General features: G+C 42.0%; 1 protein-coding gene across 2 annotated transcripts; it reads left to right on the forward strand.

Moving 5' to 3' along the window:
* The first annotated feature begins 762 nt into the window (after window positions 1-762).
* cxxc4 (CXXC finger 4) lies at window positions 763-79,015 on the forward strand. 2 transcript variants are annotated; one of them, XR_011353754.1, is made up of 3 exons: window positions 763-2,642; window positions 76,956-77,335; window positions 77,435-79,015. XR_011353754.1 is itself a non-coding variant. In XM_069925249.1 (2 exons), the coding sequence occupies exons 1-2, from the start codon at window positions 1,818-1,820 to the stop codon at window positions 77,001-77,003; spliced, it is 873 nt and encodes a 290-aa protein (XP_069781350.1). In that variant the 5' UTR covers window positions 763-1,817; the 3' UTR covers window positions 77,004-79,015. The 2 variants fall into 2 exon arrangements, 1 of the variants encoding a protein (XP_069781350.1); XM_069925249.1 differs by having other exon boundaries at window positions 76,956-79,015.
* The last annotated feature ends 65,164 nt before the right edge of the window (window positions 79,016-144,179 follow it).

Below are 144,179 nucleotides of genomic sequence, written 5' to 3' on the forward strand. Positions count from 1 at the left end.
CCTTCTATTGAATTTCTCACATCCTTTGTGGCATTATTGGTGGCTACGACGTCAGGAATCTATTCCCTCGACCCCAAAATGTTCACCTTAGCCCACTACAGATCTCTTCCTCCAAGACCAGGTCTAAAATCTACCGGTTGTCTTTATTGATGAGGCAGGCTTGAAGGGCCAGGTGACCCTCTCTGACTCCTTTTGTCTCGTGTTTTCTTGAAAAATCTGTTTCCACGCTTCCTACAGTTTTATTCTGTGCCTTTGGGCCAATTATGTCCTGCGTGTTTTACTATGTTACAATCATTATATCAGCACGTGTTTTCAAAAGCATCTGTCTCTATTTTGTTCTTGTCTGTTTTTAATTCAATTAAGTATAATTAATGTCGTTGTTTGCAGTGTTTTACAAAGTTCCCGTTCAGCTGCAGCAAGTAAGAATTCCAGTGCATGTTTACATTGACGATATTATTATTAAACGCTGAACTACAATGAACTTCCTGTAATACCGCAAATATTGTCCCTTTGCTTGGACAAATTCCTACCACAGTTGAACAAATGACAAATTGCTATGAATTCCGACCTGTGTTGAGTTCAATAAAAGTCAAACAGCTCATTAGTAAATCACCGAAAGATCGATCTCCACGAATGGGGGGGACCGAGTCACAGATGATCGCACGTCCCAAACTCGGAATCCCTTCCACTAACAGAGAGAGAGAGAGAGAGCACCGTCGTCTGCAGCCCACGCCCTCACGTTGTGAACCTGTCGCCATTTCTTTCTCGTCTCTGGGTTTAAATGTGTTGGAGCTTCCACCCAACAACAGTGTAGGAATACTTTTACTAGAACAGTTCAACGAAGTGCTTAGCCACTGTATTCTTAAGGCATTTCGGAATGGACCAGAAATATTCCCCTTGCCAGCGATATCGCTAAAACACAAATGAAGGACAGGAAGCGTGCTCAAATGCCTCCTCAAGCACCACTGGGTCAAGTGAACGCGACCACTGCGGCGATTTCCCGGTAAATCTTACGGGAATGGGCTCCATTGTCTCAAACTGATTTGACAGGCATGGCACGCCGTGTTTTTCCCCCCAAAGTGACTGCGTGTTTCTTTGTGGATGAACTGCTTTGTTAAGGCTTCAAAAAAAAAGTCTGTGCCCTCTAAACCGCTCCATTGATCCTCCAAACGGCCCTGAAACACCAAGGTGGTTCAACACGCAAGGTGTTGTCGGCACCAGCGACGGGAGAGATGCAAATTGCCGAATTTAAACTTTCAAGTGTGTCGAGATAAAACCGCCCAGGAGGACACGCCTGGTCCGGAGTCTTCTCGGAACAATCTCTGCCTCCACCTAATCCACTCAGCGCTGAGCTCGCTAGAAATCGGTGACTGCAGCGCCGCATTCGTGGTCCTACTGGAGGAAGGATGTCGTTTGCCCTCCCTCGAGAATCGCTGTCACTGAAACCCCCGGGTCTCCCCGGTCCGGCCAGGCCACTGGAAAGCACGGCCGAATTCCCAACCCCTGCTCATTGAAAACACTGGGTGCTGTCTGTCAGAAGGAACGAATCAAGTGGGAAAAGAGGGTTTGGACTCATTCGCTGGCAATGTCTTCTCAATCCAGTCCACCCTGTGACAAGGCGTGGGAAATAGCCTGCCTTGCCTGTTGTTCGTCATTCGGGGTTTCAGGTTAGGTTCCGTGCGCTTCGCTTGGATGGCAGGAACGATGTCATGAGCTGAAAGTCTGATCCGGCGACGGCACTTGGAGCCACGAGCGCTCGGCAGCGAGGCAAGTTCCCCGGGACGTCTGTCTGTCACGCTGCTGCTTTGAACAGAACGATGTCTGGTGCAAGAAGCATTGTTCCCCCTGCGAACAGTTGCGACGAAAAGCCGCCTCATGCCGAGAAGGGAAAGGACGAAGTGAATGGGGTGGTCGTAGTGGACGCGGGCATCGAAGACCAAAGTTACAAGCTTTCGGCCAATCGCGGCAAAACTAACCGATCGTCCAAGCAGGCTGCCGAGAGGCCGTTCACGACAGCTCCGCTGTTCGCTCACTCCAGATTGGGCGGCTCACTTTGGAATAATGACAATGCCGTGATCTGGGGAAGGAAACCGCCAGCAATAAATCCTAACAAGACCCATGTGCCTAGAAGTGACTCTCAGAGGCCAGGGATGATTGACAGGCTGCCAGGGACTTTACAAATTGTGCAGAGCGATCTGGCGCCTGCCTCGTCTCCCGAGCGGAGTAAAACTTCAGCAGGGGATTACCCGAGCGGAGCCCAATGCAAAGCCTCCGACGCCGAGCTCTTCGCTCTTCAGGAGCGTGCCGGGGCGTTCGCGGCATTCCCAGCATTGGGGGCGATCTCCATGCCCCCGGGTTTTATCATCATGACGGCCCTGCACTCTCCCGCCGCCCTGACGGCCGTGGCGGACAGCGCGCTGCATCTCGCCAGCCTCCCCGAGTGGCCCGTGCACCGGGTGGCGGTCGCCGGCGGCAGCCACCCCGCCAAGAAGAAGAGGAAGAGGTGCGGGCTTTGCGCGCCCTGCAGGAGGCTGATCAATTGCGGAGAGTGCAGCAGCTGCCGCAACCGCAAGACTGGTCACCAGATCTGCAAGCTGCGGAAATGTGAGGAGCTGAAGAAAAAGCCCGGCTCTTCACCAGAGGTAAACACACACACACCTGCAGCCGAGACTGCTGTCCAGTGACAGCACCGGCCGCTCAATCGTGACTTTCGCTTGGGCTCAATCCATCCTTCTTTTAATTGGAGGATTAAGACCAAACTGTGGCTTTCTTCGCTGGGTTGCTGTACCTTCGGAGGTGCTGTATCAATGCAGTGGAGGAGGGAGAAGTTTACCCCACAGAACAGTTGACTGATGAATGATGGTTACGAGCCTCTAGGTCTCAGCATTGCAACTCCCGAAACTCTGGCAAATGAGTCCCAGTCGTGTGTACAGTTGGGCTTATTTCTTAATAGCTTGTCGTGATGGCCGCCGGCGTTCAAGTGTGGAGTTTCGGTGCACACCATTCACTCATCTCGCGTTCTGTACAGACTGGGTCGTTCGTTCCGAAAGCAGGAGGTCACTTCGGGTTATGGGCATCGCCATTTCCCGGAGGCCGCCACATCCTGGTGCCAGGACAAATACTGAGGGGCGGGGGAGGAGGAGGAGGGGGGGAAGGGGAGTGGAGGAGGGGGGGGAGTGGAGGAGGGGGGGGGAGTGGAGGAGGGGGGGGGAGTGGAGGAGGGGGGGGAGTGGAGGAGGGGGGGGAGTGGAGGAGGGGGGGGAGTGGAGGAGGGGGGGGAGTGGAGGAGGGGGGGAGGAGGGGGGGGAGTGGAGGAGGGGGGGGAGGAGGGGGGGGGAGGAGGGGAGGGGAGGGGGGGGTGGAGGGGGGGGGGTGGAGGAGGGGGGGGTGGAGGAGGGGGGGGGAGGAGGGGGGGGGTGGAGGAGGGGGGGGTGGAGGAGGGGGGGGTGGAGGAGGGGGGGGTGGAGGAGGGGGGGGTGGAGGAGGGGGGGGGTGGAGGAGGGGGGGGTGGAGGAGGGGGGGGTGGAGGAGGGGGGGGAGGAGGAGGACCCTTTACTACAGCAGAACTACTCTGTGAAGGGTGTTAGAAGCAGGTCGACTTATTTAGTAAAAGGCCAGAAAATCGTTCACATAATGGGTGGACGATTGAGGATACTGATCAATATTGTCCGGCGACCGGAGGGGCGTGGATCATGTGCAGGATGAGTATGATATTGCGTTTAATTTGCCATCATGTTGGGAACAGACATCATGGGCCGAAGGGCCTGTTTCCATGCTGAACTGTTCAATGTTCAATGTCATTGACTGCCAAATGTTCAGTTGGAAAAGGTGCTCTATCTGGTCAGCTAACATAAGAAAGCTTAATATGATTTTATACATGGTGAATGTGACACCAATTTAATATCGAGAGAAGAGCAGGCTGACTGAACCAATGAGAGAGAAATCTGACAGAGGCAACTGTTAAACCATTGGTCAAAACCTGGGTATGGAATTAATATCAGATGTGAACATGGTAATTGTGACAGAAATAATCATGCAATATGAACTGCAGTCATCCTGAATTAAGAATGGGGAGACTTTGAAAATGATGACCCTTTGTTTCCATGCAAATGACAATGGCTACATCTCATGATTTGGTATTCCTGGTCTTTCAGAGGATGAAAAATTGTGTTAATATGTTCGAGGTTGGTGGGATGGCTTGATAGCAATACAATATTGGTGATGAGTATACTTCTCACTGATTCTATGTGATATTGGGACACAGATCAGTTTGTAACCTCAACCCTATTTCCCTGATCTTTCTCCCCTTGATTGTCTATGTACTTCTGCCTTTAAAATATTCACCACCCCTCTAAGTTACAGTGTTGTGGAGTTTTACATCACAGAAACAGGCCAAGTTGTCCACCAAAGCTAGTTGCATTTGCTTGCAGTTGCCCCATATCCCTCTAAATGTTTCCTTTCCATGTGCCTGTCTAAATGGCTTTTAAATGTTACACTTGGTACCCACTTCTTTCCTTCTCTCTGCAACTTGCTGCACATAGCCACCACCCTCTGAAAAAGTAGACCCTCAGATCCATTTTAAATCATTTTCCTTTCACCTTAAAACTATCCCCTCTCGGTTTAGATTCCCCTACTCACAAAAAAATACCATGACTATTACCTTATTTATGCCTCTTCATTATTTTATAAACCTCTATAAGGTTCCCTCTTATCTACCTTCACTTCAGAGAGAAAATTCCCAACCTATCTTATCTCTCTGCATAATTCAAGCCTGCCAGTTCTGTTAACATTCCCACAAACATTTTCTGTACCCTTTCTTCTCTCTAATGATATCTTTCCTATAGCTGGGTGACCAAAACTATGCACAGCACTCCACATGTGGTCTCACCCATGCTATACAGTTATAAAATTTTGTACTCAATTCCCAAAACAAAGAAGGAAAGCATGCCCCGTGTCCAGATTTATATGAGGAGTTGTACAGTATTTTCATTGCACTGGTTCTCTTTAATGACTTTCCCACCCATGTGGCACCATCACTACTTTAACACTGTTTACCAATGTATCAAAGGCATTTACCATTTTAAAATGTAAGGTACATCACAAAAATCTGCAGACACCGTGGTTGAAGTAAAAACACAAAATGATGGAAAAACTCAGCTGGTCAAACAGTGTCCTTTATGTAACAAAAGTAAAAATACATAACCAATATCTAAGGCTTGAGCCCTTCATCAAGAGTGTTGGCAGGCATCTGAAAAAAAAAAGGATAGGGGGTGGCAAAGGCAGGAGATAATAGGTGGAGAAGGGAGGGAGGGGACAGCAGCGATCAGTGGGAAGAAGTATGGTTAGGTGGGTGGAGAGGGAATGGGGGGGGGAGAACTCAAAAAACTGGAAAGGAGGGTTAAAAAAAAAAGGCAAGCAGGTTAGCAGAAAACAGAAAAGTTGATGTTAATGCCATCTGGCCTAGATGGAAAATAAGGTGTTGTTCCTTCAATCTGCAGGTGGTCAGGGTGGGACAGTACATAAGGCCATGGACAGACATGTGAGTGCGGGAGTGTGACCCAGAATTGAAATGGTTGGCTACTGGGAGGTTTTTGTTGTGGCGGAAGATGCAGAGGTGCTTAGTGAAGCGATTTGCTAATCGCAGACCAGTCTCTCTGATGTTGATTCCCATTCTAATTAGTGCAAAGGCAATTTTTGAGAGAAGGGTGACCATAGATTGCACAGTTTATTGGTTTTTGTAAAAAAAAAAGTAACTTATTTGTGAATACAGTTTATATATTCATGTTGGAATGGTCTGATCTGGACTATGAGATTTGGTCAGAGGAGTTTCAAAAAGAAAGGGCTTTTAATTTTTAAAAATTCTGTTCATCACAAAAGTGTCCTCTCTCTGTAAATATAGTTAATGTATTGATAGTTTCATCGTAGAAGCAATCATTTGGGAAACAGGTTTGTTCCAATGTTGTTCTTAACACAAAATCTGTTCATCAATTCCTGCTTTCCTCTTCATGCTGCATACATTTAAGGCTGCAGTAGTTAAAGGAGGGTCCTATTACAAGAGCAACTAGAGGTGGGCAATAAACTCTGGGCCTCTCAGCAAATGAAAAAAAATTAAAAAACACTACAGCAAAGAGGGTGGGGTGATTAGATATTTTCTCCTCTTAATTAAACCTGGTGATTACCAGCCGGAAGTAACTGACAATTATTTTGTGCATATAATTCATATGTAACTATCCTCAATTATTTGGAGGATTTGGCCTGATTTTATTGAGGAAGTTGCTATATCCTCTACTCTTAAAGTTGACTCTCTTTCGTGAGCAAATTACATTGTATTTACAATCAAATATTTGGACTAATATGCCTTCATTCCCTCATCTCACACTTCCACTCTTTACCTCCACCAACTCACTGGCAGATTCACTGATGCTTATAAATATTCAGTACTCTTAAATAATATACTTTTGTAATTAGCTGTTTCAAATTTTTCTGCAATTTCTTCAGGATAGACTCTGCTTCAATAATAGTAGTGCCTGAGAGTTCAGCCTATAATTTGCTGTGGATGGAGAAGATGTGTTGGAGACAAGATACAATACAAGAGGAAAGTTGAAAGACAAACTGACCTAAACTAGAGGATGGCAAGGAGAGAAAAGCATTCTATGGACAGCCAGCCCTTTCATTACTCATGTCCTGGACAGTAAGAGAAGAACTTGAATTATTCTAGAAAAAGAATCATATCTTGCTTGGAGAATCAAAAGTTCAGCGGAAAAGATGGATTTGGTGCAGAGGAGACCGAGCCCATCAAACAAATCTGGTGATCCACTTACGATGAAAAGGGATAATGAGCCTATGAAATTGGCCCTCTCAGAAGTTGGACAAAACCCCTGTAATTTTGAAGAGAGAAAAGTAATCATCTTTGATAAAATAGAAGGAAGGTGAAGTTGAGGGGTGGAGATGAAGGCATGATAGTTCTGCTACTGGGATGTGATTGGTTGTAGAGATTGTGAGCATCAAGGCATCATGCTTAAGGAATAGAAATGGCAGCAATAGAGTGGATAGGAGGAGTCAATGACATAAAATTGTAACAAGGAAGGAGAAGGGAGAGCTGGTGGGTTCAAAATGAAACAAGCCAACCGTAAAATATATCTAAAAGCAAAATACATTGTGAATGGAGCTTTAAAGTGAGGTCATCTGATGACAGGATTATACCTTGAATTTCTCACCCACTGGGCTAGGTTTGCTGCCAGCTGGAAAATGGCCATAGAAAACTGGCCACCTATTGTATACACTTTCTATACATTTGAAATGTTTAGCAAAGGTTGATTCATGTTATCAATTTTCTATGTGGTGATGTATGTTAACATTTATTGCAGAGTTGTTTGCATGAGCACAAGATAATAAGTTAGTTACTCCAGAATATCTTTCAATGCTTTTTAAAAATATTTTATTTAAAAGTTTACCATACATATAGTGATCATAATTGATGTAATAATACAGATTTCAAAAGAACCAAAATAAAATTACATACATGATGGTTTTCACCCCCTCCCAACACCCTGTCCCACCCAACCTCCCCTCTCAAAACATAATATACATACTATAAATCTATAAGTAAATAAAAAGGAAAGAAAAGAAAGAAAGAGAACATTTTTGGATTGTTTAGAGAGGTGTCATCTGGCACATTTCTTCAAACTCTTCATAACCACTCAGAGGAGAATCTCGCAGGTCTAGATGCATAGGAAGGACATCATTACAAATTTAATCCCATTAATACCAAATTTGCTAAAACATAGGATACTTATTTCTCAAATTATATGCAATTTTTTTTTCCAAAGGAATGCAACTTTGATTTTCTGCATGCCACCTTAACATACCCAAAGATGATCAGACTTCCAAGCAACTACAATATATTTCCTCGATACTGCTAAGGTGAATTTAACAAATTCCAATTGATAAATTGATCATTTTAATTTAGGTCTTGTATCTTCAATATTTCCTAATAAAAATAAATCAGTACTTTGCAGAGAGACATTCCCTGAAATTTGTTCCAAAAAATTCTATAGATCTGTCCAAAAAGGCCTTACATTGGGACAAGTCCAAGATGAGTAAGAAAGATCCTACATCTGCACCACATCTAAAATATTGATCTGATAAATCTGTTCAATTTCTATGGTGTAAGATATAGCTGATGCAAAAAATTATATCTTACATTAATATTATTAGTCATAAAATCCTTGCATAAATCTTCTCATATTTGTTGATCAATTGTAATATTTAAATCTGTTTCCCTTGTTTGCCTAGATCTATGAAGTCCTTGTTTGGATTTCCTGCTTGTAAAAATGAATATATCATTGAAGTAAAATTCCTCTCCTAATAAAAAGTTCTACTTCAGTACAAATAGGTAAAAACATAGTTGGCCCAAGCTTATCCCTTAAATATGCTTTTAATTGAAAATAACAAAAAAAAAGTATTATACGGTATAGCATGCTTATTTTTCAATTGCTTTGACTCCTTTCATAACAGTCTTCAACATTTACAATCCCATAACAAGACCAAATATTCAAAAACTGATTATCCCTTGAAAAAGCTGTAAGGGGATTTTGGATCAACAACATTTCAAGGGATATAGACCCTCTTGCACCAATATCATCATTTATTTTATTCCAAATATTAAGTAAATGTTTCAATAATGGTTTCTCCTTATCAGCAACCATCAATTTCAGTTGCCACTTGTGTATAAATTCTTCTGCCTTCCTCTCTTCTAACTTATTCAGTTCTATATTAACCCATGTCGACCTTTATTTTCAAAAAAGGAAGGAAGAAATCTCATTCGCGCCACTCGGTAATCATTTCTAAAATTAGGAAGATGTAGATCTCCCAGTTCATATTTCCATGTTGACTTCTCTGTAGAAACTATTGGCATTTTACCTTGCCAAAGAAATTTCCTTTCATGTTTATTTAGAACTTGAATTTTTTTTTTGAGGTATTAAAATAGGTAATGTTTGGAAAAGATATTGTATTCTTGGAAATATATTCATCTTTATTCAGTTAACACTTTTGAGAGATTTTGAGTGTACAGAGTGGGTATGTTCCTGTCAGGATTAAAGGCAAAGTTAGCAGGAATAGGGAACCTTGGTTTTTGAAGGATATTGGGGATCTGGCTCGGAAGAAGCGAGGTGTAGTAGAAGGAGTAGGCAACTCAGAACAAATGGGGAACTTGAGGAATACTAGAAATGCAAGAAAAACCTTAAGAAAGAAATTAGCAAGGCTAAAAGCAGACACGAGGTTGCTTTGGCGGACAATGTGAAGCAAAATCCTGAGGGCTTTGACAGGTGTATTAGAACAAAAGGATAGTAAGGGTCAAAATTGGTTCCCTTGAAGATCATTGTGGTCAGCTATGTATGGAACCAAAGGACATGGGGGAGATCTTAAAAGGGATTTTTGTATCAGTATTCACTCAAAGAGACACAAAGTCGAAGGAAGGAAAACAAGCAGCAAGGTCATTGAACTTATTGAAGAGGAGGAGATAAATCACAAAAGTCTACAGACACCGTGGTTGAAGCAAAAACACAATGCTGGAGAAACTCAGCATGTCAGTGTAATTTGTATAGCAAAGATAAAGATATATAACTGACATTTTGGGCTTGAGCCTTTCATCAAGATATGGAAAAATGTTGGTAGGCATGTATGCTGTCTTAAAGCAAATAAGGTGAATAAATCCCCAGGGCCCGACAATATACTCCCTCAGAGCTTGCAGGAGGCTCATGTAGAAATTGCAGGAGCTCTGGCAGAAATATTTAAAATGTCCTAAGACACTGGTGAGGTGCAGAGGGTAGCTCATATTGTTCCATTGTTTTAAAAAAAAAGGATCCAAGGTAACCCTGGAAATTATAGGCCAATGTGCCTGATGTCAGTGGTAGGTGAAATATTGTAAAGTGTTCTAAGAGATTGGATATACAATTATTTGCATAGCCAGGAACTGATTAGGGATAGTCAGAATGGATTTGTGCATAGTAGGTCATGTTTAACCAATCTTGTAGTTTTTCGAGAAGGTTACCGGGAAAGTTAATGAAGGAAAGGCTGTGGGTGTTGTCTACATGGATTTTAGTAAGGCCTTTGTTAGGTCCCACATGGGAGGTTAGTCAGGAAGGTTCAAATGCTTGGTAGTCATAGTGAAGTAGTAAACTGTGTTCAACATTGGCTGGAGGGTAGAAACCAGAGAGTGGTAGTGGATGATTGTTTCTCAGACTGGAGGCCTGTGACTAGTGGTGTGCCTCAGGGATCAGTGCTGGGACTACTGTTAGTTATCATCTATATCAATGATCTGGATGATAATGTAATAAATTGGATCAGCAAGTTTCCAGATGACACTAAGTTTGGAGGTGTTGTGGACAGCAAAGAAAGTTTTCAAAGCTTGCAGAGAGATCTGGATCAGTTGGAAAAATGGGCTGAAAAATGGCAGATGGAATTTAATGCAGACAATTGTGAGGAGTGGCATTTTGGAAGGATAAACCAGGAAAGGACATGGTAAATGGTAGGACACTGAGGAGTGCAGAAGAACAGAGGGATCTGCGTATACAGATGCATAATTCCCTGAAAGTGGCATCATAGGTAAATGGGGTTGTAAAGAGACCTTTGGCATATTGGCCTTCATAAATCAAAGTATTGAGAACGGGAGTTGGGATATTATGGTAAAGATGTACAAGGCATTGGTGAGGCCAAATTTGGAGTACTGTGTGGTGTTTAGGCCACCTAACTACAGGAAAGATATCAATAAGATAGAAAGAGTGCAGAGGAGATTTACTGGATGTTGCCAGACTTCAGGAACTGAGTTACAGGGAAAGGTTAAACAGGCTAGGACTTTTATTTCCCTGGAGCATAGAAGAATGAGGGGAGTTTTGATAGAAGTATTTAAAATTATGAAGGGGTTGACAGAGTAAATGTAGGTAGGGTTTTTTCCACTGAGGATACATAAAATACAAACCAGAGGATATGGGTTTAGGGTGAAAGGGGATAAGGTTAGGGGAATATAAGAGGGAACGTCTTCATTCAGAGAGTGGTGGGAGGGTGGAATGAGCTGTTAGCTGAAGTGGTGAATGCAGCCTCAATGTTAACATTTAAGAAGAATTTGGACAGGTACATGGAAGGGAGATGTATAAAGGATTATGGACTGGGTTCAGGTCAGTGGGACTAGGCAGAAAAATGGTTCAGCACAGACTGGAAGGGCCAAAGGGCCCTATTTCTGTGCTGTAATGTTCTATGGTTCAAACACTATAGCTGCTAGTCTTTATTCCCAACAGAGAAAAGTGTGGTGCTATAGTGAGCAGGTCACAGACAAAAAAGAAATGGGGACAATGAAACAGGGAATATCATGTTTGTTGGCATGGTTTGTGACAAGGCTGTTGATTTATTTCTGTCAGAGAAATAAATTGTATTGAACAACTCTGGTTCACATTTAATTGCAGTTTGATGTTGAAATTGAGGGCTGTATTTTAAGGTAGCACAGGCAGTTGGAAATCATTTTACATTAATTAGCCTTCATATTCGACTGAGGATGTTCACAGTGGAAGGGCTTCTCAGACAAAATTTAATTTGTTTGAAGTTGGTATGGGTTCCAGTAAGAGAAATTCTTAAGATGCTGATGTTAAGTGCAATACACAAAAGTGATGGAGAAATTCAGCAGATGAGACTGCATCCAAAGGAAGTAAAAGGCACCCAAACCTTTGGGCCAGAGCCCTTTGTCAGGAATGTAGAGACCTTCAATATCTGTTAATCCCCTCCTTGGCCTCCCTCTTTCCCCACCCCTCTGTCTCCTTTACTCCAGCTCCCCACCCCTTTCTCTTCACCCATATCTTAACCCTCTGTCCTCTTCCTCTTCCCCTATTACTTCTCAGCTTTCTCTTCTACCCTCCCACCTGTATCCACCTATTACCTATTAGCAGATGCTACTTCCCCTTCCTCCCCCCCCTCTCCACCACCTTTTTATTCAGCTGTCTACCCTTTTTACCACATTCCCAACAAAGGGCTCAGGCCTGAAATTTTGACTGCCTTTTCTTTTCTCTGGCTGCTGTATGACCTGCTGAGTTTCTTCAGCACTTTTGTGTATTGCAAGGGTTCCAATACTGTGCCTTTCCATCTTTAAACAAGTTCACCATTTAATACGATTGTGGTTCATTTTTCTTGCCTTCACCTTCCTTTGCTTTGTCCTTATCCATTAATTTGGTGTTTAATGATCTATTCATTTCCTTTTTTTATGTTAGTGCCATTTCTGTATGCCTCTGAATGTTAGAGACAGTTAAAGACGGTGAAACATTTTTAACAGAAGTAAGTATTGATGGCCATCAGAGGAATCCTGAGGTGTGATCACCACCCATGACCTATCCCATCTTATGGAGTGCAGGTCTCCAATATGGTCAATATCACAGAGTCACAAGTAGTTACTGAAACCAAAGGGATTGGGTGTGTTGAGGTGGAGACAAAAATCAGGCACAGGCCTTGTGAAGTATGAAGCAACCCATTATAATTTCTCTTTTCTCTGCATATACAGATACATGCTTCCATTTACTAATCTCTTCTTGCTATAACTCGAGGAGCTTTTATAATCTCAGATTTCTTCTTAGTTTTCTCTCTTATTCAATTTTCTCCCTTTCAATCTCTTGCTCGTTCATTCTGAGGTTATGAACTCCTTCCGATCTACTAGTTCCAATCTACTAGTCTTTTCATTCGTCAGTCACTTTATTGTGTTAAATGTGCCCTTGGATATTTATTGCTGTAGTCACAGCCGAGTTACTTTTGCCTTGGGCTTAATAAATTTAAGGGATATGCAAATAGTTCTTGCATTTGACATTCCAGCCACTGGTGCTCTACCATGCCCACAGATGCTGAGCACGGAGATGAATGCAACAGTACTCACAGGAGCACACATCTTGTCAGGGATCTCATTTTGATGATAGCTCACCTTATTGTAGTTCTTTCTCCTGCAGTTATCAAACTGTTTAACATAAACATCCTATCATCCTTTTGCTTTAGTTTCCTTTTTTTAAAAACAAAGCTGTAATTCAGTCCAACCAGGATACTAGTTTGCAGGAGATGGTGGTAAGGAGTAGGAATTAATGAATACAGATGGAAATGGTAACGGATAAACTAACTTGGGTTAACTACTTTTTCAGTTGTTAAATCTACTCTGTGAGGAACTGTTAAGATAATGTCATCCAGTGAGTAACAGGAATTAAGGTCAGGGGTAATGAAGCCCTTGCTGTCAAAGCTAGCAATTCGTATGTGTCAAGGCTCCATAACTGTTAGATTGGAGATGGGCAGAGCAAAATAGTTCTTTTAACACTTGTGAGTTCAAGCTTCATTAAACCATTGTTCTGCTGTTTTGGAAAGCATAACATGCAGTTGTCTGTGGTGGGTGCGCAGATAATACACACCCTGTCCTTGGCAGGAATATTGAGTAATTGTAAGTCTGCAGCTGTAACTTGCATGTAGGTTGGGGTCTGGGGTTGTGAGAGGAGGAGGGGAGGCATGCAGACCTGTCTTAGAGAATAATCAAAAGCAGCAGAGACTGCGGAAATTGGCTGCCAGCCAGGTCACGCCCCATCAGTGTCATCTAAAAGGAGGATAATTCCTTTTCCTTAAGGAGATCAGATCATTTGAAAAATCTCGACTTATTTTCATTTCACCAGATTAGCTGGCCATTTAACAACTCCAAAAGTGGAGGTGCTGCATATAAACAGTTGTGGAGTGTGCTGGGCTGGGCTGGGGTGGGGGGGGAATATGGGTTAGTGGTATTTTTGTGTTAGGGAGTGGAGAGCACAGAAGAGCTTGGCTGTACATTCAAAGGAGCTTCTGTAAAAGCTTCTATAATTGGACTGGTCAGAATCTCTAGGCACTGGAGTCAAGGACAAGGAGACTCAGTCATTCCCAAAATTAAAAATGTTTGCTTGTAATATATAGTAATACCCATACAGTGATGCAGCATTTTTGGAACACTTACCCTTACACTCCTCTTGACAAAACAGGTGAGGCGGCGAGTTAAAAAGAAGGAAGCATACATTAGATTTTGGAAACAGGAAGAGCTCATGAGAATTATATGGTAGTCGGGAAGGAATTTAAGAAAGGATTAAGGAGAGCTCAAAAGAGGCATGAGAAGGCTTTTGCAAGTAGGATTAAGGAGAAAAGCAAGGTATTCGATGCATTTGTGAAGGATGACAAGAATGAAGGTGGGGCTGCTGAAGGATAAAGGAGGCAACATGCCTGGAGACGGAGGAGGTTGGGGAGGTCCTAAATTAATACTTTGCTTCAGTATTCACCGGAGAGAAGGACCTTGATCAGGGTGAGGTTGGAATAGAACAGGCTTCTGTGCTGGATGATGTTGAGATTAGGAAAGAGGAAGTGTTAGATATTCTTTAAAACATTAAGATTAGGGAGAATCCTGGGAATTATAGACTGGGTAGTCTTGCGTAAGTGGTGTGCAAACTATTAGAGAGGATTCGATTTATGAGCATTTGGAGAATGCTCAGGATTAGTCAGCATAGCTTTGTGAGAGGAAGGTCATGCTTCACGATCCTAACTGAGTTTTTTGAGGGGGTGATGAAAGAAATTAATGAAGGTAGGGCAATAGATGTGGTGCACATTGGATTGTAGTAAAGCATTTGACAAGATCCCCCGTGAGTGACTTGTAAGAAACTCATAATGCATGGAATCCATAGAACCTTAGTTGCGTGGATGAAAAATTGGCTTGCGTATAGAAAACCGAGAGTAGTAATGGACAGAAAGTACTCTGCCTGGAGATCAGTGACCAGTAGAGTTCCACAGGAATCTGTTTTGGGACCCCTGCTCCTTTTAATTTTTTATTGACCTAGAATAAAAATTTTCAAACTTTTTCTTTCCACTCACTATGTGCTATAGGAACTTTGTGATTAGAAAGGGATTACTTAAAGTGGTATGTGAGTGGAAATAAAAAGTTTGAAAACCGGTGTTTTAATCGTACCTAATTGACTCGTTATGTGCACAGTTTCATAACTCCAGAGGAAATGGGCCAATGACAATTTTTCTCAAGCAAAATATTTCAGTAACAATTGGGTCTAGAGCAGTGGTTCTCAACTTTCCCTTCCCACTCACTTACCACCTTAAGTAATCCCTTACTAATCACAGAGCACCGATAGCATAGGGAATAGTTAAAGTGGTATGTGAGTGGAAAGAAAAAGGTTGAAAACCACTTACTTAGATGAAGAAGTGGAAGGATGGGTAAGTAAGTTTGGAGTTTATATGAAGGTTAGAGGAGTTGTGGAGAATGCTGAAATTTGTCATAGGTTACAAAACGATATAACCATATAACCACTTACAGCACAGAACAGGCCAGTTTGGCCCTACTAGTCCATGCCGTAACAAATCCCCACCCTCCTAGTCCCACTGACCAGCACCCGGTCCATACCCCTCCAGTCCTCTCCTATCCATGTAACTATCCAGTCTTTCCTTAAATGTAACCAATGATCCCGCCTCGACCACGTCTGTCGGAAGCTCATTCCACATCCCTACCACCCTTTGCGTAAAGAAATTTCCCCTCATGTTCATCTTATAATTTTCCCCCTTCAATCTTAAACCATGCCCTCTAGTTTGAATCTCCCCCACTCTTAATTGAAAAAGCCTATCCACGTTTACTCTGTCTGTCCCTTTTAAAATCTTAAACACCTCTATCAAGTCCCCTCTCAACCTTCTACACTCCAGAGAAAAAAGCCCCAGTCTGCACAACCTTTCCCTGTAACTCAAACCTTGAAATCCTGTCAACATTCTCGTGAACCTTCTCTGCACTCTCTCTATTTTGTTTATATCTTTCCTATAACTTGGTGACCAAAACTGTACACAGTACTCCAAATTTGGCCTCCCCAATGCCTTGTACAATTTCATCATAATCTCCCTACTCTTGAATTTAATACTTCGATTTATGAAGGCCAACATTCCAAATGCCTTCTTCACCACACCATCTACCTGAGTATCGGCCTTGAGGGTACTATTTACCACAACTTCTAAATCCCTTTGTTGATCTGCACATCTCAATAGCCTACTATTTAATGCATATGACCTATTTAGATTTGCCTTTCCAAAATGTAACACTTCACACTTATCTGTATTAAATTCCATCAGCCATTTCTCAGCCCACACCTCCAGCCTTCCTAAATCACCTTTTAATCTACGGTAATCTTCCTCACTGTCCACAACACCACCAATCTTTGTATCATCCGCAAACTTGCTTATCCAATTCTCCACCCCTACTTCCAGATCATTAATATATATAACAAACAATAGTGGACCCAGGACCGATCCCTGAGGAACTCCACTAGTCACCGGCCTCCAATTGGACAAACAATTTTCTACCACTACTCTCTGACACTTCCCATCCAACCATTGCTGAATCCATTTCACTATCTCCTCATTTATACCTAATGCCTCCACCTTTTTTCCTAACCTCCTGTGGGGAACTTTGTCAAAAGCTTTACTAAAGTCTAAATAGACAACATCCACTGCTTTCCCTTCATCAACCTTTTTTGTAACTCCCTCGAAAAACTCAATCAGGTTTGTCAAGCATGACCTACCCCTGACAAAACCATGCTGATTACTCCCTAGCAATCCCTGTACCTCCAAATATTTGTAAATACCATCCCTCAGAACACTTTCCATCAACTTGCCCACCACAGACGTCAGAGTTACGGGCCTATAATTCCCAGATTTACATTTAGACCCTTTCTTAAACAGCGGAACCACATGCGCCACCCTCTAATCCTTTGGCACTACCCCCGTGGCCAGTGACATCCTAAATATCTCTGTTAATGGCCCCACTCTCTGTCCATTGGGAATATTTTGTCCGGACCTGGAGATTTATCCACCTTTATCTTTTTCAACACAGCCATCACGACCTCCTCGGTTATCCTTATATGCTTCATTACCTCCCCATTATTTTTCTTTACCTCAACTGGTTCAATATTTTTTTCCCTAGTGAATACCGAGGCAAAGAAATCATTCAAAATTTCCCCCATTTCCTCTGACTTCTCACTCAGCCTACGCTCCCTATCTACAAGGGGTCCAATTTATCCCTCACTAATCTTTTACTTTTAATGTACTTTTAGAAACTCTTTGGATTTATTTTTACTCTGTCTGCCAAAGCCTCTTCGTGCCTTTTTTTGGCCTTTCTAATTTCTTTCTTGAGATTCCTTCTACACTTCTTGTAGTCCTCCTGGGTATCCCAATCAATGTGAGGGAAGTTAAAATCTCCCATGATCACTACCTTATGATTTTCACACATACATGTTATCTCTCTACACATTTGTTCCTCTAGTTTTCTTGACCCATTTGGTGGTCTGTAATACACCCCTATTAGCACCCTCATGCCTCCTTCACCCCTCAATTCCACCCAAACAGCCTCACTGGACGATCCCTCCAGACCATCTTGCCACCTCACGGCAGTAATGTCCTCCCTATCAAGCAGAGCAACTCCTCCCCCTTTTTTACCCCCTGATCTATCACATCTAAAACAAATGTATCCTGAAACATTAAGTTGCCAGTCCTGCCCCTCTTGTAGCCAGGTCTCACTAACTTCCACAATATCGTGACCCCAAGTATCTGTCCATGCTCTAAGCATGGCATCCTAAATATCTCTGTTAATGGCCCCACTATCTGTCCACTAGCCTCCCTGAGTATCCTTGGGAATATTTTGTCCGGTCCTGGAGATTTATCCACCTTTATCTTTTTTAACACAGCCATCACGACCTCCTCGGTTATCCTTATATGCTTGTTCACTATGCTTATTGCATTAAAATATATGCATTTCAGAGAATGACCCTCACATACATTCTCTTTTCTACCTTCTACCCTAATCTCCATCCTACCTTTATTATCGTTTTTATTCTTATCTAGGTGGCCATGCTCCCTTGACGCTGCTCTCACACTCTGTTCCCCACCCCCCCTGCCAAACTAGTTTAAACCTTCCCCCACCGCTCCAGCAAATCTGCTTGCCAGCTCATTGGTTCCCCCTCCAGTTCAAGTGGAGTCCGTCCCTTTTGTACAGGTCCGACCTTCCCCAGAAGAGATCCCAATGATCCAGAAATCTTATCCCTTGCCCCCTGCACCATCTCTTTAGCCACACATTCATCCTCCACATCCTCCTATTTCTACCCTCACTTGCGCGTGGCATCGGCAGCAATCCAGAGATTACTACCTTGGAGGTCCTGTTTTTTAACTTCCTACCTAATTCCTCATAATGCTGTTTCAGGACCTCATCCCCACTTCTAGCTAAGTCATTGGTCCCCACATGGACCACGACTTCTGGCTGTTCTCCTTCCCCTTGCAGAATGCTATGTACTCAATCAGAGATATCCCTGACCCTGGCACCAGGGAGGCAACATACCAACTTGGATCCCCGATCTCATCCCACAAACCTTCTATCTGTCCCTCTGACTAACGAGTCCCCAACTACAAGTATCCTGTTCTTATCCCTCCTTCCCTTCTGAACCTCAGGGGCAGCTCCCATGCCAGAGACCTGACCCCAACGACTCGTCCCTGATAGGCTGTTCCCCCCCAGCAGTATCCAATGCAGAATACATATTGCTGAGTGGCACTTCCACAGGGGTACTCTGCACTGGCACTCTCCCTCCTTTCCTCACAGTCACCCAATTCCCTGACTCCTGCCTTCTAGGGGTGACTGTCTCCCTGTAACTCCTCTCTATCACTGCCTCATATAGGCAGGATGCAGAGTTGGGCAGAAAAGTGGCAGAGGTGTTCAATCTCGATAAATGTGAGGTGATTCACATTTTGGTAAGTCAAACCAGAAGGCTGAGTACAGGGTTAATGGTTAGATACCTAACAGCGTGGAGGAACAGAGAAAGCTTGAAGTCCAAATCCATACATCTCTCAAGGTTTCCGCACAGGTTGATAGGATATTTTAGAAAGCTTGTGGGACGTTGGGCTTCATTAATAGGGGGATTTAGCTCAAGAGTCGAGAGGTCATGTTAAAACTCCACAAATCTCTGGTTAGGCCACACTTGGCGTATTGTGTTCAGTGTTCTAGTCACCTCATTATAGGAAGGATGCGGAAGCGATGGCGAGGATGCAGAGGAGATTTACCAGGATGTTGCCTAGATTGGAAAATAAATCTTATGAGGCCAGATTAGCAGAGGTGAGACATTTTTCTTTGGAGCAAAGAAGGATGAGAGGAGACTTGATGGAGGTCTACAAGATTCTGAGAGGCACAGAGAAGGTGGACATCCAGCGCATTTTTCCTTGGGCAGCATAGCAAACATCAGAGGACATCTGTACAGAGTGAAGGGAAGAAAGTTTAAGGAGACATTGAGGTAGGTTTTTTAACGCAGGGAGTTGTGGACGCCTGGAATGCCTTGCCAGGGATGGTGGTGGAACCTGAAACATTAGGGGCATTTAAGAAACTTAGACAGGCACATGGATGAAAGAAAAATGGAGGGTTACAAAGTAGGAAGGGTTTAGTATTTTTTTTGGTAGGAGTATATGGGTTGCACAACATGGAGACCAAAGGGCCTGCACTGTTCTCTTTTAGTACAGTGTTTTTAGGATCAGGATCCTTCTCTTCATTCTTTGCCTGCTGTGACCCCTCAACACTCATCAGGTACTTGGCCTCTTTCAAACTATACTAAAATGGCCATAGAACATCCCTTGTCAGATAGATTCAACGGACCTATCTCCAGTCTCACTGATATGGATAATCTGATGCCACATTCCTTCCCTATGCCCTAGAAATTGCTGATAAATGGCCTGCAACTCTACTCCAACAAGGAAGTCAAACATAGAATGCTGTTGCTTTTTGTGATTTTATTTAATACCTGATATAGATCTTCCCAAAATTTTTTCACTTTCTCACAGGCCCAAATTACATGTACTGTTGTTCCCGATTCCTTCTTACAGCGAAAACATCTACCTGATAATGTTGGATCCCATTTATTTAACTTTTGGGGCGTGATATATAGCCTGTGTAACCAATTATATTGTATCATGCGTAACCTCATATTTATTATATTTCTCATAGTTCTGGAGCATAGTTTTTCCCATATTTCATTTTTTATCTTTATGTTTAGATTTTGTTCCCATTTTTGCTTGGGTTTATAGCTTATTTCATCCTTTTCTTTCTCTTGCAGCTTGATGTACATGTTTGTTATAAATCTTTTAATTACCATTGTGTCTGTAATCACATATTCAGAGCTGCTTCCCCCGGTAGTCTCAGTTTGCTTCCCAATTTGTCTTTTAAGTAGGTTTTCATTTGGTGGTATGTAAACATTGTACCATGAGTTATGCCATATTTGTACTTCATTTGTTCAAATGATAATAAATTATTTCTCAAAAAACAATTTTCTATTCTTTTAATTCCTTTTCTCTCCCATTCTCTAAAGGAAAGGTTATCTATTGTGAAAGGGATTAGTTGCTTTTGCGTCAATAATAATTTTGGTAGTTGGTAATTTTTTTTTCCTTTCTACGTGAATCTTCTTCCAAATGTTGAGCAGATGGTGCAGTGCTGGTGAACTTCTATATTGGACCAGTTTTTCATCCCTCTTATAAAGTATATGTTCTGGTACCTTCTCCCCTATTTTAACTAGCTCTATCTTGGTCCAATCTGGATTTTCCCTTGTTTGATAAAAATCTGATAGATAACTTAATTGTGCTGCTCTATAATAATTTTTAAAGTTTGGTAGCTGCAAACCACCTTGTTTGTACCATTCTGTTAATTCATCTAGCGCTATCCTCGGTTTCTCCCTTTCCATAAGAATTTCCTTATTATTCTCTTTAGTTCATTGAAGAATTTCTCTGTTAAGGGAATTGGTAATGATTGAAATAAGTATTGTATCCTTGGGAAGATATTCAATTTAATGCAATTTACCCTTCCTATCAATGTTGGTGGTAAATCTTTCCAATGTTCTAAGTTATCTTGTAATTTCTTCATTAATGTCTGATAATTTAATTTGTATAGATGGCCTAGATTATTATCTAATCTAATCCCTAGGTATCGGATTGCTTGTGTTTGGCATTTAAATGGTGATTCTTTTTTAAACTTGTGTAATCCGCATTATTCATTGGCATCGCTTCACTTTTATTTGCGTTGATCTTGTACCCCGATATTTCTCCATATTCCTTCAATTTCTTATGTAATTCTTTTATTGATAATTCTGGTTTTGTTAAGTATACTATGAAGTCATCTGCAAATAGACTGATTTTATATTCCTTCTCTTTTATTTTTATCCCTTTTATTTTATTTTCATCCCTTTTATTTTATTTTTTGTTCTTATCATTTCTGCCAATGGTTCTATTGCTAAAGCGAACAGTGAGGGAGATAGTGGACATCCCTGCCAAGTTGACCTGCTTAATTTAAATTGGTTCGATACATATCCATTTACTGTCACCTTCTCCATTGGTCCCTTATATAATGCTTTAATCCAATTAATATATTTCTCTGGTAGGTTGAACCTCTGTAATACTTTGAATAAATAATTCCATTCTACCCTGTCAAAGGCTTTCTCTGTGTCTAAAGCAACAGCCACTGTTGGCGTCTTATTTCCAGAGATCTTTTAAGTAATATAAGAAGTAAGGATTAGGCCTTAAACTGGATGAAGCACAAAAGGATTTATTATGATAGCCTTAGCTGTAGCAAAAAAATGTATAATGTCAACTTGGTAATCAGAAGAAAGCCTGAGAGTACAGCAATGGTACTTGGAAATGAATAAATGTATTGCATTGGAAAAAAATAACATGTAATTAAAAAAATAAAGTCACACTATTTGAACAAATTTGGGAACCCTACCATGGAACACAACAGAGAGGGCCTACCAAGAACCTCCACCCCCTAAAATGATAAAATGAGAAGATGAAATGAACTGACCCAGTATGTAAAAGTAGATGACACAATTTTCTCGTTTATTTTCATTGTGTGATGACATTGTTTAATGGTTTACTGTATCGTATATGTTGAACGTTTAATAGGTTTGGAGGGGGGTGGGAGGGAGGGAGGGAAGGGAGGGGGGGGAAAAGAGAGAAAATGACTGTGTCTATTCAAGAGGGAAATGTTTGTGTGTATTTTGATTAATGTGGTTCATAGTGTGAAAAATAAAAAAAAAAAAAATTAAAAAAACAGAATGCTGGAAATTATCAGCAGAAACTGAGAATAAAATTGCTGACCTTTCATCAGACTGAGCAGTTTTGTTCGAGAGTGGAAAGGCTGGTTATCTGAAATTGTTGACTTCCATGTTGTGCCTTTTTAGAAGGTCAGATCCTCAATATTCTTCATTGTTTTGATGAAAGAGTTGGATCTCTCTCTCTACAGGCTACAACTCAAAGGATCCTTCCTATTTAAAAGAAATCTGTCCAGTTTACAGTGGAAGTCCTCGTTCCAGCTCAGTGTTGAGTGGAATTCCTGCAAGAAATAACACCAGTCATGTCCTGATACTCCAGTATCACCAGCTCTCTGGTTAAATGATCCAGACACTAGTGCCATCTCCATGTCCCCTGGGGTGCTGGAAATAAGGATTTTCTGCTCTTTTTTCAATATCCCAGGGAATATTATATACAGGGTGTTTATTCGAGAGAAATTTACTTGTGTCAGGAGCTGGGTCACTTCTTTGATCCATCATAAGCAGAATCTTCACAGTTATATTGCTCGAAGTACTTGTTCTATGTGCTAATTGTAATAATAATTTGGTAGGTTTTTAGTTTTTGCATTTTTGGATCTGATCCCTGTTTCTTCAGAAGATTCTGCTTGTGTGTGGTTTTGTTTTGCATGGCTCCTTGGGGAAGAGTGACCACAAGACAGTGGAATTTTTCATTAATTAGGATGGAGAACTTAAAGAAGTGTAACTAGAATGATGGAGTGAATTGGCTAGGGCAGACTGACAAGATGGGTTGGTAGACAATGCACGTATTTAAAATAGTTTTTGAGGAACTTCAAAAACTGTACATTGCTATTTCCTATAAAAATATAAAGCGGAAGATGGCTCATTGTGGTGGTACACCTCCGGCCTACTGCACGGGGCAACCTCTGTACCTGCAGGAGTGTAAGGGGACAGGACAACACCTGGCTGGCTGTCAATCAGTCGGCCTGAATGGATCAAGCCCCACCTGGTCGGGTGTCAATCACCCTCCGGGATGTAATCCGCGCTGGCCTCCCGAGGCCTCACTCAGAGTTGTTGCAGCCACAGCCGGCCTGGCTCTGTGGAAGTCTTTATGGGTTAAAGCCTGTTGTACAGTCTTTACCTTGTGTGTGTCTGATTCTGGCTAACAGCGCACCACACTCATCTGAGGGAAATCTGGGGGAACATTAAAGTCAAAGAATGGTCATGTAGATTGGCTGAGAAAAGCAGCAAACCTGAGCACTGGGAGACATTTAGAATTCACCCGAGGAAGAAAAGGGGCTAACAAGAAGGGGGAAATAGATTTCACGAGGAAACTTGCAGGGAACCTAAAAATGATTGCAAAAGCACCTATAGGGTTGTAAAGAGTAAGAGACAAGTTAAAACAAAGGTATGTCCCTTCCTGTGAAAACCAGAGGAATTCATAATGAGGAACAATTGAACAGATTTGTTTCTTTGGCCTTCACTAAGGAAGGCACACATAACATCTCTGAAGCATGAGAAGTTTGAGGGATTAGCATTGAGGAAGAATTGGTGGATATTGTTAGGTAAATCGATGGTGTTGGAAGTCAATAAATCCCCTGATTGTATGCATCCCAGAGTGCTTAATGAAGTGGCTGTTGAGATGGTTGATGCATTAATGATTATTTTCAAACATTCTCTATACTTTGGATCAGTTTCCTTCAATTGGAGATTGCTAATGTGACATCACATTTTAAGAAAGAAGGGAGAGAGAATCGAGGAATTATAGACCAGGAACTGTTTCAGAGGTGGGGAAAGCCCTGGAGTCAAACATTGAAGATGTCATTGCTGTGCATTTGGAGAGGAGAGACGGACTTAGTCCAAGTCAGCATGGATTTGCAAAAGAAAAATCGTGCTTGACTTGAAGATGTAAAAAAAATTAGAGTGGACTACGATGAACCAATTCATATGGTCTATTTGGTGTGCAAAATGAGAGAATGTGGTACAGGAGGTCATGTACAGCAGGCGGTGAATAAACCAAACAGCATATTGGCTTTTATTGCAAGAGGTTTTGAACATAGAAACAGGGAGGACTTACTGCAGTTGTATAGGCCTATGGTGAAGCCACATCTTGAGTATAGTGGGGAGTCAGCAGAATAACAGACGGAAATGAGGAAGAGTACAGGAGTGAGATGGATCAGCAAGTTGAGTGGCGTCACAACAACATCCTTGCACTCAATGATAGCAAAACTAAGGAACTGGTTATAGACTTCAGGAAGGGGAGATCAGGAGAACACAAACCAGTCCTCATCGAGGGGTCAGCAACAGGGGTGCAGTGTGAATTTATTATGTACCGGAGCTCATCAAAAACAGTGACAAAGAGGTCTTGCGAGACTTGGCCTTGGTGGCTGCCATGTTGTATTTGACACTGTATAAATGACAGTGAACTGTAGGACTAAGAAGTACGATGACCAGTCATGGAAGAAACAGATGTCCAGAATAGAAAATAGTGCTCAGCAAGACAGATTGGGGAGGGGGGGGGGGGGTGAGAGTGCATTTCCCTGGCTCTAGCATGGTTAGAGTGGTTCCACCTGCATGGGGGATTATGGGTAATGAAGACAGCCATTGATCCTCCATTGAGCCCTCACTGCCGCGGCCTTGAGTGGGCCCATGAAGTGCTGGAAGGGTACTTTGGTGAGGTCTGGCAGCACTGCACTCCTGGTCAGCAGTGAAAAAGGTAAGGAACTTCAAATTCCTGAGCGCCAAAATCTCCGAAGATTTATCCTAGAGCCTTCTTGTCAATGCAATCTGGAAGAAGGTTTGCCAGCGGCTATACTTTGGGAGGAGTTTGAGGAGATTTGGTATGTCACCAAATACTCTTGTAGATTTCTGCAGATATACCGTGGAGAACATTCTAGCTGGTTGCATCACTATCTGGTATGGAGGTGCCAATACACAGGACAGGAAGAGGCTGCGAACTTGGCCAATGCCTTTAAGGTCATCTACAAGAGGCAGTCTCTCAGGAAAGTAACCTCTATCCTCAAGGATCCTCACCCACCCAGGCCATGCCCTCATCTCACTGCTACCATCATGAAGACGAACACACAATGGTACAAAAACAATTTCATCTCCTCTGCCATTTGAATTCTGAATGGGCATTGAATCACAGACACTTTTTTTGGCACTAATTTATTTAATTTGAAAAATGTAATTTATAGCAATTTTGCACCTGTAATGCTACCGCAAAACAACAAATTTCATGACATGTTCTTGACAATATATTCAAATTCTGATTCTGTGTTTTGGCTTCCTAATCTGAGGAAGAACATTCTTGCTATTAAAGGGGTGCAGCAAAGGTTCACCAGCCTGATTCCTGGGGTGGCAGTACTAATGTTTGAAGAAAAACTAGATAGACCAGTACTATATTCATTGGAATTTAGAGGAGTGAGAAGGGGTCTCGTTGAGATATAAAATTCCAATAGAATGAGACAGGTTAGATGGAGGAAAAACATTCCCAAAGTTGGGGTAGACAAAGGGGTCTCAGCCAACTGATTTTTAATTTTAGGGATATAACATGTTAACAGGCCCTTCTAGCCCACAAGCCCATGCTGCCCAAATACCCCAGTTAACCTACAATCCCCATACGTTTTGAAGGGTGGGAGGAAAGAGGAGCACCCGAAGGAAACCCACACAGATATGGGTGAACGAATAAACTCCTTCTAGATGGTGGTGGATTTGAACATGGGTCGCTGGTGTTGTGATAGCATTGTGTGAACTGTTAAGCTAACCGTGCCACCCCTAGGACTGAGAGGAAGAGAAACTCTTTTACTCAGAGAACTGTGAACTTGTGGAACTCCCTACCACTGAAAGTTGTGGAGGCCCATTTATTAGATATATTTAAAAGAAAGTTGGAAGAGCCTTATGGCTAAAAGAATCAAGGGGTATGGATAGAATAGGATATGGAAGTTGTCTGATCAGTCATAATCATATTGAATGATGGAGCAGCCTTGATGGTTTGAGTACCTTTCTCCTGCACTTATTTTATGTTTTAATGTTTGTGTTTTTCTATTGTTCCTTCAACAGTTGCATTACCTGAGGAGCAGACCACTAGTAGTTTCTGGCCTTTTCTCAATTCAATATAATCTTTGTAAAAGGGCTATTTTCTTTTCAAGTGCATCTATAAAACTGGGCAACAATTTTTTTCAAAAGGTTTGCTTCCTAAAAAACAAATTGGGGATTATGGCAGACAACTTCAAGCAAAGATAATTTCAGATTTGCCGATTCACATAGGAAGTTGGAGAAACAGTAAATAACTTTTATTAAATTTAACATATTTAATCACATAATGATGCTCTCAGATTGACTGCACATGTTGCACAACAAATGTGAGAAGTCCAGGGTTTGTCTTGGTCACCAATTTTACAATTGAAGTAGAGCTTCTTCTTTGGCTTGGCTTCGCAGACGAAGATTTATGGAGAGGTAAAATGTCCACATCAGCTGCAGGCTCGTTTGTGGCTGACAAGTCCGATGCGGGACAGGCAGACACGGTTGCAGCGGTTGCAGGGGAAAATTGGTTGGTTGGGGATGGGTGTTGGGTTTTTCCTCCTTTGTCTTTTGTCAGTGAGGTGGGCTCTGCAGTCTTCTTCAAAGGAGGTTGCTGCCCGCCGAACTGTGAGGCGCCAAGATGCACGGTTTGAGGCGATATCAGCCCACTGGTGGTGGTCAATGTGGCAGGCACCAAGAGATTTCTTTAGGCAGTCCTTGTACCTCTTCTTTGGTGCACCTCTGATACGATGGCCAGTGGAGAGCTCGCCATATAACACGATCTTGGGGAGGCGATGGTCCTCCATTCTGGAGACGTGACCTACCCACGTCTGTTGGATCTTCAACAGCGTGGATTCGATGCTGTCGGCCTCTGCCATCTCGAGTACTTCGATGTTAGGGATGAAGTCGCTCCAATGAATGTTGAGGATGGAGCGGAGAAAACGCTGGTGGAAGTAGAGCTTATAGGCTTTCTTAATGTACAGCATCTGTATATGTGAGCTGCTTTTATAGCCTGTCTGCATCTATCCTACTAAGCATGCCCAGGCCTAAGACAACATTTGCATAACACCTATACTGAATGCATGGCCAGGCATGCTTGGTCTAACCAAAACAGCTTGCTTTGTGGGCAATATTCTAGTAGAGTTAAACATTTGACACAAAATCTTCAAAAAGACATCCAGAAGTGTTCAGGAAGAAAAATCTTCATTGTCCAGTGCAATCAGAGAAGTTGACTGCTTATGGAACAGAGTGTCAAGTGATTAAAATTAATAAATACAATTAATTCCTTGATTAAAAATTGTAATGTGCTAATCTTGGTTTTAATCACTTATTCAATAGATATTATAATTTATAATAATTTTGGTTTAAAAAAAACTGGAAGAAAGATGAGTTGAGAACAGCTTGAAAGGAAGATGCATGGTGGTAGATGACACAAATTACAGCAGTTACTGGCATGGGTAGAGCATTGGCTAATGGCAGGAAACAGAGTGGGAAGAAAGAGATCCTAGGTTACCTGTGGTGTTCTGCAGGAGACAGTGTTGGAGCCACTTGGTTTTATGTTATATGTTAATGATTTTGATTGTGAAATAAATGTTTTTGTTGCTAAGTTTGTAGATGATTTCGAAAATTGGTGGAAAGTCAGGTAGTGTGGAGGAAACAGAGGCTAGAGATAGACTTCAATAGATAGGAAAATGGGCAAGGAAGAGGCAAATGAAATACAATGTTGGAAAGTGTACAGTCATGCAGTTTGGTATAAGGAATAAAAAAACAAACTATTATTTGGATGGAGAGAAAATTCAAAATTCTGAGGTATGAAGTGACCTGGGGCTCCTCGTGCCGGAAACCCTAAAGGTTAACTTCCAGGTTGAGTCAGTGGTGTAGAAGGCGGATGGAATGTTGGCAATCATATCTAGATGAATAGGATATTATTATAGGGATGAGATGTTGAGGCTTTATAAGGCACTTGGAGTATTGGGTGTCGTTTTGGGCTCCTTATTTAAATTCAGAAAAATGAGGGGAGACCTCATAGAAGCATTTTTAATGCTGAAAGGCCTGGACAGAGTAGATGTGGCAAAGTTGTTTCCCATGGTAGGGGTGTCAAGATTGAAGGGCACCCATTTTAAAACGATGCAGAGGACTTTCTTTAATCGGAGATTGGTAAACCTCTGAAATTTGTTGCCACAGTTGGCTGTTGGCGTATTTAAGGCAGATATTGATAGGTATCTGAACAGTCAGACTATGGGAAGAAGGCAGGGGAATGGGGCTGAGTGGGGGAATTGATTAGCTCATGATGGAATGGGGCTGCAGATATATGACAGTCCGAATGACCTACTTCTGCTCCTATATCTTATGGCCACATGTTCTTCAGCCAGAAGAATTTATTACCATAGGTGGTTGTGGAGGCCAGGTCATTGGGTGTATTTAAGACAGATTGATAGGTTCTTGATTAGCCATAGAATTAAAGGTTATGAGAAGAAGTCTAGGCAGTGGGGCTAAGTGGGAAAATGGATCAGCTCATGATTGAATGATAGGGAAGACTCGATCGGCTGAATAGCCTATTTCTGCTCCCATGTCTTATGGTCTATGTGACAATAAACACTTCAACTCACTGCCACCTTTTTCAATCTTTTCATTGATCTTAATATACAATAAACAATGGACAGTGAGAATAAGGATACATAATTTAGAAGATTACAATATACAACAATCAGTACATAATAATAGTATCTTCATCTCCCCATATTCAACCAAAGAGAAAAAAAATCAAAGTTAAAAATTCACATTATAGTAAAACCCCTTGTACTAATCTAGTGAAGAAGAGAGAGAAAAAAACGCGAAAACCTTGGATCAGCATTCATCAAACATAAAAAGCCTGGTCCTCATCCAAAAGAGAAACTTAAAGGTATCAGGAAGGCAGAATTAATCAGACAAAAATTATAACATACTAAAATATTGTATGGATGGGCACCAAGTTTCTTCAAATTTAACAGAGGGATCAAATGTAACACTTTTAATTTTCTCTAAGTTCAAACAGACCATGGCTTGAGAAAACCATTGAACTATAGTAGGCAGAGTGGGGTTCTTCCATTTAAGATGAATTGCTGTCCTTGTCATCAGGGTTGGTAGAAACTATCATCCAATGAGCAGAAGGTGGACAATGACCTACATCCTGCTCCTAAAATTCTAGAAAGTGCAGTTAAAGGATTTGGTTGTAGATCAATTGGCAAGAATTACTGAAAGAGTCCTAGACATCTTTCCAGAACCGGACAGGACCAAAACATATGGGTCAATGAAGCTACTTGTGAATTACACCTATCAGAGATTGATTAAAATTATGAAAACTATGGGCAATCTTGTCCTAAGACACATGTGCCTGATGTACTACCTTAAATTGAATAAGGGAGTGTTGAACACACATTGGTGAGGTATTAACTAGTTTGAGAATCATTTTCCAAATCTCTGCAGGTTAGGAATTTTGGAGCTCCTGATCCCACGCTCTTTTAAATTTTTCAGTCGAGACTGGTTGTAATTTTAATAACATGTATATGATTGCTATTAAACCCTTCAAAGAGGGATTTAAACAAAAAATATCATTAACTACATCTGACTGATATAGCAGGGGAAAAATTAGGTAAAACAGCACTCAAAAAGTGTCTAATATGAAAATATCTAAATAAATGCTAATTATGCAAACCATATTTGTTTAAAACTTGTTTAAAGGACATAAGATAACCTTCCATGAACAGATTCGGAAAGCATATGATACCCTTGACCTTCAAAAAAGAAAAGGCTTAATCAATCACAGATGGCTGAAAAAAATAATGAGATAAATAAAGCCAGATAAAGTCAAATGTTTTAAATCAAAAAAACTCCAGAACTGAAACCGTATCCATAATATACGCTTGGGTGTAGGATTAGCTTAAAAAATTTCTCGACTGATTTCAATTCCAGATTTACCCATGATGGATATTCAAGTTTATCAGAATAATAAATCCAGAAAATTATATATTGAATATAAATTGGCCTATAGTAGAGTCTAAGAATGGGTTATGCCAAGCCCCCATCCTTTTTCAACTTCTGCAATTGAGCTTTATTTACCCGTGCAGCTTTATTTTGCCAAATATAGGAAGATGTCTTGGAATCAATAATATCAAAATATGATTGCGGGATTAAAAATTAGAATGGCTTGAAATAAATACAAAAATTTAGGTAAAATCATCATCTTGATTGCATTGATATGACCTACTAATGATAATGAAGATCATACAGAGAGAGGGATTGTTTCACAAAGGAAACAATCAAAGGAAAAAACTGAACATATATATCTTAAAATTTTTAGGAATTTTAACACCTAGATAAGTAAATTGATCCTTCACAACCTTAAATGGTATATGCTCATAAATGGGTACCTGAATATTCAGGAAAAATAATTCACTCTTATAACCATATAACAATTACAGCATGGAATGGGGCATTTTGGCCCTTCTAATCTGCACCAAACTAAGTACTCTCCTCTAGTCCCACCTACCTGCACCCTGCCCATAACCTTCCATTCCCTTCCAATCCATATATCTATCCATCCAAATTTTCCTTAAGTGACAAAATGGAACCTGCCACCACTACTTCTCCTGGAAGCTCATTCCACACAGCCACCACTCTCTGAGTAAAGAAGTTCCCCCTCATGTTACTTCTAAACTTTTCCCCTTAACTCATGACTTCTTGTTTAAATCTCTCCTACACTCAATGAAGATTTATAATCAGAAAAAAAACTAAATTGCAACAGCAAAGATAACATGGAAGGAATGGATTTCTCAGGGTCTGAAACATATAGCAACAAATCACCTGCATATAAAGATACTTTATGAATGTTATTTCCCTTTATAATCATTAGAATCTCGAAACACAATTGCTAAGGGTTCCAGAGCTAAATCAAACAATAAGGGGCTAAGAGGGATGACCTTTGATTGTTGATAATGATAGATGTAGAGGGAATGTGATATATCATTTTAATCCAAGAAATAAAACCAGGACCAAAATTAAATTTTTCTAAAACCTCAAACAGATAAGACCATTCCACCCTGTCAAATGCTTTCTCAGCATCCAATGAGATAACATATTCCAGAATTTTACCTGAGGGTGAATGCATTATATTCATTAATCAGCAAATATTTGAATATGAATAATAGTTTTAATAAACCCAGTCTGATCATTAGAAATAATGCGAGGAAGAACATTTTCCAAACTGCAAGCCAAAATTTTAGAATTTTTTTTGAATCAACATTTAATAGTGATATTGGTCAATAAGATGCACAATTAGTAGAGTCTTTATCCTTTTTTAAAAAAAATTGATGCCTCTTAAAAAGTCTGGTGCAAGGTTCCCAAAGATATGGAACCCTTAAACACTTTACATAACCAAAGGGCAAATAGACTAGGAAATGATTAAAAAAAAACTCAAGCATGTATCCATCTAGAACAAGTGCCTTGACCAAATGAAGAGAAGTATTAGCTTTAAAAATCTCTTCCTTGGAGATAGGTTCCCCTAAAGATACATAATATTTATGAGACAATTTAGGAATATTCAATTGTCCCAGGAAATTATCCATTGAACATGAATTATCTGAAAAATCAGATTTATTTAAATTGGAATAAAATTCATGGAAGATCTTATTTATTTCATCATGATCAATAGTCAGGTTCCCAACTCGCTTATGAATCTTGGTGATCTGTCTTTTAACTACAGCAGCTTTCAATTGACTAGCCAATAGCTTACCCGATTTTTTTTTTCCCCATGTATGCAAAACTGACTTTTGGGTTTGAGAAGTTGACTTTCAATCGGGTTAGTTAAAAGCAGATCATGTTGCATTTGGAGTTCAGCTCATTCCTTATGAAGGTCAGAATTAGGGGCTACTGAGTATAATCTATCATTTTAAAAAATCTTGTTAACCAATGACATTCTTTCCTCATTCATTCACTTTCTCAGCCCTGCTGAATATGAAATAATTTGACCTCGAAGATAAACCATGAATGTATCCCATATTATCAAGGTAAACATTTCCTCATTAGAGTTCATTTCAAAAAAGAAGGCTATCTGTTCTTTAATAAAGTAAACAAACTTTTCATCCTATAACAAAAAAGAATTGAACTGCCATTGCCTGAAACCAGAAGCTACACCAGACAGTTTAAGTGAAAGCTTCAAGGGTCTATGTGACAATAAAACAATTCAACTCACTGCTTCCTTCCCCCTCTCATAGTGTGTGTCTTCCTTTCTCAATCCTGAAGCAGGTTTTGACCTGGGATATTGACTGCCCATTTTCTCTATGAATGCTATCTGACCTGGTGAGTTTTTCCACCAGTTTATTTTGCTTTAGATTCTGCAGTCTATGCCTCTCCTGTAAACCAGAGTAGTGTTGTTATGTCTAGAAAAAGTTACTATTGCCTTGAGTATTTTTTCTATCGTATCCTGCCATTCAGGAACAAATTACGTGTTTCTTTGAAAGCATATAACTTCAGACATTTTAAACAATTAATTAAATTTACTGCAAAAGCCATAAATATAATGCAAAATATTCACATCACACAACTGCCTAGAGAACATTAACCGATCATCCCCTGACATTCAGTGAAATTACCATCCCTAAATCTCCCATCTCTACTATCCTGGAAGTTACCAGTGACCAGACACTGAGCTGGAATAGTCACACAATATGGCTATAGGAGTAGGTCAAGGACAAGGAATTTGTGGCGAGTAACTTCCTCCTAACTCTGCAAAAGCCCATGCATCAGGTCAGTGGAGTGGTGGAATACTCTCCATTTGCCTGGATGGGTGCAACTTTAACAACACTCAAGAAACTTGACACCAGATAGGACATGGCATGTCTGGAAACATCAGCAGTGAGCCGAGACTGATGTTCCTCTGCTGTCTCTTGTTTTCTCCTATGTCTAACTCTATGGGGTTATGAAAAGCTTCTGCCAATGTTGCTTCACTTTTTTGGGCCTGTATTGAATTGGGTTTGGCCACTTGTTTATATTCTGAATGTATATTGAAGCATAGCTCTGTAACTAACTGAGGTGTCCTGGAGCAAGTTCAATTTTCTTTTAAACTTGTGCTCTTCAAATGAACTTAAACGTTAAATTCAATGTGGTCATGACATTCAGCATAAAATGCTATCATGATTATAGTAAACAGTAATGCAAGTGAGTGCTAGTAAATACTCGTGTAATAAACAGTAATGCAAGTGAGTGCTAGTAAATACTCGTGTAATAAACAGTAATGCAAATGAGTGCTAGTAAATACTCGTGTAATAAACAGTAATGCAAGTGAGTGCTAGTAAATACTCGTGTAATAAACAGTAATGCAAGTGAGTGCTAGTAAATACTCGTGTAATAAACAGTAATGCAAGTGAGTGCTAGTAAATACTCGTGTAATAAACAGTAATGCAAGTGAGTGCTAGTAAATACTCGTGTAATAAACAGTAATGCAAGTGAGTGCTAGTAAATACTCGTGTAATAAACAGTAATGCAAGTGAGTGCTAGTAAATACTCGTGTAATAAGCAGTAATGCAAGTGAGTGCTAGTAGATACTCGTGTAATAAACAGTAATGCAAGTGAGTGCTAGTAAATACTCGTGTAATAAACAGTAATGCAAGTGAGTGCTAGTAAATACTCGTGTAATAAACAGTAATGCAAGTGAGTGCTAGTAAATACTCATGTAATAAACAGTAATGCAAGTGAGTGCTAGTAAATACTCGTGTAATAAGCAGTAATGCAAGTGAGTGCTAGTAAATACTCGTGTAATAAACAGTAATGCAAGTGAGTGCTAGTAAATACTCGTGTAATAAACAGTAATGCAAGTGAGTGCTAGTAAATACTCGTGTAATAAACTAATGCAAGTGAGTGCTAGTAAATACTCGTGTAATAAACAGTAATGCAAGTGAGTGCTAGTAAATACTCATGTAATAAACAGTAATGCAGTGAGTGCTAGTAAATACTCGTGTAATAAACAGTAATGCAAGTGAGTGCTAGTAAATACTCGTGTAATAAACTAATGCAAGTGAGTGCTAGTAAATACTCGTGTAATAAACTAATGCAAGTGAGTGCTAGTAAATACTCGTGTAATAAACAGTAATGCAAGTGAGTGCTAGTAAATACTCGTGTAATAAACAGTAATGCAAGTGAGTGCTAGTAAATACTCGTGTAATAAACAGTAATGCAAGTGAGTGCTAGTAAATACTCATGTAATAAACAGTAATGCAAGTGAGTGCTAGTAAATACTCGTGTAATAAGCAGTAATGCAAGTGAGTGCTAGTAAATACTCGTGTAATAAACAGTAATGCAAGTGAGTGCTAGTAAATACTCGTGTAATAAACTAATGCAAGTGAGTGCTAGTAAATACTCGTGTAATAAACTAATGCAAGTGAGTGCTAGTAAATACTCGTGTAATAAACAGTAATGCAAGTGAGTGCTAGTAAATACTCGTGTAATAAACTAATGCAAGTGAGTGCTAGTAAATACTCGTGTAATAAACAGTAATGCAAGTGAGTGCTAGTAAATACTCGTGTAATAAACAGTAATGCAAGTGAGTGCTAGTAAATACTCGTGTAATAAACAGTAATGCAAGTGAGTGCTAGTAAATACTCGTGTAATAAACAGTAATACAAGTCAGTGCAAGCTGGTCAAAAACACTTTTGAACTTCATATGACAATCTTTAAGGTTAACGGTTAAATTCAATGTGATCATGGCATTCAGCATCAAGTTTTACCCCTCCTGAACCTCATTGGACATTTCTAGAGTGCTCCATATTGATTTGCATAGAGAACAGACAAATAAACGCATGCATGCACAAACATATATACCCGCACACCCACACCCACTCATAAATTATGGTATATATCTTGTTTGCTGCAGCTACTCAAGCACTTAAAACAAACACTAACAAACAATAAGTATAAATTATATTAACAATCCAGCATTAAACATAAAATATAATAAATAGAAAGGATCGATAACATTTTCACAATTGCAGATAGGGCAAAATGTGGTTTTTCAATTCTGAAGGCAAATCTTAGATGGTTCTGGAGCAGCCTTATGGTTAGGGTAGAATGAGAAGTTTAAGATCCTGACGCAAGTTGGAAAAATTGTTTACATTGAGGGATAGCAGATTAATGCCTTCTGTACCTTCTGCCTGAAGGTAGCAGTGAGAAGAGAATGTGGCTTGGGTGTTGGGGATCTTTTATGAATGTTGGCTGCTCTTTTGAGGCAGCGCTTCATGTAGATGTCTTCACTAGATGGAAGATTGGCGCCCATAATGGACCTGGTTAGGTCTGCCATTGTCTGCAGCCTTCTGCAGTCCTGGCACATGTGGTTTCAAACCTCGTCACAATGTAACCAATCAGTACACTTTAGAGTATTCAGTGACATGCTGGAATATCCTTAGATTCCTTAAGAATGTTAGAGGCATTAATGTGGCTTCTTCATGGTTGTTAGTTGCAGGAGAATAGTTCTGATATGCTGAAGTAAGATGCACAGTCCTCCAACCTCCCTTCTTAAATTCTTCCTGTTTAAGAATGAACTAAGCAATTAACTGTTAGTATCAGACTTTCTTTAAAAAAATGCATGTAAATAGGCAATGGCAGGTTAAAAGATGGGACCACAAATAACAACAAAGAATGACTAAAAGATTAATAAGGAAGGAAAAGATGGTATAAAGAATAAAGGAAGTTACTGTTTTTTATAAGGTTTCCAGAGACTTTTTAAAAAAAGTGACAGTGCAGTGGAAAGTTTCTGTAAATTACAATGGACGTGAAAGATGAACAAGTAATTTGCACCTGTCTCCATGATAGAGGACACAAGTAATATCCCATAAATAACAGTAGATTGGAAATTGGAAGAGAGGGGTACTCAAGATATTTACAATTACTTGTGCAGTGAGAGCAAACTTGAAGCTGCAGGTTAACAAGTCTCCAGGCCCTGAGGGAATTCTTACAAGAAGCTGAGAAAAAGTAGATAGTAAGGAAGTTTATATGGCAATTTTAAATTTCTATAATTTCCTAGATTCAAGGAATTTTCCATTAGATTGGAAAATAGCAAACACACTTCCTTCATTCAAAATGGGAAGGAGGTAGAAGACAGGAAACTAAACACTTGGCATCTGAGCTGTCGTTAAAGATATTATGCCAGAGCACATGGGAAAACTAAAGAAATTTAGCTAGGGTCAACATCGTCTCATTAAAGGGAAATCAGTTTTGAACAATTTATTGGAGCTGTGAATAAAGTGGAACTGGTAGATGTACTACACTTAGACTTCCATAAGACACAAGGTCGAAAATTATGACAGAAAACAAAAGCACATCATAGAAGAGGTAACATCATGGTGTCTGCTGACGATTGGCCAACTAACAAGAAACAAGAGTAGGCAGAGGTAGAACTTTCTTCTAATTGACAAGATGCAGCAAAGGATTTCCCACATGGATTGGTGCTGGGGCTTCAACTTGGATGAAGGCCATGAAGGAATGATTGTCGAATTCACTGATGACAAAAAGAAAAATAGGAAAATAAGTTATGAAGAGGCTATAAGGAGATTACAAGTGGATATACAAAGGTAAATTGAGTGGGCCCTGATCTGACAAATGGAATATTATGTGTGAATTTGGCAGGAAATTTTGAAAAAAGTGCATGAATTGAATGATGAGTGATTACAGAACTGATGTAGAAAGAATCCTTTCTGTCCCAGTGCTCAATTCACTTGTACAGCAAGTAATTCAGAAAATTAACAAAATATTATTGCTCTTAGCAATAGGAATTGAATGTAAAAGTAGACATGTAATACTTTAATCTATTGGCAAGACCACACCAGGAATACTCCTTACTTAAGCTAGGATGTTAATGGATTGGAAGAAGTTTACTAAACTGATGCCTTTGGAAAGGGTGGTTGTCTTAATAGGAAAATTTAGACAAATTCATATTGAGTTTAAGAAGTGAAAATTGGAATTGAAAATAGTGAGGGTACTTGATGGGGTAGCAACCGAGAGCATGTTCCCTCATCGAAGAATCAAGAACTGGGAGTTGATGTTTAAAAATAAAGGGTTGTCCATTTATGACAGAAATTATGCAAAATATTTTCTATGATGGTCAAGACGAAGGCATACCAATGCTTTTTAAGGAGTCTGAAGAGATTTGGCATGTCTCAAATACTCTGTCAAACTTCTGCAGGTTCACTGGGAAAGTCTACTGACCTGTTGCATCACAACCTGGTTTGGTAATTCAAATGCCTAGGAATGCAGAAGTCATCAGAAGGTAGTAAACATAGCCTGACTTCCCATCTACTACAGACATCTATGCAGCAGCCAACAACATAAAAGACCCCCATCACCCTGGTTGCAAGCTCTTCTCACTGCTAGCTTCAAGAAGATGATACAGAAGCTGACAGCCAGCATCTCTAAGTTCAAGACCAGTTTCTTTCATCGTGCTCTTGACCCTCCCTTTGGTACACCAATCATCGAAGGCTCTGACAACATAAAAGGACTGGGTACTATTTTAAACCACCTTTTCCTCAAGGACAACTGTGAATATTTATATCTTTTGTATTTATTTCCCTTTTTAATTCAATCATATATATCTGTTCTAAAGTTAGTCAAAGCACAGACTTTGAATATTTTTAAGGTAATATTGATAAGCAAGGGGATGTAAAGTTAACGAACATAGAATTAGGAATTGAGTTTCCAATCACATCAGCCATAATGTCACCCAATGACAGAGAAGGCTTGAGGGAGCCAAGTGTCCAACTCCTGCATGTATCTGTACAGTACACCGAAGAAGAGGTAGGGAATTCTGCTCTGATTAGACAGCCAACAATCATTAACTGTCATTACTAAAACAAATCAGGCCATTTGTAAGCTCATTGTTTGGAGGGCCTGGATGTGCGCACCTTCTCTATTGCTTTTCCCTGTAGAACAGTTAGTCTACTACTTCATAAGAGTTTGTAGTTGACTGTGAAACACTATGGAACATGCCATGGAGATAAAAGATACCATTATAAATGAAGTTCCTCTCTACCATGAATGAAACCGTCATACCAGCCCTGAAGTAATTTATAGTGTTATGGACTATAGACAGTTTTATTTCTGACCAGGGACTGATGTGCAGCGGGAGAAAGGAGCGCACACGTGTGTAGAGCGCTGGAGCAGCAAGCTGGGAGAGTGAACAGCAGCGTGGTGCACGATAAGCTGGTGAGAGTGCACCTGCTGCTGTTCATCCCTCTCCTCCAATCAGGAGGGCAAAAGATATGGACTGCAGCAGTTAAACTGTCCAGCGTGTTGAGGAATGAACTGTCAGTGTGTTCACCTGGAAGCTCCAGCTGAAAGGCAGGAGGCTGACCTGCTCTGCTCATGGGTGCCAGCACTGTTGTTCTGACAGCAGATTTTACACGCTGATTCCCAGAGTGTGGGTCCAACCTGTGCTTCTTCAGTTCCCTTTCGAGAAGAGGACCTTGAGTGACAAAAGTCACTTGGTATAACCCAAGACAGGGTTTTGGTGGAGAAGACTTCGTGTGACGGAGGACCACCTGGTGCAACCCCAAAGAGTGTTTTGGTGGTGCGGACTTAGTGTTAGTGACTTGGAGGTCATTGTGAGAAAAACCCTTGCGAGAAAATTGAAGGTGGTCGTTACCACACGAGAAACTAAGGCAAGTCTCCTGCCAAGATCGTCAGTCTGCTCAGTGACAACAGTCATTTCTCTCCATGTTCAACTCAAAGACCTATACACAACTGAACTAAGAAATTAAAGCCTGGAGACCAGATTTTGTGTACCGTTCTTTTGACTGACTTGATGAGACTGACTTGGGGTTTTGTTTTTGGAGTTTAATTTGGGCCATTAGACTGTAATGATCTGAGTATTTTTTCATATTCACTCTATAAATATCCATTGTTAGTATATAGTTGCCATAAAAGGCTTAAGTTTGGGTGTTGAGTTTATTGAGATAATTATATTATTGACAATTGTTAATAAATTTTGAGTTAAACTTAACCCATTTGTTTATGTGTCTTTCAATTGCTGTTGGTGAGGCATAACAGTAGCAATCTCTTTACAGTCATTGCTTCTGAACACTGAAACAAGCATTCCAATAACCATCTTAGCAATGAACAGATGGAAGACATTCTAGCATTGGATAAATCCATTTGCACACTGTGGTCCGGTTAATGTCTCCAATCAGCTCTCTCTTTAAAATGGAAAACACCAAACCAGTTTCTCTGTCAAAGAAATAAAGTTTCTAATTAAGCCAAAGGAAAAATGAACACATTAAACTTTTATTCAGACTTGATATGCAGTCTGAGTTTTTTGCTTGGTGGCAGCAAAGACCAACCATTGTTAAATTACTGTACCAGTGTTCTGCATCTTCTTTGCAGAGCCAGCCAGCCATCAATTTTGCACCGATGCTTCCACTGATGCTTTCTGGTAATAGTGCCTACACATCGTTTCAGTGATGGATGAGGTAAAAGATTCAGTGACAAGCACTGAAAAATGACTCCTTTTCCTTAGCATGGATGCCACAGAGAGGCACCAACACAGTCTTAAAATGATTTATTGAAGTAGTCTTCCCCTCACTTGACCTCTAATACACCAGTTATACCTCTCATACCCAAGTCGGTGTCTTATCTCCAACAGGCAGGGCGAGGTGTTTCAACAATACTTGACAAAAAGTCAATCCTATTTCAGAGTTTGAGGTGCTTGATAACATTCCATTCTCATACCTCACTTTTCTAAAAACCAGCAGCGATTGTGTGTTTTTGTCACTGTTAGACAAGCCTCTGGGTCTGTTCCCTGACTTTGGCAAAGTGAAACATGATAGGCTGCAGACGTTGTGATTGTATCAAAAATTCTGAAATGCTGGAGGAACTCAGCTGGTCTTTTCTATAGGAGAAAAAGATATATTGCCGACATTTCAGGTAAACTACCACCATCAAGTCAGCACTCATCTGCATATCCTCCATCTGCCCTGGTCCCCTCCACCTTCACACGCAACAAGGACAGGATTCTTCCTGTCCTCACCTCCACCCCTGCAGCCTCTGCATCCAACACATCCTCCTCCACTATTTCTGCCACTGATTACGTGATCCCACCACTAGACACATATTCCCCTCTCCTCCCCTCTCTGCCGTCCTCAGAGACTGCTCCCTTCGGACTCCATCTTCACTCATCCCTCCCCACCAATCGTCCCCTTGAAACCTACCCCTGTGACCACAAGAGATGTTCTACTTGCGCTCACGCCTCATCCCTCAGCACCATTCGGGGTCCCAAACTGTCCTTCCAAGTGAAACAACATTTCACTTGTGAATCTGCAGGGGTCATCTAGAGCATCTGGTGCTCCTGGTGTGGTCTCCTCTACATCAGTGAGACTGGACACAGACTGGGAGATCACTTTGTTATTGTCTGCTGCAATACCATGGATCTCCCAGTGGCCACCCATTTCAATTCTCCATCCCATTCACTTGCTGATGTGTCTGTCCATAGTATCATGTACTGCCAGACTGAGGTCACCTGTAAATTGGAGAAACAACATCTCATCTTCCAACTGGGCACCCTCCCACCTGATGGCATTAATATCGACGTCTGGCTTTCGTTAAAACTTCCCCATCCTCACCCCCTGCTTCCCCCAACATCCTTCCATTCTCTGTCTCTTTTCTCACAGGTGTGATAAATTCTACATGGTCCCTTATCATATCCAATTAACACCTTTTGCTGGTCTGGATTCCACCCCCCATTGTTTGAATTCTGAGACTTTCTGATATATCCTGCTTCTGCCTTCGGTGACTTCCTTGAAGAAGGGCTCAGGCCTGAAACGTTGGCAAAATATCTTTGTCTCCTATAGATGCTGAAAAGACCGGATGAGTTCCTCCAGCATTTTAGTGTTTTTATGTGACCTTGGGAGGTCTTGCATTTGGTTAATTAACATTGTTATGTTGCAGCCTCTAGCAGCGTTTCAGGTCCTGTGTTGGTTTGCTTCCTTCAGGGGCTGAGGAGGAAAATCCTTGTGATCATTGGTGTACATTATTCAAGTGGGAGCTAAGCAGAGAGCAATGAGGGGAAGGTGTAAAAGAAATTCAAATGTCCATCCCATAAGACAATGATGGTTCCCTTCAGTCAGTTTCTGGGGTTTGATGTGTGTGTCCTGGAGTGGCTGTACAGGCCGATCCTTGACAGGAGCTGCTTGCCACATACTTGGTAAGTGAGGCCTGGAGGGACAGAAGCTCTGTAGTGGTGCTTCCTTTGCTTTTCCTCTGTTGCCTCTTTGAGTTTTTTCTCAGCAACATCCATACCATTTCTTCCACTGTTCTGCCGTTCTTCCACTGCAAGTGGACTTGAGCCAAATCCGTCAGACATTCTGACAACATGTCCTATCCAGTGAAGTTGGGCTGACATCACCAAGGGTTGAAACTGCAGGCATTCTAGCTCAAGAAAGGACCTTGTTATTGGAGACCTTGTCTCGCCAGGTGATCTTAATCAGAGAACATAGATGATGCTGCTGCAGTTGGTCAAGCTGATGTAAGGGACTCTGATATGGGCACCACATCTCACATCAATATAGAAAGGCTGATATGATAACATCCCTGTACACCTTGCACTTAGTGGCCAACCTGATGTTCTGTGACCAAACCTGATCTTTCAGCTGACCGAAGGCAAAGCAGGCCTTTCTGGTTCTTGACTCAATCTCTACATCTAGAGAAGCTGAGAATGTTACTGTACTGCTCAGGTAGCAAAACTTGTTGGCAGCATTGAGACGGGTGTCATCAAAGAGGACAGTTGGTTCTTTGTAGCTTGAGCCAGGGGCCAGTTGGTTTCAAAAACCCATCTTTTTCAGGCTGATTATCAATCTGTAGCTCTTATCAGCAGTGGAAAATCAACTGGTGATCTCCTGTAAGTCTTCGAGAGAGTGGGCAACCAGTACACAGTCATCAGCAAATTAGTTTGTGCACCACAAAGTCCTTGGCTTTTGCTTTTGCGCTCAGTCTTGCAAAGTTGAGGAGCCCACCATCAGCCCTCATTTGTAGGAAGACTCCTAACTTCAGGTCTGATGTGGCATCTTGAAGAACAGCAGCGAAGAATAGTCCAAACATAGTAGGAACCAAAACACAACCCTGTTTTATGCCGTTGGTGATGGGGAATGGATCTGACAACTCACAACACATATTTATCCGACCTTCCATACCTTTGTGGAAGTTAAGATCTCCCCCCATCTTTTTTAGCTCCATACAAATCTGACCTTTCTGATCTTCAAGGGAACAAATTTTGTCCCTTACTATCCTTTTGCTCTTAATATACCTGTAGAAACCCTAAAGATGTTCCTTTCTATTGTCTGCCAAAACAACTTCATGTCTCAAAATTTCACCTTTTCACTTACCTCACACATCCTTGCCTGAAAACAACTTCTCCCAATCAACACATTCTAGATCCTTTCTCATTTCCTCAAAATTGTCCTTTCCCCAATTTAGAATCTCAATCCAAGGCACAGACCATAATTAACTTGAAACTAATGGCATTAAGATCGTTGGTCCGAAAATCTCACCTGTCTCATTCCCTAATAGGAGATCCAGTATTGCACTCTCTCTAGTTGGTACCTCTATATATTGATTTAGAAAACTTTCCTGAACATATTTGGGAAACTCCAAGCCATCCAGCCCCTTTATGGTATGGGAGTCCCAGTCAATAGGTGGGAAGTTAAAATCTCGTACTATCACAACTTTATGTTTCCTGCAGCTGTCTGCGATCTCTCTACAGATTTGCTCTTCCAATTCTTGTTGACTAATGGGTAGTCTATAATACAATCCCATGAGTGTGGTCATACCTTTCCCTTCCTCAGATCCACCCATATAGCCTCAGTAGTTGAGCCCTCTGCCTGTCGTGTCTGAGCACCGCTGTGATATTTTCCTTGATGAGCAATGCTACTCCACCCCCTTTCATCACCCCCATTCTATCTCATCTAAAGCAATGGAATCCCGGAACATTGAGCTGCCAGTCCCACCCCTCCTGCAACCAAATTTCACTAATGGCCACAATGTTGCAATTCCATGTGCCAAATATGCTCAAAGCTCTTCTGTCTTTCCTACAATACTTCTTGCATTTCCACAATATACAACCTGTTGACCTCTAACGGTACATGGAATTTTCACATCATCTTTCCCCTCCTCCACTCCTCTATCTTCTGTGGCACTCTGGATCCCATCCCCTTGCAAATCTAGTTTAAATCCAACAGAGCAGCACTAGCAGACGTTTCTGCAAGGATATTAGACCCCTCCAGTTTGGATGTAAACTGTCCTGTCTGAACGGGTCCCCACTTCCCTGATCAAGAGCCCAATGATCCAGAAACCTGAAGCCCTCCCTCCTACACAATGTCTTTAGATATATATTAAGCTGCATTATCCTTCTATTTCTAACCTCATTAGCATATGGCACGGGTAGCAATTCTGAGATCACAATCGTGGAGGTCCTGTCCTTCAACCTAGCATCTAACACCCTGAACTCTTCTTGCAGGACCTCCTCACACTTCTTACCCTCCATGGATTATGACATCTGTCTCCCTCCTGAGAATGCCGTGAACTCGATCTGAGATATCTTGGACCTGTGCACCAGAGAGGCAACATACCATTTTGGATTCTCAATCTCTTCCACAGAATCTCTTAACTGTTCCTCCAACTATGGAATCCCTTTTCACTATAGCTCGCCTGTTCTCCCTTCCCTTCTTACTCACAGGACCAGACTTTGTGCCAGAACCTGTTCGCCATAGCTTGTCTCTGGTAGGTTGTCCCCCTCAGCAGCATCCAAAATGGTATACTTGTTATTGAGGGGAATGGCCTCAGGGTGCCCTGCACTGCCTGCCTGTTCCCTTTCTCTTTCCTGATGGTCACCCATCTACCTCCTTCTGTTTCCTCAGTGTGATAGTGACCCTGAATGATCTGGAGTTCATTCAACTCCAACTCTAATTCCTTAACTTGGTTTGTCAAGAACTGCAGTTGGATGCACTTCTCGTAAATGAAGTCGCAGGGATCCTGCTGGCTTCCCCGATGATCCACATTTTGGAAGAGGAGCATTTTCCTGCCTTGGCTGCCATTCCCATTGTTTATGACTAGAAAAAGAAATGATATCTAAAATCTACTCTTACTTGTGCCTACCTGCTGAATCCTTTTTGTTCCTTAAATAGGGTTCCCCTTTCTTAATTCAACTCCTGGACCACCAACACAGCCCCTATTCCCTGAGGCCCCTTGAACCAAAGCCTTTCCATTCTGACTCAGGCCACACCAGTGATGACCACTCCACTGCACATTCCCTCACTTTTATAGTGATGTTTTGCTCACTTGACTTCAATGGTCCTTCAGCTGTTGAATTTGATTGCCCAATCAACTGCTATCAACCAGACATAATGCACATACATACAGACAGACAAAACATATGCAAGACAAGAATTTAATTGATACAAATAAATAAATAAATATTGTTTTGTACATATGAGAATCTTGGATGGTTAGTGGAAGTAGCTCCTTTGGTCGTTCAGCATTCTCATGGCCTGTGGGAAGGGCTAAATTTCTTTATTTTTTTGAAAAAAATATTTATAAATCATACAATTAGAATGCAAGCCAATACATAATATTTTATTCCGTATAACTCCCCACCCAGACCCTATCCTACCAGCCCCTCTCAACCCCCCTCTAAACTACTACCCCAAAAGAAAAAAAGAAGAGATCAGCTAACATAATGCCCTTCAATTATTTGCTATGGATTGGGTCAACACCATCAATGTATGGAAAAGAAAATGATAATAATTAAATGGCATATATTCCACATACGGGCTCCAAGTTTTAACAAAAAAGGATGATTATTTCGTAAATTGTATGTTATTTTTTTCAATGGAATATAAGATCTCAAATTAGTCTCATTTTTCCAAGTAATTGCGAGATATTTTCTAGCTACAGCTAAGGCTAATCTCAAAAGGCAATTTGAAATTTATTTAATTTTAACTCCAAACTCAATTTTTAAATATAACCCAGTAAAAATATCATATTATCAAGTGAAATTTGAAATTTAAACATAACTTCCAAATATTCCTTAATTTTGTTCCAAAACAGTTTAACCGTCTCACGTAACCAAACTGAATGTAAAAAAAGAACCCACTTCCTTATGGCATCTAAAGCATAAAATAGAGGAAATAAATTTATATTTTCTTAATTTCTACGGAGTCAAATATAATTGATGAATGAAATTATAATGAACCAATTGATACCTTACATTTTCAATTTTAGTCTTACTGTCCTCACATATAGTCATTCAATCATCCTGAGAAATAGATACCGCCAAATCTTTTTTCCACATTAGTCGAGATGTATAAACATCCGGTTTAACATTTTATTCTGTAATAAAGCATACATCTTGGATATAAATCCTTTCTTGCTACCATCAGTAAGAAAAATCTCAAATTTAGATCATTTAGGTAACCTTAAGGTGCGTCCAAAATTGTCCAATAATAATGCTTTAAATTGATAATAAGAAAAAAAGAGTACTCAAAGATATTTCATACTTCTCCTTCATTCTTTGAAAAGAGATAAAATAACCAGCTTCATAACAATCTTCTACCAATTTAATTCCTTTCTCTTCTCACAACTTCATAAGTTGATTATTAACCATGAAGAAAAAAAACTTATTGTAAAACAAAGGAATTTTAGTTGAAATTTTACCATGAGTACCTATAATTTCAATCTTTGTATTCCATAGTTCTATTAAATGTTTTTACACAGGTAAATTATAATTATTTAATAACTGAGAATTCCATTGATAAATAAATTGATCCATCTTCTTCTCACCAATCTGAGATCAAAGGATTATCGACTTGAAACATCCTATTGATAAATTTCAACTAAGCTGATTCATCATAATTTGAAAATTAGTAAGTTGCAAACTCCTAATGCATATTTCCAAGTTAGTTTCTGTAATGATACCTTTGCCATTTTAAAGGGCTAAACTTCAAAGTAAAAATATTGATTGGGCTGCAGAGTGGGTTTGAATGTCATAGGGTTGTGAAAACATGAGGCCTCATGCTACTTCGGTATAATGTGGTACATGTTGGATGAAATGTTCTCCAATATCTTGACATATCCATTCAGAACACTGCATCAACTCCAGTCAAAGTTTTGTTCAGTGGTAGAAGCCACTATGGAGCAAATTGTTCCTTACTGCTTGATGATGAAGTTCCTGGGGATTGTGGAGACTGTCCTTGTCCTTCAGCTTTGACAGGTGAACCAAGAAATAAGCTTCCTTTGGCCTTGCATAAGTGCTCTGCTCAGTAGTTATCCCAGGATTACCTGGCTTTGTCAGTAGAGGACCCTTTATTTGTCATGGAGAATTGGTTTGGACTTGCATAATGCAGATGATCATTGTCTGAATTGAATTTGCTACTTTCCTTACACGAAACTGTATATGTCCAGATGCCAGAGTCAGCCAGATAGATTTGCCTTTATGGAAGGAGTTGTCATAAAACATTGGGTTGCATCTGCCTGCTTCATGGAGCTTTCTCAGCAGTGTCCGATGGCTATGAAGATCAGCAGTTATGGTGCTGACCAGTTATGGTTTTATTAAGTGCAGTATTCAGTCAAGACAAGTCAAGTTTATTGTCATCTGATTGCACAAGTCTTTGGCTTGGCTTCGCGGACGAAGATTTATGGAGGGGGTAAAAGTCCACGTCAGCTGCAGGCTCGTTTGTGGCTGACAAGTCCGATGCGGGACAGGCAGACACGGTTGCAGCGGCTGCAGGGGAAAATTGGTTGGTTGAGGTTGGGTGTTGGGTTTTTCCTCCTTTGCCTTTTGTCAGTGAGGTGGGCTCTGCGGTCTTCTTCAAAGGAGGTTGCTGCCCGCCAAACTGTGAGGCGCCAAGATGCACAGTTTGAGGCGATATCAGCCCACTGGCGGTGGTCAATGTGGCAGGCACCAAGAGATTTCTTTAGGCAGTCCTTGTACCTTTTCTTTGGTGCACCTCTGTCACGGTGGCCAGTGGAGAGCTCGCCATATAACACGATCTTGGGAAGGCGATGGTCCTCCATTCTGGAGACGTGACCCACCCAGCGCAGCTGGATCTTCAGCAGCGTGGACTTGATGCTGTCGACCTCTGCCATCTCGAGTACTTCGACGTTAGGGATGAAAGCGCTCCAATGGATGTTGAGGATGGAGCGGAGACAACGCTGGTGGAAGCGTTCTAGGAGCCGTAGGTGATGCCGGTAGAGGACCCATGATTCGGAGCCGAACAGGAGTGTGGGTATGACAACGGCTCTGTATACGCTTATCTTTGTGAGGTTTTTCAGTTGGTTGTTTTTCCAGACTCTTTTGTGTAGTCTTCCAAAGGCGCTATTTGCCTTGGCGAGTCTGTTGTCTATCTCATTGTCGATCCTTGCATCTGATGAAATGGTGCAGCCGAGATAGGTAAACTGGTTGACCGTTTTGAGTTTTGTGTGCCCGATGGAGATGTGGGGGGGCTGGTAGTCATGGTGGGGAGCTGGCTGATGGAGGACCTCAGTTTTCTTCAGGCTGACTTCCAGGCCAAACATTTTGGCAGTTTCCGCAAAGCAGGACGTCAAGCGCTGAAGAGCTGGCTCTGAATGGGCAACTAAAGCGGCATCGTCTGCAAAGAGTAGTTCACGGACAAGTTTCTCTTGTGTCTTGGTGTGAGCTTGCAGGCGCCTCAGATTGAAGAGACTGCCATCCGTGCGGTACTGGATGTAAACAGCGTCTTCATTGTTGGGGTCTTTCATGGCTTGGTTCAGCATCATGCTGAAGAAGATTGAAAAGAGGGTTGGTGCGAGAACACAGCCTTGCTTCACGCCATTGTTAATGGAGAAGGGTTCAGAGAGCTCATTGCTGTATCTGACCCGACCTTGTTGGTTTTCGTGCAGTTGGATAATCATGTTGAGGAACTTTGGGGGACATCCGATGCGCTCTAGTATTTGCCAAAGCCCTTTCCTGCTCACGGTGTTGAAGGCTTTGGTGAGGTCAACAAAGGTGATGTAGAGTCCTTTGTTTTGTTCTCTGCACTTTTCTTGGAACTGTCTGAGGGCAAAGACCATGTCAGAATTTCCTCTGTTTGCGCGAAAGCCGCACTGTGATTCTGGGAGAATATTCTCGGCGACACTAGGTATTATTCTATTTAGTAGAATCCTAGCGAAGATTTTGCCTGCAATGGAGAGCAGCGTACAACCCAACAAAACAGCATGTTCCAGTTTTTGATGCAAAATATGCTGTTGTGAGTTTGGTAGGTCTCAAAGGCAAGGAATCTGAATACAGTTTTGGTAGGGAAGGATTTTATTTACAGAAGGCAAGGGTGGGAAAATGGTAACTGATGCAGCATACACACGCACACGCAAACGCACACACACACACACACTCACAGAGTTTACAGCAGTTGTGGGGAAAAAATAGCGGACAATTAATAACGAACATGGGGAAAATAGCGTGGGAACAAAATACACATACGTACATACCATGAACTGGCACATACAATGATCAAGGAAAAATCACTATGATGTCCCACTACCACTGGACTCAGTACAGGCATGGATCTATGCTACAAAGGACACTAATTAAATGCTCCCAACCCTTTTAACAGTGCATATCTTGCCAGCAGCTTTTCCAGCACCCTTCCACATTTCTAGGCCTGGAGTGAAGCAGGGTGGTCGAGAGCTGGCAAGAAAAAGAGAGAACAAAGAGCAATTGGCACCTTTATAGCACTGGAGGGTCCAGCCCAAGTCGTTAGAAGGAACAAATAGCTCGGTGCCACAAGGGTTAATCCAATTACAACAGCCAATGGCCCAAGGCCATGTAGTTGCAGGCTGGAGAATCCAGTCCAGGTATTTTACATGGGTACAACAGCAAGGTGTGCACTAATGGTTGGGGTGGAACCAAAGATTTATTGGCAGTTAGTGTGTCCTCTGACTAGGTAGGGGGCAGTGCACAACCCTTCCCAATACACATGGAGACACTCAACTAGAAATAATCCACATAATATAGACAAGCAATACATATGCAGGACAAATATTCATATGTACAAATGAATAAATAAATATTGTTTCATGAATATGAGAGTCTTGGATGGTTATTGTGACCAGTTCCTTTGATCATCCAACATCCTCACTGCTTATTGGAAGAAGTTGTTCCTCAGCTTGGTGGTGATACTCCAGTATCTCTGTCCCAACAGGAGCAGCTGAAAGATGCTATATGCAGGGTGAAGGGGGTCCTCAATAATTTTGCGCACTCTCTTCAGACAACGATCCCGGTAGATCACATTGATGAGGGTAAGGAAGACTTCAATTCAGTCTTCTCAGGATGTGCAGTCTCTGTTGCTCCTTCCTGACAAGTAAGGAGATGTTAAGTGTCCACGATAGGTCATTAGTTAAGGGAACTCCAAGGAACTTACTGCTTTCTTCTCTCTCCACTACAGAGTTGTTGATGTGTAGTGGAGGGTGGTTGTTCCTGATCCTTCTGAAGTCCATGATCATCTCCTTCTCTCATCCATATTGAGACTCAGGTTGTTGGACCATATCATGTGATTTTTCACCTCTTTTCTGTAGTGTGACTCATCGTTGTTGCTGACGAGGCCAACCACTGCTGTGTCATCTACAAACCTGATGACACTGTTCGAGCTGGATCTGGCGATGCAGTCGTGGGTCAGTAGCATGAACAAGGGCAGTCTGAGAACACAGCACCAGTTCTCAGCGTGATGGGCCTTAACGTTTTGCTCCTGACCCAAACAGACTGTTATCTTTCCGTTAGGAAGTCCAGAATCCAGTTACAGAGAGGGATGTTGAGGCCCAGCAAGGACAGCTTCTCCACCAAACTCTGGGGTGTAATCATATTAAACGGTGAGCTGGTCAGTAAACAATAGACTGGCATATAAGGCATCATTCTTTAGGTAGATCAGGATGGAGTGCAGGGACAAGATTATAGCATCACCTGTGGAACAGTTTCTTCTATAGGTGAATTGAAATGGATCCAGCATCTTTGGGAGGTGTCAACAGATGCGAAGTATTTCATAACAGTGGAGGTCAGTGCAACATGGTGGTAGTTGTTGAGGCCTGTTATTGTCTCCCTCTTGAGTACCTACCAGGATGATGGTGGCTCTTTTGAACCCTGTGGGAGCGATAGACTGCTGCAATGAGGTGTTGAAGATGTCCGTAAAGACCTCCATCAATTGGTCTGCGCAGTCCTTCAGTACCCCATCAGATGTATTGTCTGATCCTGCCACCTTGTGTGGGTTCACCTTGGATAGGGTTCTTCTCAAGTTGGCTGTGGTATGCAGGGACTTGTTCATCAGGGGGACACAGAGTTTCCTTTGGCATCATCCTGTTCTTCTCATCAAACTGTGCATAGAAGATATTCAGTCTTCTATGTTCAAGTCAAGTGCTGCCAGTTGACAGCTCATCTAAATTCCTCATCCAGCCATGAATGTATCAAGGCTGTGTACTGTTGATAATGTCTTCGATTAATTTGTTAATGATTGGGAAATAGTCAATACTATGGCGGGTGCCAGCTTTAATTTGTTCTATTTTGAGATACTGTATAAACATGCTTAATCATTGATAATGTGAAATAGTTGAACCCCCCCCTCCCCACCCGCCCTTTTTGGCCAAAAAAATCATGCAATTTTGTATGATCTGTTTAAAAGTCAACCCACTCCCCTCCTTATATTTGGCCCTGACCACCTGACCATCTGAACTCCTGACAGTGAACCCTCACCCTCGCCACCTGCTCACCAGAGCTCCTGATGACCCGACTGTCTGCTCCTGACACCTCACTGCTCACCCTCCGGAGTTCTTGACAGTGACCCTCATCCTGGCCGCCTGCTCACCGGAATTCTCAACACCCCGGTTAACCGTCCATTTGAGCTCCGAACTGTGATCCTCACCCTGGCCTCCCACCCATCCAAACTCCCAAAGCCCCAAACGCGGTCTAACCACTTGGTCCCAGCCACCCGAGCTCCCAATGCCTTGAATGACGCAGGTACTTGGTGAGGTCAAAAGTTTGACCTGTGTCAAAGTCGACTCCCCCCCATTGACCCAAAATATTTGTCGATTACACAAGTATACAGTACTTTTTTCTCCATGGCCTGATTTCAATCCATGCCCATCTCCTTAATCTATGATATTGTCATGATAACAGGGACTTGGCTAAAAAGACAGCTCAGTGTTCCAGGGTTTCAGTGTTTTAAGCATGATAGAGAGGGGTGTAAGAAGTGGGAAGTTGCACGATTGATCAGGGAGAATGCTGCATCCTGAAGGGCTCATCCAGAGAGGCCAGAAGGAAAAGCTTGGGAATAAGAAAGACACTCAGCAATAATGGGGCTATACTCTCGGCCTCCCGGAAGTGAGTGGGAAGAGAGGAACAAATATATAGGTAGATTATGGAAAGATGTGAAAGCCACAGGGTTGTTGGAGTGGGTCACTTTAATTTCCCCAATATTGACTAGAATTTCCTTAAGAGCTGGATGATTAAATAGGGCAGAATATGTTAGGTTCATCCAAGAGGATTTCATGAAGCAGCTTGTAGATAGTCCAACCAGGGAAAAGGTCATACAAGAACGTGTTTAGCAAAATAATATATTGTATAACTCTGAGGAAGATTTGTTCCTGATTTACTACTTTTCTCTCTTGATGGCTTAGTGTTTCCAGGATTTTTTTTTCCTGTTTTGGTGTTTAGTCAATCAGAAGTATAGGACATAGAGCAAAGTTAAGGAGAAATGTCTTTGTTCACAGTCTGTTGAGGATTTAGAACTCAAATCCCACTCCCTGAACAGGTGATGAAAGCAAAAATTTTCATCACATGCATGAAATATTTGGATGAGTAATTTAAACATGGAAATTGCATAGCTGTGGACCAAAAACCGAAGAAGAGGGAATAAGTTGGTTGGTCTTTCAATTAGTGTGGGTGTGAAGATCCAATGTGGGTTCCTCTCATGTCATTTTTCCAGTTCCATTTTGATCATCTGCCCTATTTTTCCCACTGAATTGAGTCCCTTCCTTGCCAGTCACAAGAAATGTACAGACATGAAGAGAACCCTGTCCTAACTCTTATGGTGTGTATGAATGTGAGTGATGCCAATATATGTCTAGCAAGATGCCAGGCACGTAGAAGACAATATGCATCACATTTTGTCCTTCTTGGCATCAAATACCAAAGCATTTAAGATTAGGTATTCAGTTGAGCTTCTCAGCTTGACTCTAAACATTTCAAAGGTTTAATAGTTTAGCAGCTATTGACACAGATAAGTAATGATTAAGCTCAGGGACTGAATGGGCTGTAAACATGCTGAACTCTGAGGAGGTCATTTTAAAATACAAATGCAGAGGCACTATTTGCCACAACAGGTGCTTGTGTGTCATTTCAGAGCACAAGCTCCAAAGATGTAGATTTTTACTCCCCTTAGGTAGGAGCTATATATAGGCTGTATCTGCAGTTGTTCTGTGAGCAGCAGGAGTTTAGATGCAGCTCGGTTTCCATATTGCAGGAACAAGATTGCTGCAGATTGCAATATGCCACCAATGTATCAAGGGATGTGAAGCAGCTTGATAGATGGACTGGCAGATGGCAAGGTGTGTGGAAAGAAAGGTGGATTCCAAATAGTGCAGCCAGCTTCTGTGCCTAGTTTCCGTTCAAAAATACAACAAACTTTGATTTCAATTCTTTTCTCTCGAATAAGCTGCAAAATAAAGCATCAAAAATGCATGCAATTTACATAAATTAGACAAAGATAGTACAATTATTGAGATTTGATCATCTAATTTACAAATATGATAACGCTAAAAGCAGGCATGCTTTGACTACATTTTTCCTTTTTAATGGAGGGAAGCAATCCAGCTGTCTTGTTGAAACAACATAACTGCATAGAAATACAATCATGTTTAAACACATGTCTTGGTTGGTGTGGAATTCCAAGGGATGACCAAAAAACAGGGCATCTATTAGAATGTGGGTTTCTTCAGATCAGGTTAGTCCTACCTGGGAACTCTGGATTTGACCCCTATCTGCCACAATTTATAATTATCTGGTTTCTGAGGACTTCTGTGCAAATTCCTATTTTCAATTTACATAAATACACCTGAAATCAACCTGCTCTTGAGCTTGTAGCTCCACTTCAATGCCCAGGGGAAGCTGAGTGTGCTGAGGATTCTGCCTGAAGATGTTTATGGAGTGCCATAGTGTCCATCACGTCTCTTCGTCAAGGTTGCTAGCTGTGACAAGCTGAACCCGTCCTTCCCTCCCATCTCTGAGTTATCAGTCCTCCCCCCCACTTCTGCTTTTCTTTTATGCCTGAATCCTTCTGGGATCCTTTTGGCAAATGTAGGAAGCACAGAGCTAAAGAAGCCATGGCACACATTTATTTATAAGCAATTTTACTGTTATTTTAAAGGCCAGACCTCTTGCCTCTTTTATCCGTAGTGAACATTTGCAGGAATGGCTATTCAATATTCAGCTGGAATGGTGTAATTCTGCATATAATCTTGAAAAGATGGCCTGAGTGTTGTTCCAGATCAAGTGCACTGACCCTGCTTCCAAATTCCCAGAATGCATTCATGCTGCACAAAGCTCTGTGCAGCAAGCTCAGAATCCTCTTGTGTAACCCTTTGCATTCCAGTTAAAGGCCTCTTTTGTGTAATAGACTGAACACCTGTTTGGGAAATTAAAAAGTCAATCACAGTTCTGGATTGTCACTGAACATTTGACACATATCAAATATATATTTAAACTACAATTTAAGATGAACAAATAAATCTCATCTGTCATAGAATGCAAGCATAGTTAAAGCTATGTCACCTGATTCATCTTCAGTGCTATCTTGTGTCCACTTTTGATTGATTATGCTGCTCTGAGTGATCTCAGGATGTTGAGATCTTCTACGTTAAAGAGGCCATGTAAAGCTTGGGTACTGTTGTGACAGTGGTTCTCTCATGATCCGAATGTCCATCAAACTTGTAAAATACACGAATAACTCAATTCTTCTTTTGCATCCTTCTTCCAAAGTCGTATTTCCTTTCAATGCTATGCACATTTCAGGACACAGAAGTGCCAGGCAATGACAGACATCAGTAAAAGTGATTTGAATCGGCTATGTCCAATAACCAATGATATTTCTAGCACCAAGTTCCCCAGCATCCACTTCCTATTGACTTGGAATTCAATAGGACCAGCCATGTAAATATTGGCTGCAAAACACTTGAGTTCGCTGCAGTGAATGACACACTACCTGACACCGATCGCCTCTTCCTCTATATGTAAGTCAGAGAAGAAGAGCATTGTTGAGATGGAATAATCTTAACTTGGATGAGAGCAGCATTATAGGAGCTCAGAACCATCAAAGACAAAGTTGTTTGATTGTTTGATTGACACCTCATCCAGCACTTTAAAAATTCACTCTCTCCACCACTGGCACAAAGATGAACTTTGTCAAATGTTTGCACTTGATTTTTCTTCAATGGTTTGTATCCTCGAAAGAGCAATGCTGTAATATTTGTGTGGCTGATAACATATCTATATCACAGCCAGTCAGTTTTTCTTGCAGAAAACAGGGTTCACACATCTGGATAAATGTAGTTACAAGACTTCACATCTTTCATCTCCGGTCACATTGACCAGACAAGTATCCTTTATTTCCTGCAGTGAAGATCAATGGAATGAAATGAACACAATTAGTTTTAATGTCTTTACGATTTTTTTTCTTGGTTTGCTTCCAATTGTGACCAGCAGGTTGACTCTTGGAGATGCCAGATCATTATGCAGGATTCATAGCCTTCAGTGTACCGAGTAACAGAGCTCCCTGCACTGTTGTGCTGTGTAATGGCATGGGAAAGGCAGAATCTGTGAACTATTCAACTAAGGTTGAGTATATTTGGAATGCCTTTGTAAAGTTTGACTATTTTGTAAATCAGACTTGACACTCCAAAATATGAAAGACCATTTGAGTCATCCATAGTCAGACAATTTTGAATTGAATTGTTTATTGTCAGGTGTCTGAAGTTACAGTGAAAAACATTGTTTTTCATGCTATCCAGGCAAATCAACCCATATTTAAGTCGAACAGGTAGTGAAAATAATAAGCCAAAAGTGAAAGGGATAGTGTCACTAGGACAAAGTGCTAGATGTAGGGAAATGTTTAGTTAATCAATGTGTTACCTTTTACCAATAGGAAGTCTGTAGTAAACCACTGTAATGTATAATTATCTGGTCAAGCACACCTATTGGCTGGTTGTACCTGTGGCCCCTCCCTACAGGCTCCTGTATAAAGGTGACTGTTCCACAGCCCCCTGCAGCTCAGTGCAGGACAACTGAACAGTAGGGATATGATACATTCTCAAGTGAATAAAAACCTATTGGTTTCTCTATAATAGTCTCTTGAGTGATGGTGTATCAATTTTATTCACTCAAAGTTTTCTATAATGGAGCAGATCCTTAAGCCAGAAATGCTGGAGATGACCCTCAATTGCCTGAGGCATCTACCAGCTTCGAACTCTGGCTGTGCTGTTTCGAGGCATTCTTGCAGACCTCCTCTACCATAGTCCGATCACAGACCGAAAAACTGCAGGTATTGCACTCACAGGTCGGCACTCTGGTGCACTCCATGATCAGGGATGTCATGACGTATCAGGAGGCCATGGACATTCTCAAAGAGCAATATTTGTGCAAAATCAACAATCACCTACTGGTGACTTGAAAATGACAACCTGGTGAGTCAAGCGCCAAATATCTTCAAGCTCTGTGAGCACTCCGCTGCAGAGTATACAGAGGACCTGATTCAGGATGTCTACGTTGCTGGGATTAGGTCAAACTACGTCAGACAGAGATTTTTGAAGCAAGGGGAATTCAGTCTGCAGAGAGCAGTTGAGCTGGTGGGAATGCTGGAGGTGGCCCTACAGAACTTAGAGGTTTACTCGACCGACAATGCGGCCACCTCGTGGTTACCCTGGTCGCAGCCATCCTGGGATGCTCCACCATCCCCCGCTCCACTAATGACCAGACTACAGGAGCAGTGCTTCACGAAAGCCTCCTGACACTCTCAACTGGCTCTGGTAACGACTGAACCATAGCTGCGGTATACTAGGAACCCCCAATGTGATACTTCTGCAGCCTGGGCAAGGATCAGAGGAAACACTGCCCAGCAAAAGATTTGATCTGCACCAATTGCGGAAATAAGAGCCATTATGCCAAAGTGTGTGTCCAAATCTCTTCCTAGCCGCACTGCGTGTGGATTGTGGGGGCTGTCTTCTGCAACACCGCCATCACTAGGGATCAGCAGGGGCATGTGCAATCTGTGGGGGCCGCCATTTGGACACCATCTTTGGGATCCAGCTGCGCTGCATGCAGGCCATGGAGGCCGCCATCTTGGGAACCATCTTCTGGATCTGGCATCACTCTGTGCAGGCCCTGGGGCCCACCATCTTGGACGCCGCCATCTTCTACAGCAACAATGTGCAGTGACCCGACTCTGGTCTCCATCAAGACAGTCCGCACCAACTCACCAGGTCGATGATTGACATCAAGGTAAACGGGCAGGTGACAAATTGCTTGTTCAATAGCGGGAGCATGAAAAGTTTTATGCAGCCAGATACAGTGCGAAACCTCTTCCTCACAGTACTGCCATTGAACCAGAAGGTCTCTTTGGCAACCAAGTTCTATACAGCGGACGTTCGGAGTTTCTGTATTGTGACTTTAATGGTGCAGGGTACTGTATATGACAACGTTAGACTAATGGTAATGTTGCAGGTCTGTGCTGCTGTACTATTGGGGCTTGACTTTCAATGTCACCTTAAAAGCATGACGACCTCACCCCTGAATGTAAACCCATCGCCACCAAAAGCAGACGGTACAACGCAGGAGGCAGGGCCTTCATCCAAGCAGAAGTACAGCATTTACTTTATTGAAGCCAGCAACAGTCCTTGGAGAGCACAGGTAGTGGTGTGGAATGTGGGAAAGAATAGAATGGTCATCGACTATAGTCAGACCATCAATAGATATGCTCAATTGGATGCATACCCCTCTTCCACAAATCGCTGACGTGGTCAACCAAATTGCACAGAACCAGGTCTTTTTGACCATTGACCTTAAGTCAGCATATCATCAGTTACCCATCTGCCCAGAGGACCACCAGTATTTGCCATTCAAGGTGGATGGCTGCCTCTACCACTTCCTGTGAGTTCCCTTTGGCATCATAAATGGACCATATGATAGGACACTTTCCTGTACCTCGATAATGTCACCATCTGCAACCATGAACAGCAGGACCATGATGCAAATCTCCAGCCAAGGTCCTTAACCTAATGTATAACAAGGTCAAGTGCGTATTCCACACAACCCGCCAGGCCATCCTTGGCTGTGTTGTGGAGAATGGTGATATTGGCCATGACCCAGACCACATGCAACTGCTCCTGGAGCTTCCCCTTCCAGACAGCCTCAAGGCCCTGGAGGGGTGCCTTGGGTTTTTCTCCTGTTATGCTCAGTGGGTCCCGAACTTTGCGGACATCAAATCTATGTCCCTCCTTCCACCTGACGGAGGAAGCTCGTGCAGCCATCGCCAAGGCCACAATGAATGCTGTGGATGACTCCCTGCAATTCTGAAAAACAATGCATCAGACTACACTCTGGCATCCACTCTCTATCAGGCTGGCAAGCCAGTCACATTTTTTCATGCACCTTGCAGTGCCCCGAGATTCAACACTCCTCGGTCGAGAAGGAGGCCCAAGCCATTGTCAAGGCAGTGTGGCACTGGCACCATTACCTGGCGGTAAGAGATTCACCCTGCTGACTGATCAGCACGCGGTTGCATTCAAGTTCAATGATCAGCAGTGGGATAAAATCAAAATTGATAAAATACTGCAGTAGAGAATAGAATTATCCAACTACAACCATGATATCCTGTACTGGTCGGGAAACCTTAATGAGTCACCAGATGCCCTGTCCCATGGGACTTGCGCCAGCACTCAGATTGACCAACTACAAAACCCCTATAATGATCTTTGTCACCCTGGAGTCACCAGGTTTTTTCACTTTGTCAAAGCATGCAACCTGCCGTACTCTATTGATGAGATCAGGACTATGACAAGAACTGCCAGGTCCGTGCTGGGTAAAAGCCACTCTTCTACCAGCCAGACAGGGCACAATTAATTAAAGCCATTTACAAGTGAAATAACAACAGAGAAGAAACTTTTCTTGAATCAGTAGATTCGTGTTTTCAAGCTCATAGCTTTTACCCAATGAGGGGGAGGGGAACAAGAAAGGATGATGAGGATGGTACATTTTTCATATGTTAGCAGCTTCCCCGATGTAATGAGAGCCATAGATAGAGTCGATGGATGGAATGTTGGCTTGTGTGATTATCTGAGCTGAGATCATAACTCTCTGCAATTCTTTGCTGTCTTTGGCAAAGCAGTTCTCTGATGTATCCAGACAGGATATTTTCTATACTGTTTCAATAAACAGCATATGCTGGTACATGAAGGGTGTATATCCACAGCCCCACCTTTAAAGCATGCTTTACAGGGTTATTATCAAACAAAAGGAGGGAGGGGCACTTTAATCCACGATCCACCTTTTCCTATAAAAACTGGCACATACTCCTGGAAACTCTAGCACAGAATATAACTAATCAGTCCTCTGTACTTGTGTCAGTGTTAGCTCTTTGACTGGGTCTATACATACACAACTCTATCGCCTCCGTTCGAGTGGTGTAAGTATTGCAAGGCTGACCATCAGCTTTCCTTCTTAATCGTGGACTAATTTTCAACAGGTGAAATGTGAGGACAGTTATGAACAGGTATATTTGGAGGTGTGGAGGAAAGGAGAGCCTGGCGTATTTTATATCTTGGGTCTAATTTAAATGCTGGCAGTGTCTTCTCATCGGTTCATTGAATATCATGAGAGACAGATTTCCATTCTGTCATGTTGACAGACCGCCAACACATAAAGCAGCCACCTATCTTCAGTAAAGGAATACATTTGGCATTTATCCTAAAGCTTTGGTTAGCTGCCAAAGAGAATGATTTCCCCTCTGTATTTTAACGTGGATTATCTGAAACTTTACCCATCTCTTGCACATATCAGAATATGACAGGTGCATTAACTAGAATTCTTCAAACACAGAAAGCTGTATAATAAAAGCACTTCATCCGTGTAGCCATGATGAACAGGTTTATAGCCTTTCGCTTGCTTCGCGGAGGAAAGTTGCTGAACACTGGTTAGCAAAGTTGCCACAGGGAACAGAACACAAAATATGGGCAATGTCAGATGTAGTTTTCCGAGCAAATGCTCACAGTTCCCTTTGACAGTCACCTTAACTGCCATAGTTCAGAATTTCTAAATTTTAATAAAGCATGGTGCAATGTGAAAATCAGGTACCCGTCACACATCACAGGAGAAGCAAATAATGGGGTTATTTTGAAACACACTATTGAATAGAGAATGTTGAAAATCGAGTGTAATGCGATGTATCCAGAGTACCACTGCGTGAGACTGGTGGATTGCCTTGATTTGTCGCATAGGGAGCGAACAGGTCAGTAGAATAGAAAGTGTATTTGTGCTTCAGTAATGTCAGATTGGCTCTATTCTCACTCTTGCCTCAGAGCCCAGGGAAGACGCACTGTGAATTTGAGATTTCAGATGCAGAGGGAGATGCTATCTTTGAAGCAAGGCATTACATCCTACAGGGCAAAGCTATAGAGTCTGACAGAGATCCATAGAATTATCCAATGACCTTAACCTCATTGTTGTGCACAAAATGTTGCACCAAAAAAATACTTCATTGCAGAAATAGCTGGCACATTGTCATGTCACATTAAGGAGCTGAATAAATAAAAGCTTTTTCTTTAATTGTGCTTTCTGATTCTCTGAGCCTAGAAAAGTTTTCATTGTTTATGATGACCAAACTTCTGCCTGACAGAATGATTAAGTCATTTGTGCTGACTGAAATAGTTTTCCTGACTTAAATGTTTTGCTCACCAGGAAACACTAATGTTTCTTTTTGCTCTTTGTTTATCCTATGGAACTTTGAGGATAAATGTGTTGATGACTGAATTTGTAACATTACATTTTTTCACACTAATTCAACTATGACCATTTATCTATCCTTTTATATTCCTCTATTTTATCTTGTTTGTTAATTTGATTTATAAACTATTGCATATTTGTGTAGCTGTAGCAAACAACAATCTGCATCTGTAGATGACAATAAATCCTCATCTCACTACTTCAGCTGTCAGTTTCTAACTATTGTACATCAAATAATCATAGAGACTACTGTTTTTACTGACTTGCTGCTAGAAATATAAAATTCTCATTGTGAATTTCAACTTCGTTCTCTCTATTAACTCCTCCAGCCTTCGAGGACTCTGAGATTCCCCTTTCCTAGCTCTTGTGTGTTCAGGGTGTGAGTTATCTATCAACAGCCATGGCATCAGCTGCCTGGCCCATAGATTTGTAGAGAGATACAACAAGGAAGCAGGCCCTTCGGTCCATCAAGTAAACACTGACCATCAAACATTTATTTCTATAATGATAATTATATGCACTGAAATTCTTACTAAATGTGGTAGTACGTCTAGGCTGATTTGCATGCACAGCAATTTTTTTCACTATACAGGCAACAATAAACAATTCAATTCAGTCTCTGAGTCTCCTTCACTTTCCTCCTTTAAGATGTTCCTTAAAACCAGCAAATCATTTGACCTGACATCTCCATATCTAACATAGTCTCAAATATAAATTGATCATGTTCATATGAAGTGCTCTGAGATATTTTATTATTTGAAAGGAGCAATATCAATAAAAATTGTTGCATCTCTGGTATGGGCTCTTTATTTCCACTGCAGTGGAATAACTGGAAAATGAATTGCAAAGATTAGCTTTGCTAAGCACGGTAACAGGCCATTTTGACCCACAAGTTCATGCCGCCCAATTTACACCAATTAAACTACACCTCAAATACATTTCAAAGGGTTGGAGGAAACCAGAGCCCCTGGGAAAACCCATGTAGACACGGGGAGAGCGTAATAACTCCTTACAGACAGTGCAGGATTCAAACCCCGGTCCCGATCGCTAGCGATGTAAAGATGTTGCGCTAACCACTACACCTACCGTGCCACACCAGGGAATGGCTAAGCTATACAAATGAATTTAAATGTCTCTGAAATTAACAGCTGACTGTAAATATTTGATGGAATCTAGCAACTCATGTAACTGGAATTATCAAGCTTAGCAAATTTCAGAAATTAATTAGCAGTGTCCCTAGATCCAATAACTAGATAAATTCCTACCCATTAATTTATCTTAATTCTGTGCAACCAACATGCAAAGAGATCGATGCAGCAGTGAAATCTTTGATTACCAATGTATCTTCTAAATTGTGCACCAATCTGTTGGGACCAAACTTTTAAAACTCCATATATTTACACAAATTGACTGGGATTTAGTTCAGACAAGTGAGAAGTATTGTACTTTGGTAGGTAAACCAGGAGTATCACAGTGAATATTAGGATCCTGGAAAGTGTTAAAAAACAGAGACTTGGGGATACAGATACATAGTTCAGTGCATTGAGTACAGGCAGGGGCATCATTATTGGTGAGACCACACTTGGACTATTGTGCACAGGTTTGGTCACCCAGCTATGGGAAAGGTATCATTAAGCTGAAAAGAATGCAGAAAAGATTTCCAAGAATGTAGCAGAGTCTTGTATTATAAGGAGAGGCTGGAGAGTTGGGACTTTTCTCCCTGCAATACAAGAGGCTAAGGGGGTTTTTATAAGGAGGTTTATAAAATTATGAAGGGCAGAGGAATGGTAAGTAGTTTTAAGCCTTTGCGCCAATATAGGGGATCTAAAATTATAGGGTGGAGATGTAAGATAAGGGGAAAGATTGAGAAGTGACCAGAGGAGCACCTTTTTCATAAAGAGGGTGGTGTGTTTAAGGAATGAGGTGTCAGTGGAAGCAGGTTCAATCATAACCATCAAAAGATATTTAAGATGCATGGAAAGATTTAGAGGGGTATAGGTTGTTTGCAGGCAAAGAGGAATGAGCGTGACAGTATGGACAAATTGGGTCAAATAACCTGTTTCCATATCGTTGAACCAAATGTGCTGATGACATTAAATCGAGTAGACAAACAAATTATGTAGAGTCTACAGAGAGACATAGATGGTTTAAATGAGTATACAATGGTCTAGATGAAATACAACTTTGGCAAATACAAGGTCATCCACTCTGGAAGGAAAAATAGCAAATCAGATTATTATTTCGACTTGAAAGTTTGTAGTATGCTGATGTGCATGAATCTTAAAAGGTGGTTTGTAGGTGCACCAGATAGCACTGGTCAACAATTGTTTTCAAAAGGTTTTCTTCCTGAAAGAAAATAGAGGATTATGATAGATGACTTAAAGCTGAACACAAACATAATTTTAGATTTGTTATATCATGTAAGAAGTTGGAGAAACATTTAATGAACTTTTATTGAACTTAGCATGTTTAACTGCATAATGATGCTGACACCAAGCTTTCAGGTTGACTGCACATGTTGCACAACAAATGTGAGGAGCCCAGGGTTTGTCTTAGAGCTCATAGGCTTTCTTAATAAGTGCAGTCATGCTGTGTCTTTACGCCTTGAGTGAATATTCGCCACAAATGTAACAGAATGTATCGCAGCTGTCGCAACATTGATGAGATATTTCTGCTGTATTCAATCTTCCTGATGACAATAAATGCTATTGTTAAGTACACTCACTATGCTATGGCCTGAAGAACATGTGCATCAACATGCGTTCAATCTTTCTCAATGAAATGCATAGCATCTGTATATGTGAGCTGGTTTTATAGCCTGTCTGTATCTATCCTGACTAAGCATGCCCAGGCCTAAGACAACATTTGCTTAGCACCTTCACTGAGTGCATGCCCAGGCAGGCTTGGACTGACCAAAACAGCTTGCTTTGCAGGGAATATACTAGTAGACTTAAAATATGTCAGGAAATCACAAAAATAAGTTATGTCTAAAAAATGGGATGTTATCAGAAAATTTTAAGGTGATTTTGTTTTGTGATCAGCAGCTTAAAATCCATAAAGTACACTCAAAAGTGTTTAGGAAGTAAAACCTTTGTTGTCCAATGTAATCGAGAAAGCTAATAGGATGTTGGCCTTCATCGCCAAAGGGACTGAATTTAGAAACATGGAGGTTATGCTGTAACAGTACAGGCTATGGTTGACACCCCACCTGGAGTACTGCATGCAGCTCTGGTCTCCTTCCTTGTGAAAAAATATGCTGGACATGGAGGTGATGCAGAGGAGATTCACCAGGTTGATTCCAGAGATGAGAGGTTACCCTTTGAGGAGAGATTGTCACCTATGATCATGCTCGCTGGAATTCAGTAAAATGAGAGATCTTTCAGAAACATATAAAAATATGAAGATATTCGATAAGCTAGAATCAGGAAAGTTGTTTGTGCTGAGAAGTAAGACCATAATTAAGGCATATATAATCTCAAGATTTGGGGTGTAGAACTGGCAGAGAATGGAATTCTATGCCCAGAGAAGCTGTAAAGGCTGAATTATTAAATATATTTAGAACACAGGCAGATAGATTTTTGCTAAGTAGAGGAATCAAGGGTTGTGTGGAAAGGCAGATTGGTGGAGTTGTGTCCCCAGCCAGATCAGTTATGATCTTGTTGAACGGCGGAGCAGGCACAGCAGGACAGATGGCCGACTCCTGTTCCTCTTTCTAATGTCCTTAATGTAATTTCATGACCATGACTCTAATTATGATTTGAAATGTCATTTTTTTTCTTGCACTAACTGTAACTGTGAATATTTATCTATCTATCCTTGTATCTCCATCGGGCACACAAAACTCAAAACGATCAACCAGTTTACCTATCTCGGTTGCACCATTTCATCAGATGCAAGGATCGACAACGAGATAGACAACAGACTCGCCAAGGCAAATAGCGCCTTTGGAAGACTACACAAAAGAGTCTGGAAAAACAACCAACTGAAAAACCTCACAAAGATAAGCGTATACAGAGCCGTTGTCATACCCACACTCCTGTTCGGCTCCGAATCATGGGTCCTCTACCGGCACCACCTACGGCTCCTAGAACGCTTCCACCAGCGTTGTCTCCGCTCCATCCTCAACATCCATTGGAGCGCTTACACCCCTAACGTCGAAGTACTCGAGATGGCAGAGGTCGACAGCATCGAGTCCACGCTGCTGAAGATCCAGCTGCGCTGGATGGGTCACGTCTCCAGAATGGAGGACCATCGCCTTCCCAAGATCGTGTTATATGGCGAGCTCTCCACTGGCCACCGTGAGAGAGGTGCACCAAAGAAAAGGTACAAGGACTGCCTAAAGAAATCTCTTGGTGCCTGCCACATTGACCACCGCCAGTGGGCTGATAACGCCTCAAACCGTGCATCTTGGCGCCTCACAGTTTGGCGGGCAGCAACCTCCTTTGAAGAAGACCGCAGAGCCCACCTCACTGACAAAAGGCAAAGGAGGAAAAACCCAACACCCAACCCCAACCAACCAATTTTCCCCTGCAACCGCTGCAATCGTGTCTGCCTGTCCCGCATCGGACTTGTCAGCCACAAACGAGCCTGCAGCTGACGTGGACTTTTTACCCCCTCCATAAATCTTCGTCCGCGAAGCCAAGCCAAAGGAAGAAAAAAATCCTTGTATAATTATTATATGGTTTTCTGTCTTGGCATATTATGATAATTTAATACAGATATAGTTGATGTATCTTAGATACTTGTTTGGCTGCAGTAAGTGCACCTGTACATTGATACTTATTTATATGACAATAAACTCTCATTAATCATTGCTATAATGTGGGAATTTTTACTGGCTCACAGACTTTTAGCTTCTGAATGAGAAGGGTTGCAGGTGCAGAGAACAGACTCTCAGCCTGCACTCAGCAATGCTTTAAACAATTCTGCTCACACTATTTTTTTTTTCATTTAATGTGAAGTCAGAGTTTTTGTGCTCGTGACCCGCCCATTTGTTACATCCTCATGATAAGTTTATGATATATGTAGACAGGTATAGATGGCCTGTTCAACCTACTGCTTGCGTTGGGAATATTGAGAACCATAAAGAGATGTGTATAGTTCATTCAGTTCTTCAATGTCTTTTCACATACACTGACTATCCTTAACTATTTCAGCTTAATCAACTTACATTATTTTCCAGAAATACAGGCTGATTTTCACATTCTTTTGTGATTTAAACCGATCAATAAATTTCAGGTAAAATTCCTAACTGACTGATTTACATCAAATAGGCTTTGTTTTAAATCCTGGAAAAGAGTCTGGGATTCTTGGACTTTGATCTGGATCTAGCAGGTGAACTACAGCTCATACATAAACCGAAGCAACATTTTCCTCTTTTATTTCAGGAAGAATTACATAGGTTTATGGAATGGGCTTAAAGAGGGAGATGTAATTTAAATAATTCAAGGAAATCTAAATTGGGAGTTTGAAAAATATATGAATTAACAGAAAGATCAGGACTTTAAATATATAAATTCCAAAAGATAAAGTGTAGGTAAACACATTTTGGGGTTTAAATTAGGACATGAAGTGAAAAAATGAAATAATAATGCAGTTTGTACTAAATTTTGTTACAAATTGTTTATATTTAAATGTATTTATTACAAAATAGCCAGCACAATGAGAAGAGTTCTGCGAACAGGTTATCTCTAACATTCAGGGGTGTAAAAGGAGTGAAGGAATACAATGAAAGGAAGCTCAATTAAAGGAAAGATCAATGATCACCAAGCAAGGGTAGCATGATACCACTGTTATGGGGTTTATTCAGGAGCCTGCTGGCTGCAGGAAAGAAACTAACCGTAAGCATGTTGATGTGTGCTTTCAAACTTGTTTAAATGCAGAAAAGAGATTAGACATGTAACAAAGTATATCGAGGTGTTTGGGAGATAAATTGGGAAAGGTTTGTTAGAGCAGGTCACACACAAACACTTTAAAACAGAATTTTTACAGGAGTTTTTGCAAGAGTGCTCAGACTCACCATGGACTGTCATTTGCAAAAAAAGCAACAAATGTAACAACAGGCAGTAGCAGCTTTGTCTGGAAAAAGAGCATTTACTGTCTGGAATGTCATGTGATCTTTGCAAGCAGTGAGCAAAGAAAACAGCAGGCTTTGCTCTCAGAGAGGAGGGAGTGAGTGAGAGAGAGAGAGAGAGAGGAGAGAGAGACACAGACATCAGTTCCAGAGGGACAAGCTGGCAAGCTTTGGAAGACTGCCTGGTCAAAGGAGAGGACTGGCTGTCTGGTGTTTCCCTTGGAATAGGAGCAACAGAAAGGAATTCTGTGGTGACCTGAAACAAGAAAAACTCTCTCTGAAAACCAACAAGAACCCTTCTGAGTGGTAACCATTTACCTGTTAAACATCAAAGCCTGGTGAACTTTGTTAATGTTATCTTCTGTGCTCATTACAACAATTGCCTGCAACCAGGGAGATTGGACTGTGAACTTTGCTGAACTTACACACACATTACACACACATGCACTTAGAATTAGAAGGGGGTTAAGTGAGTCAATAGAGATAAGTTAAAGTTTGATCTATTTTCATGTTCAAAGATAATTAAAAGCAACTTTTGTTTAAGTACCCCTTTGTCGAAGTACATATCTATTGCTGCTGGGTTTTGGGGTCCACTGGACTCATAACAGTAGTAAAGAGATTAGAAAATGTCTTTATTGCCCTATCAGTGAGCACATTCCTGATGAGGGAAAGCACTGGAGACTCTCCTCTTAGTGTTCCAAGTTTGGCTCCTCACAAATAAAATATGTTTGAATGAAAAAATATATATTTTACAGGGTCTTTCAGCAAATTCCAAAGCATTTTATAGCCATCAAAATAGTTTTGAAGTATACATGTTGTTTTAATGTAATGCCATGGATCTTTAAGGTTACCTATTATTACTGGAGAGGCAGTTCATCAAAGAGTGTTACCGGTGACAGTCTAAAACTACATTTTATGCTGCTGTAGATTTTATGCTCTTCCCCCAAGAACAGGATTTGACCCTGTAACTGATTGGCTCAGAAGCAAGAATACTATCTCATCTGCCATAATTTTGCCCAGTCCCCTAATCTGTCTATATCCTTCTGCAACTTTACGGTTTCTACTACACTTCCTACTCCGCCACCTATCATGGTGTCATCCACAAATTTGGCCACAAAACCATTCATACCACAATCCAGATCATTAATAAAAATTGTAAACAGCAGCGGCCCCAAGACCGACCCCTGCGGAACACCACTAGTTACAGGCAGCCATCCAGAATGGGAACCTTTAATTTCAACCCTTTGCTTCCTGCCGATCACCCACTTTTCTGTCCCAGTTTAATAACTTCCCTGTAATTCCATGGATCCTCATATTATTTAGCAGCCTAATATGTGGCATCTTATCGAAAGCCTTTTGAAAATCTAAATAGATAACATCCACCCCTTTGTCTATCCTACTTGAGATTTCTTCAAAAAACTCTAATAGGTTGGTCAGGCAGGATCTACCCTTTAAAAAAACCATGCTGACTTGGGCCTATCCTGTCATCCATCTCTAGATATTTCATCACCTCATCCTTGAGGATCGACTCTAATATCTTCCCAACCACCGACGTCAGACAAATCGGCCTATAGTTTCCTTTTTTCTGTCTCCCACCTTTCTTAAACAGCGGAACCACATTGGCAACCTTCCAATCCTCTGGAATCTCTCCAGAGTCTATCAGTTTATGGAAGATCATTGCCAATGGATCTACAATCTCCAATGGGTGGAGTTGTTCAAGTGAACCGGTACGGACTTGAAGGGCCGACATGGCCTGTTTCCTTGCTGTAAACGGTTATATGGTTATATGGTTATTACTGCTCATGGCGAGGGTGGCATATAAATGTTAAGCATGGTGTTGCCAGTGGAGGAATATCTCTGCATATCTTTTTAGCATAAATGGCTGCTTTGTCATTTTAATTCCTTGCAATAAGATGATGCTCGCTGCACCAAATTTGGTAGTGAAAATGCCAGTGCTTCTGACATTAATACCCACCCATAGGAAGGAGATCATGACTGCAGATATTGTGATAACTGTGAGGCTGCCACCTGAAGATATTGAATATCCAAAGCGTTCACTGGCAACAATTTGCTTTCAGACAAAAGAAGACTCTAATTGCTATTTTCATGTAAATGCTGCAGAAACGTTAGATATGGTTAAATGGAGAATTCCAAAGGATGCTGTTCAGTTGCAGTGCTCCCCCAAAGGATTTGCAAAAATCATCATCCCTCTGCTAGCCTACTAGTGAATGGGAGTAATGCTACATTTATGCTACAAGCATCTGCATCTAACTATTCTTCAAGTGTTAATTTCTGGCACCATTTCATCAGATGCAAGGATCGACAATGAGATAGACAACAGACTCGCCAAGGCAAATAGCGCCTTTGGAAGACTACACAAAAGAGTCTGGAAAAACAACCAACTGAAAAACCTCACAAAGATAAGCGTATACAGAGCCGTTGTCATACCCACACTCCTGTTCGGCTCCGAATCATGGGTCCTCTACCGGCACCACCTACGGCTCCTAGAACGCTTCCACCAGCGTTGTCTCCGCTCCATCCTCAACATCCATTGGAGCGCTCACACCCCTAACGTCGAGGTACTCGAGATGGCAGAGGTCGACAGCATCGAGTCCACGCTGCTGAAGATCCAGCTGCGCTGGATGGGTCACGTCTCCAGAATGGAGGACCATCGCCTTCCCAAGATCGTATTATATGGCGAGCTCTCCACTGGCCACCGTGACAGAGGTGCACCAAAGAAAAGGTACAAGGACTGCCTAAAGAAATCTCTTGGTGCCTGCCACATTGACCACCGCCAGTGGGCTGATAACGCCTCAAACCGTGCATCTTGGCGCCTCACAGTTTGGCGGGCAGCAGCCTCCTTTGAAGAAGACCGCAGAGCCCACCTCACTGACAAAAGGCAAAGGAGGAAAAACCCAACACCCAACCCCAACCAACCAATTTTCCCTTGCAACCGCTGCAATCGTGTCTGCCTGTCCCGCATCGGACTGGTCAGCCACAAACGAGCCTGCAGCTGACGTGGACTTTTTACCCCCTCCATAAATCTTCGTCCGCGAAGCCAAGCCAAAGAAAAAAGAAGAATTTCTGGCAATCAACCTTTCTGGCACAGAAGATGAACCTTTGCAAGTGTGAAACCTCATTCCTTCCTAATTCCTCACGTATTAGTAGGATTTTAAAAAATATAGAAAATTAATAGGCTGGGGACTACAGGGAGGATGATCAATTGATCCATAGCACCATGACACAAGGTTAAGGACATCTTTTCCGGACGAGAAGAATTTAAAAGTAGGAAGGGAAGAAGGTTATGATACCATTGGAAATGGTTAAATTAGATTCACTAAGCTAATTCCTGGGATGAGAGCACTATCCTATCAAGATAGGCCAGACAGTTTAGGAGTTTAAAAGAATGAAGGATGACCTTGTTCAGTCATACATGTGGCTAAGGGGTCTTGGAGCTCAAAGGTTAAAAAGTTATCACTTGCTGTGGAGAGTCACAAATAAGGGGACATAAGCTACAAAATAAAAGGATGGTCATTTAAAACTGAGGTCTCTAGGAATTGAAGCTTGCAGGGAATGTCTGAAGTTCTCTGCTATTGAGAATGCTGGAAACAAGATCATTGGATATACTTAAAGGGGAGATAGACATATATTTGAAAGATTGAGGAACTGAAGGTTATGGGGAATTGGCACAGAATAGGTGTTGAGAACAGTGTAGATCAGCCATGAAGAAGGACCAAGTGATCAACTCCTGTTCCTTATTTGCTTGTTTTCTGGAAGTTTACTTTTATTCCTTTTCCTTTTGCTCTCTTGCAACAATCTTTTTTTAATGCTCTTAAATAAAAGCACACAAAAATATTTTGGAGGTATTATTTATCTTCAATCAACATCACAGGAAACCTTTGTCAGAGGAGGGTGTTCCATTCGGTTTGGCTGTGCACTTCAAACAAAACGTCAGTTTGGAGATAAAGTGCTTTGAGATCCCCTAAGATTGTGAAAGGTGCCAAAGAATGCTTTCCATCTTTCTGTATCTGATTTAGTTTTGAATTTATTCATTTGCTTATTGATATTTACCTTCTCTTTTCAGTCCATGCACTTCATTTTAGAATCCCCTTATTTAATTGATTAAAATGAGTCATTAGATTTCTCACTAAAGTGTTATCATCTCTTGTTTTCAGTAAATTGTCATGCAAATATTTTTAAAGTAATCAGCATGTAAGGGCAAGTTGAACTCACAGTGCACACAGTGAAATGTTCTGCTGAAGTAGACACACCCTGTTACCTTACAGACTTTCTTGTTTTCCCTTTTGTATCTGATGTGGTTGAGAAACCTTACAGCATCACTGTGGCCTTTGGGGAACATTGGGAACACTCCATACAGTTGTGTAAAAGCACACAGAAATGCTGGAGGAACTCAGTCGATTTCTCAGCATCCATAGGAGGCAAAGAAATATTACCAATGCTTCGGGCCTGAGCCCTTCTTCAAGGTATAAGCAAAAAAACAAAACAGGAAGGCGTCAGAAAAAAGACTGAAGAATGATGGGGGAGGAGTCTAGATCAACAAAAGATATTAAATGGATATGACGAGAATTGGCTTTTGGTTCCGTGAAAGGAGACAGGGAAAAGGGAAGAGAGATACAACTGGAGGAAAGACGGCAGGGTGAAGGGGGAGGGGTGGGTTTAATGGAAACCAGAGGTTGATGTTAATGCCATCCAATTGGAGGATGCCCAGATGGAAGATGAGATGGTGTTCCTCCAATTTGTGAGTGGTCTCAGTTTGGCAGTGCATGAGACCAAGGACAGTCATGTCAGTAGGGGAATGGGACGGGAAATTAATATGGGTGGCCACATATAGTTATGCGAGGAAGTCTACCTGTTGTTAAAGTTGTAATATTCCCAAGATGGCAGCAAAATATTTAATAATCTTTATGCTATTTATGTTCCTTATGATACACTCTGTACTGTTCTATTGCATATTATCGATATTCCTTCCTGATTTGCAAGGCAGTGAAATACCTTAGAAGTTTATATTGAGAAAATACGTTATTTATCCATTGTATCTGTGGAATGCTTAAATCTCCAGTAACAACATTGTATTTGTTCAAAAGCATTTTAATTATATAGTGTTCTAAAAATGATTTGTATTGCACAAGGTTTAATCATTCTCTCATTACTCAGGAATTCATTCATTATCTAACTCATTGCTGATCCCCGGCTGCATTTGGGATGGCACAAGGTGAAAACATCATCCTCTCCTGCTGCCTCCCTACACCGTCTCCATTCACATGCCCTCCCCCCACCCCACCCCCCCCCCACTACTTTCTCTGGATTGTCTTTCTCTGTCTGAAAGAGAACCAGGAGCAGGCCATTCCACCCTTCATATCTGTGATGCCATTCAGCAATACCAAGGTTGATCATGCTGCCTATTTCTGCTGATATATTTGACTTTTCTCTTCATGCATGCATTTAACATTGGACTAATCTCCTAACAGAACTCAAGCCTGAAATAGCTAATTGCTTCAAAATTCAATGGAATATCTCTCTCTCTCTCTCTCTCTCTCTCTCTCTCTCTCTCTCTCTCTCTCTCTCTCTCTCTCTCTCCTACTGCTTGAGCTTAATCTATTTTTTGCTGCACTCTCTGGACCAGGAACTCCTTAACCTTTAAATGCACAAGCTAAAGCAGAGTTGGACAGGAAGCTGAGCCTGATTATACAGTGATACAGAATGAAAGCAGACTCTTCAGCCCATCAAATCCATGCTGATCATCAACCATCCACTTACACTAATCCCATTTTTTTTATTCTCCCCACATTCTCATCAGCTCTTTCCAGATTCAAACACACACTTACACATGAGGGACAATTTAAAGTGGCCCATTAACCTACTCATGTTCACATCTTTGGGACATGGCAGAAAACTTGAGCCAGTGTGGGAAACCATGCAGTCACAGGGAGAATGTGCAAACTCCACACAGACAGAGGTCAGGATTGAACCCAGGTCTCTGGCCCTCTAAGGTAGAATATCTGCACCACTGTGTTGTCACAGATCCTCAAGAACCCAATTTCTCCTCCACTTCATCTCTAAAAATGCAAGCATGTTTTCAAATGTATTGCCTTTTTGTTTCACTGTTTGGATGCATTAGGTGTTTACTAGTAAAACAGATGTTGTATATTTGTGTAAATGATCCCACATTAATTGAAGTGAAAATAAAAATTGCAGGAAATTCTTGGCAGCTCAGACAACAGCTTTCAGGGGAAAACCAGAGTTAATCTTTCAGATGAATGAACTTTAACAAAAATCTACAGACATAGGAAATTTTAAACAAAAATAGAAAATGCAGGATACAATTAGCAAGTCACCAGTTAACGACCTTCATCAGAACTTGTTGCTCTTCTGGTAAAATGTCATCAACCTCAAGTCTTAACCCTCTTAATCTGTGGAGAATGTTTTTATTTCATATATACAGCATCTGCACTATTTTGCTTTTGTTACTGATGCGTTTATGGTGTTTGATCTCATCAAGATGGTATGATCTTCTTCCTGCTCGGAGCAACACACAGTGAGCCAAATGCATCGATTGCAATCTCCTTACAGGTGCTCCTTTTATGATTCTTGTGTAGGTGAGAGTAACATTTGACTCTAGTGTTTCCAGTATGTCGGGTTTATTGCTTTCAAGACTTGTGTTGCATTGCTATCGTGCTGAGATAAGCAACTTCAGAATGTGATCCCATCAGTACAGCATTGACAGAATCTGGCTATGCAAACCAGATGTCTGTGCCATGTAGATGATGTTCCCTGATGGTGATGTAACTTTGAAATGCTTGCAAGTCGGAGTCTAAACATTGGTCATGGTGTAGTTAACCTAATAGAAGTGATGCCGACTGTACTGATAGATCTACCTGCAGCCTGACACTGTGGTACCTTGGTTAAATGAAAGCAAGCCAATGACAATGAGTGGCATTGTTGCCTGGTTAATGCTCTCTGTTCAGTTCCTCAGGCATATCTTGATCTGCACATCCTGTCTCTTCCCCGTATTTCTTCTACTCTTCTTCCTGTTGCCTCTCAAGACTTTCAGATAACATCTGAGGCCCTAAATGGCAGCATTGAGGAGCAGCTGACAAGGAAGCATGGGAGCTTCCCCCCCCCCCCCACACACACACACACACACACACACACACACACATCTCTTGAGACGTCTACAGGATACTGCGTGTTCACTCTAAGCACTAGACTCTCATCTCAAGTACCTATTGGTGCATTCCACCCATTGCCTGGCTCTGGTCATACTTGAGCCTTGCCTCATTGTCCATCTATCCAGAAAGGGATTGGGGAGCTAAGAAACTGGGGTGATCCATTATCTCTATGGTGCCACTGAGAGGTGTAGCAGGACAGCTAACATATGACAGACTCCTGGAAAGTAAAGAAATCCCTGGAAACAGGTTTGGCTTATGAGAAATTACATCCCCTCAACTGCTGAATATTTGTGTTGTGATTGCCCAAATGATTGAGAGCCCAGTATTTACAGTACGTGCCCTGAGTTTCACGTGAGTGCAATCCATCACTCCGTAAACCTTCAGGACGCCTGGGACTCTGGCATATCCATGTCCCTGACAATGTATTCCTTAAGAAGATCAATTCTCTCCATAAACCTCATATGAGCTGAATGCTAAGGTGTGACCCAGATCAGCCATCATCACTCACAAAAGGAGAGACAGTCAGTAGATAATTTTAATTAGGTTTAAGAAAGTGTTATTAGATTTGCAAATGTTTGTGTTACATATTGGAAATTAATTTTTCTAAGAAAAATTATGGATGAAATAAAATTTCAGATAGGATCAAATGTATAAAATAATGAGGAGCACCATTTTATTTTAGCAGAGAGGTCAATAACTGGGAAATACATTGAAGGGAATCGGTAGAAGGATTCGAGTTGCAAAACATTTTACTCATTCTGTGGTCAGAAGTAACAGATGGGGAGCAGTGATTTAGTGGTGGCGATTTGAACCTCATTCTTGAATGGCTTACTCCATTCACTATCTGGATGATCACTTGAAGTCGAAAAACCCACAGAGTGATAGACTAAAGACTGAAATGGGATCAACCAAAATCTCCTTTTGGACAGCATGCACATGAATAGGCTGAATGGTCTCCTTTACCGCTGGAATTATTTTGACTTTCGATGAAGTTAATGGGGCCACAGTGACCTGACCACATATTGTCAGGGTTAAGGTGATTGTAAAATTGCAGCTTTTGGGCTTCATTAAACTAATCTGGAGATTATGGTTTCTTTCAGTGGGATTTGATAGGATACCCCACTCCTCAGAAAGGAATAGCGTGTGCGTGAATGGATTTTAGGTGAGATGGGGTTGAACAGATCCAGACCCACCCTCTTGACATCCCCTCCCAGATCCAGCGGCATGGTGAGGTCCAAGACAGCTAGGGGAAGATCTGTTGTAGTGAATGGCTGGACCAAGCTTCAATGCAAGGATGTCCTTTCTGCGCTTCATGACACGTGATTGCTAGATGGCCGTTGACCCTGCAAGAGGGTTTGTCCAACCTTTGACAGGTCTTGTTTTTCATTCTGCAGGGTGTCTAGTCACCCTCTGCACCAGACAAGCCTGGTGGGGGAGCCACTTTGGTCACCGACCATCCAACCATGCGACAGGTAGTGCTGGGTTACATGGTACCAGTAGCACTCCACCGAATGATCGTTAAAGTATGCTGCATGTAATGCCAAGAAAATGATAATGAATGCCAATCATACTGAGTTAACTGTATTGCTGAGTGAAAAATGGAATGAGAACAGATTGGCAAGTTGCTTGAAATCATGTCCATTTATTTTAGCACCCTGTAGAATTCATACAAAATTAGTCCTGATGCTTCATCTACCAGGCAGGCAGTGCATATCCACCAATGAAACCGCCACTGAATTCACGTGGCTAGAATGAGTACCAAACATTGGGATCACTAAGTTTTCAGTTGTCATGTGCCAGGCCTTGCGGGCTTTCAGTTTATCATATTTTGTGGGGCTGGAGTCATATTTTGGGACAACAGTAGAAGTAACGGGTTCTCCTCTCCAAGAATCGTTTTACAAAAATTTAGTAGTTTTTAATGTAGGTCAATATCTGGGGCTGACCCAGTGTGTTGACTTTATTTTCTAAATTTGCTTTGATGACTTTGAATATCTCCTTATCAGAAGGGGCAGCATGGTTACTGAAGCAGTTGGTGCAACACGACTACAGTATCAGTGACCAGGGTTCAAATTTGTCACTGACTGTGGGGAATTTGTACATACACCCTGTGTTCACATAGATTTCTTCTGGGGGCTCTGGTTTCCTCCCATGTTTCAAAGACGTACAGGGTTAGTAGGTTCGTTGGTCATATGGATGTTTTGGGTGGCATGGGTTCATGTTACCATGCTGTATATTTAAAAAAATTGCTTGACTCATACAATGTTGGATAGGGCCTGTAGCAAATATTTTAAAGGGGCCCTAAGGAGTGCTGGGTGGTGCATGCACGGTGAGGGGGGAAGCACCTACACTGAAATTACACCTACACTGAAATCATTCTCCTTCCGTCCCCTCAACGGGCGAGGGGTCCTCTCCCTGCCCAATGGGATGGGGGACGGGTGGGCAAATGTGATCTCTCCCTGCCCGTTAGGACGGGGCTGGGGGAGACGACCTCTCCCTGTTAAAACAAAACTTACAGTGGCGGCTGGTGGTATACAAGATTGATGGCTGTCTTCGTTACCCATGCAGCTGGAACCACTCTGCAATTCTCCAGCACTGACTCTAGCAGAGTGGTTTCAGTTGCGTGGGGGAGTATGGGTAGCCAAGACGGCCAATTGCTCCTGCATTGAGCCATTGATTGAGCTGCCGGGATAGTCTTTGTTAACCCCAGTTAAATTTGTTAATGATTTTAGCCAATTATCACCTTTAATCAGGGTTATTAAAACAGGCTACCAGTGTGGTTTCTCATAGCCACTAGTGCTACACAAATTACAATGCACCCATAGACTCTTTTAATTACCTTAAATTTAAGGTTAGCGATTTTAGCCTTTAAACAGGGTTATTAACACAGACAATCAGTGGAATCTGATAGCCGCTGCACAAAGATGAAAACAAAAATGTTTCTCATAATTCATGGTATGTAAATGCTGGGGCCCTTGAAATTATGGGGCCTGTAGCATTTATTATTCTCGCTACTACTTTAATCCGGCCCTGGACTCATACCATAGACAAACAGATATCTTTACCCTATCACCTGTGTGCCCTTCATCACAATTTACTCATGTGCACACTTAGTAGATTAAACTTCCTGTACAGTCCCTGGGAGCATTGGCTAATTTTTATATCAGATTAAATTTTTGGCATCTTTGGTGTTGCTCCTTGCGAGTTAGGCGGTGCGGTTTCAAGCTGCACCCAGTCCTAGCAAGTGGAGGCCTGAAATTTGGGAAGACACACCAGGGTACTCACACCTGAAAGCTCTGGGTGATTTGTCCCACTTTGTTCATAACCTGTATATAAGTTGTTGGAGCTCATGGGGTCTTCCTATTGTACCTGCAAGTCCTTGATTATTTCTCCTTGTCCACCAAAAGGAAAACTGGGAAGCTGTTCAAACAACAACTTTAGTCTTACCAGTTTTGTTTATATTTTTAAATGCTAACCTAATTATTTTATTTCTTTCACTTTTGCAGAGGGTGATTGTTCCTGATGGAAGTGAAGCCTTCAGATGGTTCTTCTGAGGATAATTGCAGAGCTCCTCAAGACCTCATGAAACACGAATTATCTCACGAGTGGAGAGCTTGTTCTGCATGTGTTCCTGATGCAAGGCACACGTTCAATGCTGACGGTTTTTGTTTGTAGTGGAGATTTTTAGCATTTTTCATTTTATGTCAAAACTATGTGCTGGAATTATCAAGGATAAATGGTACAAAAATACAGCTTTCATTATATAATGAAGAGAAATGGACAATTGTTACACTATATTGAGCATTTGTGGCCAATGCTATTGTTTATTAAAAAAATGTTTGAAGAAGTGAGGAATTAAGCAATAACCTATAGTGCAATTGTACAGGTAATGAGCATGTTTTGTAGGGTGGTGAAGGATATAACAGTTTTGCTAAGAGTAGATTCATTTTATCCCTGGGTTTAACAATGGGTTTGTATTTCTTAGCATGCTCCAGCTCCTGCTGTCTGATGCTCCTTTATGTCAACTGAAGAACACAACAGGACCAGTGCAGTGCTGTTGGTCTGACTGTATAACAAAAGCACGAAGGAAGGCACAGAGAAAGAAGCGATTCAGTGGTGGTGAAGAAATCCCCTTATATCGGTTGTACCAAGCAGATACTATCAGCATGGAGACATAAATGTTTGAAAGGATATTTTCCCTCCTTACCTTTTAAAGACATACTTTGGAGAGAAGCATTTGTAGAATTCTCCATTTTGAACATTTTGATGCATTGGAGACTTAGTGATGAATCCAGTGAAGCACTCATATATTTAGATCTTGAGATCATGTCAAGAGAGTGCATCAAAACCATTGATAGCCCAAGGTGTAAATTTTGCCTCTATTTATAAGATGGGATTCATCTACAGATTTTGTTATGGTAAAAGAAATTGTTGTGCTTGTTTAATCATCTTTCTGTGACGGCGTATTTAATGGGAGCAGATAAGTGGTTACTGCACAGACTTCTTGCTGAAATTTTGGGCTCCGATCCAACTCCATTGAATAGTGAAAGCTGTCTGGCTACCAACCTATCCATCCATCTATCTGTCTGTCTATTAATCTATCTCTCTGTCTCTACCAACAGCATTCACCCTAAATGTGTTCTGTCATCATTTTCACTTCCTTCTAAGAGCAAGCCACAAGAAAAAAATGTCCATAATTATACACTAAGTTAGGAATCTCACTTGATGTGGTTGGTGTTGGAGAGAAAATCATTCTACTTGTTTGAGCTGGAGACACTATTCAGATTTGGAGGCACAGTCCTTCTGAATTGTAGGCACCTATATGGCCAGAGTGCCTTCATCTGACAGAACTTCAGTTTCCCCACTCTAATACTGGTCACCTTATAGTTAGCATTAATATTTGCCAAAGTCAAAAGAAGGCAATTGAGATTTGCACAAAATATTTCTTATATGGAGCATTAACAGGAGGTGGTGATCATTGATGACCATTTTGACACAACACAAAGGTTAATTTACCCTCCTAGTTTTATTTGTGAAACCTGCTTGATTTAAAATTGAAATAAATGATAATATGTATTGACTTGGAAAGCTGCCTAGTGAAGCTGAAGGTTCTACTCAGTGTTTCTCATTAAGTGGTCAAAATACAAAACAAAAGCTGTAAATCTGGTTTAAAAATGAGTGGCAACACATGGTCGACCATGAAACATTAACTTGTCTATTCTCTTTACAGGGCCTCTGACTAGATGGGTCTGTATTTCCTGCATTTTCTTTTTTTTAGTTTATTGGTCCCAGTGTCAAAGTGTCTGGGAACCTTCACAGTAACTGCCTGCAGATGCACGTTTGCAGTCTAAATTGCATGCTCTACCCGTATTTTTCTGACTTTTAAAAAAAAATCTGGTGTCTGATATCAGTTGTTGCTAAATGTGAATTTAGTTTTGTCTGTTGTTGCCCATCCAGTCTGGGTCAAGATGTTTGTGCAGCATTGGTTTTATCAAACGAAAGCTATTTTTGTAACTGATTTTGTGAGTAGTTTTGACATGCACCCAAATAAAGTGTGATACAATCAGTTCATGCACTCAGGCACCCTTTTATTTGTTTTATTTCTAATGCTGAAAGAAGAAGAAAAGTTGTTTTTGTATAGCAGATTTCACCCCCCCCCCCCTCCCCCGGATATCTAAAGCACTTTGCATCGTCTGAAGCACTTTGCAAGCACGGTCACTTTTCTAATGTCGAGAAAGGCAGCAGCTAATTTGTACAAAGGAAGGTCATATTAGCAGAGAGTGATCATAACCAGATAATCTGATTCGCAGAAGGCCAGCATGGAGGCTCAGCAAGTAGTTAGGAAAGCTTACAGACTGCTTGGGGAATTGAATATAAACATAGGAAGGTTAAGGGGCAAAAGTTTAGAAGTAGCATGAAGGGGAACTTCTTTACTCAGAGAGTGGTGGCTGTGTGGAATGAGCTTCTGGGAGAAGTAGTGGTGGTAGGGTCAATTTTGTCATTTAAGGAAAAATTGGATAGGTACATGGATGGGAGGGGAATGGAAGGTTTTGGGCAAGGTGCAGGTAGGTGGGACTAGAGGAGAGTACTTAGTTTAGTGTGGACTAGAAGGACCAAAATGGCCTGTTTCCATGCTGTAATTGTTATATAGTTATTTTTCAGTTGTATAGGGCATTGGTACACCACATCAGAAAAGACTTATGAACCTAGTACCTGGAATGAATGTATTGTCTTATGAGGAAAAGTTCAACAGAATAGACTCATATCTCCAGAAGAGTATTTGAAACATGTTAAATCCCAAGGGGTTTCAACAGAGTTAATATGGAGAGGATATTTCCACTCATAGGAAAACTTAGAATCCAGGGGCACTATTTAAAATAAGTAATATTCTGCTGAAGAGGAGATGAGGCGTTTTTTCCTTTCAGTTGTGAGTCTTTCTCAAAAGGGAATAGATGCAGTGTATTTGATATTTTTAAGCCAAGAGTAGGTAAATGTTTGATAATTATGGGACAGGGAGGTGGATTTAAGATTACAATCAGATCAGTCAAAACCTTGTTGTATGGTGCATCATTTGTCCTAATGCGAGTGTTCTGTGACAACAATTGAAAGGTAAATATTCTCCAGTTGCTGTGGCTGTTTTCCAGATAGTGCCCAGCAGACCTTTATAACCAGCCCAGGTTATCATCTCATTAAAGAGACTGTCTCAGTACTGACCAAAGTTTGTGCCTCAACAAAGAGTTGAAGTTTCTAGAATTATTTATGTGCTAGCGTGCAGAGGTAAGAACCTAAATTATTCATGCCCTATATTTATAGTTTTTAAGAAGGAAATTGAGCATGGAATGGAGGTAGTGGGAGATTGGCAATGAGGATTAGCTTTAATCAAAGAGAGAAAGAAAACTTTTATAGTTAAGTGAACATGTGAATTCATGTTCCACGTCACTTGATATTGTCATCCAACTGTTCTGCTGGATCAGTGTGCCCTCAAGACCATTACACTAAACCCACAATTTATGAAGTCCATTCCCACCTCACAGTAAACCAATGCTGTATTCCCAGAGCAATGCTGAAACATAACAATGTAAATTCAGAGTCCAAGATTTAATTTATTTTTAATTCTAGAGTTTCACTGTGGTAACAGACCATTGTGGCCCACAAGCCTGTGCCTCCCAAATACACTCTACAAACCCCATACATATTTGGAGGCTGGAAGGAAAATGGAGCATGAAGAGGAGACCCAAGCAGGTCATAGGGAGAACATACAAACTCCTTACAGTCAGTGCCAGATTTGAATCTGGGATACTGGCACTGTGATAGCGTTGCACTAACTGCTACACTAACCGCGCCACCCTAAATTCTCATTGTACTTACGGTGCTCCAAGTGAGTAGTGCTTCAAATGTTGATCACATTGTTCACCCAGTGTATCCCAAGACCAGTGCAGGATAAACCCTTGGCATTTTGTCTCAAGTCGTTTGGCTCAAGGCAGAATCGAGATTGTCTGTGCTGTGATAAACTGGTCATCACAACAGCATAGGCAAGTGCTGAAAATCTAAAATAAAAACTGGAACTGCTCAGCAGCTCAGACTGCATCTATTGGAGGAGAAATAGAACAAACATTTCAGGACGAATTCGGAAGGAGAGAAAAGAATCTGTTAAGCTGGAGGGAGGATAAAGGAGGGGGGGTGTCTTTGATTGGGTAAATATGGGGAGGGGGTGTCTCTTTCTGGGAAAACATGGGGAGGAGATATCTCTGGGCAAACGTGGGGAGGAAGTGTCTTTCTGGGCAAACGTTGGGAGGAAGTGTCTCTTTCCAGGAAAACATGGGGAGGAGGTATCTCTGGGCAAACGTAGGGAGGAGGTGACTCTTACTGTGCAAATGTGGGGAGGTGGTGATTCTTTCTGGGCAAATGTAGAGAGGAAGTGTCTCTGGGAAAACGTGGGGAGGAGGTGTCTCTTTCCGGGCAAACGTGGGGAGGAAGTGTCTCTTTCTGGGCAAATGTGGGGAGGAAGTGTCTCTGGGAAAACGTGGGGAGGAGGTGTCTCTTTCCGGGCAAACATGGGGAGGAAGTGTCTCTTTCCGGGCAAATGTGGGGAGGAAGTGTCTCTGGGAAAACGTGGGGAGGAGGTGTCTCTTTCCGGGCAAACGTGGGGAGGAAGTGTCTCTTTCCGGGCAAATGTGGGGAGGAGGTGTCTCTTTCTGGGCAAATGTGGGGAGGAGGTGTCTCTTACTGGATAAATGTGGGGTAATATTGTGAATAAACTGTGCTGTGGAAGCAATTTTGGATAGAATGACTGATTTTGGATAGCAAGTTTGGATAGAATGAGTGGTTTATGTCCCACAATATTTTGTAAAAATAACCGATCCACCAACTAAGGAATGGAAGAGAAGAAGCAAAAGGTCTTCAAATGCCTGGTATTTTGTGTGACACTGAAGAATTGAATGATCTATTCTTCCTATTAACGATTCCTTGATGAACATTGAACATTTTAATATGTTTAATAACAAATATAAATGAGGTACTGATCACTCCACCCCAATATTGGTTTTCTCCAGTCTCCTCACTCAATGGATTCCAGCATCAGTCAGCCATGGTACTGCCCTATTGGCCTCTGAAGCTGATCATCAGGTGGAAATTTCAAAGGGTGGCCAATTCAACGCCAGGCATCAAAGACAAGTTTCTATTGGTTAAGTGTGTTGAAATGACTGAAATCAAGTTTTCTTCTGTTTTAATTCAAGGCTCTCCAGTCAGGTTTTCAATCTTGTTGACAAATCAGACTGAATCATGGTTACAAACAATATCCCTCTGCCTGAATTCCGGAAATACTATTGGATTTTCTATTCTCTACAACAATTGATGTGGTTGCCCCATCATCCATTTCCAACATGTTCACATTGAACTGCTGGATGGGACTGCCTGCAATTTAATCCATCCTTACTACATGAAAAAGTTCCCACATCATTCCCCCTGGAGTGCATTTCTCTTCACCTACTTGTCTGATAATATCATCTGCAGACACATACAGTATCATGTTTCTCAGCTCCTCCTCTACCACACCTTGTGGTGTCAGACTGTATCACCAACTTTCAGGACTGTTTGAGTTGCAATTGCCTCCAGAGTGGGAGAGTTGAATATATTAAACTCATTCAACCCTTCTCTCTGAGCACTGCCTTTTCTCCAGTGCAGTGGCTTTCAAACCTTATCTTTCCACTCACATACCACTTTAAGTAATCCCTATGCCATCGGTGCTCTGTGATTAGTAAACTATTACTTAAGGCAGTATGTGAGTGGAAAGGAAAAGTTTGAAAATCACTGCTAGTGGAACTAGCTAATTTGTAACCCCAGAGTCCTACGTATTACTGAAATGAGCTTCCAACTCACATCTCTCCAAGAGAAAGACTCTATTTCACTGGCCAGTTCTGCTCCACCTTCAGACCCGCTGGAGGTGAAATCTGCCTGAGTCACATCTGGAATCAACCAGTCCAATGATCTCCTGGTGTTCCTGCCATTTCCTTCTTAACCCACAGACATACATCAATGCACTGCTCTGACCTACAATGGCAGCCTGTTCTTTAAGTTAAAATACTCATTCTCTATATTTTTGTTCTTTGGTAACCCTTCTCTCTAAACCATCTCATCCTTGCTATCTTTCTGTCCTGTTACCTCTGATCTCCTGTTGAAAGCCATTCCCTTGTTTTCATCACAGCAGATCTCCATATCAGCATACATCAGCATTCCATCCTGGGATTGGAGACTTGATGAAGATTTGTCAAATGACAGACTGTACTTCTGCAGTTGGTGGTTTTCAGACAACCCTTTGATTCCTCATTTTAATTTTAATGATAATGTGTTTGTCACACCTGAGTGTTCATGTTACATAATAATGATTGATTTAGAGGGAACTGTTCCCATATGTTTCACGATCTTCAGGGCAAATATTTAAATTTGGGGACAAAAATGTTGAGGAAATAGTTTTAGTCACCTATGGCTGAGAATACACAGGCTCTATGGATAATAGAAGCAGAAACTGTCGTAAGTGCATTCAAAAGAAATTGGATGGGCACCTGATTGAAATTTGCAAGGTTATGGAAAAATAAGCTCGGGACTGATATTGAAAAACTTCTATTTGTTCTACTACATGATGGGCCAAATGGCCTTCTTAGCTGTACCAACTTTATAATTCTATGAGGAGAGTTTAAACCTGTACTGCCTTAAGAACAGAGTCTGTTTATTTGATTGGCAGTGAGTTGGCATTAACTGAAGAGGAATGGGTAAGGAGACCGATTAGCTATTCTGCACCATGAGCCTCATACATATTGATTCTTGACACGAAACCACAGTGAAACCCCCTGGGAATGATTTAATTTAGCAGGGTTCAGTGTGATGAGGTCACGGAGTGAATGAAGATTAGCTTTGGACCTCTCCAGCATCAAATGCATAAGCACGTTTCAGCACAGTTAATGCCTGAGAGAGGAAGGGCAGAGAGAGAGAGACAGAGAAGGGGATACACTGAATCTGAGAAAAAAATAGAAAGGGAGAGCAAGTCTGAAGAAGACAGAAGGAAACACAGAAGGGAAGAGAAACAATGATAAAGAAATTGATAACAAAGGGAAAAGTAGATAGGAAAGGGAAACACGGACCCAGACAGATAGAAATCAAAGACACAGAAACACAGAGAAGAGAGAGAGAAAGAGGCAAAAAGCAAAAGAAACAGACAGGAAAAGAAAGACAAAGGAACAGAGAGGGAAGAACAAGAAAAAGAGTAACACAGAGGTAGGATAGGATGAGAGAGAGAGAAAGAAAGAGAAAGAAAGTCATCTGCACATCTCCCTTGAACCTCTTCCTAGTAAACCTAGTGATTTGAAAAGTACTGGGCATCCGATGGTCGCCTTCCTTAGCGAATTTCTTCAGATCAAACATTTATTTTCATTCTGACTTCTGTAATCTACTATTGAGACTTAAACTAGCAAGTATATTGGGTTTTAACACAAAATATTTGAATCCCTTCAGATTCTACCATGGCACTCACTTTGAACTCCTCATTTAGGACTTTTGGAATGAATTAAAAGAGCGCAAAATCACGCTAAACCTGAAACTCTGCAAATCTAAACCGGAATTGCTGCCTATATTATTAGCTTTCATCTCCAGCTTACAATTTACATAGAACATGACAGCACAGTACAGGCCTTTCAGCCTATGATGTGCTAACCTACATACCTGTAAACCTATTTTACAATCTAAACATTCCCTACCTCACACACATAACCCTCTTTTTTTTTTAATCCATGTGCCTGTCTAAGAGACTTTTAAATGTCCCTATTGTACCAGCCTCCACCACCACCCTGCCAATGCCTTCCAGGCACTTTCTGTGTAAAAAAAAAACTTACCCCTGACATCTTCCCTAGATTTTCCTCCCATCACCTTATAGAGATGTTCTCTGATATTTGCTAGTCACCCAGGGACCAAAAGCCTCTATAGGCACTCTCAGGTGGCCAAAATACCCCAATGTAAAGCTGCATATTCTATCTCATGCAGCTGTCGGGAGGCCACCTGAAAGAGCAGGAGGCGCCTCCGAGGTGCACAATCCCCGGAGCACTGAAGTTCCCCTACCCACCCCCCCCCAGGCACCTGAATGCAGCCGCCTGAAAGCGGCTGCTAAGGGGATGACAATCATCTGGTGAGCGTCTGACAGTCCCCCTCCCCGCTGCCCCTGCCCCCTGGCGTGGGACCACAGGGCAGGGGCAGCTGACGTGGGATGTCAGCCCTGACATCTTGTGCCGCCCACCACAGCACTGACATCCCGCACCAGCCACCCCAACTCTGACAGTCCAAAGGGACAGGAGCCGGTGTGCGCTCCGAGGTGTCCCTTTTAGGTGGCCAGCGCTGCGCTTTTAGCGCTGCCACCTGAATTAACATTCCACGGGTCTGAATCCGCTTCTGTTTCTGTACTGATGTTAATTTATAGGTGCAGCACAATAACAGGCCCTTCTGGCTCTTGAGCCCTCGCCATCCAATACACCCATGTGACCAATTAACTTACTAACTTGTACGTCTTTAGAATGTGGTAGGAAACCGGATAAAACCCATGTGGATAGGGGAGAATGTACAAACTCCTTACAGACAGCACTGGATTAGAACCTGAGTCACCGGTGCTGTAATGTACTGACTGCCACCTTTTTTTTGCTTCTTATTGCTGGATTCATGTTGGTGGAATTGTTCTGGGTTTAATCAAGCATCATTTACAGTAATCCTGCTCTGACTCATTGTATCATCCCCAGATTCCCATGAACTCCTCCCAGAATTATCACTCATTTAAACGATGATCTAGCAACCTACACAGCTTTGGAATTAAGAGGAAATGGAAGCTTGAAGGGGAAATACATGCAGTCACAGGGAGGGTGTGCAAATTTTGCACACACAGCACAGGGGGGTCTCTAGAACTGTGAAGCATTGTTAAATTTTCTTGTTTCAAACAAAGCAATTGTTACCAATGGCAGAAGATTTTCTCATGGATTCATGCAGCACTGAAACATGTCCTTTAGGCTCCCAGCAAGCTCCTCTCTACAACAATCACATTTTATAATTTCCCCACCTTCTCATTCACTCCTTTCAGATTCTACCAAGGCACTCACCTTGAACTTCTCATTTAGAACTCACCTTGAGCTAATATCTCTTCTTATAAATTTCAAACCCCACAGTGAAGGCCCGATTCATTAGGAAGGAATAAGGTAAAGAGATCCAGCTAGAGGAACTCAGAAGTCCAGTGGGTGAAAATGAATGGTCAACACTTTGAGCTGAAACCATTTGAGCCAGGTGGGGAGATGGAAGGGTAGGTTTGGGGGAGAGAGGCAGGTGCATGATGGGTGGAAGCAGACGAGAAAAAAAGGAAAAGGGGAATAGATAGAACCAGGTGGGCAGCAAGAATGATGAAAGTGGAGGCAGAAGCTGGAGGGTGATGACTGGGGACACAAAGTACTGGGATCTGATAGGTGAGGAATAATGGAGAACTTTAAGGGAGCTGGCACCAGATGAGTAAGGAGGCCCAATGGTGAAAGATTGGGTAGCAGGTGAATGGAACCAAGAGGGGCAAGGGGATAAAATAGGTGATGTGGGTGGGCAGGAGGGCTGGTATGGGAAAGGGAACAAAAATGGGAGCAGCAAGGGTGCATGTGAAGGAAAGAGAGAGTGGGGAACACAGGAGGTAGGGGCTACCTGAAATTGGAGAATTCAATGTTCATATCTTTGGGTTGTAAACCAGGAAGAAAGCGAGGTATTTAAATTTATGTAGTTGGCCCAGTTATGTTAGGGTATTGATGTGGGGAGCTTAACAATGTTGTTGTATGTCAAGGGTAAGACTGCTTGTTGCCAGAAATGCTGAACGTTATTCACCACTGAAAAGCTGATAATTCAGCATTGTGTAGGGATTATTTCATGAACTGGTCCATTGTCTGAGCTGTGAAAGGAATTATAAATTGTGCAATCAGTGATGTTGGCTGACAGATAAATATTGGCCAAGGCTCTCCTGCTCTTTTCTAGTACCTTGGGACCTTTTCTTTCCTGATTAGAGTAGATATTTAATGTCTCAATGGGGAAAAAAAAACTTTCTACAGGCAAAGGAATGAAGTGCTTAATTGATCCTGATCGTATTTGATTTCCTTTGCATTAAATTTAGGGCAGGCAGCCTTGTCCTGAGTTACTTCCAAAGTAGGCTGTATGATCAGACAAACCCACTTCCTTTAATCTTCGCCTGCCCATCCTTCCCCCACCTGGTAGCCATGAATGGTCAACACTTTGAATATTGTGTCAGCCTGGTCTTTTGTGTTTGAGTTTCTTGGAATAGAATCTTCTGACATGGTGGAGAGAGTTCAACCATCTGACAAGCCTCGTGGGGACTTGGGTTAGGAGTGAAGAGGTGAATGGACATATTTCAAGCCTGCGTACTCAGCAGTTAAAATCAACCAGGTCACTTTTCCATCCTGGAACAGTGGGCGATGAACAGCATTAAACCCCTGCAGCAAGACAGTGAGGCCCTTGTACGGCCTTTGCATGAAAGATCCCAGTAGCATCACCAGTTCTTGGTTCATTTCTGCTGAGTGGCAGGAATCAGGAAAGTGGCAGTGAGTACCCATGAGATGCAGTTCAGTGTTGAAGTAGACTGAAGCCAGAAGAGCAATTATAAAAGGTGAGAAACACAAGGCTCCAGAATCTTGAGCAAACAATGAGATGCTGGGGGCATCCAGCAGGTGAGGCAGCATTCACCGGGAGAAATAGTCATTCAATATTTCGGGTTAGGTCCCTTTTCCGGACTAGGGTCAGAAGGTGAGAAAGCTATCATAAAAGGGAGGGGTCAAAAGGTAATAGGACATTGGACAAATGAAGGCAGAGACACTAGTTAGGGAGGAAACACTGGTTGTGTGTGGGGGTAAGTGAAAGGTGAGTCCAGGAGCAAGTAAAGGAAAATAGAAACAAAAGCAATTTGCCTTTCACTTGCTTCAGATGGCTGTGTTGTCGGTCGAGTAGTCCTCCATATTTTGGAGAGCCACCTCCAGTGAACCTGCCAACTCAACTGCTCTCCATAGACTGAGCTCCCCTAATTATAAAAAGCAATATTTCATTTTACTTTATCTTCTTCTTCCCTCCATTAAGGCTCCTTCACTGGGCATTGAGGCAGTGCCTCAAGAAAGCAGGCTTTATCATCAAGAACCTTCACCATCCAGGCCATGCCCTTTTTCACTGCTACAATCGGAAAGGAGGTACAGGAGCCTGAAGATGATCACCCACTGGTACAAAAACACTTCCTCCCCTCCAACATCAGATTTATGAATGGACAATTAACCAATGGACACTACCTCTGTGATAAACCACTATGGCATATAATTGGTCAGGCATAACTATTGGCCAATTGTACCTGTGGCCCCTTCCCACAGCCCCCTCCTCATGGCAGGACATTCAAACAGTATGGATATGCCTTTGTTCTTAAGTGAATAAAAGCCTATTGATTTCTCAACCACAGTCTTTCGAGTAATTGATGGTGCATCAATTTTATTCACTTAAAATTTTTTTTTACAATGGAGCAGATCCTGAAACCAGAAAAGCTGGAGATTGACCCTCAATTGCCTGAGGCATCCAGCAACTTTGATCTCAGGCTGCACAGTTTTGAAGCATTCCTGCAGGCTTCTTCCACTATCGTGCAATCAGAGGACAATAAACTGCAAGTACTGCACTCCTGGGTTGGCACCCTGGTGTATTCTATGATCAGGATGCCACATCATATAAGGAAGCCATGTACATGCTCAAAGTGGACAGTATCTGCATAAGATCAATGTTGTCTATGCCAGACATCTGCCAGTGACCCATAAACAACGAGCTGGTGAGTCCAATGCCGAATATCTTTGGACCCTGTGAGCTCTCGGTAGGGCCTGTGAATGCAAAACCATATACACTGCGGAGTATACAGAGGACCTGATCCGGGTCTCCTCCTTTGCAGAGATCAGGTTAGACTACATATGACAGAGACTCTTGGAGCAAGGGGAACTCAGTCTGTAGAGTGCAGTTGAGCTGGCAGGTACACAGGAGGTGGCCCTCCAGAATATGGAGGCCTACTCTATCGATAATGTGGCTGCCCAGTGGTTACCCCAGGTGCTGCCATCTTGGGATGTACCACCACCTCCCTGCTGTACAAACGACTCAACCATAGCAGCATTGCTCGGCAACCACCTCCTGACCCTCTCATCTGGCTCCGGTAATGACCCAATCACAGCCGCAGTGCTCCAAGATTACCTGAAATGCTACTTCTGCAGCCTGGGCAAGCATCAGAGGAAATGATGCCCAGTGAAGGATTCAACTTGCTCCAGCTGTGGGAAGAAGGGCCACTATGCCAAAGTGTATAAGTCTAAACCCCTTCCTAGCAGCACCAAGTGCGGATTGTGAGGGCCGCCGTTCTGGATACCATCATCACCCAGAGCCAGCAATGCCATGTGCAATACATAAGGGCTGCCATCTTGGGTGCTATCATCGGGACCCAGCAGCACCGCGTGCGGGCTGTGGAGGCCGCCATCTTCAAGATTCAATGCCATATGCGAGCCCTGGGGGCCACCATCTTGGCCACTGCAGTTTTCCACTACAGTGATGTGCAATGACCTGGCACTGGCCTCCATCACACTCGTCCAAGACTGCCCACATCAACTCACCAGGTCGATGATGGATATCTAGGTAAACAGCCATGTGATGAGTTGCTTATTCTATAGTGGGAGCACGGAGAGTTTTTACACCCGGACTTAGTGCAGCACCTCTCCCTCACAGTACTGCTAGAGAAACAGAAGGTCTTTTTGACATCCAACTTGTACACAGCAGATGTTCGGGGCTTTTGCGTAGTGACTCTAACAGTGCGGGGTACTGAATATAAAGATTGTAGACTTGTGGTAATGTCACAGCTCTGCATTGCTATGCTGTTGGGACTTGATTTTTCAGTGTCACCTTAAAAACATGACGATAGAGTTCAAGGGGCACCATTCACCCCTCACTGTGTATAACTGGCAATTTTCAAAATGCTCACCATGCACAACCAGTGGGCTCTCCACACTTAAAATTACCCCCACCCCCCCCCCCCCCACCGTCATTATTCACCAACATCACCCCCGACTGTAAGCCTGTCACCACTAAAAATAAGCAGTACATTGCCGGGGACAGGGCCTTCTCCCAGGCAGAGGTACAGCACTTACTCAAGGAGGGGATTATTGAGTCCAGCACCAGCCCTTAGAGAGTGCAAGAGGTGGTAGTGTGGAACAGGGAAAAAACTAGGATGGTCATCGACTACAGTCAGACCATCAACAGATATATGCAATTGGATGCATAATCCCCTCCCACGCTTTGCCAACATGGTCAACCAAATTGCCAAATATTGGATCTATTTGACCATTGACCTGAAGTTGGCATATCACCAGCTCCCTATCTGCCCAGGGGACTGCCAGCATATGGTATTTGAGGTAAATGGCCACCTCTACCACTTCCTGCATCCCCTTCAGTATCATGAATGCTGTTTCGGTCTTCCAGTGGGAGATGGACCACGTGGTGGATCAGTACAAGTTGAGGGCCACTTTCTTGTACCTTGATAATGTCACCATTTGCGGCAACGACCTGCAAGGACAATGATGCCAATCTCCAGAAATTTCTCAAAACAGCCAACTCCTCAACCTGACATATAATAAGGCCAAGTTTTCCGCACAACCCGTCTGGCCATCGTTGGCTGTGTCATAGAGAATGGAGTCATTGGCCTGGACCCAGACCACATGCGGCCACACCTGGAGCTTCCCCTTCCACACAACCTAAAGGCCCTGAAGAGGTGCTTTGGGTTCTTTTCTTATTTTGTGCAATGGGTCCCAAATTATGCAAATAAGGCCTGCCCCTCATCAAATCCACATCCTTCCCCCTGGCGGTGGAGTCTTGTTCAGACTTCAATCGCATTAAGGCAGACATTGCTAAGGCCACAATGCATGCTGTGGATGAATCCAGCCCATTCCAAGTAGAAAGCAATGCATCAGACTTTGGTCTGGTAGCCACCCTTAACCATAGGAACATAGGAACATAGGAAGTAGGAACAGGAGTAGGCCAAAAATTGCCCATCGAGCCTGCTCTGCCATTCAATATAATCATGGCTAATCTAATTTATGACCTAACTCCACCTACCTGCCTTCTCCCCATATCCCCTAATTCCTCTATCATGTAAAAAATTATCTTACTGAATTTTAAATATGTTTAATGAAGCAGCCTCAACCACTTCCCTGGTTAGAGAATTCCAAACATTCAACCAGGCAGACAGGCCAGTCACTTTTTTTTTCACGTACCCTGCAGGGCCCTGAGATTCGAGATTCCACAGTTGAGAAAGAGGCCAAGCCATTGTCAAGGCAGTGCAGCACTGGTACCATTACCCGGCTGGTAAAAGATTCGCCCTGCTGACTGATCAACGCTCATTTGTGTTCATGTTTAACAATTAGCAAGTGGGGTAAAATCAAAAATGATTTGTCCACCTACAATTACGATATTCTCTACTGGCCACGGAAATGTAATGAGCTGCCAGACGCCCTGTACGAGCGTACAGATTGACTGATGACAAAACCTCCACAATGATCTATGCCACCCCAGAGTTACCAGGTTTTTTTCACTTAGTCAGACTAAGTCTGTCCCACTGGTTGAAAGGGTTCACCTCCTCCATGCTAAACCCCATCATCTTATACTTACTGTATTTACTTTGTGCATCTGTAATCGTGATTATTAGATATTAGCCATTAATGTCTATTATAATAATTAGGGGCTAGAATGTAAAGGTTAAAACCTTGTGTTTTTGATTCTTAGTTAATTTTGTGCTTGTCTCTTTAAGAGTTACCATAATGACTATGATGTAATATGTTGTAATATCCAGCCAGGCTAACAGCTTGCTCTTTTTTTCTACAAGATGTGAAGGAAGTGTGAGTATGAGAAATAATTCTTTTAATTTTTGTCTCTTTAAATACCATTGTGTATCTCTTTCAAAGTTTTTGTACCTCTTTAAGATTGTGTATCATTATACATGTTTTATACCTATATATGTCTTTGTATTATTATATAGTAAATGCTTTGTTATTCATCATTATGAAAGTCTTAATGTGAAACTATGCAAAATGTTTATCCATTCTATCAATGAATTAAAATTACATAAAATAACAGCCACAGAGTTTGATTTGTTGGATTAAAGAGATCGAAATATGCCTACGTGGCATACCCCGATGGACACAAAGACACAATTTCTGTCAGGGACTTGGCTCCCTCAGGCACCCTGGAGACCGCTGTTGACCATCCCACACCCCTTCACCACTGAACAGACATGATGCACCTGACCCCTGGTACCCTGTCTCTACCTTGAGGGAGGATACACCAGGCTCATCAGCTCCTACCCACCTATACCCACCTGTATAGGTGCCCGAGACTGTCCAGGACTCTGCTGAACCGCAGCCGCAACCAGTTCTACAATGGTTCCAGCGAACAACCAGACCATCTGAAAGACTGAACTCGTGACTTTGAATTTGTAACTCTTTTTAAAAACAAAGGGTGAATGTAGTAAACCACTGTAATATAGAATTGTCTGGTCAGGCACACCTGTGGGCCAATTGTACCTGTGGCCCCTCCCCAAAGGCTCCTGTATAAAGGTAATTGTTCCACAGCCCCCTCTTCAGTGCAGGACAGTTGAACAGTAGGATGCATCGACCTCACTTTTTCTCTTTTTTGCACTACTTATTTATTTTTTACATCATTGTATTATGAAACTGTAATTTATAGTAATTTTTGCACCTTGTTCTGCACAATACTCCTGCTGCAAAACAACGAATTTCATAACACGTTCATGATTCTGACTCTCACGGCTCATAGACTTGCTCCCTTTCTTATTGCTTAGAGCCCTCTTGTTAAGTCAGTCATTTCTACCATTTTCCAGATCCTCCAACAATGGGAATTTCACCTGCCTTCTGCTGGAAATAGCTTAGGAAGCCTGCAGTGGATTTAAATGATTAAATTCTCCATGGGTCAACTCTCCAGGCCTCTCATCATTGTACACTGACTGAAAAGCAGACATGTGACAAATGCTGTCCCTCACTTAAAATTGAGGCTTTGGTTTCTGTTTAATGATAGAGAAACGTAATTACATTTAAATATAGACATACAGCACGATAACAGGCCCTTCCGGCCCGCGAGCCTGTGTTGGCCAATTACACCCAATTGACCGATAACCCCTGTACATTTTGATGGGCGGGAGGAAACTAGAGCACTTGGAGAAACCCCACTCTGACACTGGGAGTATGTACAAAATCCTTACAGACAGCATTGGACTCAAACTTGGGTTGCAGATGCTTTTACACCACAACCTGACGGAACAGCATTCTTCAGTCAACAGAGCAAAAGAGTGCCACACGTATAGACATAACACATAGACAAATGCAGTACATATATTTAAAATAAATATTGTTAATAAGTAGTGCAATCTCAGAGAGTTGGTTTAGCAGTTCGTCAGTCATTCAGCAATCTCATTGCCTGTGGGAAGAAGCTGTTCCCCAGTCTGGTGGTTCTGGCTCTAATACTTCTGTATCTCTTTCCTGTCGGGAATAACTGAAAGCTGCTGCAGTAGGGGTCTTCACTAATTTTATGAGCCTTCTTTAAACAATGATCCTGGTGAATCACATCGATGAGTGGTGGGGGCAGGGGGTCGGGGGAGGGGTGAAGTAGTCAGAGTGATCCTCTCTGCTGCTTTTATGGTCCTATAGAAAGTTCTCCAATCCAATGCTCTACAGCAACCATACACTGTGATGCAACCAGCCAGGATACTCTTGATAGAGCTCCTGTAGAAAGTTGACAAGATGGTGGCCATTAGCCTTGCCTGCCCCAACCTTATAAGGAAGTGCCTTTCTAACAAGTGAGGAGATGTTGGGAGCCCAGGATAGGTTACTTTTTAAGTGGACTCTGAGGAACTCGATGCTCTCTATCTACTACTGGGCTATTAATTTGTAGTGGAGGGTAGTTGCCCTCTGGACCTCTTGAAGTCCACAATCATCTTCTTTATCTTGTCCACATTGAAACTTGGGTTGTTACTCTTGCACCATTTCCCAAGATTTTCCACCTCTTCTCTGTTGTTGCTGACGAGGCCAACAACTGATATGTCAACTGCAAACTTGTTGACTCTGTTGAAGCTGGATCTGGTGATGCAGTCGTGGTCAGTCACATGAACAGGAGCGGGCTGAGCACACAGCCCTGAGGTGAGCCAGTGCTCAGCAAGATTGTGCTCCACATTCTGCTACCGACCTAGACAGTCTGTGATCTTTCTGTTTGAAAGTCAAAATTCCAGTTACACAGAGAGGTGTTAAGTCTCAACAAAGGCTGCTTCTCCACCAGCTTCTGGGGTATGAATGTATTAAATGCTGAGTTGAAGTCATTGACCAGCAGCCTTGTTCTCCAGATGGGACAGGATGGAGTGGAGGGACAAGGCTATAGCATCATTAGTGGAACAGTTCTGTCTGTAGGTGAATTGAAATAGGTTCAGTGTTTCTGGGAGGTGCACTTTTATGCGTTCCATCCCCCATCCCCAGATGCTCGAACCATTTCATAATGGTGGAGGTCAGTGCCTCAGGGTGAGATAGGTTGAGGCCCATTCCTGTCACTCTCTTTGGTACCAGGATGATGTTATGGCTATCTTGAAACCGGCGGGGATCATTTTACCACTGCAGTGATGAGTTGAAGATGTCCTCAGTCATAAGGACCTCTGTTAGTTGGTCTGTGCAGTCCTTCCACCTGGTATGGTGTGCAGTTTTGCTGTCTTGTGTGCATTCCCCTTGGATAAAATTCTTCTCACCTCAGTCCTGGCTATGTAAGGGGGGGAGATGGAGCTTTATTTGGCATCAGCCTGATCTTCTCGTCGAACCATGCATAGATGTTCAGTCTGCGCAGAAGCTAAGTGTCATTATTGTTGACTCACAAGGTTGTCTTGTGATCTTTTATTTATTTTGATACCTTGCCATATACATCTTGTTTCACCGGTGTGGCATAGCTGACCATGGATCTTCTGTGTGTACCCATGCTTTGCCTTCCAGATTGCATTGGAGAGTTCAGTCCTGGCTGATCTTTGTGCTATCTTGTCTCCTGTCCTGAAGATTGGATCCTTAACCCTGAGATGTGCACTGACCTCTGTGTCCAACTATGTTTTCTGTCTATCCTAGTTGTGTGGCATTTGATCTCCATGACATCCTCAAAGAATTTGCAAATGTCGCCTGTCATTCAGCTCGAGTACTCATCAATGTTTACATAGCCTCCAAGAAACAGCTCCAGTCCATAGTGTGAAACCAGCCCTTTAGCATTGGAACGGCTCCCACCCCTGGCCACATCCTGACCCCCTGCAAACTGGCTATTACAATGGTTTGAATGTTAGCAGGAGAGTGGGTATGAATGAAATGATGCTGGCAAGGTCATGGGCATTGAGACACTCCTGACCACAATAGCAAATTCTCATGCCAGTAACTCATTTCTTGATTGCCTGATCCTGACTTTTGAGTCTTATTAATGGCTTGATTTGAGTTTGTAAAATCATGAACATTAAAATATGAATTGTTCTATAACAAGAAAATGTAAAAAAAAATGGAATTAGAGTAAAACTCAGAAATACATTTTCAACCCTCCCATATCCTATTCCTGCATGATAAGCAGGAATTTGATGAAATCAGGGCCTTTACATCAGATTATTGGCAAAGGCAGAGTTACAAATCTACATGAAAATTGTTGTCTGAGTGTCAGAAGCAAGGTAGTTTGTCAAAGCAAGCTAGCTTGTATCTGGTGGAAAAATAATTCAAGGAAAAGCATAGCATTACTGCACTCACTAAATGTATGGAGGATGTCAACATGTATTGATGAAAAGGTCAGCTTTCTCCTCACAAATGGTCAGACTCAACGAGATGTAGTCAATTAGCAGAATCTGACTCACAGGCTCTGAAGCTGATTCACACGTAGCAGGCTTGAGATGTGACAGGAATCCCAAACCTAAAACTCACGAAAGATTTGACCTCAATTGAGCTGGCTCCAAATTGCCAGCGCTCGTCGCTGCCTCCAGCCAGTGAGGGGGTCAGGGCAAATCGGCTTATCTGAATGTGCAGCTTGTAATCGAAGGAACTCAGGAGGGGGCTGGGCCTGCTTGCACTCAGCTGAATGCATGCAGGACAAAGCATAAAGAACATAAAGGTCAAATAGGCCCCCGTTTATCACCTGTGGGAAAGTGGGGTCTAGTTCCAAGGGTCACCTCCATAGATTCTGTCATGACTCGGTTTAATTTTTCCAGCATGTGCCTTTCACTCTGCAGCTGCTGTCTCTGTACTTTCTTAAGGCCAGACATCAGTTAAGTAAACAAGACTATTGATTTTTTTCCCATTAGTACCTAACGTTTCACCAAAGGCTGTATTTTGCTAAATGTATCTGACTTTTACAGAAATCCCGCCAACTTAAAATTTTCATGATCACTTTTGCACTCAGATCCATTCTTTATAAAGGCTCTACAGTTCTTAAAGCCATCTTTTAACTTACCTGTTCACATTGGAACAGTTAAAGGGTTGTAAAAGAAGATTTTTGTAGATGTGAAGGATGTTGGAAGGATTAAATGGAGAAAAATTAGTTGGTAAATCAGTAACAAGGACTCAAATCACTAAAAGATTGAGGAAAAAGATATTTATTCCCCCAGAATAAATTTAGAATGGACACTTGAAGGAGAAATTGCCACATACTTGAAGGGAAATTGGGTAAAGAATTTTTAAAAAAAAATAATGTCGGAAACAACACAGGATTAACTCAGTTCATATTGTTCTTACCATTAAGCTGGGAGATTCTGGTTTCATGTCCCATTCTGAAGAATTGATCATAAAGTGTTGGGCTGGCAACCTTGTCAGAGGTACTGTCATTTGGGTGAACCTCTAATCAGTCTCAGATGGATGTAAAAGGTCCCAGGAATGCACTGCCTGGGTAAGCAGCGGAGGCAGGTTCTGTCCCGACATTTAAGAAATGTTAAGACAGCCATTTGGATCAATAAGCAAGACGTGGAATCTGCAGACCGAGTGCTGGTAAATGGAATAACTATAAATGGGTCAGATGGTCAGAATGGAAATGATGGGCCAAAAGACCAGCTTCTGTGCTGTAGGACCCTAACACTGTGTAAAATGCTATTTTAAAGATGAATGGGGAGTCACACCAGTGCTCAGTAAATATTTATCCTGATTGCCATCAATAAAGCTGACAATCTGCTCATAATTTCATTGCTATGAAAGGATCTTGCTATTAACAGATTGCCTGCAGAAATTCTCACATTACAACACTAGCTATAATTGCATCTACAACTGTAGCTACCAAAGCAACCACACAGTAACAACAGTATCTACCTGCATATTTGCTACAGCAGCAAACACAACAGAAACTCATTAATGACAACAGTACTTTGAAGAGCTACAAGAGTTAACTACTTTAACGGTAGCTACAACAGTAATGACTACAAGAGGGACTTCCATAGCTGCAACAGGAATTCTACAAAGGTAGTTACAGTAGTTAAAACAGTAAACCCAACTGTCCTACAGCTGTAACTGCAACAGTAACCAACAATAGTCAATTAATTACTACCACAGCAACTACAATTTCTACGCCAATAACTGCATAAGTGAAAAAGTAGCTACATCATAAGTGTTTGATTAACTCTGCTTTGAGATATCAGGAAATGGATGTGGATGGGCAGAGTGTGGAAGGGGGAGGGGTGCTTGTGTGCATGTACACGTGTACATTTCTTTTAAGAGGAGAGAAATACGACTTGATTCAGATGAAAGAGTTAGCTGCCTGCACACATGCTGGGTTTATGCTCCACTCTGTTCTGTAATTTCTGTGTAACGGATGATGTTCTTCTGCAGCAGTGAATCTGACCTTACGTTGTTTATTGTGATGAAGGCCATCAGTCTCATGGAGCGATTAATGTACAGTGAGATAGGAGGGAAATTTTCCTTCCCTGAATCCTGGCAGGTAACACATTTGATTAGAACAAATAAAAATATATCTAGATAAAATTATGGGTTGCATCCTGATGACCCATCATTTGACCCACGAAGTAAAAACACAATGCTAGAAAACACATGCAGGTCAAAGGGTGTTCTTTACACGCCAAAGATAAAGATGCAAAACCAACATTTTGGATTGGGGCCCTTCATCAAGGTAGGAGTAAAATGTAGGCAGGTGCCTGAAATAAAATGGTGAGGGGAAGGGAAGGGGAGGAGCATAGGCTGACAGGCAAGAGGTTATAGGTGGATGTGGGAGGGAGGACATGAGAAAAGAGGGGGAGGGGAGATAGCCCTGCAAATGGAAAGGGAAGAGAGTGGAGAGCTGGAGGAAAGGATAGAGAGGGATAGGGAAGAGAGGGAGAGTGGGAGTGGTCTGGTGGAATCAGGAGAAATCAATGTTAATGCCATCCAGTTGGCAAATGTCCAGACGGAATATTAGGTGTTGCTTCTCCAATGTATGGGTGGCCTTGGTTTGGTAGTGCATGAGACCATGGACAGAAGACGGGCACAGAATTGAAATGGTTGAACACTGGCAGATCCCTGTCATTGATACGGACACAGTGAACATGGTCATGGAAGCAATCTGCATCCAATCTCTCCAATGAAGGGAAGGCCACAATAGGAGCACTGGATGCTGTAGATAACTCTTGCAGATTCACAAGTGAAATGTTGCTTCACTTGGAAGGACTGAATGGTGGTAAGGGAGCAGGTGTGGGCACAAGAGAAGGTGCCAAGAGAGCAATCAGTAGGAAGGGGTGAGCGATTGAGGGAGTCATAGACAGAGTGATCCCTATGAAAGGCAGAGAGAGGAGAGGGGAAAATGTGTCTGGTGGTGGGATCATGTTGTAGGTGATGGAAATTGCAGAACATATTTTGTTGGATGTGGAGGTTGGTGAGATGGTTGAAGGTGAAGGAAATTGCGGAGGATATTTGATTCACAAACCACACTTTGTCTTCAGGCTAATTCTAGGTCCAATCTCACCTGCTGGATTCTGTGCAGGATGAGCTGTGCTCAAGGCTTCATGTCTCAGACATTGATTGGGGTTGCCACTAGAACCACTACCTCACACCTCCTGCAAGCTGGTTTCAATCCTAAATCTGTAGGAGCTCAGAGATCCACATTACAGCTGCCTTGCAAAAGTCTCAGTGGTAAAGCAATAGTAATCAGTCTGAAAGACTAGCAACCAGTAGCACTTACATCAACAGTGATGAATTGTTGAAGTTGAAGCTTAACAGCTCCTGTCTGAGCAATCAGTTCTAAATCACCTATTGTAGCACAGGTCTACGGAGGATGTCATCTCACTGACTCTACACAAAGCCCTGCAACACATGAACAGCAAAGATGCATTCATCCGGATTCTCTTTCTCAACTGCAATTCGGCATTTAATACCATCATTCGCTCAAAACTGATCAGCAAACTCCAAGACCTGGGACTCCACACCCTACTGTGTATTTGGATCATGGATTTCCTCACCTCCAGACCAAAATCAATGAGGATTGGTGAGAACATCTCCTCCACAATCTCCATCAGCTCCAGGGCACCATAGGGCTGTGTTCTTAGCCACCTGCACTGCTCACTGTGCACCTACTACGACTGTGTGGGTTGGTACAACAATAACACCATCTACAAATTTGCTGACGACACCACAGTAGTGGGTTGTATAAAGAAAGGGGATGAGTCAGCGAACAGGATGGAGATTGAAAGCATGCTGATTGGAAAGTTAATTGATCTCTTAAATTATCCCTCATTTGTTTTTTTTTTTATTTTTTTTTTATTTTTCACACCATAAATCACAATAGCCATGATATACACTTTTTCTTTTCCACACATTTACAGTGACTTTTTCTCCCTCCCCCCTCCCTCCTCCCAAGCCACCCCCCCATCCCCCCCCCTCTCATCCATTTTAGTTATACAATCTAGGTTGCATTAATTCAGTTAGACAATGTTGTCATTCAACAAAAATACACCAGAAATTCTACTGAGTCCATTCTTTTCTTTTCTTCTCCTTCCATCAACTTAGGTAATGTTTGTTCCCGGTAGGTTTTCGCTATTGTATTTAATGTAAGGCTCCCATACTTGTTCGAATATTTCAATATTATTTCTTAAACTATATGTTATTTTTTCTAATGGAATACATTTATTCATTTCTATATACCATTGTTGTATTTTCAAATTATCTTCCAATTTCCAGGTTGACATAATACATTTTTTTGCTACAGCTAGGGCTATCAACAAATCTTTTTTGTGCATCCTCCAAGTCAATTCCAAATTCTTTATTTTTTATGTTACTTAGGAGAAAGATCTCTGGATTCTTTGGTATATTGTTTTCTGTTATTTTATTTAATATCTGATTGAGATCATCCCAAAATTTTTCTACTCTCTCACATGTCCAGATTGCATGAATTGTTGTTCCCCTTTCTTTTTTACATCGAAAACATCTATCAGATACTGTTGGGTCCCATTTATTTAACTTTTGCGGTGTAATGTATAGTCTGTGTCACCAATTATATTGTATCATACGCAGCCTCGTATTTATTGTATTTCTCATCGTTCCAGAGCATAACTTCTCCCATGTTTCCTTTTTTATCTTTATATTTAAATCTTGTTCCCATTTTTGTTTAGTTTTACCATTTGTTTCCTCATTTTCCTTTTCTTGCAGTTTAATATACATATTTTTTATAAATCTTTTGATTAACATTGTATCTGTAATCACATATTCAAGGTTACTTCCCTCTGGTAAACTCAAGTTGCTTCCTAATTTATCTTTCAAGTAGGATCTCAGTTGGTAATATGCCAGCGCTGTATCTCCCGTTATATTGTACTTATCTCTCATTTGTTCAAAGGATAAGAATCTACTTCCTGAAAAACAATTTTCTATTCTTTTAATCCCTTTTTTTTCCCATTTTCTAAAGGCAAGGTTGTCTATTGTAAAAGGGAGTAGCTTATTTTGCGTCAATATTAGTTTTGGTATTTGGTAATTTATTTTATTTCTTTCTACATGAATCTTCTTCCATATATTGATGAGATGGTGTAATACTGGAGAAGTTCTATGTTGTACCAATTTTTCGTCCCATTTATATAATATGTGTTCAGGTATCTTTTCCCCTATTTTATCTAATTCTAGTCTCGTCCAGTCTGGTTTTTCCCTTGTTTGATAAAAATCTGATAGGTACCTTAATTGTGCGGCTCTATAATAATTTTTGAAGTTTGGCAATTGTAAGCCTCCTTGTTTATACCATTCTGTTAATTTGTCTAGTGCTATCCTCGGTTTCCCCCCTCTCCATAAAAATCTCCTTATTATTTTCTTTAACTCTTTGAAGAATTTTTCTGTCAGTTGTATTGGCAATGCCTGAAATAAGTATAGTATCCTTGGAAAAATGTTCATTTTAATACAGTTTATCCTTCCTATCAGTGTTAGTGGTAGCTCTTTCCAATGCTCTAAATCGTCCTGTAATTTTTTCATTAGTGGATTGTAATTGAGTTTATATAATTGGCCTAGATTTTTGTTTATTTGCACACCTAGGTATCTTATTGCCTGCGTTTGCCATCTGAATGGGGATTCCTCCTTAAATTTTGAGAAATCCGCGTTATTCATAGGCATTGCTTCACTTTTATTTACGTTTATCTTGTATCCCGACACTTCTCCATATTCCTTCAATTTCTTATATAGTTCTTTTATTGATAGTTCTGGTTCTGTTAAGTACACTATCACATCATCCGCAAACAGACTGATTTTATATTCCCTGTCTTTTATTTTTATTCCTTTTATATTATTATCTCTTCTTATCGATTCTGCTAGTGGTTCTATAGCTAGCGCAAACAATAATGGTGATAGTGGGCATCCCTGCCGCGTTGACCTGCTTAAGTTAAATTGCTTTGATACATGTCCATTTACTGTCACTTTCGCTAACGGTCCCTTATATAATGCTTTAATCCAATTAATAAACTTCTCCGGTAAACTGAATTTTTGCAATACTTTGAACAAGTAATTCCATTCTACTCTGTCGAAGGCCTTCTCTGCGTCTAAAGCAACTGCTACTGCCGGTGCTTTATTTCCTTCTACTGCATGAATTAAGTTAATAAATTTACAAATATTGTCTGTTGTGCGTCTTTTTTTGATAAATCCAGTTTGGTCTAAATTTACCATTTTCGGTACCTGTTCTGCTAATCTGTTCGCTAATAGTTTAGCTATTATCTTATAATCTGTGTTTAGCAGAGATATTGGTCTATATGACGCTGGTGAGAGTGGATCTTTCCCTTGTTTTAGTATCACTGTAATTATTGCTGTTTTACATGAATCTGGTAAGTTTTGTGTCTCATCAATCTGGTTGATTACATCCAGGAGGGGCGGTATTATTAGGTCTTTAAATGTTTTGTAGAATTCTATTGGGAGTCCATCCTCTCCTGGTGTCTTATTATTTGGTAAATTTTTTATTATCTCTTGTATTTCTACTGTTCCAAATGGTTCTGTTAATTTATTTTGTTCCTCTATTTGTAGTTTTGGTAGTTCAATTTTAGTCAAAAAATTCATCTATTTTCCCTTCTTTCCCTTCGTTTTCGGTTCGGTATAATTGTTCATAGAATTCTCTGAAGTTTTCCTTAATTTCTTTTGGATTATATGTAATTTGTTTGTCTTTTTTCCTTGTTGCCAATACCATTTTCTTAGTTTGCTCTGTCTTAAGCTGCCATGCTAGGATTTTGTGTGTTTTTTCCCCTAGTTCATAATATTTCTGTTTTGTCTTCATTATATTCTTCTCCACCTTATATGTTTGTAATGTTTCATATTTTATTTTTTTATCCGCCAATTCTCTTCTTTTGGTTGTATCTTCCTTTATTGCTAATTTTTTTTCTATGTTTATTATTTCCCTTTCCAACTGCTCTGTTTCCTGATTATAGTCCTTCTTCATCTTGGTTGCATAACTTATTATTTGCCCTCTAATGAATGCTTTCATTGCGTCCCATAGTATAAACTTATCTTCCACTGATTCCGTATTTACTTCAAAGTACATTTTTAATTGTTTTTCAATAAATTCTCTAAAATCCTGTCTTTTAAGTAGCATGGGGTTTAATCTCCATCTATACATTCTTGGAGGGATGTCCTCTAGCTCTATTGCCAATAACAGGGGTGAGTGGTCCGATAATAGTCTAGCTTTATATTCCGTTTTCCTAACTCTCCCTTGAATGTGGGCTGATAACAGGAATAGGTCTATCCTTGAGTATGTTTTATGTCTAGTCGAGTAGTATGAGTATTCCTTTTCTTTTGGGTTTTGTTTCCTCCATATGTCCACAAGTTTCATTTCTTGCATTGATTTAATTATAAATTTGGTTACTTTGTTCTTCCTGTTAATTTTTTTCCCCGTTTTATCCATATTTGGATCCAAATTCAGATTGAAATCCCCTCCTATTAGTATGTTCCCTTGCGTATTAGCTACCTTCAAAAAGATATCTTGCATAAACTTTTGATCTTCTTCGTTAGGTGAATATATATTAAGTAGATTCCAAAGCTCTGAATATATCTGACATTTTATCATAACATATCTCCCTGCTGGATCTATTATTTCCTCTTCTATTTTAAATGGCACATTTTTGCTAATTAATATAGCCACTCCTCTTGCTTTTGAATTATACGATGCTGCTGTTACATGTCCTACCCAATCTCTCTTTAATTTCTTGTGCTCCAATTCAGTTAAGTGTGTTTCTTGGACAAATGCTATATCTATTTTTTCCTTTTTCAGTAAATTTAGTAGTTTCTTCCTTTTAATTTGGTTATGTATTCCATTAATATTTAGAGTCATATAGTTCAGCGTAGCCATTTTATATTTTGTTTATCTTCTCTTTCCGTTTTTCCATCATTACCTTTCCTCCTTTTCCATTTCTGTTTTCTTATTTTCAACTTTTTACCAGACAACATTCCTACAACATCCAACATTTTCCTTATTCTCCTATTTCTATCTTCTTTATCCCCAATCTCCCCTTCCCCTCCTGAGTTGCCCTTTATCCCTTGTCGGACAACCACATCTCCCCTCTCCATTTCGATTTGCGAATCCACTCGCAAGCGTCAACTGATTTTGCAGTGACCGCTCTTTTCCCCCACCCAGCCCCCCCCAGAAAAGATTTCGTTTTTTATATGTCACAAAGGTCACTCTTTTAGTTCCCTCCTTATTCTCTCTATTCCATTACCTTCCCTTATTAATTCTTGTCTATACTCTCTATGTTTTCCTCTAATTACAGATACTTTCACATATGCCCATTGTCTCTATTCACTCTTATACCTCTTTACCCGCATACATATCAATCGTGGTCATTTTTACCCTCCTTACCCGTCTTCATCCCTCAGTCTATTTTTGTCTTTACCCACATACATATCAATCGTGATAATTTTTGCTCTCATTACCCGTCTTCATCCCTCAGTCTATTTTTGTAATTGTTCTGCAAATTTTCGTGCTTCTTCTGGATCCGAGAATAGTCTGTTTTGTTGTCCTGGAATAAATATTTTCAATACCGCAGGATGCTTCAGTGTAAATTTATATCCTTTCTTCCATAAAATCGCTTTTGCTGCATTGAACTCTTTTCTCTTCTTTAGGAGTTCAAAGCTTATATCTGGATAAATGAAGATTTTTTGCCCTTTATACTCCAGTGGTTTGTTGCCCTCTCTTACTTTTTCCATTGTCTTCTCCAGTACCTTTTCTCTTGTAGTATATCTTAGGAATTTTACTACAATAGATCTTGGTTTTTGTTGTGGTTGTGGTTTAGGGGCCAATGCTCTATGTGCCCTTTCTATTTCCATTTCTTGCTGTAGTTCTGGACATCCTAGGGCCTTAGGGATCCATTCTTTTATAAACTCCCTCATATTCTTGCCTTCTACATCTTCCTTAAGGCCCACTATCTTTATGTTATTTCTTCTGTTATAATTTTCCATTATATCTATTTTTTGGGCTAGTAATTCTTGTGTCTCTTTAGTTTTTTTATTAGATTCCTCCAATTTCTTTTTTAAGTCTTCTACCTCCATTTCTGCTGCTATTGCCCGTTCTTCCATCTTGTCCATTTTTTTCCCCATTTCTGTTAAGGTCATATCCATTTTATTTATTTTCTTTTCTGTGTTGTTTATTCTTCTTCTTAAATCATTGAATTCCTGTGTTTGCCATTCTTTAAATGACTCCATGTATCCTCTAACAAGAGCAAGTACCTCCTTTACCTTGCCTTTCTTTTCTTCTATTTCCCTGTACTCTTCCTCTTCCTCTTCTTCTTCCTCTAGGTTGACCATCTGATGTTTCTTTGCTGCCCTTTCCTCCTCTTCTTTCTTGTTTCCATTGTCTTCTGTGGTCTCTTCTTGCTGCAGGTGTTCTGCAGCTGTCGTTGCCGGCTGTGGAGATCGACTCCCCAGCTGGTCCCCCCTCCCGTCGGTGTGTTTTTTTTCATGCGCATCGCGCATGCGCGAGGAGTCGCGCATGCGCGGTTGCGCACTTTTACTCGGCTCTGTGAGCCATTGTTGTAGTTCTCTTTCTACCGACCTGAGGTAGTGGGGTCTTCTCTCCACAGCGGGCCTCTTCGGACAGGTAAGGCCTTCACCTTTTTCCTCCGTTGTCTTCTCTTCCTCTCTTCTTTCCGTTGATTTTGATTTTTCTCCTTTTGTCTCCATCTTCTTTCCACCTTTATACTCACTTTTCTTTAACTTGTATTTCTGTGCCTTTGTATTTTCTCTTGTTTTTCCCGACTTTTCTGGAGAGGGCTGGAGTTCACCGTCCGGCCACTACTCCATCACGTGACTCCAGTCCAAATTATCCCTCATTTGTTGATGGGTGGAGGAACTTTTAATTGGTAATTTTAAAGATACAGCTTGGTAAGAGGCCCTTTTGAATCACAAGCTTACACCCATGTGACCAATTTACATACTAACCCTGTGCCTCTCTGGAACATGGGAGAAAGCCAGAGCACCTGAAGGGAACCCACACCAACACGGGAGGATGAACAAACTCCTTACAGAGAGCAACAGATTCGAACTTGGGTCGCTGGCATTATAATGGCATTGCACTAATGGCTCACTTCGGGGAGTTGATTTAAATGTGCCAAGAAATGGGCAGCGACACAGGTTCAAATCCACTGCTGGCTGTAGGGAGTTTGTACATTCTGTAGGGAGTTTGTACATTCTTCTTATGTTGGCGCAGTTTTCTTCCAGATGTTCCAGTTTCATTCCACCTTCCAAAAATGATTGAAATTGATAGCTTAATTGGCTGTAACTGGGTTGCACAGGTATCATAGGGTGGAAGGGCCTTTTTCTGTACCATATTGCTAAAAAAATGTAATATTAATATTGGATTAGAATATATGGATGCTTCATGGTTAACATGAAATTAGAGCACCAAGGGTACTGTTTTTGTGCTGTATGACTCCCTGTGTGTCCTCAGGTGTGAATGCTAACCAGTCCTCAAGGGGCAAAACCTGAGAACATTCCAATCCTATCAAAGCAAAAACATTTAAAGGGCAAAGACCAGCACGGTGGACCGCTCTGAGTTTTTTTGTTGTTAAAAGTATTTTCATAGATATTGAGGATTAAGAGACCTGTAAAAAGATTTAGATGGATTTAAATAGCTAATATAAATATAATAAATAAAAATGGATCAATATAATTTGTTGAAAAGGTATTACACCTCAATACATTACAAACACAAGTACAAAGTGAAATAAAATCTTAATTTAAAATTACCATTTTAATGGTGGTTGACAAACTCCATGGAATGAATAAGGTTGTTGGTTTGTTTCAGCCAGGTAATATAATCAGGTCCCTCAGCTCAGTACAATCTAGTGCCACCACAGACTCAGTAATGAAGCACATAACGTAGGTGCACTAGTATGGACACAGCATGTGAGGGTGGTGGGGGGGTGGGGTGGCACATTTTCTAACACTGCACAAGACTCTTATCATATCCAATGCCTCTCAAATTCCCATCTGAGCAAGTTTAACCTACTTTTATACTGCGTCAGTTCCAGAATGAATGTTGGGGGGGGGGGGGGGGTAGGGGGTATTAGTGTATTAGAGGGGAGGCACGGAGCAAGGCTCAAAAGCTTGCTCACTTACCATCATCGGCCCTCCGATGTAGGTGCCGAGAGTGCTGCTTTTATGGCGTCAAGCATCATTAGCCACTAATGCTGCTTGATGCATGCTAGTGACTCCGGAGGCGATGGGGGTGGGACAGAAGGCCACAACCGTATGGGGGGGGAACAGCACCTTGCTGGGGGGGGGGGCAATGCCCACAGATGTCCCCCCACCCCCACCCCTTGGCGCCGACCTTGCTTTCATAGCAAGTGGAATATCCCTCAGAATGGCCAACCCTTCCTTATTGAATTGAATTGTTTATTTCAATTTCAAATCTGCGACAGTGGCCAATCTACTGCAATCCATTGCATCCAGTGCTCCCGTTGTGGCCTTCTCTCCATCAGAGAGATTGGATGCAGACTGGGAGATTGTTTTGTTGAGCACCTTCGCCCTGTCTGCATCAATGCAGGGATCTCCCACATCAACCATTTCAATTCTGTGCCCCACTCCTGTGCTGACATGTCTGTCCATGGCCTCATGCACTTCCAAACCAAGGCCACCCGTAAATTGGAGGAGCAACACCTAATGTGTCTGGACACTGTCCAACCAGATGGCATTAATATTGACTTCACCTGTTTCTGCTAGACTACTCCCCATTTTCTCTCCCTTCCCTATTCCTCTATCTCCTCCAGCTCTCCAACTCTTCCCTTTCAATTCAGAGCCATCCCCCTTTCCCCAAGTTTTCTTTTGTGCACTCCCTCCCTTATCAATCCTCTTGCCTGTGGACCTGCACTCCTCCCCCCCCCCACCATTTTATTCAGACACCTGCCTACATTTTGGTCCTACCTTGAAGGACTCAGGCCTGAAACTTTGGTTATATATCTATATTTTTGCTGTATAAAGTATGGTGATTGACCTGCTGAGAGTCCTCAGAATTGTGCTTTTACTTCAATTGTTGATTGTCAGGAGTACCAATAAACAGTAAATAGCTTCTCTTTGCAAAATTCTGATTCCCGCCAATTTTTCTCTCGTGGTGCAGCTGATATCATTGTTCTCTCTTCTTCTGGGAGCGGATAATAGTAATTTAAAAAAATTCCACTTCTCCATCTGAGAGTTTCAAAGTCTAATCTGCACCTTCCAGCTCCCCAAACCTACACTGTTTCCATTTCCAGTCCCCCTAACTTAGTGACGACCACTCTGTCCGCAGGGGGTGGGGCTTCTAATTGATGTTGATCCTTCCTTTGCTGATTCTGTCATGGTTGTACTTCTTCTTTCTTTGGCTTGGCTTCGCGGACGAAGATTTATGGAGGGGGTAAATGTCCACGTCAGCTGCAGGCTCGTTGGTGGCTGACAAGTCCGACGCAGGACAGGCAGACACGGTTGCAGGGGAAAATTGGTGAGTTGGGGTTGGGTGTTGGGTTTTTCCTCCTTTGCCTTTTGTCAGTGAGGTGGGCTCTGCGGTCTTCTTCAAAGGAGGTTGCTGCCCGCCGAACTGTGAGGCGCCAAGATGCACGGTTTGAGGCGAGATCAGCCCACTGGCGGTGGTCAATGTGGCAGGCACCAAGAGATTTTTTTGTACTAAACCACAGGTAAAATAAGTTTGATGTCTATAATTCAACAATTAGAGATGGCCAAAGGATGAAGGTGCTGAGGAGATTGGGTTTTCTTCAATAGACATTTGTTTTAGTTGATGAGATACCATTCTATAAACTTTTAAATTCTGCCATGATTGCACAGTGATCACCATTCTTAAAGCAAAGGAATACATTTCAGAAGGGTGTACTAGTGCAACCGTTACCGTACAGCATTCAATGCTGCTATGCAGAGAACTGACAGGAAAGAGTGGACCTTTTGGGGATCTTAACAGAAAGGTTACCTGTTTTGGGGATGCTTTATAAATGGAGGGGGGATTCAATAGGCTGGGCAAACAAATGTTTCTATCCATGGATTTTAACATATGTATGATTTGTTACTTTTGATATCTGGGTTTATAATAAATTGGGAACAACTATGGCCCATCACTAATCCCTGTGAGGCACTGCTTTCCATATTCTGTTAGTATGACCAATTATTCTTCATTTTCTCTGCACTTTTCTTTTGTATCTTCATCATGCAACATAACACCAATTTGACAGACTGAAAGTACAGTGACACATCAGTCCAAATGGTAGAGCTGCTGCCTCCCAGCTCCAATTACCTGGATTCAATCCGGACCACTGCTCCTGTCTGTGTGGAGTTTGCACATTCTCCCTGTGATCACACAGGTTTCCTCCAGTGCTCAATGTCCACCCATAATCTCTAAATATGCAAGTTGGGAGAGTAATTGGCTTCCCCTAGTAGGTAGGTGAGTGTAGAACAAGTGGGAAGGGGAGAAATTGAAAGGAATGCTGGAGAATACAATGGGATTAGGATAGGATTGTGTAAAGGAGTTGCCCCGGGCCCTGTGGTGTCACTATCAGCCCAAGGTACTTCAGCTCTTCCTCCTCCAGGAAACTGCACCAATCCTGAAATAAATATGTCAGTGCATATAAGCTTCCCTTCTGCCTAGGGGTCTGTAGAACTCAGCACAGGCAGTTGGGTTCAGTGCTATAGATCTTCTTGGTGATTCAACATCTTGCTATGACACTCATCCATTTTCACACTCTTCTACAATGTGAACCTCGTTCAGGTTTTCATTTCACTTCATTTTCAACCAAGACCACCCTCCCCCACCCCCCCCCCCCACCCCCCCAACCACCCCACTTCCAGAATCCCATTCATTCCATAGAACCATAGAGCCATAGAACACAACAGTACAGAAACAGACATCTTCGGCCCTTCTAGTCTGTGCCGAACCATTTTTTTGCCCAGTCCCACAGACATGCATCCAGTCCACAGCCCTCCATACATCTCCCATCCATGTACCTGTCCAAATTTTTCTTAAATGTTAAAATTCAGCTGGCAGCTCATTCCACATTCCCACCACTCTCTGTGTGAAGAAGTTTCCCCTCATGTTCCACCTAAACTTTTCCCCTTTCACTCTTAACCCATGTCCTCTGGTTTGTATCTCAACTATCCTCAGTGAAAAAAGCCTAACTACATTTACTCTGTCTATCCCCCTCAATTTTAAATGCATCTATCAAATCTCCCCTCCTCCTTCTACACTGCAGGGAATAAAGTCCTAACTTGTTTAACCTTTCCCTGTAATTCAGTTTCTGAAGTCCAGGCAACATCCCAGTATATCTTCTCTGCATTCTTTCTATCTTATTGATATCTTTCCTGTAGTTAGGTGACGAAAACTGTACATAATTCTCCAAAATTGGCCTCACCAATGTCTTTATACAACTTTACCATAACATCCTAACCCCTATATTCAGTACCTTGATTTATGAAGGCCAATATGCTGTGCACTGTTAGACTGAAATAGACACACACAAGGTAAAGACTGTTCAACAGGCTTTAATCCACAAAGACTTCCACAGAGCCAGGCTGGCTGTAGCTGCAGTATCTCTGAGAGACTTCGGAGGCCAACGCAGGCTTATATCCCGGAGGGTGATTGACAGCTAACCGGTGAGGCTTGATCCATTCAGGTTGACTGATTGATAGCCGGCCAGGTGTAGTCCTGTCCCCTTTACTCTCCTGCAGGTACAGAGGTTGCCCCCTGACACAAACAATTTTTCTGAAGCAAAATATTTCAGTAACATTTCTATCTAGAGCAGTGGTTCTCAGTCTTCCCTTCTGACTCACATACCACCTTAAGCAATCCCTTACCAATCATAGAGTGTCAATGGCTTGGGGAATACATAGCGTGGAATCTGAGATTTTTAAAAAAGATTGCCCATCCCTGAAATGGAGGAGGTTACCAGGAAAGATGACAATGGAAAGGTTGTGGATGTTGTTTACATGCATTTTAGTAAGGCCTTTGACAAGATCCCAAGTGAGAATCTCAACCCATTCTTCTCCATAATTAACTTGAACCTAATGGCATTATGACCATTGGACCCAAAACGTTCCCCTACATACACTTCTGTCACCTGTCCTGTCTCGTCCCCATAAAGGAGATCCAGTATTTCATTCTCTCTAGTTGATACCTCCATATATTGGTTTAGAAAACTTTCCTGAACACATTTGACAAACTTCAAGCCATCCAGCCCTATAACAGAATGGGAGTCCCAGTCAATATGTGGAAAATTAAAATCCCCTACTATCATAACCTTATGTTTTTTGCAGCTGTCTGCTATCTATCTACAGATTTGCTCCTCCGATTCTCATTGACAAATAGGTGGTTGATAATACAACCCCATGAGTGTGGTCATACCTTTCTTGCTCCTCAGCTCTACCCATACAGCCTCAGTAGATGAGCCCTCTGAGCACAGCTGTGATATTTTCCCTGATGAGCAATGTCCTCCCATTTCATCCCTCCCTATTGCGTCTAAAGTAACTGAAGTTCGTAACATTGAGCTGTCAGTCCTCCCCTCCTGCAATCAAGTTTCACTAATGACCATAATGTCATAGTTCCACATGCCAATCCATGGTCTAAGCTCGTCTGCCTTTCCTACAATCCTACAATATTCCTTGCATTGAAATTGATGTACTTTAGACAATTTCTACCATGTACAACCCGTAGACTTCCAACAGTGCATGTAATTTTCACATAATCTTTTCCTTCCTCCAATTCTCTATCTGCTCTCACACTCTGGTTCCAATCCCCCCGCAAATCTAGTTTAAACCCACCAGAGCAGCGCTAGTAATCTTCCTGCAAAGATATTACTCTCCTCCAGTTCAGATGCAAACCATCCCATCGGAACAGGTCCCACCTTCCTTGAGAGAGAGCCCAATGATCCAGAAACCTGAAGCCCTTCCTCCTGTACCATGTCTTTAGCCATGTGTTAAGCTGCATTAGCCTCCTATTTCTAAACTCACTAGCATGCGGCACGGGCAGCAATCCTGAGATCACAACCTTGGAGGTCCTGTCCTTAAACCTAGCGCCTAACTCCCTGAACTCTCCTTGCAGGACCTCCTCACCTTTCCTACCAATGTCATTGATCCCTATATGGACCATCACATCTGACTGCTCACCCTTTCTCCTGAGAATGGCGTGAACTCATTCTGAGATATCTCAGACCCTGTCATTCCCCTGCTTTCAACTCACAGGTCCAAAGTATTTGATACCATTACAAACAATTCAATGTCCTTTTGCACTCAAGTGCCTGGTAATGTCCACACCTCTTTAGATTCTGCTTGGGGAACACCACATTAGGTTTGCTTGTACCCTTCTTGAAATCAGGATTGTTAGTCCATGATGGTTACCTTCTATGTAAAGTTCAATCCCTGGGAATCCTGTAATGTAACACTTACCTCTGTGTAATCAAGTAAAGTCAAGTTTATTGTCATCTAATTGTACAAGTACAATCCGACGAATCAGTGTTCTCTGGTCCTCGGTGCAAAAAACACGCAGACACACAAACAGACAAATAATACATATGCAGGACAAATATTATATTTGTAAAAATAAATAAATAATTTTTGCTTTGTACACATGAGAGTCTCAGATGGTTAGTGTGAGCAGTTCCTTTGGTTGTTCTGCATTTGCAATGCCTGTAGGAAGAAACTGTTCTTCAGCCTGGTGGTACTGTATCTCTTTCCCAGTGAGAGCACCTGAAAGATGCTGTGTGCAGGGCAGAAGGGGTCATCAATGATTTTGTGCGCTCTCTTCAGATAATGATCTCAGTAGATCACAGTGTTGGGGGGAAGGAGACTCCAGTGATCATCTCTGCCATCTAATAGTCCTGTTGATTGACCGCTGATACATTTGTTTGCAGCAACGATATCATACTGTGATTTAGCCAGACAGTATGCTCTCGATAGAGCTCCTATAGAAGGTTGACATAATGATGGCTGGTAGCCTTGCCTGCTCCAGTCTTCTCAGGAAGTACAGTCACTATTGCGTCTTCCTGACAAGTGAGGAGATGTTGAGTGTCCCAGATAGGTCACTAGTTAAATGAACTCCAAGGAACTTGCTGCTCTCCACACTTTCTACTTCACAGATTTTGATGTGTAGTGGAGGGTGGTCATTCCTGATCCTCTTCAAGTCCATGATCGTCTTATTTGTCTTGTCCACGTTGAGACTCAGGTTGTTACTCTTGCACTATTTCATGAGATTTTCCACCTCTTCTCTGCAATGCAACTCATCCTTGTTGCTAAGGAGGTCATCTACAGTTGTGTCATCTGCAAACATAATGACACTGTTGGAACTGGATTTGATAATACATTTGTGAGTCTGTAGAGTGAATAGGAGATGGCTGAGCGCAAGGCCCTGAGGTTCGCCAGTGCACAGTGTGACTGTACTTGATATTCTGTTACCGACCTGGATAGACAGTGGTCTTTTCAGTTAGGATGTCTACAGTCCAATTACAGAGAAGGGTGCTGAGTCACAACGAGGACAGCTTCTCCACCAGCCTCTGGGAAATCAATTTTTCTCTTAAGCTTGGTTCAACCTGTTCAATACACTCTATTCTTTCTTCAGCATCCTAGCAGAAGCTGGAAGTTACCCTCGTGCAGGTATAATTTAGAATGTAACACTCTATCTGCTGAGTGACAGAACTTGCTTCTGGGGTGAAAGGTGAAGGATCAAGGTGGTGACGGAATGATTTTAACAGTTCTGGCCTCTGATTCTGATTTTGGATTCGATGGAACTGAAACCTATCAGTGTGGCATCTCAGATAACTGGTCTCATCACTTCCTTCTATCTGCACTGATGATTTCCCAAGAGCAGCACTGGCCTATAACAGTGTACGAGGAATGCTACAATTCACAGTTGGCTTTCAGTCTCCAAACATGTTTGACTGAGAAATGGATCAATCTTTGAGCAACAAAATTAGTCTTTTCAATCACGCTATTCTCCCTCGCTGCTGAGTCTGACTATGTTAGTTATTTAATCATATCGTTGTACACACATTGAGGAAGACCCATTCCTCTTCCCCCATCTCTCACATTACCCTAACTCCACATAACATGTCAGTCCTTTATGTAAAAATGCATAACATTCATTTACTTCCCTCATAGTTGCCGGGTTTCATTTCTAGAGGTGTTTAAGCTTCACTGATGATGCAGGGTTGGGAATACTTTCATAAGGGTTCAAGTAGTCAGGAAATCAGAGTCATTCAGCACAGAAACAGGCCCTTCAGCCCACCGAGTTCATTACTGCACATTTAGCTACACATGGTTTAAAATGGACAATTAACGAACCAATCTCAAAATGTTTGGAAGTGGAGCCCAAGGAGGAAACCCAAGCAGTTATGGGGAACAATACAAACTCCAGTCAGAGAGATCGCAAGGTCAGAATGGAAGTGGGGTTTCTGGAGCCGTGCCAACACATTGAGTTTTGCACACATTAAGACAGAAGTGAACGTGACATGCACAGAAGCATTTATTTTTGTAATGGTGAAAGGCGTCAGCATTTCCTAATGGAGAGCAGGAGAACATTATCACCTTGCCAGATGGAACCTGTTCAATGTGTTGCCTTTAGTTTTAAATTCATAGTGGTTTCTATTTCATTGGTTGTTTACAGCAGAGACAATGAATTGCAAAACTATCCTGTTTTGCTTTATATCCATTTACTTCTTGTAAGTTACTATGCATCAACCTACATTCACGACTTTTTCAATCAATGAGCTCCTGATCATTACAGGTCAAAGGAAAATTATTCTCCTCAACTCAATTCAGATTCATTTGCCAATTATTTTGAAATCTAAGAATTCCGATTAGTGATCTCCTTGCCCTTGGTAACAATTTCCCCCTTGGTTACTTCATCCAGAGCCTGAAAGGCTGAAGAAATATTTTCAACTTGATAGGATGAGAATAAGGTTGACCCAAGCTTGTGGCTAGATGTATGGACAGCCTAATCAACATATTCTTTGCGTGTGTGGTGCCAGAATTTATTATCTGCATGGGGCAGATAATTCCAGATTTGTATCTGAAGTGACCCTGTATCACTTGAGCTGACCATACCACTGGCACCAGGGTCACAATGAATATCCACCTGCCCTGGTTTTAGCAAGCTGTTCTGTCAGTTGTGGGAGTGGTCAGTTTGAGACACAGCAGTCATCTGGAATCCTGCAATCAACAATGGCATGTGGGAAAGGCCGCAGAGTTACAGTGTTTTACATAAAAATGCTGGAGAAAACTGCATAGTTACAGTGGGCATTGTAAGACTGGGCATTGGCTCTATTAATCTAATTAGCTGTGCAGGGCAACATTCTACAGGTCCAACTGATCTCAGGTAACATGCAATAAGATATTAATGCTCACTGAGGGGGTTTGCAGCTGAAGGAATTCTGTCTGTCATCAGGCTCCTCTATTAGCAACCTAATGTTTAACCCATTAATGTGAACTCTGGCAAGTGGATGACTGGTTTCTCCATCCATTAATAGTCAGTGGGAATTGTGGGGGGAGGGGGGGGGGAGTGCAAGTATTGTAGGGCAGGAGGGTTGCATTGTGAATTCTTGGCCATTCATATATAATTGTCCTTATTGAGAGGAAACCTATTGCCCTTACTGGGCTAATTCAGTTCCACAATAACTTGGTTGGCAAAACACTGTCCTGAAAAATGGTTGAGTGAGTCTTCAGTTACTCACCAGCCTCTATGAGCAATGCTGATACTGGTCTTGCCAGAAAAACCTAGAAGATGAGAACAAGTTCAGAAAATGAGTTTTTGTGCATCGGTTGTGGTGCTGATGCCTTCTTTCTGCAGGGAATGTCCTGCTTGTGTTTGCCTGTCAAATTGTGCTTAAGGATTCACGCTTGCCTTCATTTTATCTCCAAGAGTGGCAGAGTGAATTTCAGTGTGCCACTGGAGTCTCAAATGAAAATAGCCACACTGTTGGATTAATTGGTTCTAATTTAAATGCTCAAAATAATTAATTGAAAGTTAATTGAAAGTGAATCTTTGCATTGTGAAAAGGCAAAAGTATACTGTTTTAGGAAGTAATGCTCCAGTGCAAATCCAAATTACACTGTAGAACCAAAGAATCTCCAGCATGATAGGAGGCCTTTTAAACAATTCACAATTAACCCCTCTTCCCTCTACCTTCCTAAAATACATCAAATATGGTCTATTGCCTCCCCCCCCACCCATCTCTGTCTGTGTCTCTCTGTCTATCTGTCTGTCTGTCTGTCTCTGTCTCTCTCTCTCTCTCTCTCTCCCTCCCTCCCTCTCTCCCTGTCTCTGTCTGTCTGTCTCTTTTCTCAGTGATCTTCAATGGCAAAGCATTCCACGCACCACCATCTCCGGTCAATAAATTTCTTTCAATGTCTCTCTTTGCCAACTTAAATTGATGTTGCCTCATCAATGATTCTCCATGCAGAGGAAATAGTCTTTCCCTATTCACTGTCAAAACCATTTATAATTTCTTAAAAATAACACCATTGAATCTGTGCTTAACCTTCCATGCTTCAGTGGAAATAGTCCCAAGGGCTAATTTTAACCAATGAGCAGGACTCTTTGATGACAAGACATTCAATATAAGATTCAATTAAATCTCGTTCTGAGCCTCTTATAGATTAAATTCCTCTTTCCTCCACGAAGGCCTCGTGGGAAATAATTTCTGCACTGGTTTGGGATTGAAGTGCCAATTGGACAATGAGTCACATCCTCTGTGATATTCATTTGCGTTTTTATTTGATAAGAATATGCACGGTTACAGCATCAAGCTTGGACAATGAAGCTTGTGGTCTACTTTCATTTAAAAACCTAACCCAAGACAACAGTTTTATAGTTCTTTTTTCACACTGGACCTCATCCTTGGGTGAAATAAAATAAGGCCTTACCACAATTACTCAAGTGGGGCAATTATATCATGTTGAGTGATGTTTACTGAAAAGTTGACAAAGGCTTGTGTTTGCTTAAAGGACCGAGTCAGCCTGAATTGACCCAAACCTGGATGTATTATCTGAATGTGCACATGATGTCACCTGACCTGACCATGAAGTCAGGCCCCAATCCCTTTAGGTTGGATAGTGTCAGATGGCCAAACTCTGAATAGAGCTGCAGTGATGATCAAATTGCTTATGCTGGAGAAGCCAATAGGCTTACTCCTGTTCCTAAAGGACTATGATGGTGAGAGTGTATTGTCATATCCATAAGTGCAATGTACAGATGGACCAAAATTCCGACTTGCAGCAGCCACATGGGTACACAAGATACACCAATTTCAATAGTGTAAATTACTGCAATATGTCAAGGCAGAAAAGAGTTAATAACTGTTAAAGGATAGAAATATAAATATTCACAGTTGCAGTTAACGCAAGACTAAAAGTGAAATTTCAATAGTGCAGATAGTCTTTGGTTGTCTTGGAGTAGTTTATGGTTTGAGTTAGAGGACTGCAGAGAAGTTCAAAAACCTGATAGCTGTTGGAAAAATCTGTTCTTTATCCTAAAAGTGCAGTACTTTTTGCCTGAAGGTTGCAGCAAGAAGAGATTGTGCCCAGGGTGATGGGGATCTTTTACGATGTTAGCTGCCTACTCGAGACAGCATCTCACATAGTGGCCTTCTATGGATAGGAAGTCAGTGCCCATGATGGACTTAACCAGGCTTGTCACTTTATGCAACCATCTGCATTCTTGGACACTCAAGTTTCCAAACCAGTCGGTGATACAACCAGTCAGTGTACTTTTCACAGTGCACCTGTCGAAATTTGAATATAGAATGTAGAACATTACAGCACATTTCAGACCCTTTGGCCCTTGATGTTGTGCTATCCTGTATATTCCTACCAAAATAAAAGAAAAAAGTACTAAACCCTTCCTACCTCATAACCCTCTGTTTTTCTTTGATTTATGTACCTAATAGTCTCTTAAATGCTCCTCCACCACCATCCCTGGCAAGGCATTCCAGGCACACACAATTCTCCATGTAAAAAACTTACTCCAGATGTTTCCCTTAAAGTTTTCTCCCTTCGCTTTGTAGAGATGTCACCCGGTGTTTGCCTGCCCTGGGAAAAAGACGCTGACTGTCCACCTTACCTAGGCCTCTCAGAATCTTGTAGACCTCTATTGTCTCCTCTCATCCTTCTTCACTCCAAAGAGAAAAGTCCCAGCTCTACTAACTTTGACTCATAAGAGATAATCCAATCCAGACAACATCCTTGTAAATCGCCTCTACACTCTCTCCATAGCTTCCACATCCCTCCTATAATGAGGTGATCAGAACTGAACATAGTACTCTAAGTGTGGTCTCATCAGAGGTTTGTAGATTTGCAACATGAGCTCTCGACTCTTGAACTCAATTCCCCCTATTAACGAGGGTTATTGTCAAGGAGCGGGTAGGTGGGACTAGAGGAGATCACTTAGATCGTTGCGGACTAGAGGGGCCGAGATGGCCTGTTTCCCTACTGTAATTGTTATATGGTTACATAACAATCCATAGGCCTTCTTAACCATCTTATCAAACTGCACAGTGACCTTGACGGACATATAGATTTAAACCCCCAAGGTCCCTCTGTTCTTCCACACTGTTAAGTATCCAACCATTAACCCTATACTTAGCCTTCTGGTTTGACCTTCCAAAATGCATCACCTCACACTTATGTAGATTGAACTTCATCTGCCACTTTTGCACCCAACTCTGCATCCTGTCTATATCCTTATGTAATCTATGACAACCTCCAGCATTATCTACAACTCCTCCAACCTTCATATCATCCACAAACTTACTTCTTCACCTAGGTCATTTATCAAAATGCCAAAGAGCAGGTGTTGCAGAACAGATCTCTCCAGAACTCCACTGGTCACTGACCTCTAGGCAGGCTACTTACCATCCAACTCTATGCTCTGATTTTTATATGGAAACCAATTTTTAATCCACACAACCAATGCCTCATGACTTTCTGAATGAGTCTTTCATGGGGGATCTTGTCAAATGCTTTACTACAATCCATATACACAACATCTACCACCCTACTTTCATCAATTTCTTTTGTTATCTCCTCAAGAAACTCAATTAGGCTCATGAGGCATGACCTTCCCTTCATAAAGCCATGCTGACTATCCTTGAGTAGACTGTACTTCTCCAAATGCTCATGGATCCTACCTTTAAGAATCCTCTCTGATAGTTTGTACATCACTGACGTAAGACTCTCTTGTCTATAATCCCCAGGATTCTCTCTATTACTTTTTTTTAAAGAAGGGGACTATATTTGTCATTCTTCAAGCCTCTGGCACCTTCTTAAGGAGGACTCAAAGATCATAGCCAATGCCCCAGCAATCTATTCCCTCCCTTCCCCCAGCAACCTGGGATCTATCTTATCCAGCCCTGGGGACATCAATTTTAATGTTCTTAAGAATATACAACACTTCCTCCTCTGTAATCTAAACATCATCCAGCACACAAGCCTGTTCTATTCAGACCTTGCCCTGATCAAGATCCTTTTTTCTTGTGAATACTGAAGAAAAATATTTATATACTTTGATAGAGTATTCAACAATATGTCAAATCTCCACAGACTTCTTAAAATGTAGGGTATTGGTGTGGGTCATCACAGTTGCCTTAATGAGTTGACTCCAGGAAAGCTTGTGATATGTGGACTCCCTGGAACCTGAAGGTAATAACCCTGTCCATCACTGTCCCATCAATGAAGATAGGTGCATAGTCCCTCAACCTCCTTTCCTAAAGTCCATAAGAGGCTCTTTGGACTTGATGACTTTGACAGCAAGATTGCTGTTCTGGAACCACCCAACTAGATTCTCGATCTCCATCCTGTATCTTGACAAATTATTACCATTATCGGGAATATATCTTTACCTCCTATGAATGCTGCAAGACCGGCTGAGTTTCTCCAGCATTTATTGTGTGCCTTTACCACAACCACAGCAGCTGCAGACTTCAGTGCTTCACTTCATTACCTATTATCTGATCACCAATGGTGGAATCATCAGAAAATTTATAGATTGGCTATACAATCGTGAGTGTAGAGGGAACAGAGCAGCCCTCAATTTGCCCTTGGTCAAAAAGGAAGAGGTGATATTACCAATCTCCACTGATTAGTTTCTGCTCCTTAAGAAATTAAGATTTTAAAAGGCCGATCAGACTCCCAGATCCTGAAGTTTGATCATTCCTGCTGCAAAAACAGAAAGTGCATCACTTTTCCTTCCATCTCTCAGAGCCCTAAGTTTGATCATTAGTATGATGTTGTTAAAGCTATACGGTGGTCAATGCACAACAGCCTGATGTTGGTGTCGTTACACAGAGTGGAGGGCCACTGAGGTGGCTTCCAGCCTTATAGTGAATGACTGTGCTCACACAGCAAGGTAGAGATTACCACCATCAACTCTGAACCATCAGGAAGGCAGAAAGAACATGAAATGTAAAATGTATATCCATTTGACTTTTCAAAAGATGATCCCTGGTCTTGGAATTCTATCCTCAGGGATTGTGACAAAATCTTAGTTGACATATCAGCATTATACAAAGGCAGTTTTGCACTGTTGTAAGTTTTCCCCTTTGTATGAGATGTTAAGATGAGGTGCAGCCTGTCCATTGTGAAAATCTTTGAAAGACTACCAGATGCTGTAAGTCAGGTCTTGACTTAGGGTTATTTACTTTTGTCATGTGTACTAAGATACAGTGAAGTTTCCTTTTGCCTGACCATTTTAAAAAACCCACACCAAAGAGCTGCCACACTCTGGCATTATTTTGCAAGAGAGAGAGAAAGAGAAGAGAAGAGACAGAAAGTAGTCCCTGCTGAGCTAGCAAGTGGTTTCCAGATAAAGGGGAATCAAAGGATGTGCTACATTGAGACGTCCAGAAGGAATTTAGTCATCAAAGTTTAGGAGGTAATATATTAATACGGATGGCAGATTGGAAAGAGATACTAGGAATAAGTAGGTCTGTTTATGGTTGGGATAATTTAATAAACTGCGTGCCACAAAGATCACTGATGGACTTTAACTTTTCATTTTTAATTCAGGTAGTGCACAATAAAAAAACAATACAGAGTTTATTACAGGGGAAAGATTTTGTTAAAACAGTGCTGAAGACAACACTATTTTGCTAATGAGAGATTGGTTCAAAAGTGTGATAAGAGTGGGAAAGAAACTGGAGATGCATGTTTTCGAACCCGTATTTTCTGCCCAACTGGAAGAGAGTGTGGCCAGGGTGGACTGGGAGTTTAAATATGTTGGATGGAGAGGTGTGGTAGACATGACTGGAGGAGTCAGTGGATTGACTGTCAAGGTCAGTGGTTAGTTGCCTCCTGTTATAAAGCCAGAGAGATACTATAAAAAGGAGAGACATGTCAGAAATGGTCCAAATGAGTGAAAGCAGGTTGGTAATTAGAAGCAAGGGTAATAAAATTGACATGTTCCACACAGATACGGGTAGTAGCATCAATGCAGTTGTTTATGTATCGGTGAAAGAGTTGAGAAAAGGTACCAGGTAGGTTGGGAACCATGTAGGAGTCCATAGCTACGCCTTTGATTTGTTGGAAGTGAAGAGAGTCAAAAGACGGTTAGTTTGGAGTTAGAGTAAACTCAGCTGTCCAGTTAGCAGTTTCTTCAAAAAACTTGCTTAAAAATATCAAGCATGAAGGATTTGTGCTGGTTGTCCTTATTTGAATATGATTTCACATCCACTTCGAAAGTGATGAAATGGGTTCAAAAGTCAATTCTTAAAGCAGCCTGACCAAGTCAGCACATAAAATCACTTGTTTTGAGAATTAACAATTGAAGATGAAAATGCCAGAAATAGCCAGCAGGAGGTAGGCAGTGTCCAAGAAGTCAAAAGTCATATTAACATATCGACTGTACTGAATGGCGGAGCAGGCACGAAGGGCCGAATGACCTACTCCTGCTCCTATCTTCTATGTCTATGTTTATGTTTACTCCCTATACCAGGATCAGTATGGAGAGAAGTGAACAATAATATAGAGAAGCTCATTAAACCGTACAATGGGAAATCAGATTTCTCTGCTTATTTACCAGGCTTCTAGTAATCCCTCTCACCACCTGGGGTCTCCAACCCCCTTCACTAGATCCAGCTAAGGTGAAGACAGCTGGCAGGGTTTGCCAGAGTATGCAAGGACACTCATATTGAATTAACTGTTCAAAACATTTCCATCTGCTGTCCATCAGTCATGTGATGATGCTGGGAACTACTGTTATCAGGAAACAATCACAAAAAAAAGCTACATTCTCTACAGTAATCTTCCAGAGAGGTGACTACACAGAAGCCTCGATGGCCTTTGCAAATCGATTTCAAAGCCAGAGCAGGGAATCACGTGAGCGAACGTTTAAAGCTCATCTCTTCTTTCCTGCTGTTTATTAGGCTGCCTGGATGTGTCAGATGAAGCGCTGCAGGAATTGTTCCCAAAGAGGTCATGCAGTGATGCAGATAAGCCAATGTGCCTTTGAAGCCTGAGTTGTTGCTTAGCCGCTCCTCCTGCTAAATGTACTGCTCGGGGAAATGACAGAACATGCAAAATTAATGGACTACAAACTTCACTGCTCAACCTGGCAATAATTTTCTCTTCACCAGGGTGAGTCTTTTTATTGGCTGATCTCTGCTATGGATTAGATCTCGTTGGTGAAATTTTGTGAGCATGGGCCTAACTTGATGGGAGAAAGGAATACAAAGGCCTGCATTGTTTTCCTCCCTTTGCATTTAAATGGTGCTTTATATGCCTTCCAAAAGCACATTTCAACCCATATGGTGGAATGAGCCCTGCAATGTGATGAAAGCAAGATAACTACAGTAGGCTCAAAAAAAAACTGCAGTGAGGCATGGCTAAATAACCAGCTTCAAATAATATTGAAAGAGGAATAAATATTGACAAGAATGCTGGAATGAAGGGTATTGAAATCACAGCAATTGTAAAATTGAACCAGGGACACTCAGATGTAAGTGAGGCACATGTGTCTGAACAATGATTCACAAATCACCCTCCACATACTTCAACCTCAGAATTCAGAGATCCACATCACGACTGCTCTTGAGAAGTCCCAGTGTCAGTGGCACTCTGTGAACTACCCAGGTCCAATCCTGACCTCCAGTATGGCTGGTGGGGAGTTTGTACGTTCTCTCTGGGATTCTGTAGTTTTCCCTGGATGCTACAGTTCCCCCAACCCCCGCCTCCCCCCATATCCAAAAACCATGCTGATCAATTGAATCATTGGGCCACTTTATACTGAACGAGTTTGTTGATGGATGAAAGAATTTGGGAAAATTGATGTCAATGTGGGAGAATGGGTTATCTGATGAAACAGCTTCAGAATGGCTGCCGATTCTTCACCCAAAATCCATAGGGCGTGCTAAAACTAATAACACTTTTACTCCAGCACTTAGCTGTAGAGATGTTCATTCCATAGGTGCTTCAGTAATGACATCACTAGAAGCAACCAGTGCTAGAAGCACAATTATTGCCACAGTTGGCTAGCCAGAGTAAGTCAGGGGCCTCGGGATAGGGATCAAAGACGTGTCCTTCAGTGAATTAGTTACTCCTAGTGAGTCTTCTCAGGAATCCTACTGAAACATCTCTGATCTTATCTCATGTTTGGAACAGTGCAGAAAGAGGCTATTACGCCCAATGACCCATGATAGCTGCCTTATAGGTTGTACATTACTCTTAGATTCCATGCCCTGTCCAGTAAAGGCTGTTATTGCTTTATCAACCTGTGTGGCCGTCTTCAGGAATAGAAAATTATGAGAGGCATTGTCAGGGTCGATGATGAGAAATGGTTTGCTTTAGAAGAGGTTCCTAAAACCAAGGAGTGTAGGTGTATAGGTCTGAAAGAAGAGTTTTTACATGCAGAGGATGTTTGGGATCTGGAACATGCTCCCTCAGGTGATGATGGAGGTATGTACTCTCACAACATTTCAGTAGTCTTTGATGAGTATTGAAAAATCAGGACAGAGAAAGCTGCAAACTGATAAGATTAGTGAAGATAAGTACTGATAACTAGTTTGGATGCTATGGACTAAACTGGTTGACTTGTCTTTCACTAAAGAGTCAAACCTTTCATTTAATTTTGGTGGTTTTTAGATTGTGCCTTAAGCCATAGGTTTTATGCATGGATTGGATCAAAGCAGATGAGCACACAAAACCTCAATTGAACCTGTTTGTAAAATTACTGAGTCAATGAGTCATGCAAGAAAATATTGTCACAAGTGTCTGGTTTGGTTGCAAGGTCAGAGAACCAGAGCCAAACAGATCTACAAACCCAAGCTTGAAGCAGACTGGTGAAACCATTTCAGTCAGTGCTATCATTAGTTAACACTTTTGTGATACTTTAGGATGCCTGTCTTTCAAGTTTCAATGTATGAGATTTCCACGACTAAGACAGAATCAAAAACAACTTAATTGGTAATTTGGAATGACAAAAAAAAACAAGAACTTTGTAATTTGGAAATTCATCCAGACAGATAAACTGGTTCACTTGATTCTTCTTTGGCTTGGCTTCGCGGACGAAGATTTATGGAGGGGTATGTCCACGTCTGCTCCAGGCTCGTTGGTGACTGACAAGTCCGATGCGGGACAGGCAGGCATGGTTGCAGCGGTGATTAGTGACCACAAGTCATTGCAAGATGTGAACTGACTGATGGACCAGCCATTGTAGAATGCAGTTCATAACTTATCATTTTATAGGGCTGTGAGTGGGGAATTGAGCCACACAAATTCACTATATTGGGATATACTGTGTTCAAGCTGTAAAAGTGACAGGGAAAATCCTTTAATTGCTGCTTTATTCCTGTTGCCTTGGAAAAGCAGCCCACACATGTAAATACTTATCCCACCCTGGTCACACACTCTTTTCTTGTCTGCCATCAGGAAGAAGATTTTCATGAGTGTGAGATCATGTACTACTAGATTCAAGGACCATTTCTTTCCCACCATTATCTGACTCCTTTGTTCTGTTCTAAATGATCTCTCTCTTTGACTCTGCAATAGGATCACAGCACAATGTTTTTAATTGCCATACTAAGTATGGGTTGACTAGCTAGATTGCACTTAAAATCAAACTTTCTCACCATACCGTGAACTATTCAATTTCAGATTTATTGTCACATTACATCTGGTACAGTTAGAACGGTTCATTCTGTGAGCCAATCAACTTTAACATGCCTACAGTGAAGAAGAAAAGCACATTACAGTGTGCAGTGTTCCAGTGAAATGACCAATTCACACAAAGCAAGGGCAGCTGAGGAACATTATTGTGAGATTCATTCAGGAGCCTGATGGCTGTGGGGAAGAGACAGTCTTTTTTGCACACTCGAAACTTTGTGATGGGAGGAGGGAGACAAGAGTGGGCCAGGATAGAATGGGTTCTTCAGAATGTTGGCTTTCCATGGCAGTGTAAAATGTAGAGGAGTTGATGGAGGGGAGGGAGGTTTGTGCAATGTTTTGATCTGCATTCACCATCTTCTGCAGCTTCTGATCTTGGGTGGAGCAGCTCCCATACCACACTGTCATGGTGCACCTAAAGAAGTTGTTAGCGGACATGGGGTGAACATGCTAAACTTAGTCTTTTAAGCAAGTAGAGGCCTTCGTGCACTTTCTTGAACATTGCATCAACATAGTTGGTCCAGGTCAGGTCAATGGAAATATTTACTTCCAAGAACTTAAAGCTATCTACTGTCTCCACTTCAGCACCATTAATGTGGATGGGGAGTGGACCCTACACCCCCTTCAAAAATATTTGTTATCTTTGCCTTACTAACATTGAGAGGTTCTTATCTTGGCCACTGAACTTTCAATCTCTTCCTGTATTCCGTCTCATTATTATTATTTGATATCTGGTCTCTGACTGTGGTGTCATCAGCAAATTTAAAAATGGAATTGGAGCAATATTTGTCTATGAGGTTGTGAGCATAGTGGAACTATAGTGGGGTGGGGGGGGGGGGCTCAGTACACATCTTTGCAGAGCACAGGAAATGACTACGATCTTCACAAATCCTGTGTGATGTATTCCTCATTTACTTAGTGAATGAACAGCAAAAATTCTAGGTTCCCCTCAAAAGCTCCAATTTGTGCCTGCTACCAAGGCTACCAAGGAAACATTTTGATTGATAGCTCTGCGATTGATGTCAGGAAAACAGCAGGCATGCTCAGGCGTTTCCTGCTCAGAGGTGTCCAGGCCAGTTGCCCAATGATTACCAATAAACTTGGATGTAATCACTTGCATCATCTCACATGTGAGAAACTTATTTTCTGCACGACTCACACATTAAAAAAAACATATGTGCAGTTTCAAGGGAATAGCCTTTCAAGTGTGCAAGATGATTCTCAACCAGTCCGTTAGCATGTGATTTGATCCTGATGCAGACGGTTCTCTCACAAATCACTTAATCCAGTAAATTCTGCCACACAGTGACAGAAAGCATTGTCACACCAAAAATCTACTCTGATGAGTTTCCACTGCCCTCAAATTGTGCATAGTGAAACATGACAATGAGTGCAGCAACACATCATCGCAACAGAACCTGAAAATAGGGTAACTTTGATGGGAGAGACAGCTCAAACTGGATGGGAAATATCTTCTGCGCGTTTGGGCTTCAAAGTTGTATCTTGACACATTCGGAAAGATGCAAACCCGACTACAAACCTCCATGCAGATGTGACAGTATGAACACACGGACTTGTGTAAGATCAGATGCAAAATTACTTTTATTGCACTTGTTTTTACACTGCTTTGACATCTAATACGCCAAATGGGCACCCTACATCCGGATGCCATTGATATCAACTTCTCTGGTTTCCATCAGCCAATCTCACCCATATCTCCTTCCCTGCCACTCTGCCTCCTTTCTTCTCTTTTCCCCTTACCCCACTCTACATTCATAGAGAGCCACCACTCCCCCCCCTCCCCCACTTGCCCATCAATTCTGTCCTTTCCTTTGTCCTGGCCTATTCTCCCTATCCTATTATCACCTTTTGTCTGTTGGTTTGTATGTCTCGCCCTGCCATTTTTTTCATTTGGGTGATGCCTGCTTGAGGAAGGGCTCAGGCCCACAACATTGGTAAGATATCTTTATTTCCTATGGATGCTGCAAGACCTGCTGAGTTCCTCCAGCATTTTTGAGTTCTTACCACAATCACAGGACTTGCAGACTTTCGCATTTCACTCCAGAGGTTGTTAGGTGCTGGATTGAATCAACATCATGACACACACATGCCTTAGATGGCAACACGAAGTCCATTAAAGTTTCAATCTGCATTCCATTGACCCAAGCAATTGACTAGAGTGACAAATGAAGAGAAAGTGATCTGTACTGGTGGTGGTACAGAAAAGGCAAACTTCAAGACCCAGGTGGAAACATTGTGCTGTGATCCTATTGTTAACATCGCCCTCTGGTGGATGAGTGTACAAAATGAAAGTGGCTGCTCAGTAGAGTGAAAATTCAAAGGTTCCTTTATTGACATGCAATGATACAAAAAAGTGTAATATACACGATATACTAACTTTGGCTGCCATAAAGGCGAGCAAAGAGTTGCCATGAGCATCATCACGACCCACAATTATAAGAGAAAGAGAAGCAAAAGAGAGTCTCTTCGGAGACACTGAGTGTCCATGGAATCACCTCCAGCGCTCCCACAGCCTCTGCAGCTACATAGGCTTCTGCTCAATCCATTGGCAACATGAGCTCCAGATCCCAACCTCTGATATGATCAGGAAGCTTTCAGTGCCCGAAACCATTTGGGAGCCCTTCTTGCACTCAGCATCTCTTGAATCCCAATTCCAATACCTTGTTCCCATGAGCCAGTCTCTAGCAGCCCACAGCCTGTGTGAGTACATTGACCACAAGTTTGCAACAGCCTGCAGCCTGTGTCGGTTCTTCATCTACTGTGCCCCTCGCTGGTCTGCTGCCATAGTCACTTTCCCTGTAGGGCCATCTTACATGCATCTTCTTCTCAAGAAGGGTGGGGGGAGCTTCTCCCTACTTCTGGTGCCCAGCACCATCCACTGCTTCCCCAGAATAAGGTGATGTCCTGAGAGTGAGGAAGTGTGAATACATTGAACAGTGTTGCTATGGTTTTGGATAAGTCATTAATATTAGTCACTAATATGAAGTAGTGATTACCCTCTGGAATTAATTTAATAAGATACTGTAGCATTGTTTACAAAACTTAGTTCGTCTGATTACCTGTGTCTGTCCCTCAACAAAAGAAATAGAATTTGTCTTACAGTTGAACACTGCACTAGAGTATAGCAGAAAAACAGTACTGATTTGACATCACATTGGAAGATCTGAATCCTATGAAGAGCACCATTAAAATATAAGCAATTGCATTTAGGGTTTAGTGAATTATACCAAGAGAAAAGTGTCAAAAATTAATAAACAGATTTACTTACCAGGCAACATTGTGGAAGTTAAAGAACAACGAATTGCAAATAGTGCACAACTGATCAATGTGAAGCAGAATCAGTTTAGCAAAAAGGACAGTGTTTCATGCAGGAAATAAAATAAAAATTAAAGAAAATACATTTCAAGATACAGTAAGAAATGATTTCTTTTCAATAACTGAGTGATTTTCTTGATTGGAGGACTTTTAGAGCACTTGATGAACAAGTCTACATGTAATTTCAATTGCACATACTGCTGGATTTAAGGTCAGGGTTAGGGATAGGGTGGTTGCTAAGGCAATCCTGAGCTTCTTGTTGCTGCCACTTTAACTCTTCATCTCAATTCCACTAACTTATGAGTCTGTGGCCTTCTGCATCGTTACCATGCGGCTAAATGCACCTTCTGTCTGGGCACGTTGCAGTCTCTGGCCTTAATATTGAATTCTGCAATTGTAGATTATTTGATTTCTGGACATATGAGTTTCCCGTCTGTGACAATGGCTCAGCATTTTTCATGTTGGGAAGGGAAGTGAATGTAGTTACAATTTTAAGGGAGAGGTTGTCAGAAAGCTGGACTAAGAGTGGATAAATCTCCTGGACCAGATGGGTTGCACTCTTAGGTCCTGAGAGAATTAGTTGTAGAGATTGTGGAGGCATTGATAATAATCTTTCAGGAATCAGTAGATTTTGGCATGGTCCCAGAGGAATGGAAAATCGCAAATGTTACCCCACTTCGAGAAGTGCCGAGTGCAAGAAGGGCTCCCAAATGGTCTCGGGCACTGAAAGCTTCCTGATCATATCAGAGGTTAGGATCTGGAGCTCAGATTGCCATTGGATTGAACAGAAGCCTGTGCAACTGCAAGGCTACGGGAGTGCTGGAGGTGATTCCATGGATAATCAGGGGCAGTCAGCAGAAAGGAAATTATAGACTGGTTAGCCTGATGTCATGGTTGACAAGATGTTGAAGACCATTGTAAAGGATGAGGTTACGGAATACCTGGAGACACATAACAGGATAGGCCGAAAGTGTCATGGTTTCCTTAAGGGAAAATCTTGGCCTGACAAATCTATGGAATTCTTTGAGGAGGTGACAAGCAGGCTGGGTAAAGGAGATGTAGTGGATGTTGTGTATTTGGACTTTTAAAAGGCATTTGACAAGGTGTCACACGAGGCAATGTTCCAAGATAGGAGCCCATGGTATAACAGGAAACATACTAGTGTGGGTAGAGCATTGGCTGATTGGCAGGAAGCAGAGAGTCAGAATATAAGGATCATATTCTAATTGTCTGCCAGTTACCAGTGGTATTCCACGGGGGTCAGTATTGGGGCTGCTTCTTTTTATTTTAACAATTTGGATTATGGAATAAATGGCTTTGTGGCCGAGTTTTCAGGTGATACGAAGGTAGGTGGAGGAACAAGTAGTGAAGAGGAAACATAAAGGCTGCCAAAGGATTTAGACAGATTAGGAGAATGGGCAGAGAAATGGCAAATGAAATAAGGTGTCAAAAAGTGTACGGTCATGCACATTGGTAGAAAAGACAAGGAGCAGACAATTTTTGAAATGGGGAGAAAATTGAAAATACCCAGGGAGTCCTCGTGCAGGATGCCCTGAAGGTAAACTTGCATTTTGACTCGATGGTGAAGAAGGCAAATGCAATGCTGCCGTTCATTTTAAGAGGAATAGAATATAAAAGCGGGATGTGATGTTGAAGGTCTATAAGGCAATAGTGAGCCCTCACGACGTATTGCAAGCGATTTTGGGCTCATTTAAGAAAGGATGGGCTGACTTTGGAGAGGGTTCAAAGAAGGTTCACTAGGATAATTCTGGGAATGATAAGGTTCTCATACAAGGAGCGTTTAACAGCTCTTGTCTGTTATTTGTGGGAATTTAGGAGAATGAGGGGGGGAGGAAATCTTATTGAAACATTTCAAATATTGAAAAGAAGATGTAGAAAGGTTGTATCCTATGGTGGAAAAGTCGAGGACAAGGGGGCATAATTTTAGGATTAAAGGGCGTTCGTTTAGACCAGGGATGCATAGGAATTTATTCAGCCTGAGGATGGTAAATCTGTGTAATTTGTTGCCACAGGCATTTGTTGAGGCCTGGTCATTGGGTGTATTTAAGGCAGAGATTGATAGGTTCTTGATTAGCCAGGGTGGCCCGCAATTGTGGAGGTTGGGCCGGCACATTGCACGGCAGCAGATGCGGACAGAAATCGCTAAAGTGACTCCCAGGACAACGAACTGGTGGAGGTAGAAGCTGGGGCAGCATCAGACCAACAGTCCTAAAATGGCATTGGTCAAGCTAACTCAGCAGAAACAGGCTGGGGAAGAAGGGGATTCATATACATGGACATTCCCACCCGCTATTGTTACTCATATGGATGACTCAGTCAATCATCAGAAATGGTGGGAACTTGAACAGTATAAAAGCAGCCTTTTCAGCCCTAATAGAGGAGTGAGCTTAACCTGCCACGATGTGTGTTTGTGTTTCTTTGTAGCAGTTGGCTACAGGGCATTAAAAGTTATGGGGAGAAGGTCGAGCAATGGGGCTGAGTGGGAAAATAAATCAGCTCATGATTGAATGGTGGGATAAACTCGATGGTATCTATAGCCTATAGCCTAATTCTCCTCCAATGTCTTATGGCCTTATAGTTTACCCTCACCCCCATTTTTTTCCTCTGGGAGTGGACAATACAGAGCAATAAACACAAAATTTCCCTTGTCCTCACCTACCATCCCACCAGACTCCACATCCAACACATTATCCGCTGGAATTTCTGGTACTTATGACAGGACCCCACCACCAGACACATATTTCCTTCTCCTCCCCTCTCAGCCTTCCGTAGGGACCGCTCCCTCCGTGACTCCCTTGTGCACTCTTCCCTCCCCACCCATCCTGCCCCTCCCATCCCGGCACCTTCCACTATGGTCGTAGGAAGTGTAATACCTGCATTCCACACCTCCTCCGTCCACCATGATCTGAGGTCCCAAACAGACCTTTCAGGTGAAGCAACACTTCACCTGCACCTCCAAAGAACTCATTTAGTGCATCCAGTGCACCCTCTGTAGCCTTTTCTACATTGGAGAGTCCGGTCACAGATTAAGAGGTTGCTTTGCCTCCTCTCTGTCCACAACAAAAGTGACTGCCAAACATTTAAATTCTGAGTCACTCTCTCAAACTCACATGTCTGTCCATGGCCTTTCACACTACCCCACCTTGACCACCCGCAGATTGGAGGAACAACACCTAATTTTTCGTCTGGGCACCTTCCAGCCCCAGGGCATGAACAGTGAAGTTTACTGCATCCACTAATCAGCTTGTCTTTTCCCCGCTCCCCCCCCCCTTTAACTAGTTATTCCAGTTCCTTTCTCTCTCCACCTAGCCTAGACTCCACCCCCCTTCCTGTGGTGATCCCCCTCTCCACCTATCATCTCCCACCCTCGCCACCCCCTCCCCCTTCCCCCTTTAGTCCAGACATCTCTCATGTTCTCCCACACCTTGATGAAGAGCTCCAGCCCGAAACATTAGTGCTGTATCTTTACCTTTGCTACATAAAGGCACTGTTTGACCTGCTGAGTTTCTCCAGCATTTGTGGGTTTTTTCACTTAAACAACCCTTCCTGGTGAGGCAAAGATTCACATGCACCTCCTCCAACTTTATGCTCTGCATTTGCTGCTCCCTGATGTGGCCTCTTCTACATCGGGGAGACCAAACGCAGACTCAGTGACCATATAGTAGAGCACCTATGCTCTGTCTGCAATAGTTGTCCCCAGCTCCCACTCCATTAAGCGCATGGGTGATATGCAGATAGAACCAGGTTGGGGTGGTGGTGGGGGGGGGGGTGGGGGGGTGGTAAGAACAAAAGAGGCTATCAGGGGTGAAAGAACTTGGATGAATCAAGAGAGAGAAAGGAATATGGGGGATGCAGGTTACTGGAAAGTGTAAATCTGTACTCTTGAGTTGTAGATACCAACGTGGATTATCGGATGCACTTCTAGTTCTAATGGTCTTCAGCCTAGGACTTGTAATCACATAAGTGTCTGAAGGTGCACGGTAGTACACCAGTGATACTAAAGTCCTAGAAACACTGGAAGTTAAGTGTGAGGTGTGTGGTGAATAGATCTGACACAGGCAGCTGTTTGATTGACAGTTCATTAACCATCTGAATTTGGGATTCTTAGGAATTTGATTTTAATTTAATTCAGACATACAACATGGTAACAGACCCTTCCAGTCCATGAGCCCATGCCACACAAATACCGCAATTAACCCCACAACAAGGATAGGAGAAAACCGGAGCACCTGAAGGAAAGCCAGGGGTGAATGTATACAGTCTTTTCAGACACTGCCGGATTCATATCTGGATTGGTGGCGCGACACTAACTGTGTCGCCCAATTCAGATTTCTCTGATGAAATACTTGACCTCATTCAGGCTTGCATTCATTCCAATGGAATTTGGATCACCCTTGCCTTTACCTGCTCAGTCATCCTTTAAATCTTTAACTCAGCCTGCATTAGTGCCATTTTCTTCTCAGGCAAAAAAAAAAATCACGTACAGTTTAGCACTTTGAATGCAAACTTTACAATAACCTGGTCATTTTAAAAGCATTCACTTGACTCTCAGGCTTGCTATAGTCATTGGAACAGGAAACTGAACTGAGAGTGCACTGCCAATCTGTGTGGCTCAGTTGCGGAGGAAATATTAATGAAGCAAAAGAGTGAATGTGATAAGCATGAAATGTTTCAAATAACCAGTACGTTTGCTGCTTTCTTCAGAGATCTGATCCCCGAGAGTATCAGCAGTCAGTTTGGCAGTGGGTAGTTGGAAATTAATCCCCAAGGAGTAATGCTGATTGGCTGCTGCAGGATGCAAGAGAATGTTTAAGGTGACCTCATCTGTTTCTGAAAAATGATGTATAATGCCATGTGGAAGTTAAATATTAAAGAACTCAAGCCCACACACCAAGGCAACAATGCCACCAAATAATGAAAAACAGGGGAGCAAATTTTAAGACGTGCAAAAACCAAAGATATGCGATAATGTGACTTTTGTTATGTAACACTGGTTCCTTATTTCATAAAAAAAGGAAATTCTGGAATCACTCAGCGGGTCAGGCAGCATGGAGAGAGAAACAGAGTTAATAGTTCAGGTCCTCCATCAGCCAGCTCCCCACCATGACCACCAGCACCCCCACATCTCCATCGGGCACACAGAACTCAAAACGGTCAACCAGTTTACCTACCTCGGCTGCACCATTTCATCGGATGCAAGGATCGACAAAGAGATAGACAACAGACTCATCAAGGCAAATAGCGCCTTTGGAAGACTACACAAAAGAGTCTGGAAAAACAACCACCTGAAGAAACACACAAAGATCAGCATGTCATACCCACGCTCCGGTTCGGCTCCAAATCATGGGTCCTCTACCGGCATCACCTACGGCTCCTAGAACGCTTCCATCAGCGCTGACTCCTCTCCATCCTCAACATTCATTGGAATGACTTCATCACCAACATCGAAGTACTCGAGCTGGCAGAGTCCGCAAGCATCGAATCCATGCTGCTGAAGACCCAACTGTGCTGGGTGGGTCACGTCTCCAGAATGGAGGACCATCACCTTCCCAAGATCGTGTTCTATGGCGAGCTCTCCACTGGCCACTGAGACAGAGGTGCACCAAAGAAGAGGTACAAGGACTGCTTAAAGAAATCTCTTGTTGACTGCCGCATTGACCACCGCCAGTGGGCTGATATCGCCTCCAACCGTGCATCTTGGCGCCTCACAGTTTGGTGGGCAGCAACCTCCTTTGAAGAAGACCGCAGAGCCCACCTCACTGACAAAAGACAAAGGAGGAAACACCCAACACCCAACCCCAACCCACCAATTTTCCCTTGCATCCGCTGCAACCGTGCCTGCCTGTCCTGCATCGGACTTGTCAGTCACCAACGAGCCTGCAGCAGACGTGGACATACCCCTCCATAAATCTTCGTCTGTGAAGCCAAGCCAAAGAAGAAGAAGTTCAGGTCCAAGACATTTTATCAGAACATCTCCATGGCACCATGCTGATCAAGGATACTTAACAAACCCCTCCAATTCCTTTCCACTAATACTTTTTACAATAATACTAATGGCTTTGCAGAGGATCAATTCAATAAATGCTGGACAACTTGCTGGTGATCAATGTGTCCCAGCTGAAAAAGCGGGAAACAGAGTTAGATACGTCCTGGGGCATGACTTGGGGCCAGAAGAGCACATTTCATCAAGAGATCATTTGGGAAATTATGATCGTGTACAAGTTGTTTTCGATCATCTGCGGAAAAGGGCGAGGAAAGATCAGATGTGAAAATACTCAACAGGAGGAAGGAATAGTTTGAGGAATGGAATTGGGGAATTACCCTGTGCTCCTCCTCTGCCTCCTTCCTTCCTCCCCTCCGCCCCCTGCCTTTTTATTCAGGCACCTGATTGCTTATTACTCGTTCCTTGGCAAAAGGTTCTGGCCTGAAACATTGGTTACCCTTTCTTCCTATAAATGCTGCGTGCCTGGTGAGATGCTCCAGGACTTTTGTGCATTCCAGCGGATCCCAGATATTCATTGGAGGACTCTGTAAAATTGACAGGGGCAGAAGCAGCGTATCATTTCCCAATTCAATGCACATTGAATTGTAAAATTACGGACAAGAAAATACAGATTAAATAATTTCCATTTGTGAAAAGTTATTTGTGGCAAGGTCAGGTCAGATACAGCAATGAGCTCTCTGAACCCTTCTCCATTAACAATGGCGTGAAGCAAGGCTGTGTTCTCGCACCAACCCTCTTTTCAATCTTCTTCAGCATGATGCTGAACCAAGCCATGAAAGACCTCAACAATGAAGACGCTGTTTACATCCGGTAACGCACGGATGGCAGTCTCTTCAATCTGAGGCGCCTGCAAGCTCACACCAAGACACAAGAGAAACTTGTCCGTGAACTACTCTTTGCAGACGATGCCGCTTTAGTTGCCCATTCAGTGCCAGCTCTTCAGCGCTTGACGTCCTGTTTTGCGGAAACTGCCAAAATGTTTGGCCTGGAAGTCAGCCTGAAGAAAACTGAGGTCCTCCATCAGCCCCCCCCACATCTCCATCGGGCACACAAAACTCAAAACGGTCAACCAGTTTACCTATCTCGGCTGCACCATTTCATCAGATGCAAGGATCGACAACGAGATAGACAACAGACTCGCCAAGCCAAATAGCACCTTTGGAAGACTACACAAAAGAGTCTGGAAAAACAACCAACTGAAAAACCTCACAAAGATAAGCGTATACAGAGCCGTTGTCATACCCACACTACTGTTCGGCTCCGAATCATGGGTCCTCTACCGGCATCACCTACGGCTCCTAGAACGCTTCCACCAGCGTTGTCTCCGCTCCATCCTCAACATCCATTGGAGCGCTTTCATCCCTAACGTCGAAGTACTCGAGATGGCAGAGGTCGACAGCATCGAGTCCACGCTGCTGAAGATCCGGCTGCGCTGGGTGGGTCACGTCTCCAGAATGGAGGACCATCGCCTTCCCAAGATCGTGTTATATGGCGAGCTCTCCACTGGCCACCGTGACAGAGGTGCACCAAAGAAAAGGTACAAGGACTGCCTAAAGAAATCTCTTGGTGCCTTCCACATTGACCACCGCCAGTGGGCTGATATCGCCTCAAACCGTGCATCTTGGCGCCTCACAGTTTGGCGGGCAGCAACCTCCTTTGAAGAAGACCGCAGAGACCACCTCACTGACAAAAGGCAAAGGAGGAAAAACCCAACACCCAACCCCAACCAACCAATTTTCCCCTGCAGCCGCTGCAACCGTGTCTGCCTGTCCCGCATCGGACTTGTCAGCCACAAACGAGCCTGCAGCTGACGTGGACTTTTACCCCCTCCATAAATCTTCGTCCGCGAAGCCAAGCCAAAGATTAAGTTTGTTTTATTATCATCTACATGGACAACCAGACAAAACGACATTTTACTGGACCACAGAATACCCCCACAATGTGCAGCACATAATAATCACAGATATACATAAAAAAGTAATATAAAATAAATGTTTAAATATTTCACAATGTTTACTCATTTCATTTATAAGAGATGGTTACAGGTTATGCAAAGAGGCTATTCACCAGCCTAGCAGTCCTAATTTTGATGCTCCTGTACCTCCTTCTTGATGGTAGTGGGTCAAAGGTACTGTGTGCTGGATGGTAGAGATCCTCAATAATTCATTGAGCCCTCCCTGAGAATGTCATCAATATAGGAAAGGGAAATCTCAGAGATTGTCTCGGCCTATTTATGTTATGTAACATGAAATTATTATATTATACACTGTGTTAACTGTTTGAAAATATACCAAGTGTTTTCAATTAATTTTATTTACTTTTAAATCTAATTTTATTTTTATTTTTATTTCTTAATGCCATGAACATCCAGACTGTGACGCACTGCAGCAGAAGTAAGTAGACACAAACTTGAAGCCTGGACAACAGGCTTTATTTGGGTAAAGGTCTCTGCTACAGTAGTGGTTGGAATGGTGGCTCCCGAGTCACTGGCTCAGGAGAGGCTGGCTCAGGACTATATCCCTGTCGCGTGATTGATAGCCGGCCAGGTGTTGTCTGTCCTCTGGTGGTCTTCCTGCAGGTACAGAGATTGCCCCCTGCAGTAGGCTAGTGGTGAATCACCACACAGAGTCATTTAAAAATCTTGACAGCCAACAAACCTGGGTGGGTCATTGGTGTCTTTAACATCTATACAAAGTTTCCAGAGGAATTTGTGGCTCAGCCCATGTCACTCCAAATGGACGAACGCAAGGGAATAGTTAAGGGCTGAAATGTATGATTTAATCTGATTGAATAAAGAACACTTTTGTGAGAAAATTTAGAGTATAGAAAAGGACAGTACTCTAAGTGGATATTACTGTTCAAATTTAAATTTTAAAATGAAGACATACAGCACAGTAACAGACCCTTCTGGCACTTGACCCTGTGCTGTCCAAATACCCAAATTAACCAACAACTCCCCATACATTTTTGAAGGGAAGGAGGAAACCGGAGACCCGGATGGAGGAAGCCCACGCAGACATGAGGAGAATCTACAGACTACTTACTGACAACGCCGGATTTGAAACCAGGTCCCAGGCACTAAAATAGCATTGCACTAACGCAGTGGTTTTCAAACTGCACCCCCCCCTCCCCCACTCACATTCCACTTTAAGTAATCCCTATGCCATAAGTGTTCTGTGATTAGTAAGGGATTGCATAAGGTGGTATGTGGGTGGGAAGGGAAGGTTGAGAATCACTGCTCAAAACCCAATTGTTACTGTAGTATTTTGCAGGAGAAAAATTGGCCGATTTCCTTTGGAGTTATGAAACCGTGCACATAACGAGTCAATTAGATATGATTAAAACAGTGGTTTTCAAACATTTTCTTTCCACTTACATACCACTTTAAGCAATCCCTTACTAATCACAGAGCACCTATGACATGGAGATTGCTTAAGGTGGAATGTGAGTTTAGGGGTGCAGTTTGAAAACCACAGCACCAGCCACTATGTTAACAGTGTGGCCCTTTTAATTGGATATGACTAGATTGCAAAGGTAAGTAAAGGTGGCAGTGTATTTGAAAGTTTAACATGTGATATTAGCTTTGTGAAAAGAGAGTGGGTTAGGTTTTGCCATTGTAGAGTGTTCAACTTTGAAATTATCGTGATTCATTGAGTCATGTTCAATTACATGCCCGTGTCCATTTCTGAAACGCTCCCAGAAGAATATTAAGGCATTAGAGATTGTATATTGTTCTGGTATCCAAAATAAAGAAGTTCAGTTACCTTGAAAGAACAGAGAAGATGAGATTAGAGAAGACTAAAATGCAGGGAACACAGGATTTAAAATTCATGTGTTTTAGTGGGTCTTTTTTGTGCCTCCTTAACAGGAAAATGTCAGTTTTTCAGAAACGTGCTTGTTTAAGGATTATTGAAATGAGGGTGCACTTCCACTTCACTCCTTCCCCCACAACCACCTGCATGCTCACTGTTCATGGGACATTTAATGGAAAAGATTAAAATGCAAGAATTTTAAAAGAGAAAATATGACGGGACTGTTTCTATTAGCTGACGGGTTTGTAACCAGAGGGCTCAGATTCAACAAAACCAGAAGCAAGATGAAGAGAGAAAAAAAAACTAAAACACACTGGCAGTAGAAGTAAATTCAATGGTTAATTTCAAAAGGGAATGCAATAAAAACATGAAAGCATTAAAGAGCTGCAGTTAAATGCCAGGGGAATGGGATTAATTGGATAGTCCTTTGAAAGAGCTGGTACCAGCATGATGGGCCAAATGGTCTGTTTGGCTGTATGGAAATATGATTCTGGTCCTCTGGCTAATCTATTCGCATTGAGCCAATTGAGCTAAAAGATTGTGCCTACAAATCAACTTGAACTGATACTGTCTACTGTCAGTTTTTTTTAAATTTTAATTTTAATGATGCAGTATGGTAAAAGGCCCTTCTGGTCCATGAAACTTGCCACCCAATTACAGCCAATTAAGCTGCTAAACCTGCATGTTTTAGAGGTTGGGAAGAAACCGGAACACCCAGGAAAACCCACGTAGGTCAAGGAAGGAGAACAAACTTCTTGCAGAGAGCTGCAGATTCCAACCCAGGTTGCTGGTACTGCAAGAGCTTTGCGCTAAACACTATGCCAATCATACTGCCCACACCTATTACAGAGGTGTAGCTCAGAATCGGAATTAGAATTTATTGCCATAAACATGTCATGAAATTCGTTGTTTTGCAACAGTATCACAGTACAAACATTTCTATAAACGACATTTCAAAATAAAAATAGAGGAAGAAAAAGACAAGGTGAGGTAGTGTCAGCTGTTTATTGTGCATTCAGGAATATGATGGCAGAGGGAAAGAAGCTGTCCTTGTGCTGCTGAGTGATCATCTTCAAGCTCCTGTACCCTTTTCCTGATGGTAGCCGAGTGAAGTGGGCATGACCTGGGTGGTGGGGGAACATGAAGATACAGTTTAACAGAGAAAATAGCAGCAAGTTGGAGAACCACAAACTATGATGTTGACCAGATAATTTGTTTAATGAAGGAGATGTTGGGGAGATGAACTTTCGAGTACTTTGAATCACTAGGCCCTTTCATGCAGTGAAAAAGCCTGACTGTAAAGGCAGAGATCTTCCGCCCTTACATTGTGAGACTTTCATTTATGAATGCGCTGTGGTCAGCTCCAAGGCACCGACTGCAATTCTTCTTGGGAAGGATCATCGGCAGAGCACAAGTGGCTGGCTAGGGGAGGGATGATGATGTCATGATGACACCGTCAGCCCACAACCGATCTCCCCTTTCTCTCCCACCCGCTCACCCCTTTCCCTCAGGGCAGGGGCCATCATGGCAGGGGTGGCTGGAGGGATCTGTCAGGGCAGGGGTGGCCGGCAGGAGCCGTCAGGACAGGAAGGGGCCATCATGGCAGGGGTGGCTGGCAGGAGCTGTCAGGGGGCAGTTGGTGCGGGCTGTGACAGCGCTACCAGCCGCTCAGGCACTGCACCAGGCCACCGGCCTTTGAAGCCGTTCGTCAGCGGCTCAACACGTGGCAGAGCAATGGCTGTCTTCCCTACCCATAACCCCTCACACAGCTGGAACCATTCTGGGAATCACAAAGCAGTTCAAGCTGCTTCGGGGGGATTATGGATAGGGAAGACGGCCATTGCTCTGCTGAGTATTTATGACAGGCCATGCCACAGCACCAGTCGGCCCACCTCTATAGGCTCCAGAGGCCTCTATGAGGTGCCTCTTGATATGAATGTGATGCAAAAGCAGCCTTTTTGGTCTGCTCCATGAAAGGTAAGTTTATATTTTTCCCTCCGCACTTATAGCCGACCTCCAGGTGGAGGCTTAGCATGAAAGGGCCTACTGACAAATGATCTTTAATATCCATGTTAAACAGTTGATTCATGTTAAACACCTCATTCGATTGATTGTTGCTCCAGCAAGTCAGCACTCTCTAAGACGAGTATTGGACAAGATGACTTGTGGCTGGATTGTTGTTTTGGAGCCAAAGCTCCGGCTAAAGCCATTGCAATGTTACATTGTAGAACAAGTGTTCAACAGCAGGGAGCTCTCCTCCCATCCTGACCTCTCACTGCCAGCAGATGTTCACTGCAGCCATTCCTGGATATCTGTAATAAGAAAGGAATAATAGATCGACTCAAACTGAGTGAAATCTACATTGGGATTCAGCAGATTGCTGAGGCATATCATTCATTTGACAGAGCCGGCTGACTATGGTTGCATTTGCTTCAGCTTTATCCAATTGACTGACAATCCCTCAATATTGTTTGAAAACATTTCCATCTGACTATGGGGTTCATCCTAACACTTTTCTTGAACAAGAGTGAAATGTTGTAATTTTCTTGTCCCCAGTCACCACCTACACCTACAATGCTTGCAAGATTATAGCCAATACCTTCTCAAATTCTACGTTTGGATCACCAGTAAAAACCTAAAGGTTCACCATTTGTAGTTGTTGATTTATCTATGTTAAATATAGTTTGTTTCTGGCACCTCAACTCTGTGAATATTTAACTCATCTAGTATCTCTAACGCTTCTCCAATTGCTGAGATGGTAGCATGTCCTCTCTTTGTACAGGTTGATGTAAAGAAGGGCCTGAAGAGTCCTGCTGAATTCTTCCAGCATTTTTGCATTTTGACTACAATCAGGCTATCTGCAGATTTTCTTGATTTACCACAAGGGTGTTGCAGCATCTTCATGAAGCCATGAAGAGCACTGGAAAAATTCAAGCTCTCACTGGGGGCAGCGATGGCTTCAAATCGATTCAGGGACCACCAATCTCTCAATCCTGGAATTCTCCCCTCCCTGGAATTACCCAGTTCTGGATCTACCTCACCACCTTCACCTTCATTGTCCTTAGTGAGTTTACCCACATAGAAACATAGAAGGCGACAACACAGAAAACAGGCCATTTGGTCCCTCTAGTCTGGCTGACCATCATCTCCCTAATCCTACTGACTGGCTCCCATTCCATAACCCTCCAGATCTCTTCCATTCATATATCTATCCAATTTATTCTTAAAACACACGACTGAGTCTGCATTCTGTGCATCAGATGGCAGTTCATCCCACACTCCCACCACTCTAAGTGAAGAACTTTCCCCTAATGTTCCCCCTAAACTTTTCTCCCTTCAACTTAAAACTATGACCTCCCATATTTATCTCCACCAATTTAAGTGGAGAAAGCCTATTCACTTCCACTCTGTCTATGTCTCTCATAATCTTGTAAACCTCTATCAAATCTCCCTCATTCTTCTTTGCTCCATGGAATAAAGACCCAACTTGTTTAATCTTTCCCTGTAACTCAACCCCTGAAGACCTAGCAACATACTAATAAATTTTCTCTGCACTCTTTCAATCTTATTGATAACCTTCCTGTAGTTGGATGCCCAGAACTGCACATAATTTTCCAAATTTGGTATAACATCCCAACTCCTATACTCAATACATTGATTTATAAAGGCTAAGATACCAAAAGCTTTCTTTACATCATTAGGCTGATCAACACATTTGGGAGCAATTTGTAAAAGCATTCAAAATTGTGAAGAATTCAATGGAGAAAATAAAGAGAAATTATTCATTCAGGAAATAAAGTCAGTAAACAGATGGCACTGATTTAAGGTGCTACTCAAGAGAACAGGGGAAAGATGAGGGGAATTATTTAATACAATTCAGCAGTGATCTGGAATGCACTTACTGGAAGTACACTAGAATCAGATTCAAAAGTAATTTTCAAAAGTGAATTTGATATATGCTGAAGAGGAAATATTTTCAGTGCTATGGAGAAAAAGTGGGGGAACGAGACTAATTGGATAGTTCATTCAAAGAGCTGGCACAGATTCTATGGATTAAACAACACTGAGGGTTTCCATAATTCTATCAAAATGAATGCAATGCTGCCCCTTCATACAATGAACTATTTTTCATCATGTTCCAATTTGTGATATAAACAAGAATAGGTTCAATCAAATCAATAGTTCACTTCACATAGACTGCACTTTAATTTATTGGCTGGCATTGTCAGAAGGAGCCTGTGAGAATTTAAATTATCACATTTCTCCGGTACCTGGAACAGCAGCAGCCGTAGATAAAAATTGATCTCAGCATCCCATCATAAGGAAAACGCAGATTTTAAAAATCTGCTCAACAAATATTATCAAAAGGCCTCCAAAGGTGGAATCAGGAACACTTCCAACAACCATATGGGTAGTCGTTTGAAAGGAGCTTTCTCCCAAAAAATAACTTTAATCAATCTTTTTCATTTTTAAAAACATGTTCTTTTTAAGATTTTCATGATCTGCCTCTTTTCATTCTTTCTTTCTAAAGCAGAAATGGAAAGAAAGTAGACAGATGCTTATACAAGTGGTGAGTATGCCTCCAGAGACAGTGAAGAGCTGAAGCAGCTGCAATCCTATCAATGTGCTGGATTCCAACAAGCGAGATTTAAGCCAACAAGCATGGAAGTGAAAGGGAGATACGAAGAGGGATGGTGCCATGCAACCCTCACAAAGAAATCCATCACTGCTGTCAGGATTCACCCTCTGTCACCAGTGAAAGCTGAATGCAGTTCCCAGAAAAAAATGTATCAGCATTTGCGGGAGTGAGTCTGCCTGTAATTGCCCAAAAGCAACTGTGTACCTCTGCCAGACAGTGAGGAAAATAAGCAACTTACTGCAGGTTGACTCGATACAGTTGTCACCTGATTTAGCTTCAAGATCAACCTGAGGAAAAAAAACTGATGGCCACTATCAAGCATAGGTAATTTCCAGTTAAATACCTTAAGGGCCTAGATCTTGCCCTGGAGTAAATTGAACTCTCTGTGTAACATACTTGAGGGCAGCCATTCTCAACAGGGGCCCTATGGGCCACCACCCCACCCGGAACCCCCCAGCTCATTGAAGTAAAAGCCTTGTTTTCTTTTCACTTCATGTAACTGTAGCGTTATCAATTAGACCCGACAGACAAGAAGTCGAGATTAATAGGCTCTAAACTTATAAGCATCTCTTACATGTGTTGGCCAGATAGAGGCAGTACTGAGGGAGGGAACTGAGCTATTGGGAGGAGTTACAGTATCAGGGGCAGGCCAACAAGTACTATGCATGTATTACAGTGTTCCACCGCATTCACTCCTTCTTTTGAAAGAAAGTCCGGCGGGGTGAAGTGTCAAGAGTCCATTCAGAGTCTATTTACAGGTTCAACCTGTCTGGTGGTTTCATCTGTTGAACTGACCGTCGCAATGCCAGCTGAGGTGTAGCTGTTGGCTCCTGGGCAGTGCTCTGTGTGATGGGTTGCAATTTAGGTGGTTGAACAGAATCAGTTGAGGCTGGATCGGGAGTGGGGGTGGGTGGGTGGGTGGGTTGGTGTTGGGATGGTGCAACTGGTGCCATTGGTGGGGTCGGATATCCAACCGTGTCCCTAATAGTCATTGGGGAAGGGAGTTGGGTGCTGGTCGGTCAACCATGGTCGGTCCAGTGAATGCCTCAGTTGCGGGAGCTCCTGCATGTGCCAGATCCTGAACAGAGACAGTGGAGAGACACTGCTTTATTGGTTCTAGTATGCCTATGGTGTTGCACAGGTCCTGGAGTCATCAGCCAAACCTGAAGCATGGTTCTGGATGCTGACCTGGGTAAGGAGAATCATTTTTCATGCAGTGTAACATTTATTGCAATACAGAGGAGGACCTGGTGGGATGGAGC

The sequence above is a fragment of the Narcine bancroftii genome, chromosome 1 (assembly GCF_036971445.1).
Source record: "Narcine bancroftii isolate sNarBan1 chromosome 1, sNarBan1.hap1, whole genome shotgun sequence".
Taxonomy (NCBI): domain Eukaryota; kingdom Metazoa; phylum Chordata; class Chondrichthyes; order Torpediniformes; family Narcinidae; genus Narcine; species Narcine bancroftii.

Excerpts from the sequence above, each read along its gene's own strand:
- cxxc4 (XM_069925249.1), top strand. The coding sequence starts at position 1,818 with ATGTCTGGTGCAAGAAGCATTGTTCCCCCTGCGAACAGTTGCGACGAA. Across the intron at positions 2,643-76,955 it reads AGCCCGGCTCTTCACCAGAG|AGGGTGATTGTTCCTGATGG; the intron begins GTAAACACACAC and ends TCACTTTTGCAG.